The sequence below is a fragment of the Hakea prostrata genome, chromosome 11, assembly GCF_041222555.1.
Source record: "Hakea prostrata isolate BN-2017 chromosome 11, UWA_Hpros_2, whole genome shotgun sequence".
NCBI lineage: Eukaryota > Viridiplantae > Streptophyta > Magnoliopsida > Proteales > Proteaceae > Hakea > Hakea prostrata.
The window spans coordinates 21,717,432-21,839,399 of record NC_142610.1 but is presented as its reverse complement, the minus strand read 5'-3'; the positions used below and the strand labels follow the sequence as shown (position 1 = coordinate 21,839,399).

Here is a 121,968-nt window from a genome sequence, read left to right as displayed (position 1 = left end):
TTGTATTGAATATTGATTCCTTTCAATTGAAACGTGTGCCCAATGCAGCCAAGCTAGCCCACAAGTGTATAATTATGCTTGTGTTTGTGTAGGTGGCTCTCGAGCCAATCCTGCAACGAGTTTGAATCACCTCTCTGTCGAAGGAGCACATAAGGCTCTATTGATGTTTTTTTATCACATGTTTGGTTGGATCTTATGTAGACCCACGAAGAATCTCATCTCTCAATTTTTTGAATCGTGGATCTGTCGTTGCTTTTATTGGTGAATCCAGAGATTTCAAAAAGCTATACATTTGCACATTCACAAAAATCATTGTCATCAAATAGTTTTTGGATGAATCCACGATTTCATTCCACAACCAAACATCTAATTTTATAAATTATAACTCCATAAATTTGAAATCTATAGATTTGAAATCTCTAGATATTTGAAATCTTCAGATTCATGAAACCAAACAGACTCTTAAATATTCAAATATAAGCACTAGACAAAATGTGTATTAAAAAAGCATCAAGAGAGCATTGTGACAGGGAAGTGAATGGTTCCTGCAATTTTGAGGTTAATTGATTCGGCAAGTGAGTTGTTACATATTCTTCAACGGATTTCAACTTTTATGACGTTCATCAATTCTACTATTTCAATTGACCAACGATCTTTATGAGATCTAGGTTAATGTGTAAGTTGACGCCATAACTTGACTTCTGATTCAGCTTATATCGCCAATTCTACTTACCAAAAAGTTTATGGAGATATGGAACAGCTAAATGAAGCAGCCACGTCATCTTGCCTATTTTTTTGAATATTTTTCCGATTCATCATTCTAACACCTTTTCTTGCTTAAAAAAAATAGATAGGACGACGTGGCTGCTTCGTTGAACTGTGCTATAGCTTCATAAAATGGTAAAATGGTGTTGGAACGGTGAATTGGGAAAACATCTTATGTTGAAATCTAACAAAATTTCTCAAGTAGATACAAAGATGTCAAGATACCCTAGCTAACCTCCTTTTTCCTCCGATCATAAACAAGAATTGAAGAGTGAAATCACCAAAACCAATCGCCACCTTATGAAGATCAGATGCTTTGAATCCAATCATGAGTCATGGGGCTCATTATAATTATTCTTGTCATTTAGGGTGGTTGGTGAAAGTGAAACTTCCTGTCTCCCAATTGCCATAGGGAAACCAAGTAATATTTTCTTTTCTCAAAACCAAGTAATCATTTGAAGTATTTTGGCTCCATTTTGAATTTCCTAGTAAAGAAGACTTTATAATCAAGTTTTCTTCTTTCTTTCTTTCTTCTTCTCTTTATTTATTATTATTATATTTTTTTTTTGAAATAAGATGTCATAGTCTCAACTTAATGGGCGAGACCTGAATGCTGCGCATTAAGGTCTGCTGTTAACTGTCAAGATTGAAATCTCATTCAATCTTGACTGTTGACAGTACAGTGTTGTGCATGGAAGTTGAACTGCAACCTAATTGAGCCCGACTCCAAGTTTTAAGTCCTTCACCTTCAAAATCTCAAATTTTATTTTCTTACAAACAATAAAATTTCTACTAGACCATGAATCCCATGGTTTCATGGCTCTATTGCCAGTAATGCAAAATAATACATGATTCACTTTTGAAAATTGGAAGCGTCATCCCAACAAAAAAAAAAAAAAATTCATGACGAGTTTTTTCATCTTTCACATTATTTAGTTAGGTTTTTTATATGCAAAATATCTATAAATTTGGAATTATATATAATAAGTACAATAATGATTAATGAGCTTTATTTTAAAACTAAATGTCAACTTAAGATATCGAAGAAATTATGGCATTAATGGATGAAAATGTAATTATAATTAAGAAAGATACATTTTTCATGCATGACTATATAAGTCATAAAAGCATGTGAATGGGTGAAAACTTTGAGGCTTTAAACCGGAGAACCAAAAGAAGAAAGAAGAAAGAAAGAAAGAGAACGAATGATAATTTATTCTTTTTATTCCTCTATTGTAAGAGGAGTTTAGAGGATGGGAGTTCCATCACACACAAAATCTACGATAATTAATAATAAATTAGTAAATACATAAAAAGAAGAGGTTTTGTGCATTTCATTCATAAATGCATCACGCATGGTGAACTTGATTTCAAAGGTTTTTATATAACTAAAGTTTGAAGGAATAATTTTTCTATGCAATCTTACCTCAACAATTTTCACTGAGAACTATTTCAAGTTAAAAGTGTGGTCTGTCAACCATTGTGTCAAGACCTACCCCTAACTGAACCATATATATTATGCATAAATTTTTCACGATAAATAAATAACATCTTATGTTCTTAATCTATTTATGTTAAGTCATTTGTGAAAGAAAAAAAATTGTTATTTGGGCCCACGTAAAAACAGTGGTGGCCCTCTCATGTCCAATTTCAAACTTTTTTTTTTTTGGGCTAGATGTTCAGTCTCAATTTAACTAGGCCTAAATCGAAGTTTTATATATTTCACCATTAAACTTCAAAATTTATTTTCTTCCAAAGAATAAAATTTTTAGTATATGATGAATTACATGCTTCATGGCTATCTAATTGTAGATGCTCATGACAATGCAAATTAATACATGATTCACTTTTAAAAGGAAGCTTTGCTTATAGGGATGATTTTTTTGGTATTTTTTTTTGTTTAAAGGCTCCTTTGGTATTTCGAAAGGGATTTCATGCATCCAAGTATTTCAATAATCATCATGTCTCATGTAAAACAGTACAAGAAATCTATTCTCATTATTATAAATAGTTTCAGATTAAAAGTTCTACTTTTCTATTGAAAAAATAATAATTTTTTATTTTTCACATGGTTTTTTTATGATTTTATCATTCAAAATATTTATAAATTTGGATTATATTAAGTAAAATATGAGTTGTTTGATAAGAAAATGTGAATATAAGATATCTATTAAAGGTAATTGTGCAATTAATGGATGAAATGTAATTATCATAAAGAAATATTCATTTAAAAAAAAAAAAAAAAGAGTTATACAACAATGTAAAATTTTGAGGCTTGATCCGGAGAACCATTTCAACCCAAAAACAAGTAGATAAACAAGAGTTTTTTTTTCTTTTTTCTTTTTTACTCCATGTACAGGAGGCTAGAGAGTGGGATCCATAGCAAAAGAAATATTTCATAATTAATAAATAAAGAAAAACAAAAGACTTTTTTTCATGATTTTTATTCATAAATATACCATGTGAATGATCTTATATAAGTCAAGTCTGCAAGGGTAATTGTTTTAGGGCGTGGACAGAACCAGGATTTCAACCGGATCGCAAGATAACCCGGGGAAAATCTCTGCGGCGACCCTTTACCAATGTGATCTAGTTGGTGGGAGACCGGTTTCAAGCTTCTTCCTTTACAAATCCGCGATCAATTTTTTAGGTGATCCCGTCTCCCCCACCCTTTTTTAATTTAACTCGGTTTGTCCTAATTATTTGAATGCTTGCTGGTGTTTTTGTTTTGGTAGAACTTTGTATTCATTGGCCGGGGTACTCGAATAAAATCTTTATATCATTCTTTGTTTGCCCCCGCCCGGCAATGTTATCTCAGTAATTTTCACTTAAAGACAATTTCGATACGTTGACCTCAAGTTAAAACTATGATCTCCCATGACGGGGAGCCTGACAGCGTTATAACCACAAATTATATAGGGCCCCACAAACAAAAAAATAATAAAATATTTAAAAAAAATCTCACCACCCTAATTTTGTGCCCCCCCCCTCTAATTAGCGGTTAGCCATCGAGAGAGCAAAGAGTACTTCCCGTCAGGACCATTTATGATTATACATAAGTTTTTTTTCTACCATAAACAAATAACATCTCATGAATCAACTGTATTTTTGTTAGTTCATATGTGAAACTCCTAGATTCCTGAACCAATGTGCTTTAAGAGTCGAAAGCATTTGCCCTTATTAATCATCTACAGTAGCATAATGTCCAGTTCACAAGCTCATCATCCAAGATGGCACAATCAATACCCCCCATAAGAAGAAATATAACCTATTTAAAGCATTTTATTAGATGCAGATGATCCAAAGCTTAAAGTATGAAAATTTTATAAAGGAAGTATCCCTTGTGGGAGAATTGGCATCGCATCAAAGAATAAATGTAAATGTGAATTTTCATTTAATAAGGATTAAGCAATCATTTCACATTCTTTTAATGCTTCCTTCTTCCTTGTCAATTGATTTTTAAAAAAAAAAAAAAAAAACCAAAATCAAGTACATTCTAGAGAGGAGAGACCAAGAGGGGAGGAATACGGTGAAGATTCTCTCCACCCAACTTGTCCGTGCCCCCATCCTTCCCGTCTCACAAAGGCCTGACACAGGAGGAGGGAGGATGAGAGCACGAGAAGGTTGGGAGTAGAAGATCTAGACTCGGGGGAATATCCAACAATGGAGAAAAGGAGAGATTCTGTAGCCATAGCCTCAAGGAGAGCATAAATATTTACACCAACCAAAAACAACCGAAAGAGTTCCAACTTCCAAGTATGATCCAAACACTCAACCCCTTCGTCAAGAGCAAGAACACAAAAAAGGAGGACAAATGGGTAACCAATGAGCTTTCCCTGCAGTTTTAGCATCCAAAGACAAAAAGCTCTGGGTTCCCAATTACAAATATGATCCTTTCTTCTCTTTATTTTTTTTCTCCCAGTTTGATAAATATAACCTTTTCATTCCCAAGTAACTGAGATCATTGAGTTTGCAAGGCCAGACTCCTCGAAGGTTAGCATGCTCTCGTAATCCAAAGTATTTGAAGCTCCTGGGATTGCTTGTGTTAACCGAAATGAGCGAGTCTCTGCTTCTTCGAGCTGAGAGTAGCAAAAGGACCACAACAACTGAAAGAAGCAAACAATGTAAGCATGAAACAAACAAATGCAACTCATGATAATACACTTCAAATTCTTTAAGAAACCAAATATGACAGTGATCATAAAAAATCTGATCCCTCGTCTATGGAAGTTCCTGATTTTCGCTCTCATTTGTCATTAACCTTCTGATGAATGCAGCAGATCAAAAGATCATAGACGTATGATATGACATCAGCAATCAAATGCAAACCGTTAGCACAGATTGTGTCCAAAGTTTAGACAGCAAAAGGAAACCTATGGTTAAGGATGGATTGAGAATATTTTCAGATTTTCCAGCCATGGCTGTGCCATATTTCTAGGACAAAAGTATCACATAGGAGAAGACACTTTCTGATATATGTACCTTTATTGGGTCCTTCAAAAGGAAGTTTCTCTGAAGTCTACGACCATCAGGAAGCCGAATTCCAACCCGGCAAAGGAGACTTCTGTCACCTTTGGGTTCTTCAGGAAGAGATGGATATGTAAACTTCTTGTTAGAGCAGGTCTCAGCTTCCTTGTCCGCACTGGCATCATTTGCTGCATTAGTAGAGCTAAGGTTGACAGAATCTTTTTTGCTTTCCAAAGAAGCAGCCAGTGCTAGCTGCAATTCTTCATCTTCCTCATTAGCATCATTTGTGGCTGATGGAGCAACTAAAGGAAGATGCAAAGAAAAATGAATAGAAGTTCTCAGAAGACTTAAAAAGGAAAAAAGAAGAATACTCCTTGTGCCATGAAAGAAGAAATATTTATCAAAAGAACATTAATGCATATTAGGAATTCTGGCAACTTCCAAGATTTCTTAACAGGATCAAAGAAATAATTTCTAAGTAATTGTTAAAGCAACCAAACTTATGCTGCATAGTTTTCACTATTAATTTTTTCCAATGGCCGCAGGCACCAAGAAAATTACAACACCAATCAAATGCTGACTTAGTCATATGACTCATACCTTGTGCCTTGTTGGTAGAAACCTGGGGACTCTCCCGTGGACGTTTATGAGGATGAACTATGTGGTGGTTCTTGGGGCCACTATCCATGAATGGCAGAAGATCCTACACAAAGAACAAGACAAAATTTATAACTAGAGAAGAATAAAGACTATCTCAGAACCTAACCAATTGACAATAAAATTAGAATCAATTTCTGATAATTGTGAATTAGAGATTACAAGTAATCCTGCGTAAGTCAAGGTGTCTAGTATAATTAAATACTTCCTGATAATCAGACATTATGCAAATCATACCTCCAACAAACGGTCTGGATGGACCATTCCATTCCACGACCACATTTTTTGCCCTGTGATGGGATCAATAACCAGAATCACAGGAATGGAGTCCAATTTGTAGTAAGTGCAGACTTTCTTTCCTTCAGTGGTATCATCATATACCTATATTAATAGAATAATCATGAAAACAAATAATGCAGGTAAAAGATAAGCGTATGCATTAAAAATGCAAACAAACATTTCAATTATAGTCTCATCCCTGTGAGAGTATTCCACCATGTATACACAGAACCATTAATCATTCTAAGAAGGATAACAAATGCAAAGTTGGATATAAGGATTATTAAATTTATCCAACAAGAAGAGAGGAAGCAAAATGCGTTTATGGTGTCTGCTTGTGAATGTGATCAAACTTGATTTAAAAATATAAATCATTCTAATGCATATGTGTTCTACTACATAACAGAATTGAACAACTCCACAAACTCAGGAGCAAAACAAACCAACCAAAAAAGGGGGGGGGGGGGGAAGTATAGCACAAACCTGCCAGAAAATAAAGTTGGTCCGTATAGTCTGACCTACGGCTTCATTTGACCATGTGTCCCGATTCAGCTTCACATAGCAATACATTTCCAATGTTAATTTCAAACTCTGAGCACATAAAGAGCTAAAAAATCAATAGAACCACTTAATGGTTTTAAAAGATGATACCATGTGCGAACTGAACTCCTTGGTGGATTGCAAGTTTACCACGAGCCACTTGTCTTGGTCAGAAGCTGTAACCTTTGCCTACAATTGTAGATGGAAATACAATTACCCACTGCAAAGCCATGTGCAACCAGATCCGCAACCATAATATAAAAAAGCCAAAGAGAATGAAGAGTATCTCATTATCCTCACTTTTTTGTGTGAGGAAAAACTGAGAACTCTACATAGCAATGCTTCTTTCTACAGAGTAACCATGAAACATCACTAATCATTTAAGCTCAAACTATTCAGGAATATTCCAAAGATGCACTTAGTCCATCCACTCATTTGCAAAATTTCAGCTCAAAGGGTATTTGGTAATGTTTCTGCTCTGAGACAGGTTTTTCACCCAAGACTTGAGCCATTAGAAGGGGATGGCAAATGTATTCCAAAACCGTTTTTAGAGGCATAGGCAGAGCTAGAAGACAATCGAGAGCTGCAGGTGTTCAATCTCTTCTCTACTTTGTTTGAGCCTTTAATAAAAAAATTTGAGAGCAGGCCTTCTATTTGGAGTTTGGTTTTTCACTGGAAGGAAGAAGGGGGGGGGGGGAGTTTCAAAAATCAATAAAACAACTTTTTCTGGCACAAAAAGAGGCTGGTCTGTTCAATTGGCATATAAACACACCAGTATATACCCAAACAGAAGGTTACATTTTACTGTTTCACTAGCACAGAAGAACACCAAAGACAAAGAAAAAAAACATTACCAAGAAATCTACAGCAGATCAAACATACTGATTTGGTGCGATGGAACTTTTGATTTTGTTGCCAATAATACATGGTGAACCATAAGATGCATAGGACTTCTTTATCCTATCATCAGATGCTAATAGATACTTCAAACCTTGCTTGCAGGGAAGTATCAACTAAAGGGAAACTAGAAGCCGAAACTACCAAGAGATCAAAGATATCGACGGAATATAAACTTCAACAAGGATTAAGAAAAACAATTATACCTTCTCAAAAGGTCCAAGGAACATCAAGGCAAAAGGAGGACGATATAATGAAGCAAGATTATCCTGAGCATTCTCTGTCGAGGATCCAGCCCCCTGATCTGATTCCCAAACACCGGGATGTTTCATCTCTTCACTGAAATTACGAAATGCAACCACCGAACTTGCTTCTTGCGATGGATACCCCATCCTTGACGTTCTGGAGCACAACACAAGTTGTGAGTATTCTAAAATGTGTGAGGGTGAAAAGATATGTCAAGGCAATATAAATTTATAATTCAAAAGACAGATCTCGTGTCATCCCCATATGTACATGCAGAAGCCATCAATCTAATTTCACTGACAAACAATCACGAACACCATTCCTAGCCGTCTTCTTTCAGTCATCTTTTCAGATGTATCAATCTCTTCTCTGTTACTTCAAAACCTTGAGGTTATACAGCTCATGGTACTAAATCTTGGTCAAAACTGAACCAAGTCACTGAATTGTCATCGTTCCAGATCTGGATGATCCGAAATGAAACTAAGGGTTGAAACCCAAGTTTGGACCCTGGGTTTCAATGGAGGCCAAGATCAAAACACAAAACCTAGAAAAGAGATCCAGCATGACAAGGTCTTGGGTCTGTCTGATACCAGGTTCAAAACTGATATCTCAATCCTCGATACAGATGCCACTAGGTTCCAATCATATGATGAATGGTTTCTTCAATTTTCCTCCAACTTAGGAAGCAGCTGGGTTTGAGGCATTGTCAGACCTTTCAATTAGAATCTTCTCTTTATGACTCGCAACTAAATTAAGGCCAGATTTGGATCATATTTCAATTTTGGATTGACTTCATGAAGTAGTCAATAAATAAAGTTTTGGTCAATCTCACATTATATTGGACATATCATAAAATATCTCAAGAATTGAAAAAAAAATGGTAGTTCAATTTTGAGAATACACTATATTTCTTTGGGAAGGGTAGTGACGATGGGGTAGCAGTGGTGGCAGATTAATGGTGGCAGATTAATGGTGGCAGTGGTAACCATGGTAGTGAGACCATCGGGATAAGAATAAGGGCAGTGTTTTATTTTTACTATGACATTGCTGCTGTGGCCACCAATTAAACTGCCCATTATGAAGCAAGAGGGCAATCAAATGACATAAAATTCTGAAACAGCTCCTCAAATATCTGAAATTTTCTATTCCACTTGATATTCACCAATAAGGTCCAAAAATCAGACCAAACCATTTTTGAAAAAGAAATTAACCCCCTGAAATTAATAGAAATCATACCAAAACATCTCTAAATCTATATAAATCCTCTATACCTAAATCTTATCACTATGCAAGGGATGTTGACAGTTGTTTGCTGCTTTTGTCCATAATCTATACGAAAATTTGCTTTCAGTTTCAAAATTCAACAATGCAACTACTAGATATAGACCCAATCACCATCATTCAAACAAATATAAGAAAGACAGGCAGAGAAATACCTGTACAACATAGCATCATCATATAGCACCTCTCTTTTAACTGGAAGAGGAGGCCGTACTTCTTCGCTTCCATCTAGTCCAACATTTTCAATGTTCCCTGCAGGTCCACTGAACCAAGGTACAGAAAGCAAACATTAAAAATAACAAAAATACAAGACATGCTAAAAGAGGTTAACTTTTTAAATAAATGATTTGACTGAGATCCAAGAAAAAAAAGTTCACTTATGGGGCCAATTGAAACAATTGACTGGTAACAAATTAGGGGTAAGCACCATAATTCCTCACTTGCCTAGTTTTTCCTCATTTCATCCATGTAAATATAGATTTTCCTGCGTTACAGGTACCTTCTCACAGACCATCTTTAAAAGCATAAAAATCTACTCTCCTTACCCTAGGCTTTGTTCAGGGAATGAAGAAGCATTTTCCCTGGGTGGAGAGGAGGAAGAGGGTGGCACACCTCCACCATCATTTCCAATATAGAATAACTGAATTGCTTCCTCAAGCTTCCAACTAGTTGCCTGCCCACCAAAGAACCCAGTATGAAGCTCCCAAAATGTCAAATTTTATACGACAACAATGAGGAAAAATTATTAGTAGTAAACAAGAAAGAAAAGAAAGGCTTAGCTTAGTGGTATGATTGCATATGATATTAGCCACATCAGGCCGTTCCTTTAAATATACAACACTTGATCATCAACCATTAAAACATTATTTCATTCGGAGACAAAAACCCTAATTACATGCATAAAAGAAAAGGAAACTACCAATGACTGAATATTATAAAGGGGCAAATCTGCACTTCCAAAGTTCAGGAATATCTTGCATATGCCAATTTTTGCTCTCTATGATAAATCACCAAACTACCATAATGAAGAATCAATGATCACCAATGTTGGATGCCGGTTGATCCACTACTTTGGTCTTTGGTTTGTACTCTATGCAGTGATTGTATTGTAACTTTGGTAATGGACGGATGATGAGGTGGTGAAGCTTGATGAGAAGGAGATTCCTCGAAGCGACTATTTTAGGTTTCTTGGCTCAATCATAAATAAAAAAGATGATATAGAGGGCAATGTTTCCCACATAATTAAAACAGGATGAAGTGGAGAGGTGCTTCTTGGGTCTTGTGTGATCGACATATGCCTTTAAAGCTCAAAGGAAAATTCTAGGACCGTCATACGACCAACTATGATTTATAGTACAAAGCGTCGGGTTGTCAAGAAGCATCATGTAGATAAACTCAATGTAACAGAAATGATGATGCTAAGATGGACGAGCAAAACTAGGAATGATAAGATTAGGGACAATCATACTAGAGCTGGTCTAGGAGCAGCTCCGATAAGTGATAAGCTACAAGAATGTCTTTCGAAGTGGCACAACCAAATTCAACGGAAGCCTATAAATGCCCCTGCATAGAGAAGTGATTTGATCCAAATTGAAGGAATTAGAAGAGCTAGGGGCAGACCTAAGATAACATTAAGAGACTTGGAGGTAGGATCATACCCATCAAACCTGCACTGGAAAGGGAGGTGTAATATTATTAGTGCTTACACTCCCCAAGTTGGCTGGATGAGAATAGGAAGGCTCAATTGTAGGAACACTTGGACGGACTATAACATGTTAATCGAGAAGAAAAGATCATTCTAGGGGGTGATCTAAATGGACGTGCAGTGAGATATCTTAAAGGCTATGAAATTGTTCATGGAGGTGATAGATTTGGTGACCAGAATAAGAAAGGTATCTCAGTTTTAGATTTAGCAATTTCAAATAATCTACCACTGTAAACTACTAATTTGAAAGAGAGGATAAGTTCCTGATCTACATAAGTGTTGCAGATCATACAACAACAACAACAACAACAACAACAATAAGCCTGCCCACAAGGGGGCGGCCATGGACGCCCCCCGGCTTCGGGCCGCGGGGCCTCCTTTCCCCCTTCTCGGCTTGGCCGCTTGCCGGCTAATAATGAAATAAATTTCTTCCTCACTAGAAAGTCTGACAGATTGTTATAAAAGGACCATAAAGTTATTCCAAGGGAGAGCTTGACTATTCAACATAGACTGGCGATCTTAGGTATGTGTTTTATCCCACAAGAACAAAATATCTGATGGCCTTTCCTTCCTAATGTAGGTGGTGAAACTTCAAAGAAGACTCACTGATGGAGCCTCAAGTGAATGAGGGTCAGTTCTTCCAAGATCGTTAGATGATTAACAGCGAATAAACTAGGGTTGACTGAATCACATTACTGTTTAGGGCTAAAACAGAACTCTAAAGTGAAATTGAACTCTCAAATTAAACCTCTGTTCCTGTTTTTTAAAACTGATATGAACTCCCGAGTAGATTCAGTATTTCTAACTTGTTTGTATAACAGATTGCTAACTGGAACTCCTTGATTCTGGAAATTAGGGTTAGTGTTTGCGGACAACTCAGATTGGCCTCAGTTTAGGGTTTTAGAACACCCAGGTGGGATATAACAGGGACTGGTTTAGGGTTAGGATATTAGGGTTCAAGAAGAGAAATTAAGTAAATATGGAGCTAGGGTTTTGAAGGTCTAGGGTTTAGGATTGCTGTTTCAGAATTAGGTTTCTAAGGGTTTTCGGCCAGAAATGGTTAGGTATTAGCTTAGGATCAGGATTTATGAAATCATTTTGAATATTTCAGGTACCTAAAAGCTGGTTGGTTCCTCTAAAAGCTGGAATTGGGTTGGGCCTCTATAAATGTCTGGAATTAGGGTTTAGCGTATCAGTCAATGAGACCAGTGTTTGAGGTCATGGGGGGGGCGCGTAGGAATATGGTTATAAAGGTCTCGGGGTTTAGGATTAGGGTTCTGAGGATCTGGAGCTAGAGTTTTATAGTTTTGAAGATATGATTCTAAGAATCTAGGATTAGGGTTCGGAGATCTAGGGCAGCAAGGAATGAGGGTTCGGAAGGGTGATTAGACCGCAATAGGATCGAGTCACAGTGGGGGTAGAGGGATAATAAATCTGCAACAGGGTAGAATTCTGATGAAGAAATTAGCAGATATAGATTGTAGGGTTTTATGAAGAAAAAGTGGTTGAATGGAGTAGGGTTTTCAAAACAGAAAATTAAAAAAGTGGAAGGTGAATGAAATAGCTGCTGAATATACTTACCTGTAACTCAAGTCTAGTGATGGCTGAGATGGTGATGGAGTAGTGAAGGCATGCTACATGTGCTGCCAAATGAGAATCCTTCAAGAAAAATTCTACTTGCATACTCGATCATATAGAGGTCTCTTACCATTGATGAAATGCACTACTAACACCTTGTTCTTAGGTAGCAACACTCTTTATTAATTGCAGTCTAAATTCTGTGTTCTCTTACATGCTCAGGCCTTCTACTTATAGGCTTACATAAGAAACCTGAGTAAAATTAGGATTTAGAAACTCACTTAAACTAGGAAAATATAAACTAACTGATTTAGACTCTTAACCTAAAATAAAACACAAGAAGGAGACTATTCGCCCTTATATCTTAACTTAGGCAGAATTTACATATTTAGACCATTTAAACTTAATAAACTAACCTATTTTCGTACTTGTCCTAAACACTAAACTTATGGACCCATAGAATAGGTGCACCACATAAACCCACTGAACAAAAGCACAACACTCATATCTATCAACCCTAAGTTGATTTCAACGGGTAATTGGCCAACTTGGCCCCGAGACTGCATTACTCATATAGGTCATTTATTGGAAATGTGGTCAAATAAGGCAAGTGGGAACAAGAGAAGGACACTAATAAGGTATGGAACAAGATGTATATCAGTATATTGGAAAGGTCGGAAACAAGTTCCTAGGGGCATCACAAGGAAAATGTCATTCTGCTAAGAAGATTTGGTGGTGGGGAGATCTAAACAGTCATTAAGACCAAGAAAGCTAGTTTCAATGCATAGCAGATAACCAAGGACGAAGGCCTAGAAAAATATAAATATGCTAAAAATGAAGCTAGAAGAGTCTCGTGATTGCAATGGTGATGGAATATTCGAATTTCCATAACAATCTGAATACTGAGGAGGGAAAACGAATAGCTAAAATGAGGGAAAGGATTAGTAGATATTCAACCATTTATAATGCATTAAAAGTGATGACGGTAGAGTTCTAGTAAGAGATCAGAATATTAGGAAAGATTGAATGGTTATTCTACAACCTACTTAAAGAAACCATCCCAAGTTATAGCTTATTGGAAGAAAGCAGGGATTGACGCCAAACTAGACGTCAGGAATCAACTTTGGCATCAAAAGGTTTTAAGATAAGTAAAATGAAGGAGCATATGAGGTGTAACTTAAGAGACTCCGAGAAATACAATGAGGAGGTGAAGATGCCACAAAATGATCAAATTTAGCTATCTAGGACCAATCATTAGTATCCAAATAATGTCTAAGGGATGAAATTGATACTGCATCTAAGAGTCTTATACGATTGACAGATCCCTTTAACACTTCAAAGCAATTTCCATAAGAAAGTCATGAGAACTATGATGTATGGCACAACAAGTGGGGCAGTTAATAGTGTCATGTAGATAAGCTAAGTTGTTCAGCGACTAGGATGCTAAGATGGATAGTGGCAGAACCATAAGAATAAAATAAGGAATAATCATATTAGAGCCAACCTGGGCGTAGCCCTAGGTCATGATACACTTTGAAAAGACGTCAAAGGAGGCATAGACACATTCAAAAGAAGTCTTTGAATGCTCCAGTTCAGAGAAATGACTTGATTGGGATTAAAGATACTAAAAGAGCTACAAACATGCCTAAAATAACCTTGGGAGAACTACTAAAGAGACACATGCATGGTTTAGGTCTTGCTTCTTCTACGTTGTAAATAGAGCTGATTGGAGGCAAGGACCCACGTGCCCTACCCCAGTCTTTGTATAAGATTGTAGTTGCTATGATCCTTTTCTCCTTCTTTTTCTTTTCCTTTTGCTTTCCTTTTTTATTTAAAACCTTAGGAGAACAAGCGAAGAGAAATATGACAATTTAGGTCTTGTTTCTAGTATGAGAATAAAATAGAGCTACTGGAGAGCAAGGACTCATGTACCCTACACTAGTTAGTTTGTATATGATTGCGTTGTAATCATTGTGTTCCCCTTTTGTTTACATTTTTACAAATTTTTGTCCTAGAAGACTCCATATTGCCAACCCCCTTAAGTTGGCAGAGGCTGAGCTGTTGTCGTTGCAGAGCTCTATTAGATTTATTTATTGTCTGGGCTGTAATTAACTTAAAAATCTTAATAGTATTTTCTAAGTTGATTAATTTTAGGAAGTGTCTATAATTTTATAAGGTGAATCTTTAAAAATACAATTGAGCTTCCCCCATATATATGAATTGAGTATACAATTTGAGATTTGACGTGTGTAGCTGAGAAAGCTTCCTCTTTTCCCTATCTTCTCTGCTTTTCAACCCAGATTGACCCCTTCCTTCCACCTATCAACAAGTAACTTAGTTACTAGTATGTATCTTATTTTTCTTTTGGATGGATCATTTAACACATATAATCAAACTTCATTTAAAATAAATGGAATATACATGTCCGCTTCCTTCTACCTTATGATCTAGTCCCTCCCCCTCCCTTCTTGATGAAGTTCTATTACTTTTCTCTCCCTTACTTCCTTCCACATTGTCTTCCCTTTCTCCCTCTACAGGCTGCTGGAACATACAACTAGCTTTATTCCTTAGTTTGACATGAAATAACCCAGAGCCAGAACTGTGTAGTAACCAATCGTTTTTGTTGTTCCTAATCAACAACTAGAGTTGGCTGCGTCACCTTAACCAACCTATCTCGAATAACCTCATATCATATTGGCAGATGAAAATTTGGTGTTTCATTACTCTCCTAAAACCCTGAAGTTGAATTTGGAGGAAACTCAGGCAACCAGAGGAATGCCAATATGCAAGGAACCTTCAGAAACCATCTGGGAGAAACAAGTCAGGTCTTCTCAAGGCCTATATGCATAAGCAGCCTGTTTATATCAAGAACAGAATACTAACTATACAGGCAGCTGCATTCCACAATAGTTACTTCATGGCGCAAGTCAAGTTTCTTAAAGCCCATCGAAGATTTGAAACCTTTTCTTCCAATTGGTAGGAAAGGATTAATAGTATGTCAGCTGAAGTAGCTAGAGAGTATGCTCAAAGAAAATATCACCCCCATTGCGATTTGGGAACTCACAAAAAATCCTTAATCGAATGGTGCCACTTTACATTCGCTATCAAAGGCACAAACAAAGGAACGATTTTTTTTTCTCTTAATTAAAAAGAGTCGATTCTAGCAATCAAATTCTATTAGTGGCAGCATCGCGATTTGGGAACTCACACAACATCCTTAATTGAATGGTGCCACTTTACATTCGGTATCAAAGGCACAAACAAAGGAAAGATTTTTTTTCTTAATTAAAAAAAGTCGATCCTAACAATCAAATTCTATTCGTGGCAACTATATATAAAATCTTTGACTCTGATTTATTCACTTGTATCACTACTATACTACAATGTTCCCTTCATGAGAAGTGATTTCTAGGCTCAGGGAAATGGAAGCAGCCAGTGGTATTTTCTTTCGGATGATTTACGGGTAGGAGGAACCATTTCACAACAAGATGTAACCGCCTTATCAATGTAGTATAAGCCAGCCATTCAATATGTAGTTTTGGTTGAAACCTTTGAAAGACACCTAATAAGATATACCCTATTATTTCGTCTAGTTTGACAGTGAGTCTAAGAGCAAGGGGAGAATGAAAAAAAGGAGCAGAAAAGAGGGTCTGCTGCCTAACTCATACATGAGGTGTTAAAGCTACTGCTTTAAGTTCCAGAACAAAAAGGTATTCACAAAATTCTCTCGTTAACGATGTAAACAGTTTCAGCTCAAGTTAAGAGTAAAAGAATAATGAAGGATCCATCCGACGTCGGTTCATATCTTGCCTGGGCTAGAGCTGGATCTCAGTAGCTCTCAATGCACCAGAGTCCGATGGTCATCAATTCATAAACACATCCCAAACTGAAAGATCTCACCAAATCAACGACAGAATAAGAAAATTATGCCCTAGCTAATAAAATTTAACAAATACTAATTAAACCATCAACAACTCTAACCAATTCAACTCATCACTATACGTTCTTAATCATTAATGCGATTAATGACGGTTTCATAAGCCATTGAACAACCAATAAGCTAACTTTAAAATACAGCTGAAATCTAGATGACCTGTAAGAACTGCCTTGCAGTCTCGGCCGACTGTCCCACCGCAATCTCGAGGAAAGACGAGACCATACTTTGTTTCTCCGTCGCCGTTAAAACGCTCTCCATCTTCTCCAGCAATAACAAGTTTTTAATCGAAAAATTAACGAGAAAAAACCAGGAACCTGCAAGAGATTTGGGATCTGAACCTGTTCAAAACAATAATTTAATCTAGGGTTCGAAAGATAAAAACCTAGAAGAATAGCTGAGAGGACTTCTCCACGGAGAAGTTTCACAGCTTCGGAACTCGGGAATACTGGGATCGGTTTGAGGTACTTATACTCTGTCCCTCTCGCTCACCTACTTAATTTGGAAGTTGTAAAAAGGTGGTAAGATAACATACGGCAGTAAATCTAAAGGTAACCCTGAGGAAATCTCTCTCCGAATTTGCATTTGTATCTGTTCGCTATAGAGTACGATTCGGATTCGGATTCGGATTGAGATAATTCTTTATCGGATGGGATAATTTCTGAATAAAAATTTTCAAATAAAGTAAAGTATTCAACATTTTTTTCTCTAAGAATGAATGATAATCGGATTCAGAAATCGGTAATAAAAAATTCCAAATTATCCGGTTAGAATAAAGAATTTAATATTTTTCTCTAAAAATTGGTGGATAATCGAATTCAGAAACAGTAATCCGGAACCCAGAAATTAGAAAACGGAAATAAATAAATAAAATGACAATCACCAGTCAATAGTCTGATAGTTTATCGGCAGATTATTATCGGATATCCAATAAAGTTCCGAAATCGAATTTGAATACATTCTCTAAATTTCTACCGGATTTGGATAACAGATTTGCTAATTGGATTCGGATACTGGTGTATCCAAGCCGAACCCGATCCGTCTATAGGTCTAGTCATTTATAAAAAGCCAACACTTCTGAATAGGAGGTTAGAGTTCGAGTATCTTCAAGGCCGAGGCAATGCCCTACTTTATATTTAAATTATATGTAATGTCTATCCTCCATGAAGATATAATCTTTTCATTTTTTTTTTTACGAAGCTGAAAAACTTCATGAACTTGAAAGAAAATACAGACACATCAAAAGAAAGACAGAAATACAAAAGATAAGTGCATGAAAACACAAGATTCGATTCGAACCAAGGAATGGAAATTGACCACATGTCATACATGCAATAGACAAGGTCATCCTGGCTAACAAATGGGTCGAGCCCAAGCCCTTAGAAAAATAGTTGTAATAACCATAAGAACAATTAAGCACAGGGAATACGACATACGTATCCTCCATCAGAAACACCCAAAGAGGCGACATGTTGGTGGACATAGACACGCCACAAAGGCGGAGAGATAACACACCACAAAGGCGGAAATACAGTCCACGAGGGCGAAGCAAAAACACGCTAGAAGGGCGGAAAGAACGCCATGGCGAAAACACACCGACGGCTACCAACAACATGAGACTCTCACAGAGGCAAAACTTCCAGAACCACGGGAGATACTTCCAACTCAGGCATAAAACCTTCAGACCTGTGGAATGCACTACTAGATCTCGCATCTACCTGAACTTTTTTTTTTTTTTTTCTCAAATAACTTGAAACCTTTTCACCGATTGGAGAAAAAGAGGAAAACCAATAGAGACAAGAGAATGAGAAATTGAGTTTTTTTTTTTCCTAAACAGGAACACGGGAGAGAGGCGGAATAGAGGAAGAGAGTCGGAGAAGACCAGAGAGGCGGAGAGAGGGGTGGAGGTGGAGACGACACACAGAGAGGGAGAGAAGAGAGGTGGAGGTGGAGAAGACGCACAAAGAGGCGGAGAGAGGAGGTGAGGAAGCAGAACAGGAGTGAAAAAAATAAAATAAAAAAACTAGAGTAAATGAAACAGAAAGGTGGAGAGAAGGAGAGAGGAAGTAAGGGAGTAGGTCTGAAGGTGTATGGGGTGGAGGTGGACAGACAGAGGCTCTCCACCTCAAAGAGCGGCGACAAGGTTCGGTTTCTTCATAGCAGCGGCGTTAGGGTTTTTTCTTTTCAACTGTACCGTTTCATGAAGATAAAATCTAAATGTGCGTAAGCTGGCTCAGATGAACCTCAGTCCTTAAAAGTAAAAAATCTAAGGAGCGTAAATGTGAATTTGGTTAGTACAATCTTGATAAGTCTTGACCCGTCTTAAAGTTTGGGTTGAAGCCTTGGCCCAAGAGAACCCAGCCCAACCCAAATTTGATTTTTATCTCTATTTTAACGTTGACTAGGTTTTGAATTTGTGTACAAAGAATGGTGTGTTCGTTTCAATCCTTTGGGTTGGTGAACATTTTAGATATTACATTATATTCTAAGGTTTCAAAAATCTTGAAATCATGAACTTTATCACCTTTTCATTATTCTTCTTAATGAAAAGGGGCGTTGATCTTTATAAAGTGAGCCAACTCCTTGAAGTTCTGTTTACAAAATTTTATTCATTTGTTTTGATGGCTATAAAATTTTTGAACATCAAGAATATTTCTAAAACTTAAAGCTTATAGCATGTCACCAAGGATTTGAACAACCCATAATATATGTGAGACTAAATCCAAACGAAAGCATGATTCTAGATTCTTCTCCCTTTTACCAAAAAAAAAAAAAAAAATTCTTCTCCTTATATTTTTGTCTATTATAGATTCTACTAGGAACATTTGCATAAATCTTATTCCAACTCTTTACCAAAAGTTGATCTCATTCCAACTGAAATTGCTGTGTGACAACCTAACAATTTTTGTTGTCTTTTTATTACAATTAAAAAAATAATAATAAATAAAATAAAAACTGAATTTAGTAATAAAAGCGCTGCAAGTGCTGCTGAATTTGTAGGGATTTTAATGCCAACGTGGTATGATCTACCGATTGTTCTTGGATATGAGGTTGAATTTTGAAGCAGAGTTAGAAGTTATAATGCTTGGGTTAGAATGGGCCAAACGGTTGAAGATAGAGAGGTTATGGATTGAGATCTTGGGGGGGAGGTTGGGGGGGCGCCAGGGGAAGCCATGGTGGATATTACAACGATGGAGGGAGCCGAGTGCATATCTTTGGACTATCCATTGGAAGGTTTCGCACTATTACAAGGAAACCAATTTGCTTGCTGACTATCTGGCACGGTCGATAGCAAAAATGGAAACCTCTGAAGTGGATCACCTTTGGCCTCTTTCAATGGCTTTTGAACTGGATTGGAATGCTTTTGGAAGATCTAGACTTCGGTTTAGCTAAAAATTTGGATTGTGGTTTGATTTGTTGGTGGTATGTTGCCATGCCCCAAATCTTTATTTCATTATTCATCAAGAGGGAGTCAGTGAGGTTGGGTGTAGAGAGTGCAACTGTTGTTGTGGCTTGAGTGTTTTGGTTCCCTAATGCAACTTAGATTTGTAAATGTTGTTTTCTTTTTCCTTTTTTTTAATTTCAATGACGTTTTAGTGGAAAAAAAAATATAGATATTATAAATTTTAGATTATTTTACTTTGATTTGATCTGTTATTTTCTTATAAAAAAAAATGTGTGAATTAATTGAATGGACCCAACCATGTATGGACCTAGATTGGCATTGGTTTGAAATGGTCCATGTAAATCCAAAAACGTGTGGATTGGCTCTTCAGTTAAGTAGAGTTTGGAATGATTTGCCTCCTATGTGTATTGTTAATCCTTCTGTTATCTCCTCTAGATTTAATCTACAGGCATTTCAATGAATGTCTATTTGGTCAAAAAAAAAGAAAGATTGATTAGGATTAGAGGTTGCGAAGCATTAGGCTACGTCACAGATTATTAACCAGGTGCTCTCTATTTGTTGCAATTTCATCATTGTAGCAGAACTGATAATTGTATGTTTGATTTTCTTGCCACGGTTATTACCGCTTTAGACTCTCACGTGTTTGGTAGGTGTCATCACATGTATTCGTCTCTAATCCTGCCATTTGTACTCCTAGGCAGTTTTGACTTTCATTTTTTGAATAATGAAAATGCATCCTAATTTCAAATCCCAAAAAAAAGAAGAAAAAAAAAATTACTACTCGAATAGCATCCATCATTTTTTTAGTAAAATAAAAAAAAAAAAATAAACCATGTCTAGTCCCAGGTCCAATAGGTCGACCGGTGGTCGGTCACATTTGTCATAACAACAAATAAATTCCATCATTAGTTACAGAATTTTATCAGGTCGATTTTTGACAATAAAATGGATCATCTATTTTCTCATGGATGAAGGACACCTGTCCATCACTCACATCTAAAGGTTAAAATTAAATTAAAATATGTATACATATATATATATATATTTTAATCTTCTAAATCTTACCTTACCCTTTGGATGTGACTGACGGACTTGTGTCATTCATCCAGAAGAAAATAGATGGTCTATTTCCTTGTAAAAAATAGACGTGGTAAAAATTTCATTAGTCACAGATTGTCGAGGTAGATAATTCCTAGGGCTTTTTAACTTTTAGAAGTTTAACGATGAAAGTGGGTCAAGTTGGGCTTGATCTTCAAAATCCCAGCCCAACTCTAGGCTCTTTGCCAGGCTGGAGTTCAAGTTGGAATCTCTTAGCCCAGGCACATTTTTACAAGGTTAAGCCCATGTCAGCCCAAATTGAGCAAGCTACTGTCCCCAGTAGCAGTCCTTATGTAGGTACAACCTACAAGATCCATTTGCCATTTCGTTTGGGCCAGACTCAAATTGGGCCTCAGCCCAGGCCCACAGACCAGTTGGGCCCAAGGCAGGCTCGGTTTGCTAACCCAACCTTGAACCCCAATTAGAATGTATTAATCTAAAACTTACCCTAGTTGGATTGAAACCTGTGAGACTACAGATGTGGGTGACCAATATAGTTATTCTTATAGTATATCTAATTTGTGATATTTGTATCGCATCTATGTTACGAGTTCAAAGGCTCGAATTGTGTTGGGATCAGGTCCAAAATCTCACCGTATATTTAAATTATATTAAAAAACTATCTTGAGAATGTAGCTGAAATGTGCGTAACCAGGACCGAATGAACCTCATGTAAGTCTCAGTTACCGCCTTACTGACACTATCAATTTATGCCCAGAAACCTTAGAAATCCCTTGTTGAATCTAAAGATCGATTCTAGGGTTCTTGAGCACATACTCAAATCAATTCCAATTGAATCTAGATAAATGGTTTTGCCTGAATCTTGCAAAGTAGAAGTCATTATTCTCTCTAATGGCAATTGAGCAAAGGGAAGAAACAAATTTGTGGCTCATAGGGGGAAAATTGCAAAATATAGAAAAGCAAAGACAAAAAGCCTATGACGAATGACAATTCGACACACACCCTAAAGAGTCTCTTTGGTTCTCATTAGAAGAAGCACCAAAAACAACTTTTTGCTAATCTCTCCTTTGACCATTTTTTTCTTGCCATTCTTCCATTCCTTATCTCTCAAGAACTTGTAGAAACGATTTCTAGGGTTGAGAAAGTTTTCTAAGCTTTGCTCATGTCCTGCGACAAGCTTCGTTAGTGGCCACTTTGAAAAGCATTAAAGCTGCTCCACACGCTCTTATCCTTATTGTATATATGGTTCCATATATTGCACTCGAAAGCTCTGGACACTATTTGTTGAAGGGATTGCATTATCTCGAAGAACTTTGCAAGCTTTGAATTTTTCTTAACTTCTCAAAGTACTTGGCTATGCAAAAAATTGTGAGAACTGGCACTATTTTCTTTTCATTTTTTATTCTTTTCAATTCTCTCACTGGATTTGGTTAAATGTAAGGCTACAACAGGGTCGAATTGGACCGAGCTTTTGCAATCCCAAGTCTAACCCTATATATTATAATCTAAGCCCATTTCTGTCATGACCCTAATTCAGGGCCAAAGGTTATTGTCCCAGAACTAAGCCTTACAAGGTCAAGCCAAACCCATTCCCGCCCTAACTGTCCCTGATTGGGTTGGGTCGAACGAGGTGGCCCTAGCTATGATCCTGATTGGCCCTGTCCCTAACCCTGATTGGCCCTAGTCCTAGCCTTGATTGACCATATCCCTGACCTTGATTAACCCTGTCCCTAGCCTTGATTGGTCCTATATTTCTTGATAAAGTATGTTTTCATTCACAATTATTCGATAAATTAATATCCTTATTCAACAAAAAAAAAAATCCATATTCAAAACCTTGTTAACAAGTAAAGCAACAATAAGTTAGTCTTTCTACTAAAAAAAGTTGAAATAAAAAGATAGTATTTCAGTTAAAAACAAACTATCTGTCCTTGATTTATCTTTTTAAGATACCACATTGAAAGTAAATGAAAATTTCAATATTTTTTTGAACAAAAAATGACTTAGTTGGAACCTCAAGGGGTTCAAATAAAAATTATCCTAAAAAATAATATAAAAAGTAAACTTAATATAGTCTAGTATAATCAAAATGACTGAAAGTCAAAATCAAGATTTATATATAAGGGTTAATATGAAGATTAGAGTAAAAATCAAGGACAAAATCAGGGTGAAGATTAATTACAAAATTAGCGTCAAGATAATGACCAAAATCAGGGTTAGGTTCAAGATTAGGCCAAAATCTTGAGTCCAAGGCCTTTTTAGGCTCAAGGCGAGTAAAGATTGTTAGGGCCAAAATGCATCCTTGATTGAAGAGCAACAGATATCTCAACTAGGGAATAAAAGCTAATGGGTTCATTTCGTTTTAGTTGTGATATGCTCCAAATAGGGTTTGATGCCGAACCTCAAGAGATATATGATTACAACCACTCCACACACATCTTAAATTACATTATAAAGATAGAACCTTCATTACAAACTTATAGCGAAACCTAAGTTTGAATTTTGCCACAGCACTTGTAAAGTGCTTAAATTATTTAGATCTATGGCCTTCTGAACCCTAATAATCAACTCCAATTACATTACATTCTTGATTTACCTATAAAATTTTTCTTTTTCATTTCTTTCATACAAATTACTTTTTACCTAAAATAATTGCAATTGGCAAAAACCTGTTTCTCCTGGAGAGTCTTCTGCCAAACTTCGAAACTCTAATGACTTCATTTTCCTCTCCCATCAAATATGATAAATAGTAGCACAAAATGCTAATCTGTCAATGTATTCATAAAGAGACTTCCCTCTAAAAAATTGGGTTATGAAAAGCCCTAGTTCTCAAATTGAGCAAGTGCCTTCAATTTGATTTGTGCAAGAGGGACTGTTTGAAATAGATACGATTTCAATCACAATCTTAACTTTCCAAACTTAAGAGCTTGTTTCACCCAGAAAAAAGAAAGAAAAGAGAAGCTAAGAAGCTTGCAAATCCTAAACAAGTGCACAAGTGGTCCAAAGCACTCAGAGGCCTTACACATTGTTTAATATAGAGAGCTAATCCCTAGAAAGACATGACACTCAAGGAAATTGCAATAAAGAAATGCTTGTTCAACCAGCTGGATCATAGACTAATTTCCTCTTATTAGTGACCTTGTGGTCCATGCCATATGAAATCAGTTTCAGGTAAACATTCTAAGAATACATTAGTGTTATGATGATGATGGTCTGAACTCAGAAAGCATTCTTGGTGGAACCTATTAATTCAATTACAAACAAGATCTCAAATACAGGAATGTGAATCTTCCAGGAGTAAGATACATTATCATCTTAACAAATATATATATCTCTCACATAAACTCTAGTACAATCATTCCAGTTGCTACATTGGGAAGTGATGACTAACTCAGTATCTGTTACAGTCGACGAGATTTTCTCGAAAATTGAAGATTGATTGTTACAAAGTCTCTTGACAAAGTTATTTATCTGTAAGACAAGTGTAGTAAAGATTGTTAATTAAACAATTTCAGTTCCAACATATATATGTATCTTTCATCTAAATAGACATCCTCTATATGCTGGTGTCAAGTATTCTGATCCTGTATTTTCGCGATAAACCTGAGGAGTACAGGAAATAGGAACTAAACAAAGACCTCTACTCTTCAAATCTGGCTTTGATTCTCCTTTATCTTTCCTCTCCAGGTTTCCCCATGGGTCCTGAATTAAACCAAAACCAAAACCAAGACAATATTCTTAGCATGCTTCTCTTTGGTAAATGTATGTAATTCAAAAAAAAGATAAATTGTTCAGAATTTTCTTACTGTACCTTGTTTGCATTTGACTTCATATATGGGTCACTCAGTAGCTGCTACATAAGCAAGTACAATGATGTTAATTTATATTTCTGTAGGGGTCAGCAAATGCATAATTTGCTACTACTTTCAGTGCCTTCTTACTGCTTTATATTTTTGCTGATGTTGTTGGTGCTTATGCTTCTTCCATTTCCACCTTTCCTTTTATTCAAGGAAGGTGTCAAATGAAAAAGGAAAAGGAGAAGCTAGGGTTGTTCTTGTCAACATTATCATCATTTCTCTTTTGAACTAACAGCTGCCGCTATTTTAAATATTACTTTTTGGGTACCTAAAACCAGGTCGACCTAATAAGTTGTTTGGGTTGGCCAGTTAGAAAACTGTTCTTGGCGGCTATACTTAGTCACAACAGTTCATCATGAGGTTTGGATTGATAGGTTCAGGTAGCTGGCTGAACCACATTGTGGCTTTATTGGTTCAGTGGTTCTGATAGAGGTTCAACCAATAAATGGTCAGCTCCATGTCAGCTAGTCTGAACCATCTCTTCTTTATGACATAAAGTAAGAAAAAAGATGAATTATACAATCACCTGCACTTGCTCTTGGAGAAATTTTATATGTGCAATTGCTTCCCACAGGACAGATGCTGTGTCAGTCTGAAAAACAAATGTCCATTGAAAAGATTAAAAATAAAATTCAAACATGAAATCAAATGAAGATTGAAAAGATTATCTTTTCCATTTTTACCTTCCCAAAAGGTGACACAATTTGTTGTAGGGCTGTGATCCTATCTCCCAACTTGACCTTTGGAGGCTGTATCTGTAAATTTTAAAAAGGCATTGCATTTTTATTTATTGAAAAGAAAAATAAATTTGGGAACATAAATTTTTTTTTCTTCTTCTTATATCATGTATAGATACACAAGTGGAAAGTGAAAACCTAAAATGAAGTATAATACAAATGAAAATCACAAACAAGATCATAGAGTTGTATACAAGATTTACACAATTCGTTAAGATTGCTTTGTCCACATTAAAATAGACCTAAGTTTGCTATACCTATGAAGAATAGGGTTATAATAATTCATCTTTGCACGTCTGAGAGAAAAAAACACTTACTTATAAATGCATAAAAAAAAATTTCTATAAGTAATTTATTAAAATACCCTTACAACCCCAAAAGATTTTCCTCTTGAAGTGTCAATGGCCTTTGAATGGCCCTAGGGAATCAGCCCACTAGTTGGTGGAAGAGAAGACATTGAACTACAACAAGATACAGAGTATCTATCATCTATCATATATGATACCTTCACAGATGAGGCTGTGGAGCTCTCATGCTTTGGCTTTTTGAAGAGACTTTCTGATGTGTCTTCAGTTCTTTTCTTCTTCCCATCATTTGTAATTCCTGAACCCCTCCCATTTCCCTTAGCCTGCATCAATAAGTTTCTCATATTTCAGTAAGAGAGGCGATGAAGAAAAAATATTAACTAATTAAAAATCTCACAGATGTTAGAATAATAAAACAGTAGGTGTAGCATACATGTGAAGATGAGTCTTTCCCTTGTTTCTCACTTTTGGGTGAACTCAAAGCTTTTTGACTAGATTTAGATGCTTGAAAATCCATTAAGGGCTTGCCAAAACAGCCACTAAAAGAGAGAAGGTTCCTTGTGCTAGACAATGGTGGTGCATCAGAAATTCCATGGTAATATTTACCGCTGTCTCCCATACTAGAGTGGTTAATCTGATAGCCAACACCATTACTGTTAAATGGCCTTTGAAATGAAGCCCTAGAAGATTCAATCTCTTGTTGGGTCTCCATTTTCAAATCGTTTCCATAGCATGGAAAGTAACTGGAGCCTCTGTTATTCCCTTCCACCAAGTATGAGGATGAGTTGGTGATGTTCTGCTTCATCTGAGGAAAATCTGGTTCTGAATACTGGTTCATGGAAGTATTGTTCAAAGATATGTTGCAGGTTGGCATGGTAATTGGTCTTTCAACTTCCGGGTCTGGTGGTGCAATGGACCAGTTGCTAACCAAGTTGGCCGAGTTGTTTAGCCTTTGGTTCTCCATCAAGCTTCCATGATACCCACTAAACTGTTTCTCCACGTTGTTTAAAGCTGCAGAGTTGGGGAGATCCCAGCAGTTGTCACCAACATCTTGACTGGTGTGTAACTCTCCACTGCTTCTGACACTTCTGCAAGCTCAAAATGAAATCAACAAAATTTAGAGAAAACTCCCAAGAATCAACCAAGAACCTATTGCTGGGAGTATGTTATTGCACTCTTTTCAGTTCAATTATTGTGGTTATTTAAAATTCAAAAAGAGTTCTACTTTTGTCAACCTTCCTCCATTGAGCCTTCCATTATGGGATAATTGGTTCATCTTTTTGTTCTTTTATTTGGTTAGTTGTTCAGATTCTTCCTCTCCACCTTTACAATCATCCATGCATCAAGACAGACTCTAGATAAAAAGGAACATCTTAAGAAAATAAGAACAAAACAAGCTCTCTAATATCCTATAATAATAATAATAATCAAAGTTTACTTACAATAAAACCTGGTTCCAAAGATGATTATCAGATGCAGGTTCTCCCATCAGTTCACTGGACGTCGCCGGTTCGACTAGTTGTCGAGAAGAATCAACACTTATTCCTGACTGGTTGGATGTATTGGTGAATGAAGTTGATATTGAGATATCTTCCTCACAAGAAGAATTGGAATTAGGGTTTGTGGGGTGCCATGAAGAGGTGTTGTTCCATGAAGGTAGAGGGTGAGAATGGAGCTCCCACCAGTTTGGAGTGGAAGAAGAGGTTGCAACCGAGCCTTCAGAGCCTTCTTCAGCCATGCCTTGGATTTGGAAAATGTTACCAAAAGAGGTTTGCTATTGGGTTCTTTTCTTTCCTTTGGTGGGGTGGGGAATTTAAGGGGGTATTTATCTGTTGATGATGACGTACAGTAGGTTATATATTGTCAAGGAGACCATAGAAAATGCAACCCGCGTATTTCCACTAAGATTGTGGGCAATAATTATACTGGAGAAGGGGCCATCTAAGGCTTCTCTCTCTCTCCCCTCTCTCTCTCTCTCTCTCTTACATGGGATAAGGATAAGAACTGGTAATATACAGAACTAGCTATGGAAAATAAAAACCCAGAAACATTCTCTCCTTTTAGCCACCTGGGCAAATTAGATTTCTCTAATCCATTTTGAGCTCCATTCCCGACATCTCTTGATAGAATTTACCTTAGAAATATATATCAAACATTTTGAATTAGATCAATCTGATTGCCCAGTAGAAGTTCATTATATGATGAACAGTTTCAATCATTTTGAGTTGCCACTGTAGTAGAAAAAATGACATTCTTTGCATAGTCTTTTTTGTGGGAGGGAGCATTCTCTAGATCTCTTTTGTACTCTAGCAGCAAACTTTTTCCACTAGCCACCATGGTAATTACTATTATATAAGACCAACTGAGCATTGTCTCTGCAACTTGCTTGTAACTTTTATAGTCAACACATAAATTTAAAGAATGACTTGATATGAGAATGATCTTTAGTATATTCTCAGTTTTGAAATGATAAAAGCATATAAGGCCTTTTCGACCTTGACGGCAAAGAAGCAAAGGCAAAAGAAAATTTAACCCAAGCTTACCCAAAAGGAATTGAAGACTAAGGCAGTAGAATTATACTTAGATAATCAATCATGCAATGTAAATTTACGATATGATTTTCTTCGTTCATGGTGGAATATAATCTGCTTCACTTTCAAAAGAGAATACGTTATAGTTATATCAATTATCTGTCTTGATCACTTTCTCAGAATAAACATATATCCATGTAGCCTCCCCACCATGAACTACTTAGCTTGTACGAGTATTCAAAATTATCCACTAATACGAGAAACAAATTATTAAACATTGTACCATTTAGGTTTCTTGGACGCATTTAAACATATTTAATTTAACAAATATTTGATGAGGATGGCATTTAGAAAGCAGCAATATAATTAAATAATTTTAGGCTGCCAAACACTTTTTCTTTGAGCAAGAAGAAAATTTCTATTGTTATACTACAAGAACAAGCAATTAAATTAAACTCATGGAATGTAAACAACATATGGTTTGGATTTGGTTTTAGTCATGGATTAAAGCCTTCCTTCAGGAACCGAAAGGATAATAATAGGAAAGCTGATTAAGCTATTACTAGCATTGAAAATCCATTCCAAGTAAGTCACTTCTGCCTTTTACAATACAGTGCAAAAGGTTCCTATTTCACACACAATGAAAGCGATCTCAATGGTCCCTCCCAACATGTGGGCTACTAAAACACAGCATTCTCCTATGAATCTCTAGGGAATTGCTCTGAGAGTGACTTCTCTCCTCTCCTCACCTTATAGTCAATATCTTTTAATATTAGGCAACATTAGAAGTTTCACACTGCTGGAGTTGAACAGGAACCCATCTTGTAAACATGATAAACCTTTAGAAAAAGAAGGATAGCATGAATTTTATGAAATCCATGAGTTTCTCTTTTGGTGGCTTACATGAGAATGAATCAGTGGAGGTTAGACAGTAAGAACTTCAATGGGTTTTGGGCTAAACCACTGGTTCAGCTAGCACTTGATATTCCAAAGTCAAACTAAGACCAAGAAAAACAATAACCCTAATTATCTTCACTAAAGTATGGTGGAGCTCATTTCATTTTACTGTAGACATGTCCTTTGTTATACTTTTAAAGTGAGATGACTTTCTCATTAATAAAGAAGTGTGAGAAAGAACCCTTGTAACCCTATTCGATCTTCATTGATACATATAGTGAAGTCGATCTCGACTCACTGCAGATCTACTTATTGAACCATATAAATCTTTGTGTAAGCATTATATATGTGATTGTTTATTTCAACAAAAAGAAAAAAAGCAAGGATGATGTAGCCATATCTGCAATACTGTTGATCCATTATAAAGATTCAAGAATGCAATTGAGACCCTTTTCAAGGGTTTGCCAAAAAAGCCTATGGAGTGTCTCCAATATGGGGGTATAAATGTCAACGAGTGAATAAGGTATTAGAGTCTAGAGAGGTCAATTGAAAATACGGGTGGAAGACCACACATAATGGGTATCATTTGGAAATTGAAAATGTGAAGATGATGCACTCAACTCTCTTCTCCTTCACTTTGACACTGAAAATTTGCTTTTATTATTAGCAGCTTAAAAATGTATTAGCTAATTTATTACTCTTCACATGTTTAGTCATAAAAAATGGCTAAACATGAAACTCTAATTCACTTTTAACAAATAAATTATGAAAACAACAGATCCCATTTTCACTTCAATATGATAAAAGAATGACTTAGAGTCTATAGAAAAGTATTTTATGCACAAATGAAGAAAATGCTAATAAAGGAAATAAATATTGTTAGGGGAGACCAATACTTAAAAAGTCCTAAACAGGGAGATCCCTATCCATTGGAGAGAAAATTTTAGAAATTCTTGGTAATCTCATTATAATCATAATTATACTATTCTCATAAAGAATGTCATAATTCTCTCTTGAGAGTCATTTTAAATTAGATTTTTTTTTCTTGTAAAAAAAATTAGGATTGGCTAAAAAAATTGTGTCTATCTATTTCTTTACCTAATGAGAAAACACTTTTTTTTTTTTAATAGAGATAGAGATAATAGATTACTCAGAAGGACAGTTACATAGTTTAGTTACATCCATGGTAGTCCAAGTGTTTTTTAAGGCTATTGATGACCTATAAGCTAAGGTAGTAAACCATATCTCGAGGGTGGGGTTCTGGAAGGTACTAATATTTAGTTACACCATGTTGTCTTATCCACCCCACCCTCCTATTGATTGGGCAAGCCCACCCGCTGACCTAGATTGCTAGAGTGAACGACATGCCAACCTTTAACTTTAACAAGCTGTAAATCAACATTATAGATTAAGGTAAAGAAAATTAATTTTCTTACTGATTTTATTTTTAAAATTGCTTCTCCTTTTTTGAGTTCCTTTGTTATCAAATTTTCTAATATGATGGTTCTCTCATCTATCTTTTCCCTCCACCCAGTCATGCAAAGAAGAAAAACATTATCCATTGCCAAAATGTAGATACTTCAATAGTTCATTTGCACGCAACATATATACAAACACACACATCATATACGTATTCTCAAAACACACGCGTGCACACAAAATGTGTAAAAAATATTCAAGACACTATTCTTTATATATAACTGGATTATTAGAAGTGTCCAAATGCTTACCAAAACATGCACTAAGATTTTCTTCACTTTTGCCATGTCTAAGGCTTTTAAGGTGCCTTTAGTTTCTCCCAAATTTTGCTTTGTCTCCTTTCTATTGGTTTTGTTTTCTTTATTATTCTATTAAAGCATTTATTTACAATAAAATATATTATTAAAAGAAATTCATATCAGAAAATCTAAGCCAAGGAAACAGATGTAAACATCTTATTGATTTTTTTAGAGACAAATTTCCACCCAATTCTCCATTCTATTTACTGCTCAAGAAATATCCAAGAAAGCTCAAGGATGACCATTTTAAAACTAATTGCTGACAAGAAAGATTGATATAAAATAGACTCTTTATAACCTCCTATCTCCATCCTTTCAAGGTCAATTCTTTTTTGAATTGGCTTTTGGAATTCTTTTTCTCATTTTTGTCCACAACAAAAGTATTTAATTCAAATTCAAATAAGAGAACTTTGTCTCTATTGATAATGGAGAATTAAAGAAAGCATGAGATCTTAGGTACTGTAGTACTATTATTTATCTACCAAATAACTCTATGTATCTTTTTCTTACAAAATAAAAAAACTCTACAATTCACATATGAGAGAAATGCTTTTTGGGTTTTGTAGATAGAGAAGTGATCAAGGGTTTAAAAGAGTTTTCTTTCCCACCACCCTGATTAGTGAGTTTTCTTCCTATTTGAATTTTAACCATTATTTAACCTTTAAAGCTCAATTCATGATTCCTTAATTATAATCTTTAACAATAAAGATTATTAGTACACTCAATCTTTAGTAGTACATTTAAAAACAGATACTAATCTCAATTGGGTACAGATGATTTGTTGAACGGCTATAAGCATGGTCCCATTTAAATTTTGGTTCTTAATAAATCCATAACATCATTCCTAAAAGGTGGAGGTTCTTGGCCTTTGCATATAAGTTAGGAAACCATAGTTTATTAGATGATCATTTATTGTAAAGTGGTGCTAATGTCACTCATGTATCATATACTTCCACTAGGGTTTATTTTTTAACTCTCAAAGCCAAATAGCCTTTGTTTGTGAATACACTTTTCTATTTGATGTTATCCACTTTCATAAGTAGCTTTATTTTGTAGACCATACATGATTCATATACATACATGTTACATTTTTCAATCTTAAGTGAGGATATGGTTTTGTATCTATTGTGGTATTTGAATTATATTCAACTTGTGTTCTACTATTATAACCTAGCTTGTGCTTCAATTTAAATTCCAAACAAAGAGCCTCTATATCTTGTACTGCTAGGATTCTCATGCACTTAAGGTGGCAAGAATCATGCGTGATGATTAAACTTGATTACATACATGGAAGTTAGTAATCTTTGAAAAGTTCTCACCCCAACCACATAATGTGTTAAATTAATCCAAAAAGTGCTATTTACCTTAGACTAAGTAAGATTACATGGACAAATTCTAGCCATTCAAGAGCACCAAAACAATAACAAGACATAATTACAGATCGTTATATTCCACACAGGCATTTTCTTTGCATGTCTAAGTCAAGAAAACCCATCATTTGAATTCATGGCTGCCTTCCAAAAGACAGACTTATCTTGATCACATAGAAAATTTTTGACTCTTCAAGAACATATCATCATGACAAAATATATCTATTCATGTATCATCACATTTCATGCTAGCATTTATCTTAATTCCATGTTTATGATTTGAAAAATCTACCCACTCACTCAAGAGAAAGTTATGATCAGCAGCCCCTACCTTATCAGTGTGACATAAATATACATCAAACCACATGTCTTAAAGGCTTTAATAGAATAATGACTACTCTTCAAAGTATTTTTGAAACTTTCTTGGATGTATTTTTATAATTCATTGCAGTATCTTCACCTTATAGCTTAAGCTTTTTGGTTAAATTTTAAAATATTTCATCAAATTACAAATGTTTCAAGAAATATATATACACAAGAGAAGTGATTGTTAGGTGCACGATTGAACCCAATAAGATTAATAACTCCATTTGCTTAGTGGGTGACATTGTCGTTTTTGACATGCTTTACTTTTTCAGAGGGAAAAGTTCTTGCAAGTGCAACCAACGGATGACACGTGTGAAAGGAAAATAAAACCACTAAGAATTCTTTTCTTTTCTTTTTCAAATCTTATGAGATGAGACAAGTATAGATAGTGAAATTTGCACGCGGGCCTTTTTCCTTCTTCTATGTATATATAAATTAGAATTCTTACCAAAGAAAAAAAATTATAAATTAAAGTAAATAATAAATTAATAAAAACAGATGGAAAGAGATATAAAGGCAAAGTGCACTTTACCTCAACGGCTTAACCCTAAACTGGCAATTTTTAATATAAGAACTAAAATAATACAAGTTGACCCAGTTCTGTCAAGAAACAATCAGAGTCTGAACTATTTTATTTCCTTTTAGGTATAATAATTCATTTTGATTGGTGATGGGTTGCCATCTTTTCTTTGTGAGCCCAACTCCACTAGAACCAGTAGGCTGGGCCCACTCATGGAAATCTTTTTCAATGTCAACCCTTAAAAGAGTTTTTAAAATAATTTTTGGATATTTAATGTTAGCCCTATTGGAACTTGATTTTATTATTATTTTATCTTTCGTATTTTATAAAATTATTATTCCAACTTTTAACTTTGTCTACAATTACTAATGCTTTTACCGTTAAGTTCGGCTAGTTTACTAATGATGTAGCATCTATATAATTTTTCAAAACATAAAAAATAATCTTGGAATTATTTTTTTACTTATTTATCCTTTTGTCAAGGTATAATACTATCCTAAATTAATTATGGAAAAAAAATTAACCTTAAATCGATGTTCTTCTCTAACAAAAACCCACAAAATAAAGGAAATATGTGATTAAATAAAACTCAAAATAGAAGCTAAATATGAGGAAATGTCAAATTTAATTTAAAGTTCCAAAATGAATCACCTAATATATGTTAACCATTGTGCATGTTATCAAATTTCCTATCAATTAGTATTTTATATACTAATTGTTTGTAAAAAACTTCAATCATTGTGATTGTAAAAAAATTAAGTGAAGCTTAAGAGTTTCAACAACCATAAATGTGTGATCCCACCAATCCCCAAATTAAATTCTCAGAAAAAAATAAAAAGAACAATAATTTTAGGACAACGCTTCTTTTGAAAATAAACTTACTTGAAAATCTATATGATTTATATTTGTTAGTATAATAGTAAGACACTCATTAACAAGTATTACGCTACAATAGAGATCATTATTGGTTTTTTTTTTTGGTAAATTCCAAGAATTACAATACACATAGAAATTCTTTTATTTTCTCCTAGATCAATGCTTTAGAACTTAAATTTATACTACGAGACAATTCTTCTTTACCATGATGCACATTCTGTTGGAGTTAGAGACTGAAAAAGCAAGATTTCAAAAGGTAATTCATTCACAAGTTTTCTTGATCTGGGTCTTCATTACATTTCAATAAAAATTAATGGTACTCTTTCAAATCCAAAATTTATTCTAAAATATAAAATTTTAAAGATATAATTGACATTCAATATAATTTCTATAAATGAGTGTAATGTCATTTTTTTGACTTCTTAATTTTAACGAAAAACAAAATAGACATTACATATTCAATATTAACAATCACTTAACACCGTTAGAAGTGAGAGATGCAATAGTAATTTCATAAAGAATGATGTTTGATTAATAATAAAATCTAAGTATATGGGAACAATAGTAATTATCCCTTTTATAAAAATTGCCATCGAACATAAGGTATAGTAATCATTTCATGCGATCTTGTGTTTGAACACAAGAACTGCACATTTGTTAATAGCATATGAATGAACTGTAGTGTCTTATAAGTCAGCTAGGTTGAAAAAGAACCCGTTAAACCCAAGGATGTGTAGATGGCTATTTTTTTTTTCTCTCCTTTTTGACTGGATTTACTCAGGGAAGCATCAATCTCTTTTGGAGCATGCTTAGAAATTTCTTATTCACCCCAATAAAAAGTCATGTATCAGAAAAGATTATGAACAAACCAATAAAAATACGCTTGAAAACATTAGCAAGGATGAGATTTCTTCTCTTCATGAAATATATGGTGGCACCTTTGTCACGCACGTTAGTTTTTACAGTTAAATTTTATTCAAATATTTCTTGCTTTGGATAGAATTCTTCCAAGGGAAGTCAAAGTCTAACCTAAAACAAAAGAACACATCATTTCAGAAGGATAAGAAGGCAACTGGAAGATGATATGAACCAAGAAAACTTAGTCAAGTTGGAAGTTTCCACCATCCTAGGTTAAAACTCAACCTTTTCATAACTTTTCTTCTCTTCTTCTTCTTTTTCTGTTAGTAAACTGGTGCCACACGGAACTATGAAATTGCTATGGAAGTTCATACGTTAGTTGCTTAAAAGTGCTCTCTCAGGTTCTACCATGGAATATTTGGGCAGGTATTTTTAGAAAGTGTAGATACCCTAAAATATTAATCCATCATTGATATTGACAAACGAATGTTGGGTTTTCTTTTTTTCCTCTCCTAGTAAGTCTTGTGAAATCTTGAGTTCTTCCTTCGAATGAAACCTTTTCACTAGAAATAAAAAATCATTCATCTAAGCTTTTGATGTTTGGGCTAATTTCTATGCATCTTGACTAATCTCCTCATGGATGAAAAGATATATTAAGGGAAGAGACCTCAGAGTCCAAGCTTACTTTTTGTCAAAATGAAGCCCCTAAGTGTCAATCTTGTCATTCCTAATCATCAAAATTTAAAGAGGGTTCTCTTCTACAACCCTCTCTAATGGCTTTCTGTTTTTCTGGTATGGTGAGTGTGTGTTCTCTGTGGCTGCTAGTAGAGGAAGTTAGTATAAGGAGCAGGTGCATATAATTCTTTTGAAACGGTGGAAGAGCAGAGCCATGTATGTTTTCTCCTTGTCATAACGCACTAGCTTGGATGCCAATTAATTCTCACTTTTTAAGGTGGCCATGGCAGTGGTATTTGTCTAATCTCTTTGGCTCTTTTCTTGATTATTGATTAAAAAATGCTCCACACCCGTACAGCCCGTACCACGTGTCACTGTCAGAAAACCAACCACACAATGAAAGACACCTGCATTGTTCAATTAGCACCTGCTGTATGTTATTATAGTTTTATTGATGCAGGAGAAGATAATGGAGAGATTAGTAAGTGCAGTCAACAAGGAATGGATTACAACATTCATCTAGCTCAGGAAGAAGAGGTTTTGGGTTCGACTCCTCATACCTTCGGAGCTAATCTTCGATGCCAATCTGTGCTGCAAATCTGACTTTGAGTGGACAGCATATGCATCTGAATTGTAATCCTTGTTTGTCAATGCCAGTAAACTTTCTATGTGATCCAGGGATATTTTGCAATGGGGACTAACTCAGAATGCATACAATGGCACAACCATATTACTTCTACTGTGAACTGTTTATCTCCAGCTTGTCCCTATCCTGACCAGGAACTCTAACAATGGTAGACCCAAACATGCCTTTCAAGTTTAAAAGTTACATTACACTATCTTGTTGAAAGTTGTGATAGAATTTTACCTTCTAGGAAGCTTGCAATGTCTTCCATGCTTTGCACTGCCAGGTAGTGAAGATCTTCACACAGTCCACACTGAGCAGATGAGGATGAACATTCACACAGGCAAGACTACCAATGATGATTGTTGATTTCTATCAACTCGTTGACCAGGCCATTCCTATTCAATGGAAAGAAAAGCTAGAAGAAACCTCCATCAGATGAATTTCACAGGGAGTCCTCCACAATTCGATTTTTTTGTGTGAGATCTTGTCTGCTCAAATACCAGATGCCAACTCAAAATTGAACATTAATATGAAAATGACCACCTCGTCATCATACATGGTATTTGATCCTCTCAAAGAATCCGAGGATGTCGATGCCACTGCTGTAGCACATCAAACCATCAATATAACCAGTGCTGAATAAAATTCCTGAGAAAGGATAATGAAATACCCCAGAATCCAAACCACCACTTAACAATAATCAAAAGAAGGCAAAGACCTTATCAATAATCTTTCACAACAACTGACTCCAGACACTCTCAATAAACATTTTGGTGAACTATCATGGGAAGCTTTTTTACCAGTGAGTGTAGCCCATGGGAAACCATTAGTGAAGAGTCAACAACCAATTTCTCCAACCTTTCATCCTAAAAAAACATGCTATGATAGTAGACAAAGGACCATATGATAATTGTAGCAGCAAGAGAAATCAATAACCAGTTCTTACAAAGCTTTAAGAAGAGAAGGGGAGAATGGGGATGAAGAGAAAACACGTTGAAGTCTCCATAGATAAAGATAAAGAGAGGCCAACAGCCAGAGCAAGATTTGGAATGAATCCTATCGTGGCCTAGGTCCATTGAATCCTACTTAGAATCGATTACAAAATTGAACTGAAAACAAATACTAACAAAGATTCCACTAGACTAAACAGAGTCAAATATTACAAAACTAATACCGATATAACATGGACAACTTTTCCTCCCACCCACAGCATACATTTAACAGTATCAAATATCAATTTTGTAGCTGGAGTAACACAAAAAACTGTTCTATCATTTGTTTTCTTTCTTTCAATTTACAACCATTATGTACATTGTAAGCAAAGCTACAGTTGTTCCAAATTAACAAGACAACTTTTCCTTTCTATTCAGTTCTCTCAAAATTTTTGTGACATTTGGGGGGCAATGCATCAGGTTCCAGATGCCAAGAACCTTCTGGAATTCCATATTTACCAACTCCAGGAACAATGAAAGCTGGAATCCTGTGAGAGAAAGCAAGCGCATCTCTTTTGAAACAGTGCGAGTCAGCTCAAACCCTTCAACATGTTGCCTTCAAAAGAAAGTTAGCGAACCCTCAACCTCCAACAACTTGGCTGTTACAATGAAGTTCCCTTCACAGAAATCTGAAAGGATTTCAACAATCTGACACTCACAATTATTACAATCAGAGTTCTTCCATTTGCCATTATAGTTTTTTTACATTGCCCAAAACTCTCCTTTCATTGGATAGATCATGTACAAAGTTTTACTTGTACCTTGGTGGCAGTTCACTAAATGGGAGAAACATGACATTTCCATGTTCAGTGTTGTTCCGCCAACTTTAATTTTTCCAGCCACAATAGGTAGATTTTCTTTATGCCAGTGGATCTCGTGGTCAAAAGTTGCTATAGGTTCCAAGATTGTAACACATACTTGGTCCCCAGAAACCACATTATCTATTTGAGTGTAACACCGAAACATGCAATCTCGAGTCTCGACGACTCTATACAGCCCAAATCAGGCCAGGGTGAAAATCAGCTTGTGACCAACTGGGATTTAAGAACTGGTTCTCAGGAGATGTATTCATGGATAGAAGGCATGGGGAATTGTGGGAGAAGCTGGAAAAATTATTCTGATCTTCTTTAATCAGGAGATCAGCTGGATTGGCAACATCTTGGAAAATGTGATCAGGCAAGGCCAAAGGGTCCAGTTCAAGCATACCTGATTCAACTCCTTGCATCTCTCTGCCCAAAAACCTAAATATTGAGATATTGTGCGAAAAGATGTATAAATTATCAGGAGTGATACAAAAGTACTGGTTAACCCCATCTGTGCACCTTTGGAAGACACTTCTGAATCCCTCAACCTTAGACAAACACACAACAAGAGCACCCAAATACTTCGAATAATTTGTGAGAAGTTCCACTAACTCAAATCTACATCCTTCTGTTTTGGGATTTAAAGATCAGTCAACTAGGTCCCAGTCCTTATAGATTGCCAAACCTCGCCTTTCTTGGGGTAGATCTCAAACTGGTCTTGTGTGATACCATGAGTCCAAGAGCACAAATGGGAGAACTGAAACAGACTAGTTATTCTTTTTTCACTCATATCTGGATCAAGATAAAATGAGCCACAGGTCACAAGCAAGCCTGCATCACACCATCTCCTTTCATCTGCAGTAACAGGAATCGGTTTTAGCCATGTAACACTCATTTCAGACTTTGAGTTGAGATTTATGTGAAAGCATAGAAATGAGGAACAGCCACTTGATGACGAGCAGCCCAAATCTGACCAACTTCAAAGACATCAGTCTTTCTATTGCTTTCAAAGTCGTAAAAAACAAAGTTCGGCCCTTTTCTTTTGATGTCGTTTGAAGGCTGCAACAGGTTTCTTAATGAACTGGGAAAATACATTGTCATTTCAGAACTTAAGCTTTCTGTATGTCTATCTATGACTCCACTATCACTTGAGTTCATATGAGCTGGAAAAGTTCCATTCTGCAGACCAACCTCCCCTTGTTGCTGATTTGTCTTTAAGCTAGTTAATGTATTAGATTCCATACCCTTCAGAAGCATTGATCTTGAAATATCACTGGATGAATCCCATTTAGACCCAGAAGAGATTTTTGCCGCAGGGAAAGATTCCTTGTTCTTGTTTCCCTGCTTGGAAGTCGTCCCAATTCCTGTCCAACTTGCTTGCCTATGTAAGTCAAATGCAGATCGATTTTCTTGATCTGAAAACACAGAGTATGCTTCCCGTAGAAATCTCAGAGCCAGCTCAGGGCCAGGGAACTTGTTTTTGATGGGTTGTAGCAAGTTCATAAGCTTGTGATACCGAGCTTTTACATCAGAGTCACTAGCTGACGGGAGAAGCTGAAGAACCCAGCAAGAGTCAACACCAATCCCAGGAAACTTCATGCTCGCAGCACATAAGACATCACAGACGACTAACATTGAATCAATGTTATAAAGTTCTGGGCAAAGTTCTTGGGCTTTAAGTAATTTGTCCCTAGCACTAACATAATCAAGGCCGACCATTAACTTCTCTGCGAGATTCTGTTCCTGGAGAGCCATCATCTCACTTTGTTTTATCTCCAACAGTTGTTCTCACTATCCTCAAATTCCACACATTCTTCAGACACACCAAATAGAACAAATCCAAATGAGGTAACAGGTGAGTGCACCTCTCTATTTTCAAGCTCTACTTGAACGGCTATAAATAATCCAAAGGACTAGAAAGGAAGAATTAGAACGGAACCGACCTAAGTAGACAGGCTTGCAGGAATTGCCTCTTCCCTGTAAATGTTGTGGAAGCAAATGAGTTATAGTTAATGAATTTCCATAAAAACTAAATTCAACTCAACTCAACGCAACAAAGCCTCAGAGTAAACCCAAGTCCTAGTTCACCATCTACATGATTTATAGACATTTACCTCAAATTTCCACACAAAAGAACAAATACCTCTCGTTGTCGACTAGAAATTACGTTTGCAGTGGAGAGTTTATTTAATTAACACCATATAAGAAGGAAAACCAAAATAACAATAACAAGCCTTGATAATTCTCACAAGTTTGTCTACTGAAATAACTGAGTTAAACTGGAAGGTCCCAACTTATCTACCCCAATCAGTCCTCTTTGAACTACTGTCACCAAAGCTGATTCTCCCGAAATATGGTTGGAAAATTCCAAAACAGAAGGAAATGGGTATTATACGAGAATCGAACAATCCTACCATGATTCATTGAGTAGCAAAAGCCAGATATCTAATGGGTCTCAAACATAAATCGAAAAGTGAAACATGGGGTTGGTATCAGATGCATCAGAACCCACAAGCAGAATGTTAGGGAAAGGGGGAAAAGAAACAAAACTGTCTTCTTTTCTACATTTGAAAATGAAATAAAGGGTTCATATTAAAGTCAGTTCTTTTGAAGCAAAATAGAAAATGCTCACCAATAACTCTCGCTTCCTTCAAATCTTCGATCAATCGCATCATTGAGGATGATTGTAGTACAGCGGAAGAAATGAGGGGAGCACAGGTTTCAGGGTAAAGAATTCAGAATCAAATGAAACAAGGTGCTCTGAAACTTGCTTCTAATAGGGAGGTGACACTGACTCCAGATGATAAAGACTCGATAATAGTTGTTCTCCTTTGAACTCCTTGGGATCTCTAGATTTTAGTTGAAAAAAGCAACAGAAGGAAAAACAAAAAGACATAAGATTCATGAAATTTAAAGCTATCATGGCTTTAGTTTAATTGCAATCGGAGGGTTAAAGTACACTTCTTCCACTTAACCAAATCACTTTGTAGATAATGAATAGAATCTGTTAGAATATGACTAAATAGCAATAAAAACTAATCACAGGAATAAACAATCTGACCTTTTTCTTCTATTGGATTCAACGATGCTCTAAACAGGACATTGTTATCAACTATGGCTCTTTGATAAAAAGTTTCCAGATCCTCAGTTATCTCGGGATGATTATGGAACTATGTTACAGGCAATCTGTGATAAGGAGACAGTGGTATACACACTCAAAACAGGTCTCATATTTTCAAATAGACCAAAGGGTTTGACTAAATATCTCTCTTGTTCTGCCTGAACTCAACAGCAATCAAAACTGAAATAAATTAACAAATAAATTTTGACACCTCTTCAATTCATTGTGCATTCTCTGTTTTTCTTCCCTTCCAACACAAATGATAACATTTTAATGAATCAATAATATAAAAAAATTGATATAGTTACACACATACAAATTAAATTTAATGACAAGGACAAGGACTACAAGGACAACTAAGCTCCGCACCCCTACTCATAAATGAAGAATATTCAAATAGCTGAAAGGCTGGCCCATTTTCCTAGTTCATAAGGATTAGCATAATAATACAATTTGATTTTGTTTGACAAAGACAACCCTGATGCCAATGGTAGAGATCTGAGATCAGAATCATCTTGTTCAGATGGACCATCAGAAAAGGCCGCCACATCACCCAGCAGTTTGAAAGTGATCCGGCGAGACTGTATCGGTCTTGGGAAATCAAAGTACATCGCTGTTCCAGGTCGAGCGTCAGGCAGACGGTATTCTCCAACAGTAACCAATTTGTTGTCATGCTCCTGTAAAATAAATTCTCAGAATCTCATCCTCTGGTGATTAAAATTGGACCTCATACAGATGTTTTCATTGAATCAGTTACAGTTTTTAAACAGTTTTATCAACAATCCCACACAAAGTGAATTTTTGAAATAGCAATCAAATACTGGACCACCTGGTCAATGAGGCATGGCAAATTAACCTGGCAAGCCTTAGATTAACTGTAAAATATTTTACAAGAACTGTTGAACATTAATGCAACATCACATAAAGATTAGAAATGGGACAGTAAATTATTAAAAAGCAATACAGATTGGGGAAAGATCCATTTCAAAATTCAGGAAGTAGTTTTCCCACAATTGCAACTGTATTGTGATCATCTGTACTCTTGGTATCCATGGAGAACTCCACCCCATCAAACAACTTGATTCATTCTCATTCAGTCATGTTCTAATCTGCTTGGTCATCTATCCAACCAAAGAAAGGGCAAATAACAGGAAGTACAAAATAAATTTATAAATAATTATCAGTTTATCACCCACAAAAACATTTTGGAGAGAAACAGAGTCTTAGTAAAACCTATATTGGCAGATTCAAGTTAAACCTAAACTGGTAATAACAGGAAACCGAAGGTTGGAGCTTGATAAAAGAAATTGATGGAGAATTGGAGACTGACGTCAGAAAACTATGCATTCAGCTTGAGAACAAACTGATTGGTAGGAAGGGGATTATAGAGAGAATTAGCCGGGAATAAATGATGCAGAAAAAAAGGTATTGCTAGATATAAAAGAACATTCAACCTGTCACTGTATTGAAATTAACCAAAAAGGATAACCAACAGTAGATAAGAGCAACTGCAGTGAGAGCCTAGATGAATTAATGTAGTTTTGTGGTCGACTTTATAGGGTTAGATGTGTGTGTTATTATATGTTAAGAGGTACTATTTTCATAGCCCTAACTTTTTTTAGTTGGTCATAGATGTATATTCAGTTTTTACATTAAAGTTGCTCTTTGAAACGAGAACTCAGAGCTGCTGAGCTGGGTAAGAAACACCAGAGATACAGGGGAAACAGAAGAATGCACAAGAGCCTGGGGGTGCGGGGTTTGGGGGGGGGGGGGGGGAGGACACAGCCAAACAGGTTCTTCAAAAATCAATTGCAATTCTCAAAGCTATCAACAATACTGGGGAATTGCATCATATATAGAGAAAATTAAGACTCCAGAAATTAGACTCACTCTCTAACTAGGACACCATTCAAGTAAAGAAAATAAAAGGAATTAGGAACCAAATTACCAAACATCATATGCAGCTAACTCCTAAAATAAAGAGAACAGAAAAATCAATAAAGAAATTATTTTCCCAAATAATATAATTCATAAAATTCTACCACCACTAGGACTCAAATAGGATCCAGTTCATCTTCCAATAGGTCAATCCAAGGCAAAGTATCCGCATCAACTCCCCAGGAATTCTAAAAAAAACTCATCCACCAGTTCTGGCAAAATATTGATTTTGATGGCGTGATGATTCAGTGCATCTCTAGGTCAACTCTTATGATCTACTGATGATCCAGCGACCAGGCTTTTGTATGGAAAAAGCAAACTTTTGTGATGTAAATATTTCTATAGGACTGTACTTAATGCCACTAGTGTATATTTAACTTCTACCTAATTTGTGAATATTTTGCTTCCCTTGTGTTGTATACTTGTATCAGAGACAGGGAGTTATTTATCACTTTTGTATCTGAGGAGATGACCACCTAGGTCGGTTCTCATGAGAGTAGTGGTACCGAAAAGCCAACTTGGATTTGTGAATAGGGGTTATGACCCTACTTGGAGAAGTGTCGAAGAGTGTAAATCATACAGTGGTGTACTTAGGGTCTCTTGAAGACCTCTGGAACCACAGGCTGTGAAGAAGCCCCTATTTTGGTTGCTGGATTTTCTCCTCATTCCTTGGACACCACCTCTGGTGCTTAGATTCTGAACCACTGATACCCAAAAAATCCACTATACCAGGCCAACAGCTGTGGCTGTAACCTTAACTCCGTTCATGATATTAGTCCTAATGAGTTTAGCAGAGTCATGAGCTCCTTCCCTCCTGGCTGGTCATCTCTGGTGTGTGGGATTTCAGGATTCAAATTTGGGCTTTCTAGGAGTGATCAAAGCCCATATCTTGGCCCTATGCTCTTAAAAATCGAAGTTCTGTTTCTGTTTTTGCTAAAGCAAGTCAAAGAAATTATTAAGTATGCATCCATGGTGAAAATTCAAGCACTTCTACCATCATATACAATTTCTTTTGGCAACCCATGCATCCAAGGAATAAGCAGGCCAGATGATTTCCTATCACATCTGACACACTTTTTCAAAAACAATATTGATATATGCAAGGTCACACTTAACAAACAACATCACACATAACAATTATGTATTCTCTATCATGCAATTATCTATGCACAACCATTTGATTCCAAAACTAGCAGCACTGTTGATAATCATGTTTCCGAAACTACTAAAGGAAAATGCATCTGCAAGAAAGACAGTTTGCAAGAAAATACGTTGTTGGTCCTGGTAAGGTAATCCACTAATTATTATATTGGATAGGATAACTTGGAGAAAATGAAAGTAATGCAAATGAAACAATTTACTCCTGCCTACCTGAACTGCTGCTACTTTTATAAACAAGACTGCAGGAGAAATATGTCTCTCTTCCAAACATATTAAAGAACTGTCCTGGTTACTCAAACTAAAGGAATGTGGTGAATGTATGATTCGGGGTCTTATCACACTAAAAGCATCAAGACGAAATCCAGCTAACTGAGGTGAAGCAGGTAGGAGATACTGTTCCAAGACCATATCGTTGTCCATCAGTCTTTCAGCCTCTATTGGAACCTGAACAAAGAAAATGACATAAATGAAACTTCCCACCAAAAAAAAAGACGTGATGGGAAGTTAAATTTGCAAAACTGGCTTATCATAAAAATATTTTGTACCTTGAAACGATTTAACAGAGGGGCTCTATCCAACCACGCTTTTACGTTTATGTTTTCTGGCCCTTGGGGTGATATTTGTCCTTGCTCATTCCTCACAGAGCTCCCAACAACTAGGATCCTTTTTGCATGAAGGCATGGCTCACTTTCAACAGTACCTCCAAAAGAGGCGCGGCGAGGAATTTCGGCAAATGGGTTCTCATCTAGAGAAAGAAGGTTGAACCCTTTTTCTAAATTAACAGAACTGGAACCAAGCTTTTTCAGTTGGAGTGTCAACCAAATGATACGACACCGAACACTATTCCGGAATGTGAATCTCACATGTCTTGGAACATCATTCCCTTTAACCGAAGGTTCTGATCCATAAAATTCTGAAGTGATCATGGATTGTACATCCCATTTTCCCATGAATGAGCGTTCATCCTTGTTTATCTTATTGCTAGCCCATATTTGCACCTGCATCAACATAAAGGGGACCTATCAGGGAGGAAGAAAAGCATATGGACATCCAAAGAAAAGGTCAGAGAGCAGACTGATTAGCCAAATCTTGCTGAATAAATTGATATTGAACCACCAAACAGAAGGGAGAAATTAATTATTAACAGAAAGATAGGACTTAGCCTACTCTATAATAGCAAAATAAGAAATTCTATACAGACTACAGTATTATAGGAATGATAATACTGTAATCTAAATATAATCTTCCAAAATGGTTTCAAATGACCATGCAGAAAAATTGCCTACAAGCTCATACAAGACAACCTACATTACATTCTAATGAATACATACACAGAAAATACAATATTATCTGTTGAGAAATTCACATAAACATAGGTATATATGTAGATACTCACCATAGGACAGTCACCACCGGAATAGCCACATGGGCTAACAAGTAAAATGACTCCAGAGACATCAGATAGATTACCAAGAACAATGGAAAATTCAACAGAGGTAGTAGTAGGGCTAGCTCTCCAATACAAATGCTGTGACACAGAACCAAGAGGAGCAAGTAACGACAACAACGGCGCTGAGCCAATGGCAGTTTCAACCTGCAATAATATGTAACCAAGAAAACATCAATACAAGATGGCAAAAGAATAGAGCACCTAAGTTCTAAGAATCAAATGATCCAACAGTAACGACAAGCAGCGATAACATGCCTCCCAGTTCAAATTTTGAAATGGGAAAAGCAAAGAATAAAAAAGAGTACCCAAAGCGAGCTAATCATGACTGTCAAACATAAAATGTGAAGATTAAAATAAAAGTTACACAACATGGACGTACATCATTTAATTTGAACATTTGTTTTATGAATTTTAGACATGGTGTCAACTACCAACACCAACATACTTACATACCCACTTCATACAATGGATAAAACAAAAGTCAGAAAGAAAAAAAAGAAGTCTACAAAAATCTGAAACAAGACCCCAATCCATACCGAATGTAAGAGGCTGGCAAATGGAAATTCAGCCAGTGATTCTTCTCCACCAAGTAGCTTCCTTAAGAAGTCATAAGCCTGAGGACCATCTGATCTGTTCTTTTCAAGAAGAAAGTCTCCTGATGGAACTCCTAACAACTGGTATATTGCCTTCTGTGCTGCACTATCTGCACGGGCATTTCTGCGTAAGCTAATCAAGACCCTGACATAGTCTAGAACTAATGCTTCAAGCACAACATCACTGCAACATGATTTACAGATAACCCCATCTATAATCGATGAACGGTTGGTAGAAGGACCATCAGTTTGGCTGCCAGGGCTTGACTCACTCTGGCCTGAGTAACCATTAAATGATATCTCCTTTGAGTTAAAATTTGAAAGCAGAAGAGCCCCCCTCCCAGCACAGCATACCTTGCAAACCTTTCTTCCACAATGAGAACATACAAATACAGATTGTGAAGGTCCTCGAGTTGACACCATAGAGGACACGTTGGAGGAAGGTTCGGTTACCGCACAAACCTCACAGCTGGCACCAGAGCAGGTCTCTCCGATTCCAGTAACATTCCAGAAATCTATACAATCATCATCATCAACTCTCTCGAGGCCAATGGAACCATTAATTTTGTCCTCAAGTGCAGCTTGTCCCAACAATGCAAGGCTGTTTGCAACTCTACATAGCTTTCCCACGAAATAATGATCAAGTAAAGCATTTGGGTTCAAAGTAGCTGGATCAACACCAACTGATAATAAAGCTCTGTCCCTCTCAGCAGCAGAAAGGTTTGCACGGAGACGTTCAATTTCAAGGATCATAGCTTTCGTGAAATCAAGCTTCCTGTTCTGCAAAGTGGAATAATACATATAAGTTGATGAAGCAGCTCAAATTGAATCATGTGCATTCCAAAGTGTCATTGTAACTAAGTGACCATCACCCAAGACATTAGAGGGGTGCTTAGATGACAATGCCTAGGTGCCCTATGCGTGCAATATATGATTATATGTAATATAACAATGAAAATTCTATATGATTATATGTAATATAACAATGAAATTCTATATAATTATTTTTGTATGCAAGATTGAAGCCATGTCACTGCAATATAATATAATTATGTGCCAGTAACAGCCTAATATAAGAAATTTAGCATATAGTAAACAAAACATAGTAATTTAGTATGAATCAGGGCAGTAACCGTACATCAGTCTAACCTATTGTAGTGCTTACAAGATTAAGATTGTCTTGGGCCCAAGAAAGAGCCTGCAAGTCTAGGCCATGCGTACGCAATGACTTGACAAGCATTATCTATTAAATAAATGGAAAACTAGGGTGTCTGACATAGTTAGCACAGAAGCAATGCACAAAGAGCAGAGAGGGTAAAACTCAAGTTGATACCAATTAAGTGAAGGACGTGTCGGCATAGGCTGTGCCTTGTCAATTGTTGTGTCTAAAGTAAAAGAAGCTTTAAGAAGGATGAAAGTGGCCTTCAAAAAGGAGGAGAAGGAGTCCAAGAGCATCAGAGGGTGAAGGTAGAGAGAAGAGTGGTCTTTTGAGATACCAAAGGAGTAGACTGAACAGGCTCCACCAGGCTATGGGGAATGCCCAAGGGGTGCCAGGAATTGAGCTAGAAGGAGATATCATTTCCAGGTTGACCTAGGAGAAGAGAGAATGACATGCCTTGCCTAGGCCTTTTGCCAACTAGCCGACCCCATTTATTTGGGAATTATTGTTGCAGTACATGCATTAAGCTGGATCGTGCCTGGGCACCTAACATCCAAAAGGTATTGCTTGATTGCAGGAAACATCTTGAAGCCTGGCTGCAACTTGAACCTTAGTCACATGCCTAACTGCACTTTAATATGACTTCTAAATTTATCATAAATCTTAAATAAAATAACATTATCAAACAGCATGAATCAGTTAACATATTAGCATACCATCTGTGGACCAGTCAGGGCCTTTAAACAACTTATATAATGATGGACACTGCCATCATCTTTAGGTCTCCCATGTTGCAATGCAGAAGAGAACTTAGAATCTGCATCAGGAGCTGAGTATTCTATCACAGCATTATCTAGGAAAGCAAGTGGGTCGCCTCCCCCATTGGTGACATCAGTTTTCTGTGGTTGCTCAATGGATTCTGGAACCATGTCATATCCAGTCAAAAGATCCACTGAAGCAATTGGAGGTGCAAGTGGTAACATATTTTCTTTGGAGAAAGATGCAGCACCAAACGGATTATTATCAGCATCACATAAAAAAGGGTTGGCTTCTTTCTGACATTTCTTGGCATGATCCCAAAACTTTGCACTAGGACCTTCCTTTGTAAATATGCCACTCCAAGGAAGAGAAGCTCCCAGTACCTCCACCTGTGACAAGCTTCAAACATTAAAATCAACAACGAAGCAACAAATCACCTGCTAAGAAGGGGGATGGGAACTGTACGCTCAGAGATGTAACAACTACAAAACCCATTATATATATCAATCATAGAGTAAATTAGAAAAGCCACCAGTCAAAATCTCAAAATGTGAAATATGAAGCTTACACAAACATGTCTAGTTACACATTTTGCAGGGAATTCAGGGTTAATTCTCATGTATGCTTTATCGTTAAAATGAAAATCCTCTTCTTCAACTTCTTAATGTTAAAAAATAAAATAAAAAACACTATATTTACTTCATGCAAGCACTTCAGTCCATAGTTTTCAAGTGACTCAAGCCATTGCCTATGTGTACCTTGACTAGAATATAAATAACTAAATAAAATAACTTAAATCTGTGTTAGGAATGGAAAGGCATACAAATGTAAATTTCATAATTATCAAATGTTATACATGGATCATCACTGAGTCAAAGATATTGTTGTAGAGTACAATTCACCCCTCTCCATCCTAGAGTGCTAATGCTTCCATGCTTGTATGACACTGATTTGGCCAAAAGTCACAAAAACCTAAGTTTTCGCAACGCGTTCTGTCAAAACCAGTTAAAGTGAACAAGATGTGTTGCAACTTCAACCCTGTTTGTTTGAAACCTGACATTTATTACTAAAAGAATGTACCAATTTGGTTGGAAGACACCAGTGAAGCATTTCATGGAGCTTTCCAACAAGAAGCAAGCTTCATCAAAGGTATGAAAACAGGTAAGTCTCTTTTTCTTTCCTCTTTTCGTCCCCTCTGGCAGTCACATTGGTGGCAGTTGCAGCTGCCTCGTATACTTCTCCAGAAATGGCTACGGCTGCTGCAGCCACTTTTATTCCATTCCAGAAGCAGTGGGGTTGTGGTGCCACTCAGCTACTTCCTTTTCTTCATCTTCTCCAGCAATTGCGGAAATGGTGATTGCTATGGCTGATGCGGCATCTTCCATGTATTCTTCCATAGGTGTAGCAGACATGTTATTTTCAATAAATTCCATTAGCCACCCCCCCCTCCCACCCAAAAAAAAAAAATCAACCCAAAATTATATTTCCTTTCCCAATTTTTCCCTTGAATTTCAACACTGGACACTTAAGACAACTGGACGATGATCATCTAGAACTTCCAAAATGCCTTGCTACTGACAGCACCTACGCAAACCCACATCTCCCCCAGAAAGGAGAGAAAAAGAAGAAAAAAAGAATGCTGCTGATATGTTTCAAATTTAAGCCGACTGTTTATATGATGCTACAGTGCTTCCAACCCTAGGTGATATGCCAAAATCCTTGCATGAAGCGAGTTATTTCTCCTGATTCAAAGGAGATCCATCAGCTTAGATAACTGCAGTAGATAATGATCAGCTAAAATGAGACTCCAGAGACAGAATTACAGGGTTGAAGATCAACCAGAAAATTCAAAATTACGTGAATATCAAATAACCAGTGAGGGATGAAAACTGCAAGTACTCCATTTTAATGACGCCTGCAGCCTAGATTAATGTTGTATAATATCCACACATGCTGTAATCAGGAACACCACTATGAGGACAACCTCTAGTTTTAACTCTTCTTTTTTCTCAACCACAGTTATGGGATACACAGCAGTGAGAGGTGCTACAAGCCTACAATCCACAACAAGTTCCTAAGGGAATTTTGAAAACATAAAAGTAATGGTAGGTGCTGAATTAAAGATGCCAGGATACCATGTAACAATACCAAAGCACTAGAAAACTATACTCCTACAAAAACTGTAACAGAAAGGGAGGAAGAAGAGAAGAGAGAGAGAGAGAGAGAGAGAGAGAGAGAGAGAGAGGAGAAAATTCTGTCCATAAGAGACATCAAACATGAGTAGGAAGATAAATTGATATCAACAAAAGAGAGTTACAAACTGGGTCCACTTCTACTAAACCAACATTGAGAGAATAACAAATATAGTTAAGTAGCTATCTAAAACCCAAAACACCCCTCAAGAAATTACACATAAACTTAGCCCATAAACCACACAAACACTTCTATCCTTGGTTAGTAAGTTCAAGTGGGTTTTCTCTAGTATGTCCAAAGTCTTCCCCATATTTCTATGAACAAGCATGTACTAATTTAAAGAGTTTTTCAGTTATTAAAAATAACAGCAGTGCCAAAAAGTTAGATAAGTATACCACTAACTAGTTCTTATTACCATTTTCCTCAGATGATATAGCTGTGATATTATCGTGACTCCATTTTTCAGCTCTTTTCTAGGTTGATAGCAAGGGAATACGTCAGTGCAGCTTTAATGAGGTGCCGTCACATGGTATTTTCAATTTGAAACTATAGAGCATATCTGATGCAGAGTGGGCTTCTTTATTCATGATAAGTCCAGGCATAGGTTCTGTACATGATAGGCCTTTGATCCCATGGGCTTCCTTTTACTTAATGCTCAACATGCATAGAACCTAATCCCAGACTTAGGAAAGTAAAGAAGCTTAAATTGGTGATGATCTGCATCAGTCTTTTTAGCCAACAAAAAAAAAAAAATGTTATCTTTAGCAGATGGAAAATAGTAAAACCTATCAACAGATTGCAAAGGAAATAAACCCATTGATTTGGTAGTTTTCTATCCCCAATTTTATTCAGAGAAAAAGAAGTGAGATAAACTCACTCTACAAAACCCACAACCTCAATATAATGCATTCCACAAAATATGAACCTCAAGTTTAATATGTTCTTCTGAAACAGCCTCTCCATGAAGTGGATAAGGCTGCATACATTGGGACCCTCCGAGAGCCCTCACTGGTGGAACTCTCATGTGCGAGGTGTGCCCTATTTATTTCTTGAACTGTAAAAATAGCCTTATACCCCTCAAGAATATCAAAGTGACAAATAAATTATAAATAATAGAAAAATTCACACATGGGTCCTCTTAGTGCAAAAAATGACGTCTAGATCCCAAACTAACACACACCCCGTCTCAACCCATTAACCTCATTCAAATTTCAAATCTGAAAGGACCAAAATAGCCCCATACCCTATTGTTATCAACAATATAGGTGGATGAAGGAGAAGTCCCTTCACCCATCTTCTTCCTTCACCCTGCTGGAACTACCTAGAACCGCCCTGCTGGAAACCACCCCACAAAAGAAGAAAGGAAAAAAAAAAAAGGAAACCACCACCACCACCCCGCCCCCCATGCCGGAAATCACCCATCACCATCTCCTAAATTCAAAGCCAAGTACTCTTGCTGCAATCACAAAAGCTACCTCGTCCAGTGACTTGGCCTCATATGAGATGTTCCCATTTTCATCATCTACTTCAGGTATGGCTGTGTGGCAGATCGCCAGTAAGTGAAGGAACTTTTGAATGACACCTGAGTGTGGCTCATTAACCCATTCACCATTCATGATCCTTTCATCCTTGAAATTGAAACCTTTAACTTTGTTAGGGTTTTCATGATCAGCAGAATCCTCAACATGAACCAACAGAAACCCTTGTCTCTTAGACAAGCCGTTTCAATTTCAGTGATCCCACGACCGTAAGCTGTCACAGCTATCGAACACTTCATGAACTCCGTGGAATTCAGGTTAGAGTTCCTGTCTTGTCCAAGAGTATAGCGTCAACTTGGCTAAGTTCCTCATTCAAATTTGAGGTCCGAGCTTGTGCAGGCTTATCAACTTTGTCATAATACATGTATATATCTTGGTTGATGAATCTGCATTGAAGAAGCTTAACAATTTCTAGGGATACATACAAGAAAATTGATAAAGTCACCATACATCATCACCACAGTTGACAATCCCACATCCAACATTTCAAATTGGTTGTAACCCATTTTTAACAACTCCCGAACTTTCATCATGGCTTCCCTATAAAATTTATTCTGTATTTAAGCTGAAATTATCAAATCCCATGAATTATATCTTTCTGAGGCATTCTCTCAAACAATTGAGTATCCAGTACATTTCCACACTTGCCATACAAACTCAATGCCTCACCATCACCAACTTGGCCCTGCTGGAAATCACCCACCACCGGTGAAAAAAACCATGAAATGGTCCATTTGAAGATCCTTTTGACCAATTAATTTCCCTTCCCTTCTCCCACCTGCAACCCATCTCTTCCTCCACAGCCATGATCACCATCACCATCCTGCTGCCGCCTCCTTCTGTAGAGATGATTCTATTGAGGGTAAATTCATGGTGGGGAGAAGGGAGGAAAGAAGGTGGGATGGGGATGGAAAGGAAAGGGGATGAGCAGTGACTGAAAATAAAAACTGATTTGGATTTGAAATCAAGGGTTTTAGTTATGTGGGTGGGGCAGTGGTGGACCTGGTGGTATCCCCCCCCTTTGCGGGGTGGTTTTTGGCAGTAGTTCTAGCAGGGCGAAGGAAGAAGATGGGTAAAGGGATTCCCCTTCACACACCTATATAGTTTGATAACAATAGGGTATGGGGGTATTTTAGTCATATCATATTTATTAAACAAGTTGAGAGGATTTTGGTCTTTCCAAATTTGAAATTTGAATGAGGTTAATGGTCTGAGAAGGTGTGTTAGTTTGGGAATTGGGACCTATATATAATTTTTTGTACTAAGGGACCCAACAATAGTTTAGGTCTCACCAAGAGGACCCATGCGTAAACTTTTCTAAATAATAAGAAGATAGATAAACATAAACATAATAGGATAGCATGTTGCTATTCCCATGCCCATATAAAGGAAGGTTGGTGTGTCAGGTTAGCAGCCGGCATTACTAAAATCCCTACTACCTTAAGCAAAGCTTTAAGCAAGACTTCCATTCAAGAAAGTGGATACATGTTGCCAATCCCATTTAGTTGAGATTAGGCTGAGTTAAGTTGATCTGAAATAAGTATAAACTAACAAAGAGTATTTAATTTAGAATATTCTGGATAGTGCACTTGCAAAAGCAGCTTTGTACCTCACCAATGGTTATAGGAGTTTTTCCAGGAACAGCAGGATAGAATGTAAGAGCAACCACACGGGTAAGAAAGTCCAAATCACCCTCCAACTCTTCAAATTCATACAGTAATGAAGGCCTAGATGTATCTTGAGCATGAAGGCGTGCACCTGCACCAGTGACAGCCATATCCTCTGGACTTACTGGTCCTGCTAAGGGTATCAAAAGATTTGTCCCATTTACACATTGTGGTATAGAAGCTCCCTGCAAAATCCATGCAGATAAAGAACTGAGTAAATCCTAACAATGTTTAGAAATTTACTTGAATAAAAAGCATCTAATGTATCATCATGTAAGAAATCAGAAGTGAAAAAATTCCAACAATGTATTAGAAATAATTTGAACAGACAAAAAAAAAGTAATGTTTCGGACAGGAAAGCATATCCCAAAAAAAGCCACCAATAAGTCACTTGATGCCCACTAAAGCAATTGAATTCCGAAATGCCAATAGAAAGGGAGCAACAACAGGGAGTCATGAAAGGCCAACAAAAGTACAAAACCTAAACCTGACCTTATACTAAGGGCGTCCGGCCAAGATAAGCAAAACTATGCCAGAAGTTAGTCCATTAGGGGCTCAAAATCCAAGGTTCATCTAAAACGAGTTCTAGTAGAGTCCCTACTCTCATGGCCGTAAAAGTGGCTTCATATGGGAGGATTCCCTTAAGTCTGAACGCAGTTTTCCTTTCCATTTTTTCTTTCTTTCTTTTTTTTTTTTCCTTCCTTTTTTTTTTTTTGGGGGGGGGGTTGGGTGGTGTTTGAGAATAGGGTTGCGATGAGACCAAGGGAACATTGAAGTCAGAATTGAGCATGATTCCTGTTTGATATGGTAGCAAAGGATGGACAGGGTCCAGTGGTAGGATTCAGCAGTTACTTATACAGGAAATGATTGGGAGTTGAAAATGAAACAGTGAAGAATGATAGGAGTAATGGCATGATTCGGAGGACTAGACTCTACACATAGTATTGGCAGGCTTCAGGAAGAGGTATTAAGATCATAAACAACCATAAAGCTGTGTAAGGATACGTTGTTTTCTAGAATAGAAAATACAGTAGTATACATAATTGATCAGGCTTTGACCCTAATTATTTACTACAATCAATTAAATAACAGGTATCCTGTATTCCCCTATATCAAACTCAATTTAAAAAAATGCATTACATGGCTGATCAGTCCATATAATTATAAGACTAATGACTCCCTAAGTTTCAATTTCTAACAATGAAGACATTTTAAACTTTATCAAATCCCCTATACTCCTTGAGTAAGATTGCAAAATAAATAAGAAATTCCAGGATCTACTTGAACCAAAAAAATAGAAACTAAATGTTAACCTAAACCTTCCCCCCCCCCCCCCCCCACACACACACACACAAAAAAAAAAAAAAAAAAAAAAAAAAAAAAGGGCAAACCTGGTGTGAAAGGCTACAATACAAGCAAAATCCGAATAAAGAAAATAAATATAGCACCTAAATCCAGTATAGGGTCACTAACCCCACAAGGCCACAATATGGAGTTTATTTAATAAATTGCTTCACTAACAACTTATGCCAACCCACTTAGACCATCAAAGCCTTAAAATTGGTTTAATTAAGCCCAATCAATTGAAAATAAAAAATAAAACTAGGAGTCTGAATCAAATTCAAAAATAAAAGTAGAACTAAACTCCAACAGGACTTTGAATCAAACTAGGTATCATTTGATTTGACTAGAGGACCCAAAATGACCAAATTACCCCTTCCCAGGTTTGGCTTCCTCCTTGGGCAGTAAGGTGCTGGGCAGCATCCCCAGGCCCTGTTTTGGCTACTGGGGGCTTTTCTGGGGATTGACCCTTCTGGTTACATCAGGAGGGGAGTGTGCACACGCACAAGCTGTGCAGGCAAACTTTTCAACGAACTCAATATGCCATTCTTCTGCATACTGGATAACATGATTTCTCGCTGGATTTCTTGCGGATTTCAGCCAGTTTTCACTAGCAACTGTTCTTAGCACATCTACAACACCAAAGGAAGATCCAATCAAAGCCCATTTCAAGTAGATCTTCAACCAAAAAGGACAATGATGTTGCTTGGCAACACAGAGTCCTTGCAGATCCACGGGCCCAGAGGATCACACGCAACTACTGTGACAAAGCCCTCAATGGAGGCAAACACCAGTTCAAGCGACACTTGGTTGGTGGCTACTGTGACACACCCATGTGCCCTACTTCTCTAATCTTGTGAAGGAATATATGGTAGACCACCTCATGGAGTTGGAGGGCCGACGTGTAGCCACCAGTATACAATGTGGTTGTGGTCATGATGTTGCTAGAGCTAATGGTGGAGCTAGGGCTAGATTGAATATTTATCTCATTCCATGATTGTCTTATGAACTTATGAGTTATGACTCATATAAAACTTCTAATGGTTGTATAATTTTATTATTCTATTCATGGTTGTCAAGGCGGCAAGGCGACCAAAGTGATTGGGGCTCCGAATAGGCAATAAGGCTACAAAGCGGCGCCTAGGCGGCAATAAGGTGACCAAAGCGGTTGGGTCAAAATTTTTCAATACAACTACTTTCTATAATAAGCTAAACAAATATTCAATAGTGACATTCATCCCAAAAAAACAAGCATTCAAGAATCATAATTATGAAAAATTATTCAAAAAAATAACACAAACATAAGTTCATCTCATCAAACCATGGTTGTCAAAGCATTTGCCTAGGCATTTAATGATTCATTGATTCTTGATGTTGAGTATGGCTTATGCTTCACATTCTGTTGCCGACGGGCACGGGGGTGGAGCAAAAAATAGTTTCTATGTCGTTTTGGGCCTTGAAGTTCCTTTGCAGATTGGGCGTCAATTAAGCGGATTCAAAACAAAGCGGTTGAAAAAACGCTTTGTCGCCCAGGCGAACACTTTGACAACTATGATTCTATTCTTGAGAGTCAAGATTGTGATACCATATGGATGGAATTTAAATGATATTTAAGTTATTTGATGCATTTGATACACTTGCTTTTCATTTATGCCTTAAAGGTTCTATATTTCATGTTATATAACCATGTTGTCCCTAATCCTACAGCATTTCTGTTTTAAACTTAGGGCCAACTTAGAATTCACACTTAGGGTTGTTTTCTCACAAATCTAAGGTCCCCAATGTTTCAAAAGGCCTAAATTACACTAACTACCAAGTTTGAGCCCAACCTGGACCTCAAAACCCATTGAGATGGGCCCTCAAGTTGGTCGATCAAAATTCCCATATCTCAACCAAGATCTCGCCACCTTGGCCGAGATCTCAATTTTCTGGCCTAGCAACAGCAAGTTCTCCAACCATGCTGAAAGCAATGGTAGAAACCTCTTTGAAACAAGAGACTTAGCAGGCAAGTACATGGAAATAGAAACACATACCTCAACAACAAGCTTCAGCCCATCTAAATGGGGCCCCGTCCTTATATCAACTGTGCCTGGAAAAGTTGAATCATCTGCACCATGTGAAACCGTCAGAAGAAGCTGGCAAACATGGCAAGGCTCTCGAAGATAAATAAAAAGTTCAACAACATCAGCAGCCTGGGGACAAACCTGTGAAAATGAAATGCATTCATCATAAAGTTTAACAAATAACAAGATAAATTCAATGAAAAAAAGCTAATTCCTGCAAGGACCAAACTTCTTTTTTTTTCTTTCAGTGCCCCAAAAAGGAAAACAAATTAAGTTTAAGTTGCTGATTTGAATGCAATCAGAGGGCACACCCATATTAGCTCCTTCCTCTTGAAACTTAAAAGATCAGCTCCATTATTTGAAGTGGCAAACATGCTCACAACTGGTTTCAAAAAGCAAGCAGATGGCCGCGAAAAAACCTGAATTAGTAAGCAACAAATTAATAATCAAAGCCAAACTGCTAGTCATGTGACTATAAAAGCAAAAGCATGAAAAAGAATTAAAGCTTTAAAATGACACAAAAATATCAAATTGATGCAGACAGATAGAATACATAAATTCACAAAACCCAATATTCTTTTTTTGGAAAAACAAATACAAAAAGGAAAATCTCTTAGTACACTATATTTTGCTGAAATCTGTATATGGATCTCATACATGCTCAAATATGACCTAGGATAAGCAATTAAACGAGCAAATATGAGCAACTAAAGCACATCATACTGGGGAGCAAAAATCAAAGCCATGAGAAAAATGTTGGTGTGTTGCTTGTTTTTGCCAAGTATCACATATAAACAGAATAAATGACCTAGATATATGCATTACTTCTTTTTTTTTTAAAAAAACATATTAATTTGTGCATCATTCCTAGATTTTTATCTTTTTCTTGAAAAGAAAACAGTGAAAGTTTTGGTATAAAGATGACAATTTTATTTTTCTTTAAAATGCTTCCCCCCCCCCCCCCCCCAAAAAAAAAAAAGCATCCCAGCAAAGGGACAGGCCTTGGCACAATGGTCAGTGGACCACAATTGTAGCCTGCGATCAAAGTATCAAAATAGCCTCTCAGCAAAAATTGCTGCAGTAAGGCTGCTTAGGAAAACTGCGCTCCTAGACTCTCTATGGAAGCCTTCGGCACCACGTTCGCCCTTTTAATAAGCATGCAATTAGATAGTTTTCATGTTCTTGAATGATTTGCAAGTGCTCAGTTTTTCCTATTCCTGAGTAGAGTTTTATCATCTTGAATAAATTATGGTCCATATAAGTATCATTATGTTTGCTACAAAATACTCATCACTAATAGATACATTTACATAAGTTATTACTTACTAGCAGCATAGTAGAGAACAGTTACTTAAAGTATATACTCAAGTGTATGCTAAATACATAACATTTACTCATTACAAGTATATTTAATATTTGAAATATACATATTGCTTGCAAGGGTTGGACCTTCAAAGGTTAACTTTAGACTAATATCCTAAAACCTACTTGCTTGATTGCCTCCTCCAAATAGGTTTAAATTAAAAAAAAATAACAAAAAAGATGCTACCAAGACAGACATTCTGGCATTAGTTCAATATCACTATTATATCTAAGGTGCATTATGCTTAAAAAAAACTAGTTTTGCATGTATCAAAAGCATATATCCATGTATGTCGAAGCAAATGCAATCCCTCCAGAAGGATATGTCATCAAAACATCTCTCAAAAGTCTCATATGCTAACCTACATTGATACTTAAACCCTGATCCGAGGTTTACACAGACCAAGCAAAAGAGACAAAAACCAGTATTAACAATAGCGGCCCCGCCCCTATACTTTGCTGAAGCTACCTCAACAAAAAAATGATGACATACTTTTAAAGGATGAAGTGCTACTGATGGAAGATGCTTGAAAAGCCTCATTCCAAGAAACACTTCCAACTGCTTCTGACGGGAGCTATCCACAACTGCATTTTTATATCTTCTCTGCAGAGTGATCCTCATGTTCTGTGCAGCAGAGAACTGTTTGAATTTGCTAGATTCTTCATTAAAAATACTAAGAATCTGGCTGTGCATAGCTTTGGAACCAGTATAAAGTGTTGCATGGATATCACCAGCAAGCAGAAAAAGGTCTGCAAGTTGAGTCACAGGAGACAATATTGTTGACCTCTTGAATTCATCAAATGACATGTCAAATCTCTTCCAAGGTTTGTCAGGACATGGATGAACCCAGGTTGTGGTTCTAGTATTGTGATCAATGTAGTATGTTTTCCCTGTAACAGCATCAGAACGCTTCTCCCAGCCTGGAGGCAAAGGAGCAATATACCCACCATAATTATTTACCGATGGATAACCATATGCCAAATCAGTATCCAGTGATATCCCTAGTCGTCTACATTGCTCAACAAAAACTTGAAGTGATCCAAAAAAACTAGCAGCATTAGTTCTGTCCAAAGAATCTGCACAATTGAAACGAATCACCCCATTTTGATGTGTTCTTAAGCAAAAGGCACCTTGATAGTCCTCATTACAGAAAACTTCCCCTTTACAATCCTGAAGTTGCTGCCGTTTACATAGATAATCCCCTTCAGAAATGCCAATAGTTATTGTGGCCTGTTTCAAGAGTTTCCACAGTCCTTCAATTGTTTGCTGTTCACCTTTATATTTTATGCTTGCATGCCAATCGTAATTTATTAAATGAATTCTAGTGTGTGGAAGTTCTCCAGTAGATTTTATATGGTTTAACGATTCCTCAAAATGCTGTACCAAAATACATTCTGACTTTCCTTCTCCATTTCTCAGTAAGTTGACACACAAAATAGGCACCAAAGGCTTTTTCTTCTGACTACCTCCTGCAGGTATTTCTAAATTGCGAATCCCATATCTCCTACTTAACCTCTGATAGTACTGTAAACTTCCTTGATAAGGCTTACGAGATGAAACATAAATTTCTGCTTCTGCAGCAGTGATCTTTAACTCTGCACCCCACCAGATAGGTATTGTACCCCTTCGCCAAATGTATGTGTTGAAAGGGACGCTTGGACCACTCCTCCTAGGTACCCATACAAGTTGCTCACACTCGACTTCATTTCCTGTCAGATAGACATTTACAGAGAGTTCAATGACATTTCACTGCACTAAAACTCAATGTATCAGGTAACAGGATTAATCAGCATCTCAGAGGTGCCAAATGTATGAGTCAACACAAATAGACAAGGAAGAAAAAAAAAGGAAAGAAAAATTTGCATAATTAAATGGTTAACCACGCTCAAGAGAGACATGAGATTAAAAAATGGGCACTATGATATGACAAACAGAAAAGGTTGAATAACACCCACCAGGGTGCCAAACATGCATCATCCTCTCCATTCCCTCTTTGGAAAGACTCCCTTGCGCTCCTGTGTCCAGCCTTATGATTGGTGTATACTGCTATGCTACTGAAAGCTGGTATCATACCCAACCCACTCCCCATAGTAAATACAAGGGAAGAGAATCCTAAAGGACTGCACAGCCCACAGAAAGTGGTAGTTCAGATATTATGAAAACAAAAGTTCCATGTCTCTCTCATTTACACGACAATCAAAGCCCAAAGCAAAAGAAATTAAACATGAAATGTCAATGGTGTAGGAATTATTTACTAAGGGTACTTTAGGAACAAGTTTATTTACTTAGCATCTTAGATTGTATTTTCTCTTTTTTACTTCTCAGCTTCCAAGGGAGTTGTATGTAATTCCATATTTTATGTTAGTGAAGCAATATAGGAGTTGGAGAAAACATTCTTTAATACAAAACTCATTCTACTATATTTTCTTTTCTTATTCTTCTCTCTCCTCACCCTCCTCCTATTCCAACCTTCTACCTTTATCATTTTTCTTCTCAATGCACATCCTCGAACTTCTAACTTGGTATCCGCATATGCTTTGTTTGACAGTCAATTTTTTCTCTTGCTTGTTTTCTTTCCTCCATTTGGAACCCCAGCTTATGAGGGGGTTCCAAGGAAAGGGACCATCATGGGCATGATCGAAGAAACCTTCAAAGAAGCATAAGTGAAGTCCATGGAGACACCAAAGGAGGATTTCAATTGAAGAAAGAGATACTTGGAGTTCAAACCAATCAAACGCGTATTCACCAAGCTTTCCCCAGGTCTGGAACCTTTTCCTTGTTTCCCCTCCATATAAGACCTATTTGGCCATCTCCCTCTAACTCATTACTCAAAATCATACTGTACAAAGAAGGAAGTAGAACATAGCACCGCAAGCTCTGCATTAACAATTTGTCTTTCTTTCATCTAGGAGGTGCCAAGCTCCTAGGAACTGCCCAAGGCTCATCTCAATTTACCATATGGATTCTATAGTTAAGGTTTTTATTTGCAACAGCCCTGCTGCCTGTAGCCAACGACTATGATATTGCCACATATACTAGAACAGATCCAACGGTGGTAAGAGAAATGTATGGGAACATATGTAAATAAATTTTTTTTTTTTACATTCAAAGGTTTACAACTTTTCCAATTTACAAAATGACAACCCTCGTTTCTGGCGACTGCTTTGCAAACAAAGCTGAGGGTGCCTTCACGTCCAGTCGTCCTTGCCATCATACCTCCAAAACGAGAGCTCCACGGCATGGCTCGCAAGGACGAAAATGTATCCTCCGGCAGCGCATGCTACCACCACGCAACCCACCCGGCACCGCACGGCTCTAGTTTTTGTTTCTGCTGCCCCCGAAACTGTAAATCTAATTTCTAGTTTGTGTTCTTGCTTGGGAAGGCCGGAAGGTGAAGTTTAAGAAAGAAGAATGGATTTAGAAAAGTTGCATTTTTTCAAAACCCTAGTTTTGTTTGATCCTCAGGTTTCCATTTTTCATTTTCTCTTTTTCTGTGGCCACTGCTAACAGACAAAGAAACCCTAGAAATGAGGAGTGTCTGTGTGTGCGTGCTAGTGTGAGGCTAACATTTAAAGAGATCTAGATGGGTGATAGGAAAAGTAGAAGGTATTCCCTAGTTTTGGTGCTCAACGTGTTGAAGCCCCGCGTTGAGTCAGAAAAAGTCTAGGGGCTTCATTTGTAAATTCAAAAATATTAAATATTCAAATGTAAAATAAAATACTTGTTTTTACATGGATATCCCCAGTTCCCCACATCTTCTACCACAAGGTCCACAACCGTTGAATCTGTTCTTGAATAGGTGGCAAAATCTCAGCCTTCAGCAGCTGCCAGCAGCAGCGCTGCAAATAAAATCCCTATAGTTAAAGGCAATATTTGTTACAGCACAACTGATTTCATGTTGACCGCCCAGTTCAGCCAGATTTAGTAATTTTCTTCTTTTAGCATTTGGTTAATGCAGTTTATAATGTTTTCAGTCATGAAATGGTTGTGGCATGCCTCATATGATGCCTTGAGTTTTTATGAGATGATGTTACTCTTAGAGGTACTTTGCTTGAGCGAAATTTCTCACACTTGGAACATGTATCCCTGCTGCTGGATTACTTTGTTGTGTGTTGAAGCTGTTTGTTGGTTTGGAATTTGTTTCATATATCATTAGAGTGTCTCTCTGCACTGTGACCAAATAATAACTGTTGATGAGATGAAGATACACTATGAAGGATTTGATGGAGAGAATTCTTCTTTGAGACGTTGCCTTTTTCGAGTGCTGGACAGTGATAAACATAGTTATCAAAGCCATAAAGTGACAACGCGTTTGAAGGCTTCCCAAAGCTCCTTGGCAATTAGGCAGCCACATGGCATCGCCTTGGTGAACAAGGCATTCTAGTGTAATTTTTTTTTTTTTTTATACAACCATTTTATGTGGCACAAATAACTTAGTAAAACTAATATAATTTTACTCATAAGCTAGAGAAATATTAAAGAGATCCTAATAGTACAAGACATTCATCAAAAAACCACACAAGTTCACCTCATCATAAAACGACAACAGTATAGCACAATAAAATGCATAAAAATGTGAAAGTGGTAACTATAGTTTACCTCTTTTCTGTTTTAAAACTCCAATAAACCCAATCTATTTCTTGATTAGGTTTTCAGGTTTTTTGTTCCTTCTTTTGTTTATCCTAAATTGATTCCATGCTTCTCATCTCATGGTTACAAAGTAAACCACCAATACATGTTGTATCGGAGAATGAATCTTTATCAATTAAAAGGGGGGGGGTGAAAAACCCAAGAAGGATGGAGATTAAACACAAATTGTCCAAAAGGAAGCAATCCAGCCCCTATGACAACATATGGAAATTCAGAGGTGACACTCGGGCGTCGCCTAGAGACACAAAGCAGTTAATTTTCTGCATGCACATAAAACAATCCAATGCCAAGGCCCTCCCAAAACGCCTTGACACCTAGGCAACACTATGATAACCATGATGATAAATAAATGTATTCTTGATTTGAGAGGGTAGAACAAACTTTGGGATGTATTCTTCTCTCCTCTTCCTCTCGGTGAAATCCAGAATTCTTGATTGGCCATGGACATAGCCTTAGGGTGAACCACGTAAAATACTTGTATTATACAATCGTTTTGAGTTTTCAATTTCACTGTTTTGCTTTGGTAATAGTTGTTTCATACCTTATCTCTTATTTAAGTTGCTTCTTAGGCAGAAAAGCTTTGGACCAAAGCAAATTAGTCTTGGAACTCAGATCGAGATGAACCGGGTGGAATTGAATTTTGGGTTTAATTGGATATCTAATTATTTCACGATTAGTTATTGAGTTTATCTTGTTATTTTCTTATTTTAGAATCCCCTATGGGCTTTAGTTAAGGACTAGGATTATTTGGTATAGGAGTCTTACTTCATCTATATACACTTATGTAATAAAAGTTATTTTTTATGGAATAGAAAGATGAATTAAGCTTATGCTTTTGTGTATGTGTGCGTGTGTGTGCACTCTTCTACCCTCTCATGAGTTTTCTTCTCCCTCTTCCCCTGCAAATCTGGTTTCTTCTCAGGTTTCCTCACTTTATCTTCTCTCCTCCTCTATTCTGTCCCCCATTAGCTTCACCTGAATCAATAATTGATCTGGTACCAAATATTGTGTGGAACAACCTAGGGTAGAGACCATATACAGGATAGACTAACACCCGGTTTTGACTTTGGTGCAATTTATAAAATCGAAGGATTTCAACTGTCTTAAAAGGGCCTAATATAGGTTCTCCTACTAGTGTCCATATGGCCCCTGAAACCCAACCTCAAAACTCCCTAGAGAAAAATACATAGTTTCAGCCAATAACTCATTTCAGGCCAGACTGAAACCACGCCCAAAAGCAAAACCTCAAACCACATAATGCTCTCTCTATTAAGAGAACTAAACCTGCAACTTCATCTGTGTTCATTCCTACCATTAAATCCTGTTTTTTTTCTGAACATCCTCCTTGATTATTTAGTTTCCGTTTAGAGTATATGTTTGAGGGAATTCCTAGGACCTGGAGTGCAATTACAACAACAACAATAAGCCTTTTCCCAACTAAATGGGGTCGGCTACATGGATTCTTGCCCTCCAATCGGTTCTGTTCAAGGCCATGCTAGATACAAGCCTAAGCTATACATATCCTTTCTCACCACTTCTCCTAAGGTTATCTTAGGTCTCCCCTCTCTTCTAGTTCCTTCATTGGATTATATCACTTCTCCGACGGCTTTTAGGTTCCGTTGCGTCCTCCACGACTTTCTCTGCTATCCTTATGGCCTCCCCACTCTTTGTCTTTCTTATCTTTCCTCCTGTTTTGCCACTCATCCATCTTAGCATCCTCATTTCTACTACCCGAGTTTATCTATATGATTCTTCTTAACAGCCCAACACTCGCGAGTGGGGCAGTGAAGTCTCCCGAAACCCACACCAACTGAGGCAAGGGAAAATCCTAATATAGTCCATCATTGATAGAAGATCAACTAGGAGACAGTTCTTCAAGGATCCAAATAAGAACCAAACTCAATTTTCAGAATCAGGGTTAGGGTTTGTGTGAACCAAAAATTAGGGTTTCAAGGGTTTATAGCCTTATAGGTGGATCTAGAGCTGGTCTATGTTGAACTCAAATGAGAGGAAAAGGGTTTTCCACTCCAAAATAGGCCAAAACCACGGCTAGAACAATAGATCTGAAAATTTTGATCTTACAGGGGCTTCCCAAGAGAAACTGGCAAAATTCTGAATTTTCGGCTGGTAGAATGCAAACAGATTAACCTTGCTAGTGTTCTTCTAGTAGGTAGTTGCAAGTTTGCAAAATAGCAGATTCTTTGGACCTGAAACTTCAAAAAATAGGGTATGTAGATGTTAGGTTTTAAAGGAATTCTTAGGCAGCCTAGGATTGAATGAAGGGGACAAAAATTGAAGGTTTTGGGTAGATTTTCAGATAAATTCCAATGGTGAGAAAGGCATGGGGGTGGATTCTTGTGTGTCAAAAATGAAAACAGAAACAGGGAAAAAGAGGAGATGGCTTAGACCAGATCCCCTTACCAGGTTCAAGCTTCCTAAGCATTACTTGTATGAGATCCTTGTAGAAAAGTTCCCATGGTCAAAGTTAGGACCAAGTGTTCCAAACACAAGAACCAGCAATTGGACTTCTCAACTCCAACCCAAAAAGAAAAACTCTCAAAGAGAGGAAGCCAGCAGCCAACAAAAAGAGCTCATATGCATTTTTCAAATAAATAATCACTGTCCACTTTAGTCTGCTATGATGGGGGTTTAAATGGGCTGTAATCAGCTCATCACAAAGTCAATTCCCTTGTGAAATAAAATTATAACTTCAGATCAACCACTAAAAGTTCAGTTCCTTGTTGGAAAAGAACTTCCAACTAATATCTCGTTAACTAGCAGACTGGAACTAACCATGTAGCTGAGCCAAACAAACATCCTACCTTTTGGCTTTTATGAAGCTCCTACCAACTCAAAACAAAATAGAACTCCAAACCTAATAACAAGCTAATTAACTCACTGACTTTTAAGCGTACACATGACCTCAAGAAATCAAAATAAAATAACAAATTAAATAGACTGAATTCATAATGTACCCATGTTTTAAGTTGGTCTGGATGTCAAAGACAACTCCCATCTCCCAATGATCTCATAGACTTCTACCCATGTTTCCACATATAGTCTGGATGCTGAAGACAATGCTCAGCTCCCAGTAACCTCTAAGACTTTTACCCATATTTACCTCATCACCACTCCCATTTCTTCTTATTTTTTTCTACCCTTCTTTTTGTTTTGCTTCCAAGCACACAACTAGTCAATAAATAGTAATTTATCTTCTGTCCTAATCTGTATGAAGAATCTGGTTATTCACCAGGTTGCCACTCCCCATTTCAACTTCAATTTATTCGCTGTTTTGCCATCGATACTCTTGATTTTAATTTTCTATCATTGGGGACCTGGGATTGCACCACGAAGCCTTAAGTGAAGTCAGGTGACTGAAGGGAGGGTAAAAGAGCCAGGGACAAACCTAAAATGACCTTAGTAGAAGCAGTAAGGAAACACATGCATAACTTAGGCTGTAGAGTATTACCTCAAATAGAGTTCAATGGAAAGTAAGGGTCAGCGTAGCCAACCCAATTTACTCTCCATTTAAATTTTGATGATTGAAAATTCAAGTCATTACTAACAAATCAAATCTGGTAACAATTTAACTCCTCTTCCCCAACTCCTAATCTACTCTTACTGTTAATATTCTAGTTTATTTCCCCCTTTCCCATTCAATCCCAGATTTCAGCTACTCAAAAAAGATCCAGCACCAGATAGATATGGCACAAAACAGTGAAAATTCATAGCCTCACTAAAAGAAGCAATTCAATTTCAAAAGAGATTTGAATGATAAATGACATCACCTGTGCTAAAGCAAGAATTCAACCCTCTGGCCAAATATCGAGTGCCAGGATGCAATCTGCTACGACGAGCTGTGAGAGCAACAAGACCCTCTTGCTGACCTGAGCTTCCGAAAGCTCGACACTCTGCGAACCCCTACAGATAAATTTCAATAGAAGCAGACATTATGAGCATTAATTTTGGATGTCAACAGATGTTGAACCTTAAGAGCAAAATAATTGGATCAACAAATGTGGAAACCTAAACAAGTAAAAAAATTTGAAGCACAATCAACGAAGAAATGTCAGACATTACCCAGGGTGCTTGATGGTAGTTTAAACCAGTTAAACACTAACAAATGGAGTTGAATAACCGCTTATGAACTGACTTGAACAGGAAACTATAAGTTACTGAAGGTTATCAGTTATAAATGCAATGGAGAAAAGATTTAAAGAACACCACATCAAAAGTAGACATTATGAAATGAAATCAACCATAGACTACAAAGCAGATGAAACCTAGTAGCAGCAAGCACACAAGACTATTTAGTATTGATTTGAGGGGGGGGGGGGAATGGAAATCACAGAGACCAGCCAAAAGTTAGTAATAAATTCAGTAAAGAACACTCCAAACACCATATCTAGTAGCTCTGACACCTAACAAAAATCCAGGATATTTTCTCCTAATTTGACAAGATCATGTGGAGATTTATAAGAGAACTACAAAAATAAAAAAAAACCACAGGGTTAAACAACAGTAGGGGTTCTGCTATATTGTACATATGCAATTTCATGCCTTGAAGGAGGGGTATCACTGGACACAATATTATTCTGTGGGGTTAAGGGAAGGGGGCACAGATTAGACATGTCAGGGGTGGTGCTTTAGTAATCTGAGTCTTGTACGGGGGTACCAACATGCAAAATTGAAAACAAGCTGGCATTGTGGCTATCATTTATCCTTAGACAATACATGGAAGGAAAGAATATTTGCATGATACATATACATACAACCTAATGAAAAAGCTACATTAAAAAGCCAGGCATTGAATGGAATTTAGAACAGATTGATACAAAAAAAACAAAAACTAATGTTGAGATCAGTATCTAAGCCTGAAGCAAAACCTGCAGAAGAATGACGCAGTGCTGTGACAGACCGATATCTTTGAAAGGCATTGACAACCACCCATTCCAAACAAATTCATCATCTGGATTCTGCAACGGAAAACGGCTAGGGAAAGGACGAGTAATATCCCTTGTTTCACAGAAATAGTGCTTCCCATCTATATCAAGCTCAGAGAGTTCTTGGATATTCTTCAGCTCCCCCTTACCTTGGGGTTGAGGATTTTGAAGTGGAATCTTGATCCATTGACTCTCTGTTACAGAATAAACACATCCACCACCAGGTAAATTTGGAATGGGGGCAGCTAATTTGGTCGCAACAAGAAGGAAGCCAAAGCTTCCAAGGGCAGCATAACCAAGTATGGCTCGAGCATAAATTGTACTCTTACAGAGCCACTTTGACCCATTAGTGATACAGTTCAAAGCTTCATCTTCAGAATTAAAAACATTATCTCCCAACTTCCCGTTGTAGCAAAGTACTCCAGTTGTTGGGTCAACATGAATCAACTGAGTATCGTTCCTCGTAGACAAGCTGACAACAATATAGACTTCACCAGTGTCCAGCGTAGCAACAACAACAGATGTATCCCTCCGGCCACCAGCTGAAACAAGAAGCAACCACCAGCATGAACTAGGTGAAATTCCAAGAATTTTTTTAGACGGAATTAATCAGTCATACAAATCTATGCAATATAGAAGACCAGAAATATAAAGATCTAAAGCAACAAATATATAGAGCACTTTATGTTGCAAGTTTTGTCCCATGAGAAATTAGCCTTCTTACTACACAGTCGCTGGACCCACTCTAGCAGAACTAAAATCAATATAGATAAATATAATCCAAAAATCCAAGGAGTCTGCCGAACACACTAGCACTGGCAAGTTTATGTGATACAAAATTTCCCTCAAATCATGAGTCACCATACCTATCATGAAACTATAAAAGTTAGTGGATAGTTTTCATGCTATACACAAGATACATAACTGGGAGATGAATAGCCCAACAACATCCAGTAGTTGCAAAAACCAAGTCTCCACGGATGCAAATGGCAGTCCCAGGACTTTTGAGTTGCAACACAATAGGATTCTTGATAACAAACAGAAAAGATCTAACTTAATTACAAATAGTATACAAATTTATGCTATCATATGATCTTTCACAAAGTTGTTAGAACTTAGAAGGAATCAGTAAACCACATTTACAAATGCTCTACGCTTGTGTCTAGAGAAAATTGTTAACTGTAAGACACGTTAAAAGGTTGACAGGGGAAAATAATACAATGAGGCAATTTCTTTCAAATTAACAAGCTCCATTCCCAAAAGCTCCAGTTGATTTGTGAAGAAAATGTGGATGAAGGAAAAACTACCAATCCAGTTATGAGCTGTCACAGCAGCCTTCCTTTAGATATTAGTGGCCCTCAACATCAGCAATTCAGGATCCTATTTCTGATGCCGGTTTAATTATCTTTCTCAAAAGGCAAGGTTTAAGGCCAATTCTGTAAAATACCTTGAAAATACTTTTGCTAGTGTAGAAGTCACACATGCCATCCAAACAAGATCTAAAATAAACAACACAAAGAAGTAAAGGATGCAGTTATAAAAACCCCAAGAAGAATAAATCAACAAAGTACAAAGATCGAAACTATCTTCCAACTGGACTGATGCACACAGCTATCGCCATGTACCTCAAACTACAAATCTGATTAACATCTTAGACATTCATCAAAATAGTAAATGACATCCTATGTAAAACTTCAAAAAATCAAAGTATTCTAAGTGTGCAATGTTGCCATGAATTCTAAGTCTACAGGCTATCCTAAACTGATACTTTAAACCCTTATTCAGGATAGCAAATAAAGGAGAACAAAAAAGATAACATAATAACAAAAAAAAATCTTAGAACTCAAAGAAAAAAAGAATCTTCACCTGCACATGATAAATTTGTGAACAAAGAACAATCCTTAAAATAAATCACCCACGAAGGGATGTCACATCGTTCTATACTCCCAGAACATGTACTTCAAGATACAAGATTGCAAAAGGAATACGATAGCAAGAAAGAATAGAGAACAATACAACACACCAAAATACGGCAGCCATTTTTTCACTAATGAAAGACCAGAACCAAGACCCTATGCTCTACAGAGGAACCAAATGATTGGGGAACCTTGTGGGCTAGTTAATGTTGAATTCACATATCCATCTCAGGCTCTCCCCACACTTATGAGCTATATTTCAGATTAGGAAAGGTTTCAGACTGCAAAAAATGGGGTTTCATCTGGCAAGCTAATTTGAGGAGACAAGTTTAAAATTTGGTCAACGAACTGGGCTACTACAAAAAGCTAATAACAGATATTTGAGACAAAACAATTCAGTATATGTCCCCTTTCTCAGGTAATTAATTCACAGTAAAATGTTGTAGAAGTTTCTATGTCCATCTCACAATGTAACAAGAATTTACAAAAGTCCAATATATAAATATATATATATATATATATATATATATATATATATATATATATTATTTTTTTTTCATAAATTTGCTGGCTTCAGCATACTGCAATGGGTACTGAAGAAAAAGAAGAAAAAGGAATTAGGTCTGGGCAGCTGTTCCAGGACAGATGGCAATTTATGAGGGTGAGAGAGAAAGAGAAAGGCCTTCACTTGGCATACACACCTCAGGAAGAAAAAACATTCTTCAATTCAATAAATCCATAAGGGGTTGATATATTTATAGTAAAAAGAAAGAGAGTTTTTAAAATCTAGAAATATTCTAAAGTGGGTAGACAAACTTAACTGTTAATTTTTTGTCAAAAACGAAAAATTTTGGTTACAGCTGAATTTGAAACATAACAACTACCAAACTCACAGTGTAGAAACGGAACTACTGTCATCCGAAATATTTGTGATTCGGAAAAAACTGAAATGGGGTCGAAATATAAAATTTCAAATCTTGAACCAAGGACTCTAAGACAATTATTGACTAACAAGAATTTTGAAATAAAGTCTTCTAAATAACTCAGATGCCACATAGCTAACCAACAAAGGATTCTCTGATTATGAGACTATAAGCCTACTACAATGCCTAATGGATCATGCTACTACTTTAATCTCCATTTTTCAGGCACCCTTCGGAGTTTACACAATTAGTTGTTAACGCATTGCCTAGATCATTTAGGCAGTGTCACCTTGTTCTGAGTACTGGGACCCCTCCAAGCCTGGGTTGCCTAGAGACCGCAATGACCATGTTCAGACCCTTCACTTTGCGCTCTACAACTCAACCTGAAGAATGAAATGCCCATATACAATGGATATAAAAATAAAACCAATCACTCTTGGTAAGAAAAATATTAATTGTTGTTCAAAACCCTTAACAATGAATAGAAAATATTAAGGAATCGACCTAGGATTTGAAGGATTTCACCTTCAATGAGCAATGCACGAGCGTCCCCATGAAGAATGTTGGTGGTCCTATTGTTTGTTACAGACCATTGGTTTAGGACTGGAGAGTGGGAGTATCGGTTTTACAAAAACTTGGAGTAACACCACATTGGTTTGTTTTGGATGGTCAGAACTTCTTTATTGGTGTTATTTTAATGTCATTTGAAATGTTATACAATTAACTTTCCAATAAGACTATAATCTTGTGATTCTGAGCTATACTAGAAAAATTATAACCAACTGTTTAGTGTGGGTTAAATATATAACAGGATCTCAATGGAAAAAGGCTAATTAGGTTTAGAGTTCTAGGTAGGTACTTTTTCTTAAATTATTATTGTTATTTGTGATGAAAAAAAAGGGAAATAAGGCACCTGCTGAGGAGTAGCTCAATTGTAATTAGTCACAACAGAATTTTTCTTCTCCCTTTAGTCAAAAAGTGACTCAGGTTATGGTATTGACCTACTTAAAGCATCATTACAGCATATTTAGGAAGAGTAAACTTTTCGAGTTGTAGTTAAGGGAATAGTTCTCCATCAAGTAGTTCAAATGTCAAACCCTGATTCCTCTATGGTGAGCAAGCCCCATTTTATTCTTCTTATATTTCTGAGTTCTGTTTGCCACCTGCAGGTTATGTAAGTTCTTGCATTAGATAGCAAAAGTTTGAGAGGAAATTACCTCTTTCATAAACTTACTGGTACTTATGTGGGTACAACTCTGCCTATGTTAACGTGAAGTGAACAATAAATAAATAAATACAAATTAAGAAGCCTTTCTGGAAAACGTTTAGGTCACCAGGTGCAAATGTGTAATACTGAAATTTCAAGGTACGAAAATGAGAGTATGAGACATGCGGGTTTGAATCTACGAGCAGCCAGTTTGTGCAAATATGCCAAAGGTTTGGGCCTTGCAAAAGTATGACATGTACCAAGTACAGCCAAGCCCTTAGTTAGGCTATGTCTGGTTGCAAGCAAAATCAAATATGTCTGGTTGCAAGGGAAATCTAAGGGAAGAGAAGTGAATTTTCACAAACCTAAAACTGAAACTTTTGTAATCATTACACCATGTAGGCATGTAATTGTATAAACTTCTTAAATTTCTAACAATATTTAGTAAGGATACATTTTACTCGTACTTGTTAGTTTACCTTTTAAACCAAAAGGATTTGGATGGAAACTAAATTGAAATTAGATAATCAAATATGGAATAGGGTAATGATCACAAAGTTTCACTTTGAGGTTTGGAATTTCACTTTCCTACTCTTTACTTCACCTTGTAACCAAATGATGCCTAAACGAGAGAGAGAGAGAGAGAGAGAGAGAGAGAGAGAGAGAGAGAGAGAGAGAGAGAGCGAGAGAATTTCTTCATCATTTATTTTTAGCCAGACCACTACAAAACAAATTAAATTTTCTTAACAAATTCTTCATAGCAATTCTTAAGTACTGCTACAATGGCCTTTTAGCACAGGGAATGATTACCGTATCAGGTAAATTATCTTCTTTCTCCTTCCAAAAATGAGCCCAACAAATTTGGTGAGAGACAAACCAATAGCTTGGATTTCAAATACAAGAAAGTCAACTAAGATGGTTTTGGTCATTTAGGACAAATATGGATTATCATACTGGTGAGGAGATCTGTGTATGTCAACAGCCCTACGACATAAAATGATACAAAATTAACATGGATCAAGTGAGGGAAGCATACAATTTACAACTTGCTGACAAATTCATCTACCATTATTGGGATAAGACCTAGTTTAGTTAGAGCCACAGATCTATAAATATGTACCAATTAGAAGAACATAAGAAGACTTTCAATTAGTGTTAGGTATCACTACATTTCAGGAAGGAGAGCTGACCACTTTTTCCCCTAAAAAATAATAATAATAATAATAATAATAATATTTTCGATCTTCCTTCGGTTCCTAATTTTATTATCAAGAGAATTGCATTTCCATGGAAGAAGGAAATTTTGGAAACAATGTCATTGACAATGGGCAACATACTGGTTCAAATAATAAGATTCTTCAAATCAACGACATGTTAGTTTATTGGTGCCCTCGACAGCCAGACCATCTAATGGATGGTAAATGGTAATAGTCCAAAGCTTACATGAATCGGACGATTATATTATAGGACAACATTTTTCAATTATAAACAGTTAAATAAGGGACAAAATTTCCGTATCAGTGTGGTTAGAGTTATACAACCGATGAGTTCTGGGGATATCACCCTAGAGGATTGGAGATAAGCGAGCCACACTTATTGCACTATGGGCTACCTCAAAAACGCTCCCTAACAATACAAGAACTACGCCAAAAGAAAAGATTCACAATTCCAGTCTTCCCAGCCATCTAAATTCAGAAATCAACTTCAAAATCAAAACAATACTAGAAAAAAGACATACCAGGCGGCGCCATATGTGCCATAATGAATCCTCTCACCAATGCTGTGGAAGCATGATCCTCGACTTTAATACCAATCTGACGAACCACGAAAAAGAGAAGCCAGATAAGAAGAGGGCGGGAAAGTTTGATAGATAAATGAACTCATAAAATGATTGTAGAGGCTCAATTGAAAGAAAACCTATTCGCCAACTCAAATCACAAATAGATACATTAAAGCTATTAAATTTTAAAGACTTCAAAGCTAATTTACCAGTATCGTGCCAAAGAACAGCAATTTTTACTGCAAGATTGGATATATTCCACAATTCTTAATTGAATCATTTCATCAATACATAAAGTTGGAATTTTGAGGCGGAGGAACAAAAAAGAAAGCTTACACTGATCGAAATACGAACAAAGAGTTCGTAATTTCACCGGAGAAGCCTCTAGAACTGTTCCTATCTATTTCCCAGCCTTCCTCTCAGATCTTTAACAGATCTTCTATGGATCCTCGGGCTCTCTGATTCGAGTTTCTTCCCCCCCCCCCCCCCCCCCCCCCCACCCTTCCCTTTTTTCTTTTTTTTTTCTTTTTTTGTCTTTTTGAGATTTGTTTTCTTCTGCCGCGCCCCCCCACCCCCCCCCCCCCCCCCCCCCCCCCCCGCCCCCCCCCCCCCCCCCCCCCCCCCTCCCCTCCCCCCCCCCCCCCCCCCCCCCCCTTCCCCCCTCCCCCCTTTTCTCTTTGTTTTTTTTTTTTTTTTTTTTTTTACTTCCCCCCCCCCTCCCCCCCCCCTTTTTTTTTTTTTTTTTTTTTTTGGTAAACCAACATTCATTTCAAATGTAACAGGGAAATTGGACAAGGTGTCAGAATTACAAGGAGAATTCCAACAGCACCAAGTAGTGGAATATTGGCCGCAGAAACGTTAGTCCTCCCGTTTGTTAGCAGGTAATGCTGCCTTCCCAACTAGACGAATGAGCAACAGTGTTGCATCCCCTAGGAACAAAGTGAAAACTACAATCCATAAAATAAGAAGAAAGGTGGATGATATCCTCTACAATATTCAATGAATATCAACGGAAGTAGTGACCTTTAGAATTAAGAGCATTGATCAACTGTTGACAATCTTACTTTCCTACCATTATATGATCAAACCCCTTCGCAGCTGCATCTAGAAGAGCCTCACGAATTCCTAAAGCTTCTCCCTCAAGAGGTGTAGAGAAGGAGTTTCCTCAAGGGCAGAGACCTTGCACACTGAAGAAATCATCCCTAACTGTGATCTCTCAAAATATGGAGTACCCAAACCCCCCCCCCCCCCCCCCCCCCAAAAAAAAAATTAAAAAAATAAAAAAAAAAAAAAAAAAAAAAAAAAAAAAAAAAAAAAAAAAAAAAAAATAATTTTTTTTTTTTTATTATTAAAATAATAATATTAAAATTAAAAAAAAAAAAACAACACAACCCCCCCACACAAAAAAACATCCATCCATATAAAAAAAAAAATTACCCCCCCCCCCCCTCCCCCTCAATTTTAAAATAAATCCCTAACAATGTCCGTATGGTATGGAGTATGGAAAAACATCAGACTTGAGGTGTCAAACCCAATTTTCTTCCCTATGAGGACAACATCATTAAACCAAAGGAAGAAATTGCTTGAGGGCATTGTATAATTAGTTCTGAAATCACAGCTTTTGGCACTCCCTAGTTTCACAAGAACTCAATATTGGGTTCCATTAACCTTCGAAACCTTGAACTCCACCTCAACCATCTCAAAACCAGAGCATTTTGGTTTATCAGATTGGGACCCATCAGCATTCTTGGGCACTGAGAAAATAACCTTGCCAAGTCGAGCCTTAATTCCCCATATTCAAGATATATTGAAAATTGTTCCAAATTTTTAGTGGCATTCTGAGATAGTAATTTAGGGAAGTTGCTAATTAGCTTTGTGTAAAGGGTTTGGGTAATCTTGGGGGGGCCCAAGGGGGGGAAAGGGGGGGGGATAATATAAAAAAAAAAAAAAAAAAAAAAAAAATTTATTATATTTCCCCCGTTTTTTTAAATAATCTTCCCCCTTTTTAGAGAGATTAAAGAAAATTTTTTTTTTTTTTTTTTTTTTTTTTTTTTTTTTTTTTTATTACCCCCCCTCCCCCCCTGCCACAACCCCCCCCCCCCCCTTTTTGTTTCCCCCCCCCCCCCCCCCCAAAAAAAAAACCACCCCCCCCCTCCTTTTTTTTTTTTTTTTTATTTTTTTTTTGTTTATATTTTTTTACACCCCCCCAAACCCCCCTGAAAAGTTAAACTACTAAATTACCCTTAATTAAAATAAGTATTAAAAATCAAAACACCATAGGTTTGCCTAAATTATCTTTAATTATTAAGAGGGCAAGATACCCATTGTGTTTACAAAAATTATGAAAAAATTAAAAAATACATATTAGAATCAATAAAATTTGGGATGCTATTAAAAAACGAGGGTTCATTGATAAAATTAAACAAATACTATTTGTTTGCCGTTTTAAATTGTTTGATAATTTAAAAAAAAAAGGGTGTTGGGTTTTAATAATTCTTGAAAATTTATTGCATGGTGTTTTGATTTCTAACAATTATTCTAATTGAGGATAATGCAAAATTGAACTGAGTGTTTAAGGTTGCTTAGAGTTTAAAAGTAAAAAAAAATTTTAAACCAAGGATCTTTTGGGGTTTTAGAGAAATATTTACGGTACAGTTTAATTTGACTTAAATCTAAGGGAGGTGAATTTCAAAGTTTGTGGTAAGCGGAAGAAACTTAATTGACAAGTGACGTTAGGGCCACTTCAAATTAAGGTAAGTTCAAATTATTTAGTTATTATTCTCCACAGTTGGAGGGGTCTGAGAATTACCCTAATTTATTGCCTTACATGTGTCAAGATCATACCATTGGCTCTGGGGCAGGGCAAATGAATCCTTGTATTTTCATTAAGATCAACTTTACCAACCAAAAAGAAATTCATCTTTATCTGTAGAATTTTTGTATTAAAAAAAATCCAAAGGATGTTGAGCCAGGAGACTTCCCGGATTTCTTTTCTAGTCATAAGAAAATTTCAAATAAAATCAATAATTCTAGAAATCAGTAAAATAAAAAAGATTCCGGATTATTTCTTCAATGTTTTTATATCTATAGTTTATTTTGATTTCCCTTAAATATCCAGAATCATTGCATAAAAGTATGGCAACAACTGTATTATTCTCCAAAAAAAAAAAATCAGGACTATTACTTTGTCTTCATTGTTTTTATATTTATAATTTATTTTCTCAACTATGTTTAGGAAAATTTTTAGTCACCCCCTAAGTTTTCTTAATATTAATGCTACCCTTTGAGTTTTTCAATTTATCAATTAGATGTCCATTATTAACACGGTTTGTAATACATTACTCATTAATTATCTTTTAAATTTTTGTTGAGGATTTATAAATGGGAGATGAAGAAGTTGAAAAATGAGACATAATTTACCTTTTAAAAAGTTTAACTTATTTACGTTAACAATTAATTATAATTTGTTGATAATAAAATGGTGTTATAAAATTCAATAATTAAAGCATTGTTTGTTAGAGTTTAGTGAAAAAAATATGAAAAAGTAAATTTTTTTTATGAAATCTCAAAAGTGTGGTTTGACAGTGTTAACTGTGAATGGGATTTGACAGGTTTTAATTTTGAAAGAGGTGCACCAAGTTTTCAATTGAAATAGAGAGGCTCATGAAAAAATTATTTCACATTTGCAAACTATTTTTTTATTTCACACTTACCAAATCTACAAAACAACTAAAATTTATATATGTTCATATACACACCGCAAATCATAACCATAGACTGTTGCAACATAATTAACGTAGATACCAAAACAGAGCCATAGGCTGCCCATCAGGTGCACGTAAAAACCCCTAAACCAGTTTACTCAAAGGCATCATCATCATCATCAGGGAGAGGTTGAGCAGCAGCAGCAGCAACCTCAGCTTCATGCCTGCAAAACCAGAAAACATGTGACATTTGGTGAAATGACATCATATGCATCAACCATAATAATAAGACATACATAAACAATTCCATTGTGAACTGCAAAGTAATGAATCCAAACAGCTCCTAATGAACTTTACATGAGACCATTTGACCCAGTAACTGACTCTTGTTGAGGATCATTAATCAATGCGAATTTAACTTCCAAAACAACAAATTGCTCAAAAGGTATAAACAGGCGACCATAAATAACTTGGGTTCTTCAAGGAAAAAACTAAACGTTGCAAGTGAAGTGCTTGAAACTAGGAACAAAAGCATAAATAATATGCTCATATGAGGTACAAATGACGGGATCTTGCCCAACCAGTAACATTCCCCCAAAATCCATTATCCAGGCCATATGCTACTCATCTTACTATACCTTTAGGCCTTCCCAACTTTTGACGGTGGTGGCACAATTCAACCACCTCCAATACAGTTGTGCAGTAGGAACACTGTCATATACCTAAACTTCTTCTAAACAAATTAGTTATAATATTTGTGAATCCATATTTAAAACTGATAGATAAGGAAACAATGACACTCGTTGCAAAATAGAAGAATCATTTAGCAGGGGCTCTAAAAGAATCAAATGACAGTTGGAATTCAAAGTTTTAGTAAAATCTAAATGACAAATATTTTAAAAGTCATCTGCCAAGCAACAACAAGAACTGGATAAAGAGGCAAACAATTAAAATGTCAGTTACACTCTACCAGTCCAACCCAAATAGGGTACATAAGGCTGAAATTTGATGTCAAAACCCATACAAAATCCATTTGAAGTGAATACTAAAAAATTTGACATGCTCAAAGCTTGGAAAATGTTGGTGACTATTGATCATGATCAAGTTAAGGATTCAAAATACGAGTAATAAACGAATAACTTACTCTTGTTGTGCAGCCAAGTCGATCTGCACTTCAGGAGGAGCCAGAGCAGGGGACTCAACAAAGTGAAGGTTAGCATCCCTATAAACCAAAGCATATTTTGGTAATCAGATGGCTATCTGCAGCATTCAATAGAACAGAAGTTGTGAAATTAAAGTAAACTGTTTCATTACCCAACAAGCTTCTGGGCAAGATACAGGAAAGGCTTCTCAAAGTTATAGTAGCTCTTTGCAGAGACTTCATAGTATTGAAGATTCTTTTCCCTATGGAAGGTGACTTGCTTTGCCTCCACCTGCCTCTTCTTCACATCCACCTTGTTTCCACAGAGAACAATAGGGATATTCTCAAGAACACTGCAATATTGAAACAAAGAATACATTAGAGACAGCCAAGAAAATTACACAGCCAGACACATAGTCATTCAGTTTTTTCTTTCTACACACCCACAGAGAGCCTCATGCCATATTGGAACGTTGTTGTATGTCACTGGAGCAGTAACACCAAACATGATGATTGCACAATCTACATCGGGGCTGCACATAACCAAAACTTTAAAGCTGAGTTGATACTTCAAATATAAAATTAATAGCCACAACCAGTAATATTAAAAGGGAAGTTTAGTACCAAAAAATACCTAGGTCAAAGTAAGGTTGGGTTCACTGTATTTTAAAAATAAAAACTAATATGAACCTAAATTGGATAAGATGATTTATGCAGTAGTATTACTTTATAGAGGAGTCGAGTACCAGAATAGAATCACTTGGGTCAGAAGAGGGTTCAGTTTACCAGATTTAAAAAAAAAAATTACATTAGTGAATAGAAATAAAAAAAACCTAAATAAGTTGGTTTATGGAGATGCTCCATTCAGTTGCTGGGAGGGAGTTTAGATATCCACAATCTAAAGCAAGAAAGTTTAAAACCCCACTATTAACAAAGCAAATGCAGAGTTAGCCATATATGCTTACAACATTAACTTAATATACTCCACATCAAATACCTTAATGATGCAGATCAATTACTATCAACTAAAGGAATATCTAGGAACTCAGGTCAGAGATTTTACCACACAGCAAGAAATAAGCCAACTTGTTACCTAAAAAGAATAAAAGAGTGGGGCATTAAGTTGATGTTTTAAGATAGAAAAACCTGCAACAGCATCTATCAGATGCAAACAACCAAAATATTCAAAGCAACACACAGCTGATTTCTGAGTTTAGCCATGATAGAAAAGCCAAAGATTAAGGTCTCTACTGTTTGAATCATGCAGAAAGGAGTTTCTTTGACGCTTAACACAGGAGGAAAAGCGTGGGAAAAGATAATGGAATACAAGGAGGACCGATGTTACTACCTGAAGCAGAGAAGAACATTAAACATAACAATAGAAATGAAGAATTAAAGATAAAGTGTGGAAGAGAAGAAGACAAGATAACAAGAGGTAAAAGGAAGGAGAAGGGAGACCACACAGAAACTGGAGGAAGGGGAAGAGATGGTAAGACTATCTTTTATCGTATATATACTGGTAGAGTAAAATGTTCAATTAAAACAATTCATCAGACCTGAAAATAAAAAATGGTAATAGTGTATTTAGATACATATAATAAGAGACTCCTAACCCTCAAATTAAACCCAAACGGGGCGGAGACGGGTGGGGAACAGGTCAAACTGGTTATAACTATGGAAGAAATTAATGAAATTTCAGCATGATTAAATTTACAAACATTAAACACGTACATGGACAACAGTATTCTCGTCATCTATGACAAAAATTCTATGGCAAATGAAGAACATTCTATGTTTTAGTTTCAAGAGGAACTCATCAATTTAATAAACACTCGAGAGTATTATTAACATAACAAATTTTAGCAGTCATCAAATCCGAAAAATTTTACTAACAAATAGCACAAACAGACAATAATGCAGCTCCTACTGACCACAAATATCCAAGAGATTTCCAATAAAAGCACATATTTTTTCAAATGATAACACATACAACGATTAGTTATACGCTACTTACTAGAATTCATCTTCTAATCCACCCAACGCCTTGTGGCCAGCGGTATCCACACAATTAAACCTGAGCTTTCCGCGGTTCGTGAAGAAGTCCAAAGGTTGAACTTCGACACCAACGGTTGCTGCAAATTACATTTTGCAACAAAACCGTTAATCTCAATACAATAATGAACAAAAATAAATAATATCGTTAGGAGTTAGGATCGAATGATTACGCTCATATTTCTTTTCCAAACTCCCCTGTGAGATGCCTCTTAAGGAAAGTAGTCTTTCCTGCATTCATCACGATCAACTTCGTCAGCTCAAAAGAAAGAAAGAAATTTAAATTCGATAAACGTATCAAACACATGCTTGGCTGGCTTAATTCCTCAGATAATAATATCGAATTTGAGAAGAAACCACCCTTCCTCCCTGAAGAGCTACAGATATGAAAAAGAGAAGCAAATACCTGTGCCACCATCACCAACAGATAGCAAGATTAAAGCTAGGGTAATCGACAATTTGCTGGTTTGAAAGTCCCTGCAGTTATAAAACCAAAAACCCCAAACCCGATCAGCACTTACCAGTCCGACATGAAGATAAAAACAGTTTAGACGCGAAAAAGTAGAACGAAGAACCCTAAACCTAGTAAGATTGAGAGCAAAAGTGATACCATTTTTATCTCTTTCTCAGCAGAGGGCGACGGCGTAGTCTGTAGTAGATTTCTCTGTTCCAAGGGATTTTGAATACGATTCCACAGAGAGCGGAATCCAACTGCGAAGGCAAAAACCCGACGCAGCGTTGAACCGGGTGATATATAGAGACCAGACACCGGGGGACCCACCAGAAAACTTTGCCGACATTTGGATGACAATCACGGAATCACCAGAAAACTTTGGCGGCCTAGCAAGCTAGCATCGCATCGTCGAATTTGGATCTTCGCTGTCCGGGCAGGTCGTTTCTTAAACAACTGAATGCTAAATGCGAGTGACCCAGTCTAGCGATAGAAATTTAAAATAAATCAATAACTAAAAGAAAATAGAGTAATTTTCATCTAGACCCCTGAAGGTTGGTCCATGTCAATTTTAGTCCAAAAAAATGGAAACTTTGCATTTGCCTCCTCCCTTGAGGTATTTAATAAGATTAATTACGGACAATTTGTGATTTTTATAACTAAAATACCATCACATCTATTCTACAATAAGATTTGCATATTTTCTTCACAATTGAATCCAACGGTGAAAATCAAAAGGGTGAGGTGTTTAGAGGATCCGTTCCGGATTCACATCCTCTGTAATTCCTTTCCTTAAAATTCATTGTAATTCCCTCATAAGATTATGCCATGTGGCATTTAAGTAATCCAATGGTTATCCAATAAACCCATCCATAAATTTGAATTTTATTTATTTAATTTTTTTTTTTGTTTGCCAACCCCGGTTTATAAACCGATGGTTTGAGCTGTGGTGGGTGAGTCTCCCAGCGGGGATTTTTTGCATCCACAAGGATTCGATACCGAAACCTTGTTCGCACCACTGGCCACCCCGTGGTTGAATTTTATTTAAACTCTAGTTTGTTGGATAACATTTGGATAACTTAAATGCTACATGGCACAATCCATGGAATTGCAAGGAATTGTAGGGAAAGGAATTACAGAGGATGTGAATCTGGAGCAGATCCTATAAACACCTTACTCTTTTGATTTTCATCATTGGGTTCAATTGTGAAGAAAATATGCAAATCTTATTGTAGAATAGATGCGATTGTATTTTAGTCATAAAAATCACAAATTGTCCTTAATTGATCTTATTGTATACCTCGGGGAGAGCAGATGCAAAGTTTCCATTTTTTTTTAGACATGTGGATCATTCCAATTGGAGGAGCGAGGTGGGGCGCGGTTGCCGGAAGTAATGGTGGTGAAGTGGGTGTTGCGGATGCAAACCCAAATGCGAGAGGAAGGATCAAAGGTGAAGGCGGAGGTGAGAGAATGATTGAGGGGGTGAAGAGCTTAGACGATGAACCAGGGTTTGAGACGAGGAGTGGTTATGAGGGAGGTGGAGATGGGACGTCGCCACTCCCTGAAAACACGAGAGGCCGCCACCAAGTCCGACAACGGTAGCCGGGAGAGGATCATCGCCTCCAACACATCTCTGATTATCGGAGTTGAATTTTCCACTTCTTTTACTACTTCTGTTTGATCTGCTGCTACTCTCTCCAAAACTTGGACCATTTTTCTTTGTTGGAAAATATGAAAAGAAGCAAAACTTTTAGAAGACGAAGAGTAGATCTGTTTGATTTGCTGCTGCTCTCTCTAAAACTTGGACCATTTTTCTTTATTGGAAAACACGAAAAGAAGCAAAAGTTTAAGAAGACGAAGAGCAGATATGAATTGAGAAGGGAATGAACAAATTCCATTATAAACTCCTTTTAAGATATGGTCGGACTGAAGATGGAGACGATGAAGGAGATATGAGAGAACTTAGAAATGTGTATTTTTTTCAGATTGATTTATGTTCATCCGATTGGAATGATCCACGTGTCTAAAATCTAACGGTCAACTGGAGGTAATGGAAGGGTATCAGTATAGAGTACAGGAGTGGATCCAGTAAATACCCCACTTTTTTGATTTTCATCGTTCAAATTTAATTGTGAAGAAAATATGCAAATCTTTACGGTAGAAGAGATATGAGGGTATTTTGGTCATAAAACTCATAAATTGTCCTTAATTAATCTTATTGAATACATCAGGAGAGGCAGATACAAAGTGTTTAATTTTTTTTGACTAAAAATGATATGGGCCAAACCTTAGGGAGTCCAAATGAAAATTACCCAAGAAAATATATTCTAGAATTAAAAACTGGAAGAAATTTCAAGATGATTGACGGAAATATATAAATACCTCAAAACCATATCAAATTAGCAAATTTTTTCATTAATTGGTTAGAGAAAATGATGAATGTAGTTTAGTTATATTAATCTAGATTTTATAGTATGAAATAACAAATGTAACAACTAACAAGGATAACACTGTAAAGTAATGAGTTAGGATTCTCCATCCATCAAGGTCAGAAATATCGGTACAGTTCGGTGTTTCGTTGATTACCGAACAGAGCAAAGGATATCGACTCTTCAGGAGCCTTCACGAGTCTTCTCTCTATGGACCACTTGGTCACGTCACATGAGCACATGCATAATTAAAACAAGGGGGGGGGGGGGGGGGGGGGGGGGGGGGGGGGGGGGGGGGGGGGGGGGGGGGGGGGGGGGGGGGGGGGGGGGGGGGGGGGGGGGGGGGGGGGGGGGGGGGGGAATTTGGGGGGGTTTTTAAAAACCACCATAAATAGGTTATATTCTTGATTCACTTTATGGATTTGGCCTTTTGTGTAAACCGGGTTTAAAATTTTAAAATAATCAATTCAAGATTCCAAGCGTGAAACCCAAGTTTTGATTTTTGAGCCACCGTAGAGATGAAGTTCATCGGTTTGAAGAAAATTTCTGAAGCAAAATCCAATAGCTCACGAATGTAGAGAGGAAGTACATCGTGGACAGTGGAGCTAGGCAAGAAGAGTTCATCTTGACGGTGGACTAGTTTAATCTAGTAAACTATTAGTAGAACGAAGCAAGACAAGAGAGGAGAAGAAGATAACAGAAAGCCAATGATCAGAAAGCAGCAACTTAAGGCTTTGTGCAATAAGAGCCATTTTTTTTTTCTTCTTCTTCTTGATCTGGAAATTTGAGAAATGAACAGGGTTTCTTCTTGTAATTTGCTTCGATCTTCTCAATTTTTTTTAGGGCTTTGTTGTGACCAGGGCCTTTTTCTTATACTTCTTCTTGATTAGAAAATTTGAAAAACAAAAAGGTTCATTGGTTAGGTAACAAAAATTAGGGGTTTTTTCTTCTAGATTTTAGAGATGGAGATGGTTCTAATGAAAGAAAGCGAGATCCGGTGAAATTTCAGCAATTTAAGCCAATATTTCGCTGGATTTTCCGGCGATATTTGGTAAATATCGTTTTCGCCCCCAATTTCAATTCATTACTTTTCTAATTGAGGGAATTTCGGCCGAAACTTCCTACCTTGTCCTCTATTCACACAGAAATGAAAAATTCCAAACCACATGATTGGAACCAAATCTGCTTTTTTCGAGAAGGGAGAAAGAAAATCTGGATTCCCACGTTCTCGAAATTTTCATACAAAGCAAAAATTTATTTTTAAATTAGACACGTGTCAAACATCTAACCATGTGTATTAGAATTTTCCATCCATGTGAGTAAAGGATCCGGACTCTGTAACATCACAAGAGATTTAAGGATGATTTAGGAATTATGAAATTATTTAATCATGACTTACATAATTTGCTAAAAAAATGTAGTATTGTGCACATTTAAGACACTTCAAGGGTAATTTAGCATAGTTTTGGGATGTCCCTTTTTCGTTAGCTATTTTGAGGTGACCTTAAATTTTTTCCAAAAACTTTAGCCATTGAAACAAAATCATGTCCAAGATGTAATGAACCTAATCGTCTATTGATGAATTTTAGTTGAAATAAAAACTACATATTACAATATATTAAAAATTCAGAATTCCCCCATTATCATTTGTTGTATTTGCATGCAGTTCCAAGATTATTACAAGTTACAACCAACCAGACATCATTTTAGCATAACCTTGTAGGACCCCAGATCACCCATTTAAGATGTTTCTTCATAACAAAAATCATTCTAATTAATAAACTAGTTACTAAGGTTTTTTTTTTTTTTTTGGTATCAATTCTCATTCTCTATTATGAGGTTTTTTCATTATTTTAAGTTGTTTGGCATCTATTATCAATTTTATTTTTATTTAAAATAATAAAAAAGCTTAAAAAAATTCATAATGAATTTTTTGTCTATTATGAATTATAGTGAAAATTTCATTCTCTTCATTTATGCACACAAGTTTGCTTAAAATTTTATAGTTAAGATGAGGGTAAAATAGTCAATACACATTTTTTTTAATAAAAACCAGATTTCCCCCCTCTTTTATCACTTGCTCACTATTATTTACTAACAATTTATTATTTTGACACCAAACTTATTTTCGATAAAATTCACTAAATCATTTTTTATTCTTGTACTTATTTATTTTAAATAGGCATAATAGAGAATGAGAATTGATACCAAAAAGAGCCTAAGTATGACCGGTACAATGCATATCACAGAGGGTCTTAACCAGTATGAAGAAGAAAGCATCCTAAGCAGATGTGTTAAGAAACTCCTGGTGTCCCTAAGATTCAGAAAACTCTGTTAATTGGTCTCTTTGTGATGCTTTTGGTTGGCTTCTGCTCAGATTCTTGCCGAAATGGTCCACTTCTAATTGCTTAAGTTGGTTCTCTCGCGGAAAAATGGTGACAAGGGAGGTTTCCCAGGTCTTTCCAGCTTAAACTCTGCAACCTTACCGCCTACTAATCCAACAAAATAACTTGACCAAAGAAAATGTTACAACATTCCAAAACATCATCTGCTATAATAGCAAGTATTATTGGTGATCAATTGCATATACTTGTATGGTTCTAGGTTCAAGAAGCTCTAGATTAACATTCTATAATCACAACACAAATATTTTTTTCACACTTCTTTCTTCTTCCTCTAATATTGTTGATTTGCTAATTGCGGTGGTTTCTTCTGGTATAGAATTTCGCCTAACACTCATTTATGGACACCCCTTGGTAGAGTAGTGAGTAAGAATTTGGGAGGAATTTACACAATTGGGTCTATTAATAAGTTTTCCTTGGTTAGTTCTAGACGATTTTCCGGCGACTTTCGGTCGATGTCGTATCGAAGCTCGGTTTCATGTCGCCCTTCAATGACATTGCCGACTTATCGCGACTCGAAATGTCACGATAAGTCCGCGACATAATGTACCGTGATCATATTTAGGAAAAGTAAAAGTTAAAGCGCATAGTTTTCCATCAAGTAGTTCAAATGTCAAATCCTGATTTGGAATAGGGTAATGATCACAAAGATAGGAGAATTTTACAGTTGGGGGAGAACCTCTCCACACCCTAAATGGAAGATTGGCATGCAATGCAATAGAAACCTCTTTTGACCTCTCCGTTTGCTACGGCAAGTCAAAATTACATCGATTTCCCAAAATACCCCTGTTAGAGCGTTTGTATTTTCATTTACATACCATACCCTCTCCTATCTTTATTTTTTAACAAACAAAAAGAACTTTTAATTTTTTTAATTTTTTATCTCTAGTAATTTTTATACTTTAAAAATAGAAGGGATTAATTGCTTGCTCCATGAGACTTTCCCAAAAAGAAATTTTCGATAATAACTTAATAAGAAAGCATTAAAGAAAAATTAATGATATATTAAAAATCACTTAAAATTTAAAAAAAAAAATCAAACAAAAAGAAAGAAAGTATGTTATTAAGAAAAAAAAAAAAGTACTTAAAAAGTTAAAAGTGATTTACCTTAAATATCCAGAGTCATTGCATGAAAGTATGGCAAAAACTGTATTATTATCTAAAAAAAAAAAAGATTGAGTGGATTCATTATTATGAGATGTGAATGTTGTTTTCCTACCAATGAAAAGAAGGAAATTCAAAACCTTTGATAGAAAAATTTAATAAGAAGATTAGGAGAGTGTAATAATATTTATTGACAACGTTAGAAGACTGTCATGTATTCAGGAATCTTGCTACTCAAAAAGCAAGCTATGAAAAGGAATTAAATCTTTTTCACAACATTACAGGAGGTGGCACCTGAGAAGAAGAGCTATACAACTTCTACTAAGGATTTTTTTTCTCTCTTGGTTAGCTGTACATATATTGACACCAGCAGAAGCAGAAGACAAGATGAGAGAGAGAAGAAAAATAAAACATCAAAGAATCAAAGAATAACACAAGCTTCTCTGTTACAATTATATGATCAACTCATAGTCCACTCTTACAACTCTAATTTGATTAGTTGTTCTTACAACAAATGGTGACTTCTCCATGATCCATCTGAAAACAATATGTTATTTATGGGTCCAATCAGAAGTGGAGTTTCTTATTGCCAACTTTGTTGTTCCCCTTCAACAAACCAGTTTTGGGGAAGCTGACATTGGCTCATCTTCCTCAACATGCATAACTCCTCTGCGGGGTTCCTGTGGGACACTGTCTTTTCTCATGCTGTACTTCCTAAGCACCCTATGTTTGTTTTCCTTCCACCAGTTTTCAGCATGTTGTTCAGCAAACCTTCTTTTGCTGCAGGAACATTCAACAAGGATCAAATACAGTTAGTAGTGTTCCAAAATCGAAGCAGAAACCATGCAAATAGCAGAATGATGGCCAAATTTTATTCTGAAGGAGAAAAGACTAGTTTGCAATAATTGAATGCAGGTGCTATAAGAAATATTTTGCCTGCAACTTAATTCAGGACAAGTTTGATGGTTCATATAAAATAAAACTAAACCTTGTCAATGGCACATGGAGGAAGCAGGAAGTGTGTCATTTATTTAGACACACTTTGGTGTTATGGGTTAGAGCTATCAAACATAAAACTGGAAAGAATTCCTCAAGCCTACAACCAGCAATACAAATCCTACAGTTCGACAGCAGGAAAAAACTGGAGTTTCCAGAGCAAGGTTATCGTCTACAAAATTTCTGAATCAAGGTTTTTAAAGGCCAGACCCTTTCTCAAGATGCATATGAATGGAAGTAGTTCCTTCCAGCATTCACACCAAATGTTCATTGAGATCCACATCCATATGTTCCCAAAGTTGGCACTCAAGACATACATCCAGTCCTACTTGGGGTGTATAAGCGAGAGTGTTGAAAACATGGACTGAGGTTTCCTAATTAAAATAGGATTATGTTTCCTCATAAGTCTAGAGTTTTATTTCTATATTTTCTTTTCCTACTTAGTATAGGACTTAACTAGGTTGTAACTATAAATACCCTATTGGGGTCTTGTGGGGTCTTGTGAATAATATACTTTTAGAGGAGCAATTCCTCACATTACAACAGCAAGTAATGCTAACAACCATTTTCTCCTATACTGTTTGATGTATGTAATCTTATCCACTTTTGACCTCAACTACATCATTATTGAGATTGAACATGACCACAAAGTTCAATGAACCAAGCAACCAGCAAAAGATATATTTTGTTTACACAATATTGCACTATCCATCTGATATATTATTCCCCATTGCAAATGTGTTAACTACATAACCAAGAAGACTAGAAACTAAAGTTCTCCTGAAATAAACATTTACTAATGGAAGCTAATAAAAAATAAATATATAATGAAAATCAGTTCTCTAACATGATATGTCCCTTTTTTCAATCATGAAAAATTGAGGGGACATAAATACCTGAATCTGACTCCCTTGAAAACCTTGGCCCCATTCTGGAGTTGAGTTAGAGTGACATACACACCAGGTTCAAATAGCTCGGTTGCTTCTGTTTCAGCTACATTTTTCATTGTTGAAATCTTAGGTGAGCTTGACCCATTTTCTAAGCTTGGTGCAGAAATCGATCTCCCAATATCAGAAAGAAATATTCTATCATTCTTTCCCAGGGTTTCTTCAACATTCTCTAACAGTTTACCATCTATCCTTTGGCGTTGTGCATAAGTGAAGGATCCATTCAACATGATAGGTTTATAAGGAACATATGGCTGGACATTCCCTGAAAGGTCAGCTGACAAGGAAGAATAATTTTCTGATCCTTTAGCTAGACAAGAATGGCCTGCTGACAAGGTGGAGGAAACATACGACTCTTGGGTTTCATATGTTCTATGCAAAGCTTCAAGTTTATTGCACATGGCTTTGAATGTTTCAATGCCATAAGCCTCAGCTGGCAACTTCTTTATCATCTCCTTCAGCTAAAAGAAAAGGTAAAAGCAACATAGAAATGGGCAAATTAGCAAAGCATTTAGTCAGCCATTATTCATGTTACTAAAATGAAGTACCTGCCAAAGTTGACAGTTAATAAAAAATACAGAAGGTGCTTTCAAAGGTTGGTAGTATAGATATATTAGTTAAGATCACCAAGGCAGTGACAAGTTAGCATATCGTAAATTTAGAGTAATCAATATAAGCTAATACTAAGATGTTTGAAAATAAATGGAGGTTTCTGTACATGGCCACATGTATAGATGGTTGTGCTGTGACCCATTGGATAGACATAACTGTACAATACATGGCTTCTCATCCCTATCCAGTGGTTGAAAACATGGTCATGCACCACACATGGCCTTGTACAAGAACTTTTGCAAAAATAAAGTTTACAATGTTTTATTTTATGTGACTTAACGGTTACCAACTATACAGAGCTTTTTGTTGCTTATTTGCTGCTGTTGTCCATCTCCATGCAGATAAAATGTTCCAAAGGGCGGTCCACAAGGAAACTTGGGTAACTGTGATGTTGTCCTTTAATCTTGCTAGTCATTGTTATCAGTACTTTTGACTAACTGCTGAATCTTTTTTTTTCTTTTTTCTTTTTGGGTGAATAATATTTCATTATCAGTCCTCATATTGAACTGGAGTGTGATGCCCGTATTTAAATTGTACTATTTTAATAACATTGAATGTGTTATTGTTAGGTTCTAGGGGAGAAGTGGACTGAATAGGCCAATGTCATGGGACCAAGTAATATGAATGAATGGAATATTACTTTGTTTAATGGAATCGGTATGTAGACCCATAGCTTGTAAACCAGCCTTAAATATATTGACCCAAGTCTAGTAAGTTGTTAATAGTGATTAAATGGGATAAAAATGGGAAACTGGACCGAAGTAACCGATATGGATCAGAAATGGTTCCTAGAATATTACAATTCAAATATTGGTTTAAAGAGGATCCAGTGGGTTGGTTTGAGTCATGATTAAACCAAACTATATAAGCTGAACTTGTCTCTTAGATAAGCCTTGAAGCGCATTCTATTAGCCAAGGAAAACCAAAAAAGAGAGAGCAACTGAAGGCTAGAGAAGAGAGAAGAGGAGCTGGAGGAAGCAATCATAGACTAGTATGAGCAAATTCAGGCCTGAAAAATAGAGATTGAACTCAAGCATGCAACCTGAACCTAAAGGATTTAGAATTGCACACACTTGAAGGGATCTTCAGCTTGATTTGAGCTCAGACCTAAGGTACAACTTGAAGGATTTTGAGCTTCTAGATAGACATATGAATGAATGTAGTGACTGAGTCAATTTCATGGATTTAAAATGGTTATGGGCAAATCAGAGTTTCAAAATGAAATAAAAGGTACAGTTGAAACTCTGATTTGCTAGACTGACCCCAATGTAGTATTTGGACCAAAACTTTGTTATTGTAACTCCAAATTGTATCATCTTGGTATCATTTTAAAAAAGGCTAGAAGGGCTACAAATGTTGTGGAATAGGTATTCTTTGAATTCGAAAAGGATCTAAAAAACCCCACAAACAGGACCAAAAGGCAGTTTGGGGTTGTCAGGCTCAGGACAGTGCTGCCACTCTACATCAGTCAACTTTGGTTACCTTGGGTCTAGATGGTCCCAAAATGCCCCCGCTAATCTGGTTGTTGATTTCCTATGAGCCCCATAATGAATGTTAAAGTAAGTGGAACCCGTTTGTGGTCTTAAATTAAATGAAAAAGGGGTTAGACACTAAGGTTAGAGACCTTAATGTAACCTCACTGTTGTTGAAGTTGTAGACCTTATGGAATGAAATGAAATGTCTTGTAGGAGGAGTGCTAACAAGAAATAGGGAGGACTGACACTTGACCTTGGAAACAAGAAAAGGGTAAAGAAAACAAGGTTGGGTAGATAATATGTATCAACTTATGTTGGTGCTTGGATGTGTTGTTTGTTTAATTAATATAAAGTGTAAGTAAGTATAATCTTAGGGTTATTTTTGAATTTTTAGATAAATCAAAGATGCCACATCATCACTTAACTAACGGAACTTAACGGATTAAATAAATTCGAAGTCCATAATCATTCCATTGTCATTCTTTCTTTTTCTTTTTCTTTTTTAACTCCTGGCTTCCACCAAGAGCATGTTGATGATGACATTTATGAGGTTATAATTTTGGATTTAAAGCGTTTCTTCAAGCATAGCATAACATGGTCATTTTTTGTGATACACAGGAACAGTTTCATCAACGGAAACAATCTGGTACTGGTCATGAGCGCCCCTTGATGTGGGTTTAAGTGTCTATGATGACAATTTTCACATTGTGCACTGTAAAATGGTACTTCTTCTATCTATGATGATGATTTTGAGGTTGTGTACTATCAAACTGCTTCTTCTTTCTCAATACATATTTTCTTGTTTCATTGAACTTTGTGTTCTACTGACAAATTATGCGTAGAGTAATATCAGGGAAAGTACAAACAAGGATACGAAGTACACTAACAACCTAGTGTCTGAAACCAAACAACTATTCCGAATATTGATCTAATCTGGAAGTCCACATATGTTTAGAGATGCTGAATTACAAATTCCCCGAAGTTTCAGGATAAAAATGTCCACCAAAATGGTCAAAAGAAAAAAGCAGCTGGAATATAGCATATTTTGATCAAAATATGACTGGTATAAAATGTTCCAGTTTTGTCCTAGGTCAAAAAGAAATCCTAGACTATGACTTGTAAACAGGCAACCTATCACCAGATTACTGAACACTGACATATTGAAAAAAGAGTATTAGTTGGGCCAATCTGAGGCACACTTACTATTTGGATTGAGAGAGGGTGTAAAGAATAGTTAAATCATGTACATCAATTTTTACTTTTATTTTTTGTATTTTAGAATATTAGACCATTTGTACATCTGGGCTTTTAATCAAAAAAGAAGTTTGTACTCCATGTATGCTGACTCACATATAAGTGCTTTTTCAACAAAACAATAGTTAAAGATGCGCCTGTAAATATATAGATGCTTTTATTTATATTTGACAATTACTACAGGCATACCTGGACTGCAACCGATTTAATTTCATTTGCAACTTCACACCTGGATGACTCCCTCACTCCTGATGAAGTGGCTTCTTCAGCTTGCTTTCGTGATTTCTGCAGCTCCATATCTTGATTCTCACACTTATCTTTCAGCCTTTTTGCCTAGAGGTCACATCATGAATAGTTTCAATATTACCCATCCTAATAACTACAAAACTATAAGAAGATCATGACAATGACAATATGAATAGAGGAAAATTACCACATACTTGGCTTTGCAACATTTGTACTTCTTGGCTCAAATGCTCAAATTTTCTCAGGAAGGTATCAAAACTCAAAGGCATCAAAGGAGTTGTGGAATGTGGAGATTTTGGCCTTTCTGAGTTTGGAGAAACAGACCGTGAAGTTACAGATAGTTTGGGTGGTGAGGGAGGCCGTGGTGATTGATGAGAACTCAATGGTTGATGTGCAGATGAAATAACTGGTTTTACAGCACATTGGACAGAACTCTGTCGGCTTGGCGCTGGATCTTTCCTCTGTGACAGTATTTGGAATGGGGAAGCTCGGCTAACAGAAGCAGAATCAGACTTCATTCCTACTTTAGCCGGTTTGACATTAAAATATTTGATTGGCTCTTTGTCAGGCAAAAGCAGATTCTTAAATGCACTCTTAGAATGCCTAGCTGCAACATTCTTCTTATTCAGTGTAGAGGCACTACCAGCTTCAGATGCTTTAAGTTTAGAGTAGCAAGAGTCACATACACGATGTGGTTTTCCTGGAGTAGGAGATAATGCAGCTCTTAGCGCTTTTTTAGAACTGCAAGCATGACAAAGCCCAACTCCACAATTGTAACAATTGTGCCTTTTTCTGGTAAAAGAAAATGCTTGACAACAACTAGAGCATACAGAATGGTCTGTACCAGAAACCCATTTATAAATGCAAATGGCTGAAGTAAAGTTTGAACCACATGATATACTTTTCACAGTCCTATCACTGAGAGCTTTGACTAGAGTTGGGACTTCACAATCTTTAGTGTCCCCATGTCCTAGTCTACCATTGGCTCCCCTACCCCATGTGAACACTTTGCCTTTTGATGTCCGTACAGCAACATGGAATGAACCACATGAAATCTCTTCCACAATCTCATCTACCAATCTGTTCTGTGCTAAGCAGGGCAACTTACCATCGGACTGTGGATTACCCAGCTGACCATAAGCAGTACTTCCCATAGTAAATACATGTCCCGATTTTGCAATGACCACCGTAATACTAGGTCCACAAGCCAACTGGTGGAAATTGTATCCAATAAGAGATGACACGCAAGTGGGTTTTAGCTTGCTTTCCTTGTTACCATGACCCAAACGGAACTCATCACCATCACCCCAAGTAAATAGATGTGTAGATGAAATGTTTGTGTCTGGCTGTTCCATAGTCTCCACAATGGCTGCAGTGTGCCATAGACCACAAGCAACCTTAAGAATCTTTGATTCACTCAAGGATTCGATTTCCCTAGGGTACGCGATACTTTCCCGGTCCCCATGGCCCAGAGCACCAAATGTCCCATCACCAAAGGTAAATAACTTTCCATTAGAAGTTACTAATGCAGAGTGCCAGGTTCCACATGCAACAGATAAAACATGAAGTCCATCTAGAGGACCTGAAATTCTTTTGGGTACCCAATGGCTGACATCTGTGCCATGCCCAAGAAGTCCAGGGTAATGTGTACCATCTCCCCAAGTAAATAAATCGCCAGTTGTTGTCACAGCGCATGTATGATGCTCGCCACATGCAACATAATCCACACTATTAAGAAGAGATTCAACAAGTTGAGGCCGTATTAAGTATCTATCAGTTCCATGGCCAAGCCTACCTCCTGATTCCTCTCCCCAGGTGAAAATCTCGCCGTGCCTTGTAACAAGAGCAGCATGTCTAGCGCCACAAGAAACCTGATGAACATCTAGAACCATATTTGAATCTAGGGGCCTAGGAGTCAGCACATTGGTTTTTGAAGGGAAATGGTGGACATATCCGTTTGGTAGATTCCCATCAGAACAAACCTCTCCCCAGATAAAAACATCACCCAATGATTCAGTGTCATCTGGCCCAAGACCTCCACTTGACAGGCCAGAGGTGCTTGAATCACTATTCCTGGGACGATCTCCTGTAGTCGTCGTTCCAAGACATCCATTTGATAGGCCTGAAGTGCTTGAAGCACTAATTTTGGAAGCATCTTCTGTAGGACTTGTACTTCTTCTTACTTGCAAACTTGCATTGTTTGGCCACAAACCTGTGTATGTCAAACTCAAACTACTCAAACTACTAAAACTACGTGAAACACTTGATTCAATCTGAGGCCTTGCACTGACGGAATGACCATTTTGAACGCAACCAGTATTATCGTGTAACTACATGGAAATGAAGAGGAAAAAATAACTGATTGGAAGTATTTAACAGAAAATAATATATTTTAATTTTCAACCCATCTTAAACCACAAAACAATATGCAAGAAAATTACAGTACACGATATACTTCAAACAAAGAAAGATAGAAAGGAAGGCAATATTATTAACATATCTAGATAATTTCAAGTTAAGACCAACTAATTGACAAAAAAGCACTTCTCTACAGATTCTAGTTATTAGAAAACATGGTTTGTCAAACTTATTTTTCGGAAATCTGTTGTCAATATTACTGAGTTGCATTTTCTGTGAATGTTCTATAGATCCTAAAATTGTTACCAGAAAGGAGGATTTTTATTCTGATGATTCTACAGAAGTATAGTCCAGACAAGGCATTGATCAAGCCTGAAGTGCATTGTTGCTTCCACGTATAAAATAATAATTTCTAAAAGAAATCCAAATGATATTTAAACATTTTTGTATAGTTTGAACTTTGATAAAATATGCAAACCCTTCCCGCCTTCCAACAAAAAGAAAAGATGAAAGGCTTCTAGTTTGCAATGGTATAAAAGGAAATATCAGCAGACAAATCAGGTACATATCTAAATTAAATTCTGTTTTCTGAGATTCATTTAATAAAGAAGATTCAAGGTTCACAACAAGAATTTAATTCAAATATTCTAGTCACCAATACCATGACTGAACAACAGGAGATAGCAATATCTTTTGAAATGATACTTAGAACACATGAAACACAGCAAGAACTAAAATGACAATAAATTTAGAGAAGAAAAATAACTCACATCAGTACTTTTACTCCTACTATGTCTACTACATTGAGCTTTAGAAATTAATGACTTAAGACCACCAAACCATGCTTCTGTCTCATCTTTGTCTTTGCATATCTGGTATACAGAGAGTTCAAAGTAATCACTATATCATAACAAACTAGATCATGAGGTGAACTAAACCAATGAATTCAACATTCAGCGTAAATGAAAATGAACATTGATGGATTTATTTCACAAACCAGATCAAGAGTTCTATCACCGTTGTTATATAGAAGAGAGAATGATAAATAATCTTTGTCAGGGCGGAAGTATCTCCGAAATACAGCCTGTTAAAGTGAAAAATGAACAACACAAACAAATGTCCTCCATTATTAGAAATCACAAACCAGTAATAACTGAAATAAAATCATTAATTACCAATCCATCTCAAGTTGGAATACATGAAACATAAGATTATAAGAAGTGTAAAATCAGGCTCAACTTACAGTTCTCTGTCCAGGGATAATACAAGAGACAGAAGCTAATTTAAGATTCCTTTCTTCTCCATGTGAGTACCAGATCAGTGTTGTTTCGTCCTGTGATTGGAATCCATTAAGCATAAGATGCCAATAAAAGAAGAGCTACATGCCACAGCAAACAGTTTGAAGATGACATATTTCATAATGAGTGATCCAGATTCAATTACACAAGCAGAAGCAAGTGATGACTCATGCATGGTTACAAGAAACCAAATTTCTAAAGATACAGATACAGATAGAAGAACCAACTATGTCAACAAAATACAAAGCAAGTAATAGAACCATTCACCTACATATATAAATAGCCACATATATGAAGAGTGAGAACAATAGGAGCAACCTATATGCAACCATATTAGTCCCAACACTAGTTCAAAGTAATGAAAGAAAAAAGAAAAAAAAAAAAAAAAAAAAAAACAGAGAGAGGAAGAAGAAAATAAAGAAACAGGTGCAATAGGGGATTCCAAACCCCAATTCGGATCTCTTTTGGGCCCAGAAGCAAACAAGTTATGGGAAATCTACAATTTCTCATGATATGAAGAGAAAGTCACAAAACCAGCATATGAATCAGTGGCTTATCCCTACCAAATAGGCTTACTCTGACTCAAAATTCATGGCAGAGTCAATTTCTCAATGTGCCATCCATTCCAATCCACAATGCCTTGAAGGCTTAAATGAGTAACTACAGAATTGTTTACAAAATTCTGAAGCAGATTCAAGGCAGAGTAATTGAAAGCAGGTCTGTAGTTGATGTAACTGTTGCATTCCACACTGGTACTGATCAAAAGACTCCAAAGAAGGGTCAACCCTAGCTAAGTAGCAGTATACATAACCTGAAATGAAGAGGGAGGATGCTTCTGTAGTTTTGCTCTCTTGGACTGAAATGGTTTCCGAAAACAGAGCTAGACACAATCACAGCATAAAGGAAAGAAAATGGTTCAGTTTGATGGAGAGAAGGACGAAAAATTAAAAACAAGAGAGGAGAAAGGGAAGAAACTTGCACAACAGCCATGCATATAAAATCATCCACAACATTCAGACTGTAAATTTGTTCTCGTCATCTCCATAAAGACATAATTTCATGAACCAGCACTTTAGCAACTCTTTCCACCCTTCTTGGTTATAGAAGATTAGAAGCTAAAACAGACATCCCATGAGAACACAGTAGGAACATGGAAGCTTTTGTATTCAGTAGGGTCCCCTTCCTGAAGTAGTAACACTGGGTATACACTTTCCCCAGTGGCTGCATCACCAGCTCTATCTTTATGAACCCTTAGGCTGGCCTTCCTCATTATGAACTTACCAAGTTGGTTCAGGTGATTAAAATATTGTTGGAGTTTGTGAACACAAAGAGTGAAAGAAGGGTGAGCTCGTGTGAGTAAATCCCTTTAGACTCCTCAGATGTCAAAACTGAGAGAGGAGGACACATTTAAAATACCAGAAAACTTCAATATACAGAACAAAATTGTGTCGTAGATCCGAAAAGTAGAGAACTGGAGAAGGGGGGAAGGTAAAGAGCTGGGATCTACTACCCCACTAGAGTTGATGTTTAAGGGTCATACCTGAAATTATGCAGCTGTCCTTGAGAATTTTTTTCTTTCTTCCTTCTTGTTTAATTTCTTGCAAAATACCAAAAATCTATATGGATATTTTGGTATTATAAAATATTATTTACAGATCTCAAACAGAATCAGATATTTTCTGGAAATCAAATTTTCAAATATGGATTTCAAGCTATCCACATTCTTAATTACATCCATGATTCATCGGCATCTTAATACAGAAGCCTGAATAGGAAGACTAATGCATTCATGTTTCATTAGAAGAAAATGCACTCAACTCAGAAAGAAGGTAGCACTTACTACAGAAAGTCTGAATGGGCAAAGCCTAGGCTTCCCTCTCCTACCATATTTGATTAATTTAGTTCCTTTCTTCAACGCAATAAGTACCTTCAAAAAGATTAATGAAAATATGTGAAAATCAAGCTGGAGAAAGTATCACTAAGTAGAAAGTCCCATCTTTAACTCAAAAGCAACAGAAAAGTTAAGCACTGATTCAGACCACAGAAAAAATACCATTAAGGGATTACAGATATAGTGCAAATCAATTTCATTTGCTTTTCTTAAAAGGCTTTACTTTCTATATAACAAACACTCAATTTTGTGCTATTGTTTGAAGTGATTGACTTGATAAAACGAAAATGAAATTATATTAACAGCACACAGCTGATTATGCTGCACTCTTCAATATTTGATTTGAAAGAAAGATGTTAGACATAATTTGACAAACTAAAAGAGAACACTAGATTACATACTCCCCAGTCCCCTCTACATGTAATATTTCCTCAAGTTAGGGTCCAAATTGAGTCTAAAAGTCCATGTCGGCAATCACCTTCATGTGCTCTCAGACCGCAGTTTAACCTCACTATGGAGGGTCATATCATAAGCAACCTCCATCTCCAATTTCGCAGAAAGGGTTTTTCTAGACTTGAACTCATGCCCACTCGTGCTTGGACACTATGGAAAAACCTTACCGTTGTACCAAGAACATCAAAGAACATAAATAGGATAGAAAAAAAAATGATGAAAGTGTTAGTTGACTTTTACAACAACTATACAAGCAAACAAACCAATAGGTCATCAAGGGTTATGAGTTTCAGCCTTTCAGCTTCACTTCCAAAAACCCAGAGACTAAGGTTCATACCAACTCAATCCCAGCCTCACAACATCAGCAATCCTTTTCACCCCCTCACCATTTTCCTCTTTTCCTAACCTGGGTTGCAATATTATCAACATTGAAGTTCTACTATGAGCAATTGGAAGGTGTAACATCAACGGAACTTGTACAAATAGAAATAAACGTTCTGCACTGCGTTTTGATGCATAACCCATGTCATGAATTTTGCTGAAAAGTATTAAAAAAAAAAAATTATGTGATTCAAAAGGTAAGTAAAGAAAACCTACTTGGTCGGAGTCGCGCGAAGAATTCCCGTAACCAACAGGGTCTGCCATTCCATGTGATGGAGTTCTCAGGCAATCGAAGAAGTAAAGTTCTTCTCTGGACGACCAACTCGACCAAGTTCATCACATGCGGCCACTCTGGTCCCATTTCTCAGTCTTGTTGAAACAAATCGATGCTTCAAATTAATAATCAAACTCATCGTTCTCTCTCTCTCTCTCTCTCTCTGCAAAACTGCAAAACCTAGAATCAACAATGCCTAATTCCAGATATGATCAATGATAAAATCCAGAGAGACGGAGAGAGAAATACAAGAATGCGAGCGTTGATCGATTTGAGAGGGAAAGAGAAGGGTTTTCTCTCTTTCCGGTTTGGATCTTCAGTTTACGTTCTTTTGGGCAACATGAAAGGTGACGTGGATTCTCTTGGTCATATTATTCGGTGGCAAATGCGATGTGAAATGCTTTTTTACCAAAAAAGCGCGCCAAAAATGGTATTGAAGTTGTGACAAAATGGGCCCACACCTTAGGGCATTTTTGGTATGTATCTCTCATTTTATTATTATTATTATTATTATTATTGTCTTTTTCATTTTCGAGCAGAGCTTATTCAGGCCAGCTTGCGTGTACCATGACTATATTCTTAGGGGCAATGTCAACGATAGTTGAACCCACAACCTCTTCACTTGGAGGTATAAGTCTCATTCTTTATTTTGTGTATTTAAGTGTAAAAAGAAAAAAAAATCTATTTTTAAGTAAAAAATGAAAAATAATTTAGTAATCCTTGTCTAGAATAAATTATAGAATAAAAAAAAATGTTTGGTAGTATTTTATAGACGCGAGAAAAAAAAAATAATAATAATAATAATGTTTACATGATTTATTTTTTTATTATATTGACATCCCTATTTGTATGATACTATTACCAATAATCTATTGGTGCTCGATTGGTTTTGTATCCGAATAATTCTCTTTCATGTCATCCCACTCTTTAAAAAATAAAAGTTTAGCAGATATGGTAGTGAGACAATCATATACATAAATGGTTGTTGATATGATTACTGCATTAAGTATACGATTGTCAAAGCATGGCAAGATTGAACCTCTAAATGTAGATGTTTGGAAGATGAGAATGCAACAGAATTGTGCTTGTAAGAACAGCAAAAAAAGTCCTTTTTTTCTTCTTTTTTTCTTTCTTTCCATTATTGATAAAAGAGAAGCCCGCATATATAGGGAAACTTAAAACCCTAATACTACTATAATTACAATTTTAACCCAATATTAGTAATTGACTTAAATCCCATTTCAATTACAAATACAACTAAAACTATAATTATATTGACCCACAGAATACAAGACACCCAAACCGTTTGAAATGAAATAGTGTTTATGACTAGAGCAACAATTTGACTCTGGGATCAATTGTCTCTATCTTTGTTTGATATCTGTTGCATTCAAAATTGATATAGTTGTTGAATCGAGTTAGTTTACAGTAGAGTTTTTCCCAAAGAAAAGCTGTGAGTGCAGACCAACTTGATTTGGTCAGCGGGTGACCTCTGATGATCAAGTAAGTAAAGGAACACAATACTCCTTTGGGTATGGGGCTAACAAATGCTCGAGACTAAAAATTTGTTTTCCCAATCTAGTAACCGAACCTAGTCGGCTCGCACTCACAGTTTCTCTTGTTGACAGATGCTACTGCAAATTAGTTTGATTTAACAACTAGATCAGCTTTGGACATAGTAGTATCAAGTATGGACATATGGTTTTAGGTCAAGAACCTTTACAAGGTAATGATTCTAGTTATAGAATCGGATCAGTCTTTCAACAAAAATTATTGTGATAAGATTGCATAGAAAAATTTCCTCACTTAGTGTCCTTTCTTGTCCAAAAGTGACTTTGATCAGATTCTATTCCCTGGTTATCATCTATCTTTGTAAAGTAGATGATAGTAGTGATATACACTACTTCCAACACTTCGCACCATATATCATTACTGATTGAACGGCAATTTTGTAGGATTTTTTTTCTTGAATATTTTTATAAATAAAAAAATTGAAAAAAAAAAAAACTTAAATATGAGTTATGGTTGAACAATCAACAACCACTTTTTGATTTCCAAGGAGAAAGTGTTTGAGATGTAATGAGAAATTTAATTTGAAGCAGCAGCAGCACCACCTTACAATTTCTCAAGTAATGTCTAGCTACTTTTAACTCTAAAGAAAAGGTCACGCGTGGAACAATGCTTGACTAGTCGATTCTAGTAGACATTCCATGAAGCATACAATTAATTGTTTGAAAGACCAATTTATGTCTGGATTTCCACTGCTTTAAAGCTACAAGTGTAGTTTCTATGAAAGGAAGCCATAAGAATTTTCAAACCAGGGTAGTTGGTGGTGGCATTTTGTTATTTTGTTGCTGATATTGACTTCATGGGTTTAGAGAGGTGAGATGAGTAAAGATGAGTTTGATGGTTAATTTTAAATTATTTTTTCTCCTTATGATGAACACATAACATCATCTGAGAGGTGCTTAGCTAGAATCTAGTGATAATAAGAATGCTTAATGGCTAATAATTCTAAAAAACGTAACCCGCAACTTCAAAGGATTGCCTCGATCAGTTGGCAAAAATCAATCCCTCGTAATATGAAGACAAGAGTTTGAAACCTTTTTAAGACCAGAGGCAAAGCCTGACATATAGTTAAGGTGCACGTATACCCTGGGGATGCGATTATTCCTTTCATCAAAGGGTTCAAATATTACTAGACATCCTGTAGTAAATTCCCTATACCCTATTTGGGTAGGTCCTTAATAGAAAGGATCTTTTGCCCATTACCACTCCTTAGTTTTTTTATGCTTGAGCTCTAGAAGCCTTGGAAGCTTTGAGCTCTTTCTGCAACTTTGAATAAATTTATATTTAACCCAAAAGGAAGGCCAGACAGTTATAGTCATATGGTCCACAAATGTTCTCCTTTGGGGAAATTCTTGTATTCCAACAACCATGATCAATGATCCCACATATGAATCCTTAATATAAATTATACATGCAAGTCAATGGAAAATCAAAAGAAGAAAAAGAGAAGGAAGCTGAGAAGCAACTCAATGGAAAGTGTTTAATAGACAAAGAAACCCAAAGAAGTTTATCTGATACATATGTGAATGTTCTTTGAAGTTTCATATGATTTTTCAGAACAACATTCTCAGAATCATGTCCTTAAAAAATTATTCTCTTGAGACATTAACAACACAATTGTCATTGCTTCCACCAGTAAAACGTTGTTGCTAAAAAGAAATGAAAAGAAGAAACAACTATATTAGCAAGCATGGATTTTGATTCTCTATTGCTTGGATTTCTTCTTGCCACTGTTGTCAACAACTGAAATTTTGTCACTATGTGATCGAATGCATTCAATGATTATATTTTCCTTTATCAAAACACAATATTTCTGTTTGAACTGTTGGAATGTTTCAGGCCATCTAAGCAATAGATATACCAAATACATGGGGGAGGATGAAAAATATACAAGAGCTGCAACTTTGGTCCACTGCTGCATTGACTCCTTGCTACCACTGCTGCCAAACATTAAGATCTTACCATAAAAATAGTAGAATAGATGCAACATTTATGTTTTCTTTCACAAAATCACAAAAATTTTAGTTTTGGTTTAATCTTCTAATATTGTATTTTGGTACTTGTGACGATATAATCTCAAAATCTCAATGGTGGACAATAGTGGTAGAAGGACATCAAAGGATTGTTCAGTCGGTAATGGTTGGTATCTCTTAGTGCAGAGGTCATAGGTTTGACTCCTTATGGTACATGTAATAGCCCTCACCCTAATATAAAGCTACAAATTGAAGCAATAAGATCAAAATCCTAGAAATTTGTGCCCTAAATTGTCACTCCCGCTGATTTCCAAGTTTATAACACATATTTGCACATATGGTAACAATAGATGTTTTCAGGTAACCAATTGCATACCCAAAAAGAGCACGATGCACTATCATTTTCATGGAGACAACAATAGACACAATAATATGCAAAAACTGAAAAATAAAATGAGAAAAAATGCACTACAAAAACATGGAGATTTTCTCTTGTAATATAGTTTCATTTGTAATAAATGTCATATTATATTCACATACCGTAGCTTTTTTTAAGACATATCGTCTTTGATGTACATGTAACGACATTTAATGGAATGACGGTATAGATACGACAATTGGCAGCATTTATATAAAAGAGCCACTACAAAAAAAATTAGTTTACGACATTTAAACCAAAATGTCGTTGTAGATATGTCAATTAATTAATTAGTGGCATTTATATGAAAATGACCTTGTAGATATGCCAAGTAGTGGCTATATGAAAAAGTTGTATTACGACTCATATTTTATGTTTAGTATTTAAAGTCCTAAAAATCTTAAAATTTCTTATATTTTCAACAACATTTATTATGAAATGTCACGCTAAAACTTAAAAACAATAGTATATCGATCAATTAATTAAACTGTTAAAACGTAATTAATTAATGCTTTGAAAGAAAAATTATAATAAAATATCTATAAAAATTATGTCATGCATGTCTTGTTAATATGATATATTATTCTCTCTCATGTGAAGAGGTTGTGGGTTTGATTCTTACTGAGGCATATTAATATCCCCATCCCTAGTATTAATAAAAACAAAAAGAAGCACCTTTGTAAAAAAAAAAAAAAATGTTTAGGACCCGGTAACAAGAAGATTACGGTTATGATTGTTATTGTATATTATAATTGTTTTGGAAAGTTATTTGTTTAGCACCATTTGCATAGAAGTAAAAACCGAGACAAAATAATCAAGTAGTTGTTCATTTTAACTCATTTGAGTGTTGTGACTTTATTTAAATAAAAACTAGTCCAATTTGAAAAAATTGTTGTATAATAGGTAGTTAATTAATATTTCTTTCAAGTAAATAAATATAAAATATAAATTTTATATATACGAATGCTAAAAATAAATGTTAATAGACGGTAAAGCATTATCGGAACATACATGGGATCGAGTAGATGGTTGGATTTGGATTTTGAAAAATAGATTGTAATTGAAAACTATAATACATGAAAAGCCAAAAAAGAAACCCAAATAGATTATATACAATTTATAAATAGGAATATATTTTCCGTATAAATCAAGCTTCATCTTTAAGGTATGTTGATATCACATTGTATGGTTAATAATATAAGTAAGTATTTATAGTTATTTATGAATTATTTGTTATTGATGAGTTTACTAATCCAATACGTTTTACAGGAGAAATATAATATCCTAGAAGTGATGCAACATATTATTTTGATGAGAATAGGCCGTTCATGGAATGAATTCAAAAGAGAACTAAAAAAATGACAGAGGAAAGATATTCTAGTCTATTGAATGCCCCTCACCCTATAAATCCCATAAGCGTTCCACCTAGTCAATAGGAGTACTTCATTGGGATGTGGACATCTCCAAGGTGATAGGTAATTACTTAGATTTTATTACTCAATATATGAGCCACCTAATTTATTTTTATTGAATTAATTATTATACATATGTATAATGATGGACTTAATTTAGGCTACGTTTAATCTTAAAAAAACACGAACAATAGAGTAAATATATGTAGTTATTGAACAAATGCTACTAACATATATGTAGTTATGAAAAATGTTAACAATGCTTACTGACAAATGTCACAAATAAATAAAAAAATACTACTAGCATTTAGTAACAAATGCCACAAATAAATCATGGCGACTAATATAGCGGCACTTATGAAATGGTGTCATGAACACATGGTGGGATTTGTTTCATAAAATGTAGATATATCATATATGTAGTAGGTTTCCGACACTATATTTCAAGACATTGAAGTGACATTTTCTATAAATGCCCAGCAGCAATGGCGGCATTGTTTATCTTACAACTACATTTATAAATGTTATTGTTAGTCTATTTTCTTGAAATGAGGAAAGAAAGCTGATAAGAAGAAGAAAAAAATTAAAACTAAAAAAGTGGGACCCATGATGCATGGTATTCCTTAAATTTCGAAAGAGGGTGGTGGTTGAAGCAATGAGGAAGGTGGTTACCCAACAAATATTTGGTCATTATTTATGTACCTTCTGATGATGCCCAATAAAAATTCCTAACCTAAAAACCTCAATGGTGGATAATAGTGGCAGAAGGGCTTCAAGAATATATCAAAATTCAACTAATTAAGTGGGTTTACCAATTGGTCAGCTCGCCAATGAAAAATGTGAACCAAGTGTCAAGAATTAATCTATGTTCAAAGTAATTGGTAATGTCTTTGCAACTTCATGTTAGCTTCCACACAATTATCCTTCTGTCCTAATTCGTCTCTATATAAGCTACTCATTCTCACACTTCCTCTTCATCACTTCCACCAAGATTATCTGCAAAAACCCATTACAACAACCCATCTTCTTCTTCTTCTTCTTCTTCTCCCTCTACCCTTTGAAATGGATATGTTACCCAAGTGTGCAGCCAACTATGTACCACTTAGTCCCATCACCTTCCTCCCTAGAGCAGCTTCTGTTTATGGAAACCACACCTCTCTCATTTATGGTGGAACCAGGTTTACATGGACAGAAACATACCAGCGTTGCGTTCGCCTTGCCTGCTCTCTCCGCCGCTCCCTTGGCGTCAACAAGAATGATGTTGTCTCAGTCTTGGCACCAAACGTACCAGCCTTGTATGAGATGCATTTTGCTGTCCCCATGGCTGGTGCTGTCCTCAACACCATTAATACAAGGCTAGATGCAAAGAGGATTACAACAATTCTCAAGCATTCTGAGGCCAAGATCTTCTTTGTTGATTATCAGTATATGCCATTGGCATGTCATGCACTTGAGCTACTTGTTTCCAGCTCTTTGCCTGTAGTGGTCATCATCGATGATATCGATTCCCCTACTGGAATTGGCCTTGGAAAGCTGGAATATGAGCAACTGATCTACAGAGGTGATTCTCAATACACACCACACATGCTCGACGATGAATGGGATCCGATCGCGCTGAATTACACTTCTGGCACGACATCGGAGCCCAAGGGAGTTGTGTACAGCCACAGAGGTTCATTTCTTAGTACCATGAGCCTTCTACAACAATGGAATGTGAAAAACAAGCCAGTATATCTATGGTCGCTGCCCATGTTTCACTGTAATGGCTGGACATTCACATGGGGTGTAGCAGCTCGTGGTGGCACCAACGTGTGTATTAGGAGCACCAGCGCCGCCACCATATACCAGGCCATTGCTGAACACAAGGTGACACACATGTGTTGTGCACCAATTGTGTTCAACATTCTTCTAGAGGCAGCAAGCCCGGCGGAGCAGCTTCCCTCTCCTGTGAAGATACTCACTGGTGGAGCACCACCACCTGCTAGACTGGTGGAGAAGATTGAAAAACTAGGATTTAATGTGACACATGCTTATGGGCTGACAGAGGCCACTGGCCCGGCTTTAGTGTGTGAATGGCAAGCTCAATGGGATCAGCTAACTTGTCGAGAAAAAGCAAAGCTGAAAGCCAGGCAAGGCATCAGTGTTCTGAGTTTAGCTGATGCAGATGTGAAAGAATTGAAAACCATGGCTAGTGTTCGACGAGATGGGAAATCCATGGGAGAGATTGTTCTGCGTGGAAGCAGTATCATGAAGGGTTACTTCAAGGATCCAAGAGCCACTGCTGAAGTCTTCAAAGATGGATGGTTTCTCACAGGTGATGTGGGTGTGATTCACCCAGATGGGTATGTAGAAATCAAGGACAGATCAAAGGATGTAATCATCTCTGGTGGTGAAAACATCAGCAGTATTGAAGTAGAATCTGTTTTATATGAGCACCCACGAGTGTTGGAAGCTGCACTGGTTGCAATGCCACATACACACTGGGGAGAGACACCTTGTGCTTTCATAACACTCAAGAAAGGAGAAGAGGGAGAAGTGAAGGAAGATGAAATTATCTCATTTTGTAAGAATCATCTCCCTGGTTTTATGGTTCCTAAGAAGGTTGTGATCATTGATGAGCTTCCAAAGACGGCAACAGGGAAGATTGAGAAAAAACAACTGAGAGCTATGGCCAAGAGCTTTTCTAATCCAGTGACAACAACAACAACACAGAGAACCCATCAAAGCAGGAAACAGAAGCCACAGAACCCAGTTGAAAAACCTATGGAAGAAACTTTACTCGGCAAGTCTCGCCTCTGAAGCTCTGTACGTGCTTTTTTTAAGTATAATTAAGCTTGATGGTTGTAATCAAAATGCTTCTATTTCTGCTGTCTTCTTAATTTATTATTCATTTATTATGGGTTGTCCGTGAGTGGGTTTTCATCTTTGGGTGCAAATTAAGAGATCTCTGCAATCAAAACAAGTCGTTATCTAGGATTCGTTTAATAGCCTTAATTAATAATCCTATAGCTCTCTACAGATTACATCAGTTTCTTTAGGGTCTTAATTAATGAGTTTCTCTAATGTGAAAGGCAAGCTTACTGTTTTGGGACCTATTTCAATGGGAAGAGAGATCTGTGATGTTTTCTATCCTTGTTCATTTCACAGTGATGATATAACTTCTTTACCTAATGTGAAAGATAAGCTTATGTGCAGCTTTTGGCTTCAAATTGAGAAATTTTCTAATTTTCTTATCACATTCTTAGCAATTTTCAATGACCCACATGAATACTGACAGCTTTTGGCTCTGCTTTCTATACAGTTTCCCAACAGAAATTTGCACTTTTGGGTCCCAAATTCTGCTAGTTATGGGTGAAGGACCTGTAAAATTTATTGCATCTGATCTCGCTGAACTCAGCAGATGTTTTTGGACCCATATTTATTACAAAAAAGTGCTTGCATTGTTACTTATTTATACTGAACATATTTAATATGATTTCTATTAAATATAAGTAGAATTGAATTGATTGCATCAATCTAAGATGTTTTAAGATAAAGGTTTTATTTAGTAGTTCTAGATATTTTCTTGTTCTTCTTTCGTTTTCTATATATTTTTTAAATTCAAACTTCGATTCCTTATCCTACATAAGTCCAAAAACTTTAAAATCACCTAGCATATTATACCACCTACAATTGTATAAAAAAGACCGGCAAAATCAATCTCGGGAGCTGTTTAGATGGCAAAAAGACCAATGTTTCATAGTATGAGATCAACAGTGTGAACCCACTTGAGGCCAGGGGTAAGCCCTATCTTATATGTAGAAGCTATCCTCGTAAAATATAGTCAAGGTACACATAAGCTTTCTCCCCAAAAAAAGGTATACATAAGTGAATCTCAATTTCAAAAGATAAAAAACAAAAGAGGCAAGATGATTGTCGACCCACCTCTAGTGAATATGAAAAAACCATTGATGTGTTATTAATATTAGATCGTAACTGATCTGATGCCTATATTATAACATAAAGCAAAACACAAATACCTTAAGACCCGCACCATTCTGCATGGGAGGACTGCGCTCTCCTTACACTCTTCGACAACATATTTAGGAGGGACCCTCACCTTCGGTCTCCCTTGTTAGTACTCAAAAGTGGGCCCCCTCCTAAATATATGATGGGTGTGTGTGAAGGGAGCACAATCCTCTACTCTTGGATCCAAACTTTGCCTGAGAGGGTTAATCGCTTTCTTTTTAATAATTTATTTTTCAAATTATTAAACTAATAAATATTAATGCAATATGAAGTAAGAAATTGATGGGCCAAGAATTAGCAAAGCCCATAATCAATGCCAACTACATTGATTGGAACATTAGCATACTTATGTCCATTGAGGCCCATAGAGGTCCAAATGCAACTGAGTTAAATTTTTAACGTTCTAAGGCGATTCGAGTCACAGATCGTCGTTTTAGGCATTATCTTTTAGACTCGAATTCGGTGCAACAAAATCTAAAACGATCAGTTCCCTCTCTTTCTCTCTTCACTTCTCTTCCCAATCCACTGAAGAAAGCTCTCTTTGTTGCATAACTGCATAAATCTCTGCCCTTTCGATTCAAACAAGTTGCAGATTAACTACTAATACTAGTGCAGCAATGTGTTTTAATTCCTTTTGAAGGAGAGCAGAAATGACTTTCTGTTGTAATTCAACTTTTCCTGCTAACTCTCATCTTCTAGCAAGCGACTTTTGCAGGCCATTCAAGATCCCCAAGCTTCAATATTTGGTAATTTCTTTTGTTTAGTGTTGTCTCTTTCTGTTTTTTCTCACTGTTTCTTAAGTTGCTCTAGTTTCGTAATCGACCTTAAATGGATTCTGATTTAAAACGTTGTTGATGGATATGTTTGAAGTTTTGGTTTTCTGGGTCTTTACACATGGACATTTTAGTGTTTTTTTCTTCGGTGAACCATGGTCATGTTTGTATCGTTTCTATCTTTTCTGTAAACCGGATGGAAATTTTCTTGATGGAGAATAGTGAAAAATTTGGCGGCGTATTCTTGTACATTGAAAATCCTGGTGTTGAACCTCTATGAAACCCTTGCTTTCAACACCGCTTTGAGTGATTAGAATGAAAATTCTAGTCTTGTTCTCATTTAAGGCGAAATACTTGGACAAGAATGGTAATCTTTACATTTATTATGAAGCTTTTAGTTTCTTTATAATGAAGTTAAGGCGTTAACAGTGGACGTATAATGTGTTTGTCAACATTATGTGGGACTGCAGCAGACTGGTGATTAAGATACAAACTTGCTCAGTGGAGTGGGTTGAGAGGGTTTTCTAAATGGGTTAGCAATAAAACGAGTTACTAGAATCTTTAAACAGAATAAAGATAGTTATTTTATGTTCTGGGTGCTGCATATGTATCTGCATTTTTCAATTTCTCTGGAGTAGAAAGAGTTGCCTCTGGAAATGTTCAGATACTGTCTGTGTGCTTCTGTGATTAGAAATGGAGCACACAAAAAGTCCTTTGATGGTGGCATCTTGATGTCATTTTTGGATCACATTTTATTATTCTCATCCTCTCTTCTAGGAGAGACAGAGTTTTTTTCATTTCTGCATGGTAGGATCCTGTCTCTTTAATGCTGAATTTAGATTCTTAGAGTCAAAACAACCAGGAGTCCATGGGCATTATAGCTAAAGATGGTTTGGGTCCCTGTAAACCCTAATTTAATTCATAGTTATTTCTAGCTGTTTGGATTATTGGGAGTGGGGTAACGTAGATACTGTAATGAAAATTGAGGTTAAGGGTTTGCAAGGGATAACATAATGAGAAACTGACCTCCCAAATAGAACAATGCACCAAAATAAGAGGAAAACAGAAGGGGATAAGTATAACTGGAATTCATCTGTGAAAATAGGGTTCTTGAATTTCACTGACAAAACTTGCTAATCTACCAAAGCTAACGATGAATCCAGACAGAAAATATGGTAGAAAGCAGAAAGTCTTGTTCACAGAACTGTTGAAGCCCATTGGCAGCAGACATATTTTACAGAAATCAATATAAGCTTGCTCCTTATTTTCCAACTAGGAATCAGAATAATCAGAATATTAAAATGAAGATTGAATACATTTGACACCCTGACTATTTTAACTCCTAGTAGGACTTCAAATTGATATTATAAACTAATGAAGAAACTGAGACTTTTAAATTCAGTTTTAGGACTTGACTTAACTACTCAAATTGTAAAAGGAAAGGGAGAAACAAAACTAAATTCTGATGTTTGACTTCTAAGAGACCACAAATTCAAGTTTCTAAATAGGCAGTCTAACATGTAGCTTTTCTTCTTTCCCTTGGCTTACACTGCTCCAGTGGTTGGGTCAAACCAATAGAATAGTATTGTCCTCAATTTCCAACAGTATTGATGAGTGAAGTTTTTGCTTGAGTCCTACATTTAGTGCGGACTCCAATTTTTAAAGGTAACAGCTGTTTCAAATAAAATATGGGTGATGTTTATGCAAATGTGACCAGTTAAACTGACATTGGGATATGTCAATTAGTTGTCTGACCAAACATAAGATGTGGAACTGGAATTTCTAATGAGAATTATAATTGCAGTGTAGTATTGCCCTGATAATCCATATAGTTAACAATTTGGTTTGCTGGAATCTAGAGAATGAAGAAAATTTTTACTTCCTTTTTGGGAGAAACTTGTCTAGTTATATCATTAGAAAATGCTCATACTCTGTGGGGTCTCTCAATCAACTTCATTCGGTTGGGAGCTTTTGGGTCATATGTATGCAGGTGTGCCATGGTGTTATTAATTTCTTAAGCAGAAGCTGCTTCTATAACTTAATTTATTATGTTTACTCATTCATTGATCCTCTGCTTATCCCTTTTTGTTATTTGGTGTCTGCAGAAGAAAGGACAATTTAATGGGTCCCAAAGGGCTTTAAAGACTCTGGCTTTCTTTGGCCTGACAACCCCTCCATATAAACTTGTAAGTCACAAATTTATGCATTTTCTTTCAATTATTTTTATCGGAATGGCAATAGAGAAATGGTGGGTAAAATTCAGGAGAATGTATAAGGAGGATTTACTGAAGGTGATCTGGTGCAAGAATGCCTTAAACCTTTTCCTGATTGGATGAGAATCCTCCACATGAGGATTTCTTAGCAATTTTTCTCATTTTGATTTCTTATTTTGGAGATCCAGATCTCTTTGTTCAACTCATTTAAGGTTAGGTGCCATTTTTGCATTAAAACCCAATGTTTGGTTACACCTGTTGTTGATTTTCCTTGTTCTGCATCTTCCTCATTTTCAATTTTTATTGCAGAGTTGATTCCATTATTTATCATTTTCCTATATGTATTGTTTTTTTCCCCTTTCCCCTGTAATTTCAGGATGCATTGGAACCATATTTGAGCCAGAAGATGCTGGAAATACATTGGGGAGCTCATCATCGTGATTATGTGGAAGGTTTGAACAAGCAGATTAAGAGTAACAAATTATTATATGGGTACACTTTGGATGAACTAGTCAAAGTAACATACAACAGTGGAAATCCTTTACCAGAGTTTAACAATGCAGTGCAGGTATGCTTAAACATTATCAGTTCATTTTAAATTGGCCAAGTGAATTTTGTCCACAGAAGGTCTTTTTCAAATGAGATGTAACACATGCCTGATATGTGCAATTGTTGTATTCTTTATTTACTTAGTTCAATCTGTGTTTTAGAAGGCTTTACAAAGAAGTGAAATCTTACACCATCAAGGATGGTTATTTAATGTCATATGAGCTTCCTGTGGCTGATTCAGTAGGGGGTGAAAAATAGAACACTAAATACATGAGTCCAACCATTCAATGAAAATTGTATCTCACTATTTCCTTATATTGGTTACTTAAAAGGTCCAAGAAACAATCTTGCAACTGGCTTTCCGTGGACGTAATGTTGTTACTAGTCCATACGAGTGTCTTTGCTTTACCCAAAGGATGTCTTCTGGTCTTGGTGTACTTTCCATACTTTGCGTGTAGCCTGTTCAGAATTTGGTCCAATGTCCTACAACTGTGGTCCCTCTTTTTTTTTCTTCCCCTCTTGGTTCAAATAAAGGTAAATTTGAACTCTGGATCAGGTGCATAGTGCCTGGTCTTTTCCATAACTTAATTTTCAAACCTTTGGTTGCAGGTCTGGAACCATGATTTTTTCTGGGAATCTATGCAGCCTAGTGGTGGCAACATGCCAAGAGATGGTTTTCTTCAGCAGATTGAGAAGGATTTTGGTTCTTTTACCAATTTCAGGGAGAAATTTATAAATGCAGCCCTCACACTTTTTGGTTCTGGCTGGATTTGGCTCGTATGTAAGTACCTCCTACTACTTGAAATAGTTAGTCTCTTGAATTTCAGTTTCTCTTATTTGTAGGGTACCCCATTATACAGATCTGTAATCCAACCTTGACCTAGAATTTGAAATTGAAACTGCTATTTTGACCCATGGAACAACAGAACTAGTAGGTTGAAAATAGAGGCAGGAACTGAATTGTGATAGTGTTTCTTTTAAAAGATAATAAAAGAAGAAAACAATGAGATAGGGGCCCTGGAATGCTTACTACTAAATTTGGAAGAATAATTAATATGAAAATTAGAAATAAGAGAAAGTACGAGGGCAAATAGGAGAATTGAATGAGGCAAAGAGGACTCATTTTCTGGCCTTGAAATTTGGGAAAATCTCAGATTTCTCTTGTTACATGTGAGGTGTTAATGAGCAGTTCTGGATTGGGTATGGCATGCACCAATCATCCAGGCATATTCTCGGGTCCAAGGTGACAGCAAACCTTGTTTGATGCAAGAAAGCTTACTGCCTTGGCATTGTCTTGAACATGTTGGTATCCCCTTTGATGCCTAGGTGTTGGTTTGTCACCTTGTGATGCCTCATATTATATCAGTTTTTCCACAATGAGTTGTCCTTGATTTATGTTTATCGGAAAAGTTTTATCTTGCCCCCCGGGATTTGTAAATAATTAAGTCCCCCACCTGTGGAAGTTCATATATTTCATGGGTTGGGAAAGCCATCTTTACTGCTATTGCTCACTTGTTTATGACTGGAACTAATCTTGAGTTAATTTGTGGACCATACACCTCTAAAGGAACGTGTGAGATTTTGCAATTCTCTCTCTCTCTCCCCTCCCCCCCTTTCTCTCATGAGGTTAATTGCTTATGCTCTTCATGTTTTGGTTGCAACAGTGAAGTCCAAGGAGAAAAGACTTGCAGTGGTTAAAACATCAAATGGCATCAACCCACTAGTTTGGGGTGACATTGTATGCCAACCTCTGGTTCCTGTTTGATTCTTTCTGTTCATATTTCTCCTAGAGGTGCTTTAACTTTGTGTATGTGTGTGTTTGCAGCCCATTATCAATTTGGATATGTGGGAGGTAAGTCATCAAATTTTTAGTTTCGCTTGGAATGCTTTTTAGTTACAAAATTACTAAAAATGTTCAATTCCTTGAAATCTTGCAGCATTCTTATTACCTGGATTACAAGGTATGTTAAGTTAGTTTTGTTGTATTTTAGTTGTCCTTTGAAATGTGAGTATCCTTATAAATTATTTACTGCTAAGTACTAGCTCTTAGCGATGACAATTATAATTCTAATAATGGCAATGCAAGCTTGGCATGCTTCCCTCTTTTTGAGGATGGGAACTTGGCTTCTCAGATGATGTTTGTTTCCATAAATATGAGGCTGTATATATCGTTCTAGCTATTGAGTATTGACAATGATACCAATGATGAGAGACTTGACCTTTTTCACTTACTTTTTCTGAGTACGGAAGCTTGGGTCCTTAGATCATTCTTCCCCCTAATAATTATGCTCTCATGCAATTTTGTTATAAGAATTCTCTTGCTGAATTATCTCATTGGAATATACCTCTGCTATACCAATTCTGTAATTGTTAGTTTCTTCATAATATTTTAGCAGGGTAAAGAGAGGGGGAATCATGTGTTTTAAGAAATAAAGTCTTTCTAATTGTTGAAGTTCTTTGAACAGGACGACAAAGGGAAATATGTGAACACATTCATGAACAACCTCGTGTCATGGGATTCAGCAACGGCACGCTTGGCCCGTGCTGAGGCTTTTGTGAACTTAGGGGAGCCCACAATCCCTATTGCTTGAGATTAATCATGTGATTGTTATTTAAAATCTGTGTTTTAGTGGATGTGCTCTTTGTTAGCATCCTTAGAACTGATATCCAGTAGCTTGACACATTTTTGCTAAAATTGACGCTATTTCACTCATGTAGCAATGCTTTCGTGTGTCCTTGAGCTCACAGTGGCTTTGTTGGTTACCTGGATTTTGGTAGCCTCACCATTTCCAGCCCTTAACAAGCTGATACAGAGGGAAGCCTGTTTTCTGAACATTCTGTTGAGGATTCTATCAAGGAGGTGTAGCAACGGTAAAGCTTGTAAGTGGTGGAGTTGATCAGCAACAGAACATACAAAATGGAAAGAGAAGTCCATTGCTCTGGGTCAGATAAAGAAGCCTGGAACCAAAAATTGCAAGAATTCATTTTATGTTGTCAAATATCAAAGCTTTGTATCTTCTCACAATGAAAGGTATATTTTTTTCTGAGTGGGTTGTCCCTTGGTGTACATTCTGGGCCATCAGGGTCATACCTGGAAGCTCATTTGAAAAGTAAGTTCGTCTAAACAGGTAGCCCTGGGCCTTGTTACGGGCCCAGATTTCTCTCTGAGTCAGCCTGAAAAGGCATTATATTCGCCACAAGTACCAAAAGCGAGTGGATGCAGTGCTATAAAATATTTAGTGCCTAAGTTCCTAAGATCTAGGGAAAAAAGTAAAAAAAATCAGTTAAAGCACCAAACAGAAGTGGAGCCATGAGAATATTTGTGCTTCCTAAGGTCCTGAGATGTTAGATCTAAGGTTACCAATGCTGGTAGGGGTCCATATAATCAATTTCAAGCACTCTTTTTCACTGGTATTGTTTTAAGGATTCAAGGGAGAGGGTAATTATAATGGCCTAAAAAACTAGGGTTCTAACTAAAGTCATTTTTTTTATTATTATTTATGAATCTTGCTTGGTGTAACTATGGTTGGTTGTTGTTCAATGTCTAGCCGTAAGACTATTGTGATCTTCACTTGAACCTTTGGATATGAAGAATATGTTGGTTGTTCTTTTTCTCATACAGGAATGTTCTTAAGGTTGTGTTTGGTGCGCATTCATGGAATGCATATGGTCAATAAGACAACTATTTTTATCATCTAAGAATGTGAAATCGATTCCCCCCCCCCCCCCTTTTCTTTTTCCCTTTTGGGAGGGACTAGGGTGCTAGAATTTAGGGTTTAAATATATCAGAAGCACATGCAATGACATGTTATAGCAGAAAGCTGAAAATGATAACTTTAGGGTAGGAAGAAGCTGTAGCCATACTAGAATCATTGCAGTGAACAGTGAAGATTAAAGTATATATGAGAGAAGCTAAGAATCTCTCTTTCATTCTAAATCTAGCAAATATTTTCAGTATGGATATGCACCAGTTGTTCATGGGACAACCTACTAAGTGGGCCAAACTACACATGCACACACACACAGATTTGCAGAGATTACTTTTCCTCCTTCAATAATATCAGGATCTTGACTCTGCAGAGATTATTCTTCCTCTTTCAATAATCAGGATCATGGTTCTGAAGTACAGGCAAATCTGGAATCACCCAGTCTTATCTGTCTCCCAGTAAATTTTTGCTCAAGTATTGTTTTATGGTCACAAACATACTCTCAAGTCTCTGTCCATCTCACTAGCTTCAACACAATGGTGGGGTTGTGATTTAACTGAATTTACATTCATGAGACAGATATAACAGTGATTTCCAGGTGGGAATTTTCATGTCCACAGAACAATGGACAGTGAGAGAGAAAGCTGTTAGTTGGCTTGTCATGTTGAGATAAAAATGATTCCATTATCAAAATATTTCCTGTATCAGCTGTAGATTTGTACAGTCTCTAAAATCTTCTTTCCTTTCAGATGGGTCTTCCCTTGATGTGACTCTCTCATCGTAGGAGGAATCTTTCATGTCTGTCTCTGGGGTTATTGTCCCGTGAACCCTTCTGGTGCCATTTGCTTTTTAATCTCTCAGACATCAATCAGTAACTTAGAAAGCAAGTTCTCTTTTAGAACCCAACTAGGAAAAGAAAGCATTTTCTTATTATGTGGATTCCTCTTAACAAATATTCCAACACCCTCTGAGAGATTTCAGCTTTGAGTATTACTTGCTATGGTCTCTCTGCACTTCTCTGCTTCCTTCCAAGAGAAATCAACAGCAAGATCTTGGCCCCGCATTGCCTTCTCTTTCCATTTACACATCCTTCATCACAATCATTCACATGGGCTTAGCAGACAAATCACATGTTGCAGACATGGAAATTTCATGTATTTTCGTTTTTGGAAATACTCAGGAATGTTATCTCTTGCTTAATATATGTTAGGAAATTCTATGATACCCAATTTATACATTCTTTGTGTCGGCTGTACTTAATATTTGATATAGAATAAGAACATATATTCTTAAATCTAGAAAGATAGTTTTCTTGTTTAATTATTACTTAGAGAAACATGAAACAAAGGGTGCTAGGTGGGTGCTTTAGGTTGTTGAAGAATATGACTTGTTTTGAATTGACACTAATATACTAAAATGCAAATGGACTATGCAAGTAGTATTATATAAATGGCCATGGAGGGTTTTTCTTCTTGGTTTAGAAAAAAAGATTGATTTGGTGATTGGTTATTAAATTTCAAAGTGGAAGCAAAACTAACGACAGTGGAAGGAGATGCAGAGTCTTAGGATTAGGGTTTTCATTGCAGCTTGTAATGATGGGAGATGATCAATAAACAGGGAATAAAAAATCTAGAAATGTGACTTTGACACATTCATTTACATCGATCTCTCTCCTCGTTAGAAAATCACCTCGTGCTTTTTATAGATTGAACCGAAAGAGAGATGCACGGATCATGCTCTAAGATAGCTCTAAGATAGAAACGGTCAGTTTTGGTCGTCTAGAAAGGAGAATCTTTTGTTAATTAATTAAATATGTATTAATATTAATTCTCATATAAAGTGCACTTCAACTACAAAGAATATTCAAATTATAAAAAAAAATCACATCAAAAAATTTCTTTTAGACCAACAATACATAATTTAATCTCATAAAATGTAAAAATTAGGTAGAAAAATGATTTGATAATATTAAAAAAAAAAAAAGGTGGAAAATTGCCATAGATAATGCTAAGCTCAAATGATTAAAATAAAAATAGAATTTTCAAAAGAATGGAAATTTGGTTAATATTAAAAAAAAAAAAACAAAAAACAAAAAACAAAAACCCAAAGTAGAGAAAGAGAATAATCATGTAGGAATTGGGCTGCATGAAATGCATGTGGACAGGTCAGCGGAAGGGATGTCTTATATGGCGTCGTTACGTGCGTTGCAGGGTTCAAAACCTCTTCCACTCCAGTGGGGGCCCACACCTGTTTCCTTGAACTTACCAAGTGGGCCCATGACACGTCAACACATCCTTAACATGGAGGGAATCTTTACAAACCGCAAAAAAGACCTTATCCTTTAATTCTTGATAAGGACAGCAGCACCCCTAGAGACAAATAGTAGAAATACAAAAATGTATGGATCGATAAATATCTGAAAGAAAGAAAGAAAGAAATATTATTATTATTATTATTTTCTATATCTAGTGAAATATTTTCACTTGATATTATATTACTAGGTATGGCCCACATTAAATCTATTAATAAAAATAGAAAATAATATATTGATTCTTTAGTCACATGTGAAATTAATTTATCCAATCAAAATGAATCATAGAGGCTCAACATTTTATTGTTGAATCTGATTCAGACGAGGTGGTTCAACATGTTAATTCATCTATTTGTCCGAATTTGCATATGAACTGATTTTCTTGGACGTTCTTCACCTCCAAGAATGCATTTGAAGAATGCATTTGAATCACTTGTGTTTAATTTTATACTAAGGAAATCCAATTCTTTGGCAACTTTTTTGTCCAAATTTGCCTTTCGGTGGAGCTTCTTGAAGTTTGGCATAGGCCTTGGCTTTTGAGTAGTCGTAAAACAGATGCCATTGTTTGTAATAGCTCTTCTTTTGAATGATTTTTGTTTTTACAAAAAAATAAATGAATTATATGATACAGTAAATAAATAAACAAATCACGGTGCATATCTGACTATTCTTATGTTGACGAGAGAAAAGAAAGAAATCCTCTATGGCGTACTAGTCTCTGTGATATGAACCACTACAACATATACCTTGACAGCTTGACACGTAAAAGGTATCACATCCAACACTATCAAGTTCATGAAACAAAGAAAAAAAAAGAAAAAAAAAGAGAGAACCCTTAGCTCTCATGATTGGATGAAGCGTATCATAGCGCGTTATAAGGAGTTTGCTATGAAAAAGAACAATACCGACGTACATTTTTTCCTATTGTAGTGCTTCATAAAAAATTTATATGAATGCTAATTTTACCTTTAATGTGGAGACGGATTACATTTCAGGTGATCAATTTCTTTGCAGAGTTCTTTGGGACTTGGTGAATGGATAAAGCGTTTCTTAACTTCTAAGACACAAGATTAGTACGTACTAGTTTAATTGCTTTCCAAGAAGTGTGGTTCCGTGGGGCCCTTGTTGACCCTTCGTCGGTGTCCTTCGACATTACATAAAAAAGAAAGAAAGAAAGAAAAGAAAAGAAATTTATGTCGGAATTTGACATATTCAATTATGTATCAAAAGTCACGGATGGAGGATCTGTGAGGATTGAGAATTGATTGCGAGAGGATTAGTTGCATTATTCTCCACACAAACATTATCTTAACATTACAATTATTCTAATCACATTATTAATCTTTTTAGCATAATTTCATTAATCATATTTAAATTCCCATCACATCCCCTTCTTTTTTTCTTTTTCTTTGATGGATGATTGACAATCAACAGCTTTTAAGAAATTATATAAAGCTGGAGCTTCACTATCAACTTTGTTCCATGGTCAATTTTGGCTGGTCATGAAGCTGGCTGGCTAGCTAGCTAAGGAAGGGCCCAACCCATATGTATAAAAGGCCTTCTTTGGGCTCAATTGGTGGCCCAAATTTGACTCCAAAGAGGTTTAATCATATTTGCAAACTTCTCTATATATAGGACTTCCAGGTCACCTATCTTCCCAACCCACTGCTGTGATTGGACCACCTCATTCTATATATATCTATCTCTATCTATCTATAGATGGCTAGCTATCTGTATTATGTGATTTTTGATCCATGCTGCTGTTGATGAAGTGATGAGCTTATTTGTTGTGGAATTGGTAGGCTGGTCCAGCCAGCACAAACCAAAGAGAGAAGACAGTAGAATCACTTTTAGAGATGGAAAGCAAATTGAGCTGCTGAAGGGTTCTGAGTTGTTTTTGGTTTTTCACAAAATGGAATCTAATAGGGAAGACTGTGGGGCCCTATAAACTTGGACAAAAGCTCCAAAGACAAAGAACCATTAATAATGACGTCTCTCTCTCTCTTTTGCCACAATGATATCACTTCTGCCAACTTCACGGAAGACTATAGTACTGAGACTCATAGTCTCACACGCAGTCTCTGCTAGGCAATTTGAATCTAACTCGTAGTACTTTTCTATGTTTCTTAACTTTCTAGAGAGAGAGAGAGAAAGAGAGGGGACATGGGTTTTGAAATTCAAAGTCATGGGTTCATGAGAGAACAAGTAGAAATGGCCACATTTCCTTTCATTCTCATAAACATTCACAAAATTATTTGAAACTTCAAAGTCAAGGGCTTCTTAACCTATTTGATTGGCCTATTATGCTTTATCTTTTTAACACCCACAGGCACCAACCCTTCACTCTCTCTCTCTCTCTTCTTGTCCTTCTAGATTCTATTCCCTAATGAAAATATTATTTTATATATGATAAAAAAAACTTAGTTAAATAACAAAAATTTCACCAGCAAAGGTAGAGGAGAGGATTATGCATTCTTCACATCCTTCCATTATGTATATTTAGAAAGAGATATGCTTGGAACACTAATAAGGTAAACTAGAAGTGAATAATTATCGTCTTAAATATGTGGTAGAAGAGTTAAAAGAAAGAACGAAAGAAAAAAAATCTTCTACGACCCTTGCATGAATCAACTTTTGTTTTGAGAAAGTCAGTCACCTTCATTGCCTCTCTCTCATGAAAGAAATAGTTAAAGAGTGGTCGTGGTACTTGGTGGTCATGTTGGGATGTTGGAGATAAAATACGCGTTTTTTTGGGGACCATATGGTATTATGCTCCCTTCAAATGGGCACTCCATCTGCTGCAAGCTTAAAATTTCATCTCTCTCTCTCTCTTATATTCATATTCATACAAAATGCTGCTTCATTAAACGCCCATGTTGAGTCATGATCATAATAGGGTCCCCATAATAATAATAAGTTGGTTTGGTTCTTTCTTTTTGCACTAGTAATGGCTCTATATGTATTCATGAGCAGGGAGGGGATTGATTGAACTTGTCTTTGCCTAGGGAGAAGGAGAACATGCCCACAGCTCAAGCTTTTTGCATGTTAACTTGTTAAGGTCACATTGTTAAAGGATTGGAATGATTTCTCATTTCTGATTTCTCACATCTTTTTACAAGTCTCATCAATGATGGATTTAGGCACATGATAAAATTTACCCTAAGGGAGGGACTCTGAAGTATGTATACGGGATGGCTTGTAGATAGGGATGTAAACGGTCCGGATTCAGATCGGATAGTGATAATACCATATCCGCATCCTATTATATTTGGTCGAATTTAGATAATATTCTATATATCAATTTTCAGTCGGACTCGGATGATAATCAAATAGTTATTTTCTTAAGTAGACTCTTCTAAATGGGTTTGAATACAAGTTTTCGACTACTTGTTTACATCATACCATTTTATTTGTGAGGACTAGGTTTGAAATTTAGAATTTAGTAATTTGGAAGCTATTTTACTAGAAAATAGTCACATATTTCAGGTAAAGAAAGTATATAAATAAGAAAAATAAATAACTTAATTAGATAATTTAATCGTGCAGATAATAATCGGTAAGATATCCGTATCCTATTAATAATAGGACGGATTCGGATACTCCTAAACAGATGTGGATACAAATTCAGAAACGGATTTCAATTTTCCATTTACACCCGTACTTGTGGGTCCTTTATATTTAGACTTGCTTTTTTATTTGGTAACCTTATATTAAGACTTACTCATGCTTAATTAAGATGGGTTTTCATTTTCCCATTACAGTAGTTGAAGACAAATGCCTCTTCTAATATTAACA

The 121,968-nt window shown here is 36.4% G+C and overlaps 5 protein-coding genes and 2 pseudogenes across 11 annotated transcripts; 2 read left to right on the top strand and 5 right to left on the bottom strand.

Moving 5' to 3' along the window:
- Positions 1-4,494: 4,494 nt before the first annotated feature.
- LOC149000871 (UBX domain-containing protein) lies at positions 4,495-16,811 on the bottom strand. The gene is made up of 10 exons (XM_089139665.1): positions 16,509-16,811; positions 9,678-9,805; positions 9,288-9,395; positions 7,812-8,007; positions 6,820-6,897; positions 6,652-6,720; positions 6,127-6,270; positions 5,833-5,935; positions 5,248-5,534; positions 4,495-4,871 (listed from the first exon to the last, which is right to left on the bottom strand). The coding sequence occupies exons 1-10, from the start codon at positions 16,608-16,610 to the stop codon at positions 4,707-4,709; spliced, it is 1,380 nt and encodes a 459-aa protein (XP_088995791.1). The 5' UTR covers positions 16,611-16,811; the 3' UTR covers positions 4,495-4,706.
- A 7,147-nt stretch (positions 16,812-23,958) lies between these two features.
- LOC149000870 (uncharacterized) lies at positions 23,959-27,522 on the bottom strand. 3 transcript variants are annotated; one of them, XM_089140002.1, is made up of 8 exons: positions 27,156-27,229; positions 26,949-27,067; positions 26,147-26,801; positions 25,914-26,036; positions 25,355-25,426; positions 25,198-25,263; positions 24,626-24,667; positions 23,959-24,516 (listed from the first exon to the last, which is right to left on the bottom strand). In XM_089140002.1, exons 2-8 carry the CDS (start codon positions 26,987-26,989, stop codon positions 24,352-24,354), a joined length of 1,164 nt encoding a protein of 387 aa, XP_088996128.1. In that variant the 5' UTR covers positions 26,990-27,067; positions 27,156-27,229; the 3' UTR covers positions 23,959-24,351. The 3 variants fall into 3 exon arrangements, with proteins under 3 accessions (XP_088996128.1, XP_088996126.1, XP_088996127.1); XM_089140000.1 differs by lacking the exon at positions 26,949-27,067 and having other exon boundaries at positions 23,964-24,516; positions 27,156-27,522; XM_089140001.1 differs by lacking the exon at positions 26,949-27,067 and having other exon boundaries at positions 23,965-24,516; positions 24,626-24,664; positions 27,156-27,522.
- Positions 27,523-40,434: 12,912 nt separating this feature from the next.
- On the bottom strand, positions 40,435-74,242 carry SAC9 (sacI homology domain-containing protein / WW domain-containing protein). 2 transcript variants are annotated; one of them, XM_089140221.1, is made up of 14 exons: positions 74,109-74,242; positions 73,731-73,806; positions 67,890-68,488; positions 66,792-66,924; positions 58,846-60,062; positions 57,302-57,409; positions 56,961-57,131; positions 53,529-53,771; positions 48,146-48,577; positions 46,214-47,050; positions 45,624-45,821; positions 44,773-45,225; positions 44,438-44,671; positions 40,435-41,805 (listed from the first exon to the last, which is right to left on the bottom strand). In XM_089140221.1, the coding sequence occupies exons 2-14, from the start codon at positions 73,750-73,752 to the stop codon at positions 41,521-41,523; spliced, it is 4,932 nt and encodes a 1,643-aa protein (XP_088996347.1). In that variant the 5' UTR covers positions 73,753-73,806; positions 74,109-74,242; the 3' UTR covers positions 40,435-41,520. The 2 variants fall into 2 exon arrangements, with proteins under 2 accessions (XP_088996347.1, XP_088996348.1); XM_089140222.1 differs by lacking the exons at positions 66,792-66,924; positions 67,890-68,488; positions 73,731-73,806; positions 74,109-74,242 and adding an exon at positions 60,309-64,406.
- A 3,033-nt stretch (positions 74,243-77,275) lies between these two features.
- Positions 77,276-81,469, bottom strand: LOC149000868 (GTP-binding nuclear protein Ran-3-like; annotated as a pseudogene). The gene is made up of 9 exons (XR_016170653.1): positions 81,357-81,469; positions 81,191-81,251; positions 81,076-81,146; positions 80,843-80,900; positions 80,632-80,749; positions 79,061-79,150; positions 78,791-78,970; positions 78,621-78,698; positions 77,276-77,700 (listed from the first exon to the last, which is right to left on the bottom strand). The product of XR_016170653.1 is annotated as a GTP-binding nuclear protein Ran-3-like (transcript).
- A 5,961-nt stretch (positions 81,470-87,430) lies between these two features.
- Positions 87,431-99,559, bottom strand: LOC149000867 (PH, RCC1 and FYVE domains-containing protein 1-like). The gene is made up of 9 exons (XM_089140182.1): positions 99,183-99,559; positions 98,082-98,168; positions 96,187-96,276; positions 95,941-96,027; positions 95,714-95,815; positions 92,780-94,915; positions 92,529-92,672; positions 88,948-89,459; positions 87,431-87,835 (listed from the first exon to the last, which is right to left on the bottom strand). Exons 1-9 carry the CDS (start codon positions 99,228-99,230, stop codon positions 87,664-87,666), a joined length of 3,378 nt encoding a protein of 1,125 aa, XP_088996308.1. The 5' UTR covers positions 99,231-99,559; the 3' UTR covers positions 87,431-87,663.
- A 5,928-nt stretch (positions 99,560-105,487) lies between these two features.
- LOC149000866 (trans-cinnamate:CoA ligase, peroxisomal pseudogene) lies at positions 105,488-107,929 on the top strand (annotated as a pseudogene).
- Positions 107,930-109,055: 1,126 nt separating this feature from the next.
- Positions 109,056-115,199, top strand: FSD3 (Fe superoxide dismutase 3). Of its 3 annotated transcripts, none has more exons than XM_089140392.1 (8): positions 109,056-109,366; positions 111,499-111,579; positions 111,983-112,174; positions 112,765-112,936; positions 113,820-113,893; positions 113,981-114,007; positions 114,093-114,116; positions 114,904-115,199. In XM_089140392.1, exons 1-8 carry the CDS (start codon positions 109,271-109,273, stop codon positions 114,931-114,933), a joined length of 696 nt encoding a protein of 231 aa, XP_088996518.1. In that variant the 5' UTR covers positions 109,056-109,270; the 3' UTR covers positions 114,934-115,199. The 3 variants fall into 3 exon arrangements, with proteins under 3 accessions (XP_088996518.1, XP_088996517.1, XP_088996515.1); XM_089140391.1 differs by having other exon boundaries at positions 114,874-115,199; XM_089140389.1 differs by having other exon boundaries at positions 109,057-109,366; positions 114,621-115,199.
- The last annotated feature ends 6,769 nt before the right edge of the window (positions 115,200-121,968 follow it).

Bases quoted from the DNA above. Each gene is read 5' to 3' on its own strand.
- FSD3 (XM_089140389.1), top strand. From the start codon at position 109,271: ATGACTTTCTGTTGTAATTCAACTTTTCCTGCTAACTCTCATCTTCTA. The intron at 112,175-112,764 runs GTATGCTTAAAC...CTTTGGTTGCAG, and splicing joins AGTTTAACAATGCAGTGCAG to GTCTGGAACCATGATTTTTT. The intron at 112,937-113,819 runs GTAAGTACCTCC...TGGTTGCAACAG, and splicing joins TGGCTGGATTTGGCTCGTAT to TGAAGTCCAAGGAGAAAAGA.
- SAC9 (XM_089140221.1), bottom strand. From the start codon at position 73,752: ATGGCACATATGGCGCCGCCTG. The intron at 57,410-58,845 runs GTATGTCATCAT...TTACTAATTCAG, and splicing joins TAGCACTTCATCCTTTAAAA to GTTTTTTCGCGGCCATCTGC. The intron at 44,672-44,772 runs GTACAAAATATT...TTCTTTGTTCAG, and splicing joins CTCTGTTAAATCGTTTCAAG to GTTCCAATAGAGGCTGAAAG.
- LOC149000871 (XM_089139665.1), bottom strand. From the start codon at position 16,610: ATGGAGAGCGTTTTAACGGCGACGGAGAAACAAAGTATGGTCTCGTCT. The intron at 8,008-9,287 runs GTATTTCTCTGC...GTTGTGCTCCAG, and splicing joins GATGATGCTATGTTGTACAG to AACGTCAAGGATGGGGTATC. The intron at 6,898-7,811 runs GTATAATTGTTT...CTACAATTGTAG, and splicing joins TCCTTGGACCTTTTGAGAAG to GCAAAGGTTACAGCTTCTGA.
- LOC149000870 (XM_089140000.1), bottom strand. From the start codon at position 27,451: ATGGCTGAAGAAGGCTCTGAAGGCTCGGTTGCAACCTCTTCTTCCACT. The intron at 26,037-26,146 runs GTATGCTACACC...TTATTGATGCAG, and splicing joins GGAAAGACTCATCTTCACAT to GCTAAGGGAAATGGGAGGGG. The intron at 25,427-25,913 runs GTATCATATATG...TAAAATTTACAG, and splicing joins CCACAGCCTCATCTGTGAAG to ATACAGCCTCCAAAGGTCAA.
- LOC149000867 (XM_089140182.1), bottom strand. From the start codon at position 99,230: ATGGCAGACCCTGTTGGTTACGGGAATTCTTCGCGCGACTCCGACCAA. The intron at 94,916-95,713 runs GTGAGTTATTTT...ATTTCCATGTAG, and splicing joins GTAGGAGTAAAAGTACTGAT to TTACACGATAATACTGGTTG. The intron at 87,836-88,947 runs GTATTTATGTCC...ATGTTCCTGCAG, and splicing joins TTCAAGGGAGTCAGATTCAG to CAAAAGAAGGTTTGCTGAAC.